Here is a 104,648-nt window from a genome sequence, read left to right on the forward strand (position 1 = left end):
AATTCCATTTCCCATTTTTAATATAAAGTTGTCCAATCCTACTTTTCCCATGTAGGTCATGATCAATTCAAAGTTTGCAGGTTGTTGGTTTAATAAGTTCATATTAATAGCACTGTACTTCTGTCTTTGGTGGTGGGGGATGGATATTTCAACAAGTTTTTTAAATAAAAAAAATCACCCCCCTCTCCCAACATCACATGAATTTAACCACTTTGAGATCATTTCTGACTTAGCATGATTGTTGCATGTTTTCTATATTTCTGGACTGGTATTATGAAAATATTTTTGCATTTGATTCTTTACTCTTTTTTTAGGTTATTGCTTTTCCTTTAGCTAGCTTTGTACTTTTTAATGGCTAAGAAGATTTATCCTGTTCTTTGCAGTTCATCATTAATTAGAGTTAAATCTATGTGTAACTAATTAAACCCGATTCAAAAAGTTATTTGAATTCATCCAATAAATACTCCTAATATTCCATATGGCTATCTTTGAACAATCTTTTCTCAAGAAACATTCCCAATAAGAGATTATTTTATTTTTTTGCTATTGTAACTTTTCTTAAAGGTGAAGAAAGTGTATCTCTATTACCAATGCTGTAAAAATACATACATCACATTTTCTTCTGTGCCAAACATTGTGTGTCTTCATATTTTAACCCATCCTCATTTTTTTGTTTGACTAGAACTTTTTAAATATACTGTAAATGGTCAATATTGTAAATCCATATAAATGGGGTTATGGCCAGGTTTTTCCCTACCCTGGAAGCATTAAGGTGCTCTATTTAACAGGTTGTGTTTCTTTGAATGTTTCTTTCAGTAATCATTCTTTCATCCTCAGTTTTTCTAGCTCTAAACTACACAACAATTTAAACTTCAACTGAGTGTTTTTTTCTCTCATTTCATCATAGTAGGCTTGTCCAGAATTTTAGTTGTTAATACTCAACTTCCCGAGTCAAACACTTTCCAGAAACTAAATTTTGTTTCTGAGATCACGATAATCTCTTTGCAAGCATTTCAGTTTTCACAGAACTGAAGTTCTTCTTCTTCTAACACAGGAGTTGCCCCGATCCGCCTGGCCATTCCCTCTTCCTGGAGTCGTTTCTCCCTTTCTTGGTAACGTCCAGTCTTTGTAAGTTGGAGTTAGTTTTATCAAAGGGAAATCTGAGTTCTTTAATTCGTTCCGTTCTTGTAGTAGCTCTCACTCTAGACTGAACCAGCACTGCTTCTTTGCACTGAAAGCTCCAGCGCAGATGTCTTTATGTGAAACGAAGACTGTGCTTTTGAGATCATGCAACTGGGTACAAAAAAGTAGGTGACTAACAATAACACTCACAGAGGTAGACATAGTTCAGACTGCTGTCAATAATGGCCCCTGCATTTTATTCATTGTTTTTTATATAAATATAATAAATAATAATAAATAATTTACTTGTCTCAAAAGTGCACTAAGTTTCTTAGTGTGTGCTGGCTTATATCAACTTATCAAATAATTCCAGTTTATAGCTATAATTTTATAAAATACCTAGAGGAACCCAAATTGCCCACAGCTTAACATATAAATACAAACAGTTGCAAACTGCATCAAGGAAAAATAAAGAGACTTTGACTTTGAACTGCTTGTACAGTTTTGAAATTTGCACACAAATTCATTGGTTCAATCCAAAGGCCCTTTTCATACCCTAAGGAAGAGAGAGAATATAACAGATAGCAAGTAAGTTCATTGTTAGGCACAATTTGAAAAATCTTTTAGGCTTCTTTCTTCTAATATATGTCCAAAGTTGACACGGCAAAAATTTTTCTTAGACATTTAAAAGTAATTAATTGGTAAGATCATCTAATTTAAGAACAAATAGATACAGGAATTGATCCTGCACCTTTTTTTGCAGTACTCCTGAGACAAGCAAGTTGGATTAGACTAGATGAACCTTTGGGGTTCCTTCCAACTTTACAATTCTATGATGTTTGAAAGCCAGCTATACAACCAAGAGTGCCACATATTACTGTTCAAAAGCAATTCCTCCTAATGTGCTACTGATCTTTATAAAGGGGGACAGGCTGGGGACTGATATGTGTCAAAATCCCCAGCAAACTACTTTCCAGTGTGTTGCTAATTAACAGCTACTAGCTATCAAACACGGGACGCGGGTGGCGCTGTGGGTTAAACCACAGAGCCTAGGACTTGCCGATCAAAAGGTCGGCGGTTCGAATCCCTGCAACGGGGTGAGCTCCCGTTGCTCAGTCCCTGCTCCTGCCAACCTAGCAGTTCAAAAGCACGTCAAAGTGCAAGTAGATAAATAGGTACCACTCCGGCAGGAAGCTAAACGGCGTTTCCGTGCGCTGCTCTGGTTCGCCAGAAGCAGCTTAGTCATGCTGGCCACATGACCTGGAAGCTGTACGCCAGCTCCCTCGGCCAATAAAGCGAGATGAGCGCCGCGACCCCAGAGTCGGTCACGACTGGATCTAATGGCCAGGGGTCCCTTTACCTTAGCTATCAAACACATACTATATAGTACTAATTGTGAGAATTACCTTGTGCAAGCTAAGCCACGATAAACACAGCACTGATTTCTTATCAATGTGGCAGCACACACATTCCTTAAGAGGCAAATGCAGATCGGCATGGAGCCGTTAAAAAAATCTGGCACCATGTAGAAAGCTTTTTTGTGTTTGTGTGTTTGTATTTTTAAGAGCTGTCTCACTCTTGAGCAGGCTAGACTCTTATTATCCAAAATCATCTGGCTTCCCAGGGTTCCTTCACTTGATTCCTGCATCAGACTTTTGCCCCAGCAGAGATTCGTAGCTCACCTGCATGCTGAAGTAAAAGTGACCAGAGCTTGAACAAAGCTAAGCAAGACCCATAGGGGTTAAAAATACGAATCTCCTCTGAAAAGTAATTTTCTCCTATAAAAGGGTTCTCTTTTAAAGGAGTTACAAAGGGATACATATTATGAACCAATTCAGTTGCATTCTCAAACTCTTAGTACAGAATTTATGGATAGCATTGAAGATCTAGAGTTTGGTCTTTTTTATTTCATATTTCAGCCTTTTATGGACATTCCCAAAAGGAGATCTTTAAAAATTAACAAAATCTAACAACATATTAGCTTTGTAAAAGAAAATAAGAATACCAACCATATATCCTTTCGCTGTAGATTCATCAAGACCACAGGATGAATGCTAATGAGAAAAACAGAAAAAGAAACAAAAACTATAAAGTAAGGTCAAAAAGAAAAGAAGAAAAAGAAGAAAAAAGATGTAAGATATGCAATATTGATTCAGCGGTATCAAACCTCAGATTGCTAGGACACTATTTTTAAAAATGCAGTGGGCCATACTATACTGCTTTTCATAATTTCCATATGTTTTCATGAATCAGGAGAAATAAATCCATGGATGACAATGTTAGCAATTTCCGAGCAACATTCACATTCCTAAATATGCAATGCTGGCAAATCCCACAGAATGGAACCAGACAAATCTGTCCATTCTAACACTGCAGTCTCTTGGGTCTGCCTTATGTGTGTGTGGGCTAAGACCTGTGTGTTGTTGCACCATCTTGCCCCATACAGAATGGCTTCTTTGTCCCATACAGAACAGCTGCTTTGAAAAAGCGTGCAATGCAAGTTCTAGTTCTCCCTGATCCACCTGTTTTACCTATGACAGGATTGTTGATATCGTGGTCCTACTTCTACCACATTACAGGTAACTTGCATCTTATGCTCATTATATTTGCACAATTGCAGCTTTACATGGACCACCCAAAATAATTAAATGAATGTCACACATGTGGGGAAAGGGGGCGGGAGGAAAATGGCCAGCAATCCCATCAGCTATTGAGAGAGTGGCTGGGTGTAGTTGGAGAGTCGGTGGAGTGTGGGGAGAGAGTGGAGGAGGTAGCAGGGAGTTTGGGCGGTGGCTGGAGATAGATTGGAGGAGGCAGGAGAAACTTGTGGAGGAGTTGGTTGGAGAGACTGCAGAATGGCCCCAAAATGCAGGGCCTCAGCATCAGCTACTGAAAAACCAAAGAAGCAGAGGGTGGTTCCCATGCTGGAAGAGAAGGAGGCTGTGCTGGACTGCTTGAGGGCTGGCGCGGGCCTCGTGGCATGCAAATATGGCCAGAATGAATCCAGCATCCATGCCATCAAGGTGGCTGAGAAGGAGATCTGTGGTGCTGTGGCAGCAAGCAAAGGTGATCACCCACACGCCCTAAAAGGGAAGGACAATTATCTCCCTCCTGTCCTGTGTACTGGCACTCCAACAAAGAGGCCAAGGTGACTAGAGTAACAATTCTGGGCTGGTTCCACAAGTTATTCATTCCAGAGGTGAGATGTTCTCTCAACAATAAACACCTGGAGTTTAAACCATGGGTAGGCAAACTAAGGCCTGGGGGCCAGATCTGGCTCAATCGCTTTCTAAATCCGGCCAGTGGACAGTCTGGGAATCAGCGTGTTTTTACATGAGTAGAATGTGTGCTTTTATTTAAAATGCATCTCTGGGTTATTTGTGGGGCATAGGAATTCGTTCATTCCGCCCCCCAAAAAATATAGTCCGGCCCCCCACAAGGTCTGAGGGACAGTGGACCGGCCTCCTGCTGAAAAAGTTGGCTGACCCCTGATTTAGAGTGTTGCTGCTTGGGGACAATGTTCCTGGACACCCCTTTGCACACAGCAAAGAAGAGGCTGTCCCTCTCTCCCCTTCTCTCTCATCCAGCCTCTGGATCAAGGTATGATTTGCTGCTTCACCCACTGCTTACACAAAGCTCACCTTCTTCTGAATGATTGGGGAAAACCCAGCCAGATGGGCAGGGTATAAATAATAAAATTATGATGGTTGTTATTAACATGATGGATACTGTTCCGGAACTTAACCTCCTCAACTCCCTCTTGTCCTCATATTATCCACTGAAACATCATCCAGCAAGGGAGAGAAGGAGGAAGACAAGTATGTGCAGCATTTTTAAACAGTTTTTTTTTAGTTGTTCTGGCTTTATGTGATTTTGTGTATACGTGTGATAGCCAGGAACATAACCCTCATGTTAGATGCGAGTTACCTAGACTTAGAAGAATTCTAATGACAATGTACATTTTTCCAAAATAGATTAAAATCTGAAGCTAAAAAGAAGTACTGAGAAGACAAGAATTTACAGTATTGATTGGTTTGAGAATAAACTACCTTTTCCTCAATTTCTTTGAGCTGCCGCTTCTGAAGTTCAATTTTCTCTTCTAGCTCTCGAATTCTCTGGAATAAACAGGAAAAAAATTTTCCAAGGTAAAAAGGCATTTCCTATAGGTAGTCAAACAATATCCATCTTTCACACACTCGAGAGCAGGGGCCACCACCATGGTGCCCTAGATGTGCCTGGGCTCCAGTTCCCATCTGCCCCAGCCAGCAGGGCCAATGGCCAGGGATGATGGGACTTGGGAGCCCTGCAACATTTGGAGGGGGCACCAGGTTGGCTATCCCTAAAACAGAGCAACCAACCACCTGAAAAGATTTGAGATCTGCTTCAAAGCTCTGTACTAGAATTCAAAAGATGAACACAAGAACCTTCTAAACCTAACACACTGGACCAAAACTTGACACCTTTTCCTTGTTACTCTTCCACTGAGGTTTGACCAAAGCATAGGCAAAATCACAGCAGAAGCTTTTGAATTCTTAGGGGGGGGAAACATTTCAAAAAAGAAGCCACTCTAGAAACGGTGTAGTCGGTTAGTTCCTGGGTCCCATGGAGGCGAGAGTAAGGAGGAAGCCAGTGCAGACCTAAAGGCTAAGCAGAGCTCCCTATTATTCCCAAATAAAGCTGTTCATGTTTGAGTTTGCCTGAAGTGCCTGGAATCTGTTTCTAAGGATGGCAGCACAGTGGATTCCTGAAATCAACAGCTTTAGTAGAAGGAAAATTAAATGAAATAACCAAAGAATTCCACTTAGATTCCAATCTGCCTAATTCAGAAGGTGATCTCTGCCACAGCTTCTTTTAATGTCCAGTCTCTTAAGCCGTTTATATTTTCAACACTAGGGGCGTGGCCTAGATGGCAGTGCAGATTTTAGTGCCTCTTAACAGTCTCAGGATGAAATAATAAACCTGAAGAGGCGTAAACATCCTGACGTACTTAATGTGAGACCAAGCAAATAAAATTCTGCTCTCACTTGAGCCGAGTCAAGATCATCTGAAGAAATATGACAAAGTGATTGGAAGACTGGAGAGGCATTCCAGCGGGCCACCAGGGAATCAGCTGAAAGGCCATCAACATGGGATAAAACATCCCCTACCACTCTTTGGAAACCATTTGGATCCATTAAGCGGCAGGGGCAGACCATCCAAATCTGTCCCACCTCCCTGCAGAGGGGAAGGGTTGCGGAGAAGTCCAGTGTAAAAAGTTGAGCTAGGGGTTCTGCCCACCAATCTATGAATGTCTTAAATAATTCTATTGATAGACTATCTAGCCCTGGTGATTTGTCTGGTTTCAAACTATTAATTATCTCTTTAATTTCCTCCTCTTTCACCCTTGCTCACTCCTTTAGTTTATCTGGTTTGTTATCGTTGGTCTCCTTTCCATAAAATTTACTATGTTGATCGTTAAATATGGATATGAAGTACCAAGACCACTTAGATTTTGCAAAAATAAGTCAATGCAATGGGTCAAGGGGAGAGGGTCAAGGGACAGCAACAGGGCACCCATGGGGGCAGCAGTGCCCATAAAGTAGATAGAAGCCAGAAGCAAAAGGAACAAAGAAGGTTACAACAGAAACTGCCCATGGGAATAGTCTAAAAAGTCAACACTCTGAGTCAAGAGGACAGATGCCTGTAGCGCAAAGGGACGAGAAAACAGAAAATAAAACAGCCCAGCTAAGGATTCTGTGTGCTATATTGCAATAAAAAGGGACAATTTGCAAAGGTATGTTTTACAGGTTCAGCAATCCCATTAATTCTATTTAAATTAAAGTTCAAGAACAGCTTCTTAAAATCTGACTAAAATCTGAGTAGCAACCGTGGAATGTTCAGAACTATTTTGCAGAGTAAAAGCAAGGAAATAAAAAAAAATGTTTATGTGCTGGAGGAACTTGTTGGGACTAAGAGCATGCGAAGACGTGAGGAAAGTTTTATCAACCATAAAGTCAAGGGATCGACTGGAAGTGTGCTGGTCCCAGGGTTTAACAATTGATTGGCTATTCCCTGTCCCCCCCCCCCCCCGTTTCTAGGTGATTGAAAAGTGGCAACAACTAACAGATTGTAAGACCCGACTGGAAGCACTGCAAGGATGTTGTGCAGGTTTGGGTACCGAAGGGGGTGTGAGAGGCTCTCTTGAGTGTAGGACAGTAGCTGAAAGTCTGTTTAGAAGGACAACTTCTATTTGACAAGATCCTATAGAAATAATCCCCAAGAGTTCCATGAAATGGAGCTACAGCAAAGGCCACTGTCTGACAATGAGGAGATCCGATCATCACCAGGGAGACAACCAAAGGAGGAAGAACCATAGAGACCTGGTGAGCTGGAGTCTCCACCATCATCCTAATGAACCAGGAGTGGTTGGGAAGTGAGGCACCACAGCAGATGGACTTGTAAATCTGAAACAGATCCCAAAGGGGGAAGGGATAATACTGGAGCTAAAATGAAACAGGGCGATGTGTTAATTCCTGTGAAGATGAGTGGAAGGAGAAAGCCGGTGTGTACCTGGAGGCCACAGAGTAAGCAGGGCTCCCTTTTTTATTATATTTAAATAAAGCTGTCCATGTTTGAGTTTACCTACAGTGGTTGGAGTCTGTTTCTAAGCTTCTTGCTTCATTTTGTTGCATAGCATATCCAAATGTAAGTTCATTACTTTTGGAGCTACAACAGTTTCCCAAAATGTAATCCAACCGATTCATAAGCGCAGTGCACTGATATGTGACCTTGACAATGACCTTCGATTTCACTTTTGAGGGTGGCGTCTACCCACAATTTATCCTATGTAAAACTGATCTGGCATGGACACCTGCTTTTAGCTCATTGGCACCATTAATTTATTTTGCTGAAGCACTTTCTGGATGTTGTCCGAACTACTATAATACAAAACTGGAGGTTTACCAAACAGCTTAGTAGCTCTTGTGACTCATGTAATTCTTATTGGATTTACTTTCATTAACAAATCCATGAAAACAATGTGGTAATTTTAGCACAAGGCAGGTTCAAAAGGACTCCCTAAGCTGCTTATAAACTCAGCTTGAAAACCTTTGAAAGGTTCAGTATGATTTACAAGATATGCCTAAGGAAGAGCTCTTTCAAACAACATCATCCTGCAACTAAACACATGGTCTAGAATACGAAAAGTAAGAATCGCCAGAATGAGAAATATCTTGCAACTCACAACGGTAAGGAATTCCGCTTTCAAAACAGTTGAAGTGGTGCCACTGTTAATGAAAATTTGTTATATAAATGTTATATAATGAAACTGTGAATTAAGATTAAGGTTAGAAATCAAAGATGTTGAACTGCCAGGTTTTGCAAACTGGCTGTTCGTCACAGTCCAGAGAGTTGAAAGACTGGCTTCTTTCATACATAGCAAGTTTCTCTCTCTCTCTCTCTCTCTCTTTTTCTAGGTCACATTTAGCACAGCTATTGAAACTTTCCTAAGTTTTACCATGAGGGAGGAAGTCGCAGATGTTATTTGCATGTCTGCCCCATCCAAAGAGGGGTGTGTGTGTCTAATTTTCAAAACAAAAGGGATTTGTGGATTAGGGAAACAGAGCCCTTTCTCTTTCCCTCCATTACTACACTGTGCTCTGTCGCTTGAAACACCTTTCTCCAGGCCCAGCTCTGATACCAGAAGTGACTCAGGCTAGGCAGAAAGCTGCCTAAATGGAAACAATGGCCTGAGGGGACGCCAGGTGGGAAGGGGGGGGGGGCTTTAGCTCCGCTCACCCTTTTGTGGTCACAGTTATACTGTCTCTCCTTTGAGACATGAGTTGGAGAAGATATGGGAACAAGAAATGTGTCTGTTGTTGCCTCTCATTCAGAGAGAGGGAGGGAGGGAGGAACAGAACCTCCATTAGTGAGTTGCAGTAAAAACGTTCCAAGTTAGTTGTGCAATGTCTGTTACCTATATTTAGAACGCTCTCTTACCTTGAAGCAAGCAGCCCTCAAACGTCCTGTACTTCCTCCAGTTTTAGACACACCTCACAGAGGCTTGATTATGGAATATCATAGCCCTTTTGTATTCCAACAGCGAATAAGGGCAGAAAATAATTTGACCTCTGTAAGAATACTGATATATGCAGAATTCATCATGCAAAAGGCGGGACTGGATGAATCCCAAGACGGAATTAAAATTGCCGGAAGAAATATCAACAACCTTAGATATGCAGATGACACAATTTTGATGGCAGAAAGTGAGGAGGAATTAAAGAACCTCTTAATGAGGGTGAAAGAGGAGAGTGCAAAATATGGTCTGAAGCTCAACATCAAAAAAACTAAGATCCTAGCCACTGGTCCCATCACTTCCTGGCAAACAGAAGGGGAAGAAATGGAGGCAGTGAGAGATTTTACTTTCTTGGGCTCCATGATCACTGCAGACGGTGACAGCAGTCACGAAATTAAAAGACGCCTGCTTCTTGAGAGAAAAGCGATGACAAACCTAGACAGCATCTTAAAAAGTTGAGACATCACCTTGGCGACAAAGGTCCGTATAGTTAAAGCTATGCTTTTCCCATTAGTGATGTATGGAAGTGAGAGCTGGGCCATAAAGAAGGCTGATCGCCGAAGAATTGGTGCTTTTGAATGATGGTGCTGGAGGTGACTCTTGAGACTCCCATGGATTGCAAGAAGACCAAACCTATCCATTCTTAAGGAAATCAGCCCTGAGTGCTCACTGGAAGGACAGATCCTGAAGCTGAGGCTCCAATACTTTGGCCACCTCATGAGAAGAGAAGACTCCCTGGAAAAGACCCTGATGTTGGGAAAGATTGAAGGCACAAGAAGAAGGGGACGACAGAGGACGAGATGGTGGGACAGTGTTCTCGAAGCTACTAACATGAGTTTGATCAAACTGCAGGAGGCAGTGGAAGACAGGAGTGCCTGGCGTGCTCTAGTCCATGAAGAGTCGGACATGACTAAACGAGTAAACAACAACAAGAAGAATGCTGCCTGTGGCCCCATGAGCTTTTTATTGCATTGACTTGCAGTCTGAAATCTCCTCCCTTCCTTTTCACCATGCACTACCTTCCATCCTCCAGTCAATCGTACCTGGTGAAATTTTTGCCATTTATAGCTGTCAGATCATGTGGTAATCACAGACAGATCTTAGCCAATCTCTTCTGCTGGAGAATGGTTAGGTATGTCATTTCACTAATCGGACAGGTACTAATGTGCAGAGCTTTTTCAGACAGTTTTCAAACTATGGATTGGCTAAAAACACTGCAGAGTGAACACTTCTTGTGTCTTCTCCCTCTGGCTTATCAATACCGCACTACAGCCATTAACACCCAGGACAGATTTGGACTTTGCAGGTTCCGAGAATGGAGCTTTGTGCTTGCACACGGAGCACGTTTTAAACTGGGACATGGGAACCACTTTTCCAGCAATACAGCATGCACAACTTAAAGATCCCCAACTGAAACTGGACGTTTGAGGGAAATGTTAGAACGTGGCAGGGTGAAATAAAAGTGGCAGCATAGTCCCAAAGTGGTGGTAGTCAAAGGAGGGACACGGAAAGTTTTAGGTTACCTGCTGTGCTTGCTGCAGCAACTCCATGCGCTCATGTAGAATTTGGCAGTCAAATTCACGGCTTTGCCTCAGTATCTGTCTCCGCACCTTTTCCACGGCAGCACACAAGTCCTCCCTCTGGGCCTCATTCAGGGATTCGCTCACCCTCTTCCCCGGCTCCTGCTGCAGAGCATTGTAGAGGGTGGCTTCCAGCTCCTGGATTTTCTAATGCAATGCAAATGATATTCAAGAGAGACTCATGTTTGAACACAGGGAGCCACACAAGACGGTAACGACAGAAAGGCAAGAGAAGCAAAGCTTGCAAGGCATAAGGGCACAATTCAGCAGCAGAGAAGCAGTTCCCACACGAGGTAAACAAGCGGAGAATGTCTTGTGTGAAGGGCTCACATCATAATGCTATTATTCAAATTTATGATGTGCCTGCACTTTGCATACTGTGTACAATTCTGGTTGCCTCACATCAAAAAGGAAATGGTAGAGCTTGAAAAGTTTTAGAAAAAGGCAACCAAAATTATTAATGGGCTGAAAGAACTCTAACAGGAGGAAAGGTTACAACATTTGGGGCTTTTAGCTTAGAAAAAAGGCAAACAGAATGATGGCAGCATGATACAGGCATACAAAATCACAGTGTGTGGAGACACTGGATAGAGAAAAGTGTTTCTTCCTCTCTCATAGTAAGAGAATCCAAGGCTGAAAGTTGGATGGTTCAGAGTCGACAAACACAGTAGTTCTTCACCTATACTTGGCATTCCCTGCCACCAGCTGCAGGAATGGCCACCAAGCTTTAGAAAGGGGTGACACCGTTTTATGGAGGATGAGGCTATCAAGCCAGGGTGTCTGTGTAATACCTTCATACCTGGGAATCACAGGTGGTTGTGCTGCTGTGCTCAGGTCCTGCTCTGAGAGCCTCCTGTGGGCATCTGGTTGGCTACTGTAAGAACAAGATGGTGGACTACATGGACCTTTGGTCAGAACCCACAGGGATTTTCTTGTCTTCTTATCATCACATTCCTTCATAAATGATCACCAAGATCATGGACTAGAAGCCCAACTCATGTCCATGAGCAGTTGCGCCTTCCATACTGCATGCCAAACTCTAGAGAACTTGCTCTCATTAGAGACAAGGTAGGTACCATCCCTGCAAAGGGTCAGCCCCAAAGGCAAATGATTTTATTTCAGAAGACCTCTGCACCACAAATGCTCTTCTGATGTTTTATTCTTCAGAGTTTTAATTTATATTTTAATTTTTGCACGTTTTTATTATCCAAGTCCCTTTGAGACCCAAGTGGGGCGAAAAGTAGAATATAATTTTAAATCAATCAACCAATCAATCTTTATTATGATGATCACAGATCAGCCACTAAATTACAATCAAACAAATGCCATTCTACAGTTTTTGGCCAGCAAAAGACTGTTAGGAACTAACGGCATGGCAAAGAGCTAGGATAAATTACCAGCCAAGCTTTGTAACCTTTCCTTATTGGTGGAATTGCTACACCCCCTTGATCATTTTGGTTGCCTTTTTAAACAGCAGGAGCAAATGCTTTGAAAGAAAAACAAAAGGCATACTGTGAGCCAGCAAGATAGCAAACCAAATGCTACTGCACGTGCTTCTCTATTTCATCCTGACTCTGACCAGTAAGCTTTGTGCTTCCACTATAGTGTAAAAAGGGACACCCACCACCTTTGTATTAATGCCGGGCCATTTCTTTAACTGGCTTTACACCCATCCCATTACAGGAGGAAGGACAAATACAAAACTCTAACAAACTTTGAGTTGGGCGACCAAGTTACGAGAAACTTGCAAGGTAGGGTTGGTTCGCCCTGCTTTCCAAATACAGTGACCAAGGGTGGGTTTCTTACTCTTTTTTTAACCCTTCCAAAGAAGCTTTGTCAGCTACCATTAGTGACACCTCATGCTGCCCACAGCTGCCCGAATTCCTTGAGCCTGCTTTCCCACTCCTGTGACAGACGGCCATGGAAACAATACTGCCCTCAAAACACTTCATCCGCAAGGGAGGTAAGTCAACCCACATCTCTCTCTCTCTCTCTCTCTCTCTCTCTCTCTCACACACACACACACACACACACACACACACTCCTATACATTTTTCACAGAATGGTCCTGAGAAAATGGAAACGCAGTTTTGTCCACCGGCTGGTTCAAGTGAAATTCTTCCTGTTGCAATTCCCTACCATAGGCTAGCCTTTTTTGTGATATCGTAAACACATATTGGTCAACACTGCATACAGAGAGGATTCTCTGAAACCAGGGTTCTTGTTGCACTCAGGATCCGAATTGTATGAGTGGAACCTGCCACCAGGCCCATGCAGAGCTTGTCTGAGGCCGGAGTGGCGTCTTATTAGAATAAAGTTAAAGCTCAAACAAAAAAGCAGCCTGGTGCCCCCCATTTTTAAGTGAAAATTGAACGGTCTCTGCCTCTTCTGTCCACCTGTTTGGCAGCTGAAACTGAGAAAGCAAAGTTGCCTGGCAGCTTGTAAGAGTTTCGAGAAAAGCATTGCCCTCATACTTGGAAAGCCTAGAAATAAACTTGATTTCTGTAGGACTGGAATCAATGTGACTAGCTTGAGCTGAACTCCAGCAATCATAGTTTTAAAGAATGGAGGTAACAACTCCCAGAACTGCCATTGCAAGAACAAGAGAACAAGAAATTTCAAACCTCTGCCACAAGCGGTGTAAGTATTGCAATCCGTTTAAACTTTGCATATGCTACTTAAAACACCTTAAAAACAGTTCTGACCCTTTTTATCTATCTCAACTAGGCAGTATCTAGGTCCTTCATTTAGCAGAACAGACAGCATACATGCACACATATGAATTTTACTTTCAGCAAACACACAGATTTCCTACCATATAAGCCTGGTCCAGAGCTTGTTTCCTGTAGTCAAGTTCTTCCTCTAAATAACCCTTCTGTTTACTGAACAGGTCCTGAGTAATAATAATAATAATAATAATCAGCTTGACTCAAAATGTCACAAGCCTTGGCAGATCAGGTACCCATAGCTAGCTGGTCCACAAAAGCCAAAAAGAGAGCGAGATCACATGCGCCAAGGAGCAGTTAGTCAACAGTGCTCGGTATAGAACTCTCAGCTCAGCACTGAGAAAAGACAAAGATTTTCCTATTTGTTTCTAAACTCGGTGTCTGCTGTGCAGACATTCACCCTGTGCAGGAAGAAGGGGCCACTTTACCATCTGCAGAGGCTACCCAACTCTGCAGGAAAATTGTGGAAGGGTTTCATACAACCCCCACATCCCCAAAACTGCCCCACCTAAGGGTGACACAGGTATGCTTTCTTAATGGTGGTCAGTTAGATCCTGGGTATGGGTGCGAGCTCTGAGTGAGCGAATGAGTAGGCATTGGCCCTGCTTCATTCAGCTACAGCTTTCTTCTTCCAGGCCTTTTCCACGCTTACCTTTTGCTCTGCGCTTCAATGATCTGTGTCCAAGCACTTTTTTTTTTGCCCTGCTGCTTTCCCCAGGAAAACTTGCTCTTTAATGCTGAAGTGGAACAAATGGCAATTCAGATTTTCTGTGGACTGCTGTTTGTTTTGAATCAGCAGTAAAGAGCGGGTTTTCACTTGTACCTTGTACCAAGGGGCCTGCAAGCAGAACAGAACAGAGGCCTTAGCTTGTTTTCCCTACCATAGTGAAGCCGTTCCATGGCTCTAAAGGAGGTTTCCACAAAGGCACCTCAGAGAGCAAATGTGGGGCATTACTAAGGGTGGTCGTGTAGGAGCCTGCTCTGCTTTGGAATCTCAAGAGATATGATCAACTAATATCCATACTAAATTCAAGTGATTTGTACTTTGTAGACTACTCACAGGCAGCTGTGGAAAGAGTAGCTAAGAGGTCTAGGAAGGAGAGAAGGGAAACTCTGATCCTAACCTCCAGTGCCTTGTGGGACATCTTCAGGAGAAGAAAAGGTTAAGGAGTAAACCCTAGACAAATCTGGAGTGGAATCTCTAAGGTGGTTGGATGGCACCTTGTATGCCTCTTTCCGGCAACTCCTGCAGCCAGGCTGGTGCCAAACATATTGCTCTTGCTTTCCTTTGGACCACATCAGGGAGGCCAAGGTCTTGTCACCAGGGCATCCCAGAACCTCCGTACACACTGTCCAGGCTTGCACCCCAGGGAGCTCACTTCAGTGCTGCTAACATACCAGCTAGACTTCTCCCCCAGAGGCATCCTCCATTGTCTCGCAAGACAGACGGATGCCTACAACAACAATAAACATTGGAGCGCAGGTGTCAAGGAACTGCCATCAGTGCCAGAGGGAGAGAGAGAGCTCCAGAGGGATCCCAGAGAGCGTCACGGGATTGGGAGAGGCAGCCCATCTTCTGGGGAAGGGAATCAGCTCAGCTCCAGTGGAGAAGGGGGGCAGATGGGGGAATCTGAGAGGGAGTCACATGACTCCTTGCCTGGGACCAGCGGGGGGAAGGGTCCTCCGCTGCCTACGCCTTCCTTGCGCAGAAGGCTTCCGTGCAGGGAAAGTAGGAGGCGACTGGGCGTGAAATAACTTCTTTGCTGGAAGAAGTTTAAGAAACGCCCACTGACGGATTCTGCCAGCGATTGAGACAGCCACGGGTGAGTGGCTGTCCGGACAGAAAAGGTTCACTTAGGCAACCCAGCCAGGTGTTGGCACCGGCTTACGCACGAGCAACCCCTAGAACCACTACAGCAGGGGAGAGGAACTCTTCTGTATAGCAAGCAATGACATGATAAGGAACTGCCCAACCTTGGAATGAGAAAGTAGAGAAAGCAATGAGAATGATCAGTACAGTGGTACCTCGGGTTACATACGCTCGAGGTTACAGACTCCACTAACCCAGAAATAGTACCTCGGGTTAAGAACATGGCTTCAGGATGAGAACAGAAATCATGCTCCGGTGGCGCGGCAGCAGCAGGAGGCCCCATTAGCTAAAGTGGTGCTTCAGGTTAAGAACAGTTTCAGGTTAAGAACGGACTTCCGGAACGAATTAAGTATGTAACCAGAGGCACCACTGTACTGCCAAAGCCACATGGGAGTGCTGAATTTAGGATATAGGGCCGGCTCCTGCACCTGTTAATAGCATTAATATTGTCAGCATTGAAATTGTCAGAATCAGCTTGCTGAAAAACAGTAAGAGTTGGCACAATGCAAATCCTTTGGACCAAAAAATGTTCAAGGAACCCAGGCAGGTGAGTGACTGGGGAGCGAAAGAACTGCAGCCGGGCCCAAACGCCCCTTAATATCCTCAGAAGTCAGTCTCTAAAAAACAAGCAAAACTTCCTTTCTTCACTTAGTTCTGAAACACAATGCTGAATGAAACTGAAGGTGTGTGCAGGTGCCTTTGTAGGGGAAAGACTTCATTCACTTGCACAGCCATGCCTTTAGTTTCTGGGCCAATTTAATGCATTTGCCAACTACAAAGCCATGCTCAAGGGAAAATAATGTTCATGCACAATGCCAGTCATGTAGTCATTTATATCAAGCGGGGGGAAACCCCAACGCAACATGCACCCGTGTTCCTGTTATTTGCCCAAGCTAAAGGGCTATGAAGTAATACTTCTCTTACTTTTTCATTTTCCAGGTCAATCATCTTCTGCGTGAGGGCAGCTTCGGTTTCCTCTATTTGCTTTAGCCACTATATAAAAATGACGGGGGCAAAATAAAACAGCAGTTTGAGACAGAGCTTATGCCAAACATTCGGTAAGTAAAGCGCTTTACCTTAAATTCCATTATTTTCTCAATTTTGTACAGAACTATTGATTTGGACACCTGGAAACGGTGACTAATTATAATGAGGGAGCACTAGCTATATTCAAATATTGCTCATTCTTCCCAAATTGGGAAAAACGTATGTTTCCCAACAAAGCTACCAGTGCAATGAGTTTGGGGGACATAACATTGCATGTACTTCATATGTGCTAAAAATATAAAAGGTTACAAAGCCCTAGGATGAAATAGCAGCACAATGCCAACCCAGGAAAAACCCAGGAGAGGCCTAAGCCTTGGCAACAACCATCTGAAATCATGTTTTTGTAATAATGTTTTCCCCAAACAGTTTTAGAAGGTGTCTCATGGGGGGAAAGGCAGTTTCCAAGAGCACTTGAATTTTCATTTGCATTGTAACTGCTTTGGCCCTTATAGAGCTCCTTAGAGGCCTAATTGTGGTGTATGCAGTATCTGGACTAAATGGAAGTCAGAATGGCAAATTATGTATCTTTGTGTTTTGAGTTTTATGTAATGTACAATTGGCAGTATACATCTGCTTATTCTTCTCATGATTATTGAATATTCCATGTGTCCCCAGAGTGGAAACATTAGTCCTGTAGTAGTCTACCCCAACAAAGTTACAATTTCCAGCACCCTTAATAAACTACAGTTCCCAGGATTCCTGGGGGAAAGCCATGTGGTTTAAAAGTATGGTGGTGCTGAAGAGTGCCTATAAGACATTCGCTGTTTTTGGAAACTCTTGCCCTATTTCAGTTAGCCATGGTGGTGGTGAAGGCAAAATCTTCTGCACATGGCCAGATGCCCTCACTCTTTTTTCTTTTTCTTTGTAAACTACATAACAGTTCCAGGGCTGAAGATGAAAAACAAGTTCTTTTGCTAATTTTTGGTGCCCTCTGGTTGTGATGAAACCTTGTAATATGCAAATCCTCTTTTATTTACGAAAGCTTCCAGCTGGTAGATCAGAGAAAAAGGTGCATATAGCAGGATTTCTCTGGACTGGGCTTGTCCAGTTGCCCTCATGCTAGCAAATGCAATAGCAAAAAGTAAGGAACTGTTTCAGAAAGTACAATAGACCTACAATGCCTTGACCTGTGGCCAGTAAAAGGGAATTGGTTCAACGACAAATTTAATAAGTGCCATGGGAACCATTTCCTTTCGCTGGCAGCAAATCTGTGCAGACTAGAGATTTTACACTTGTTGAATGTGTCATGTGAAAACTGTGCAGGGGGTACAGCTCCGGACCCTCCCAAGTCGCCCTATTTTCCAGGGAATCACAAAAGCCACCCCAGTGATGGGATGTGAGAGTGATAAATGTCCCTATTTTCACCTGAGGAATGTTGGACGGGATGCATTGCAACTGTTGTGTACCCAAGTACACAGACTGTACACTCATTAAGTGGTACACACCCCTACTGACAATCCTTAAAGTACCATATTTTTTGCTCTATAAGACTCACTTTTTCCCTCCTAAAAAGTAAGGGGAAATGTGTGTGCGTCTTATGGAGCGAATGCAGGCTGCGAAGCTATCCCATAAGCCAGAACAGCAAGAGGGATTGCTGCTTTCACTGCGCAGCGATCCCTCTTGCTGTTCTGGCTTCTGAGATTCAGAATATTTTTTTTCTTGTTTTCCTCCTCCAAAAACTAGGTGTGTCTTGTGGTCCGGTGCGTCTTATAGAGCGAAAAATACGGTAGCTGTAAATTGGTTTTGTTCATCCCACTACTATTAACGTTAACCTTTCTTCTGAGGTACAGTCCTTACTAAAATAAAATACCCCACTAGTCACATACCAATTATTGGGTCAGATGCACACGCCACCCGTTGTGGTCACACGGACAACTCAGTCAGTGAGGACATATTGCTTGCTAAATACTATTAAGTTCCACTAGGAACTTAGCTTGCTGTTCTTATGCAGGAAGTGTTTTTTTTAAAAAAGGCTTGTACATTCAATACTTTTATGAGCAGAGCTACAGTGGTGCCTCGCAAGACGAAAAGAACCCTTTCTGTGATTCTCTTCGTCTAGAGGTTTCTTCGTCTTGCGAAGCAAGCCCATTGACGGATTAGCGGATTAGCGCTATTAGCGGCTTTTAGCGGCTTATCTGCTGATCGGATCAGCTGATAAGCGGCTTAGCGGCTTAGAAAAAGGGGGGAGGGGGGGAAACTCGCAGGAACTCGCAAGACATTTTCGTCTTGCGAAGCAAGCCCATAGGAAATTAGTTTTGCGAAGCACCTCCAAAACGGAAAACTCTTTCGTCTAGAGAGTTTTCCGTCTTGCGAGGCATTCGTCTTGCGGGGCACCACTGTACAGATTTAAACAGAATTGTGCAGAGAGCACTGCTTTTGTGGGATGGATGAAATTCATGCCTGAGAGAAAGCAATTCTTCACAGAACTCTACCTTTTCACAGAGAGAAAGTACAGTCCCAGCCTGAATTATCGCAACCTGTTCTTCATTCCTCAAATTCTAAAACACAAGAAGTTCAGTGTATTTTACATTGTAGCAGAAATCCATCAAATTAAAATAAGCAGAGTACATGCTGCAGCAAGCATTACTGAGCACACCAACTTCCCTTTCGTTTAAAAAGTTTGGCAAAGGCAAATTGCCAGAAACTGCCAGGAATTGCAACAACCTTAGGAGTATACTGTAAAGTTGCAAATCATTACTTTTCAGTAGGATCATGTAGGCTGCAATCCTATACGTACTTACCTGGGAGTAAATCCCATTTAACCCAATAGGGCTTACTTCTGAGTAGATATGCATAGGATTGTGCTGCATGTGAGCAAAGTGAACTCAGGATTGGGTTGCTAGGCCCCTTGAGAGCTTGACTCTGAGAACTGGGCCTAAGGGAGATCAGGCAGTATCCTGCAGCTCAGAGTGGCAGATGTCAGCAGAGGACAGCATCTACTTATGCCCTAAAGGTAAAAGTAAAGGACCCCTGACAGTGAAGTCCGGGCCATGTGGGCATCATGACTAAGCCGCTTCCGGCGAAACCAGAGCAGGGCATGGAAATGCCATTCACCTTCCTGCCGGAGCAGTACCTATTTATCTACTTGCACTTTGACGTGCTTTCGAACTGCTAGGTTGGCAGGAGCTGGGACTGAGTAATGGGAGCTAAACCTTTTGCAGGGATTCAAACTGCCGACCTTCCGATCAGCAAGCCCTAGGCTCAGTGGTTTACCCCACAGTGCCACCCTACTTATGCCCTAATCCTCAATATTGAAGAGGTAACAAATGGCAAACTCGCTCAAGCCAAGCAGGACATCTGCTCCCTTGATTCTGGCCCCTCTCCCTGACAAAGAAAAAGAAGCTCCAAAATGGGTATATTTTTGCAAGCCTTAAAGAACACACAAAAGTCGCCCAGGTTTTGTGAGCACTCGAAGGGAATGCTCACAAACAATCAAACTGAAAAGCTGCTCCTGGAAAAACTGTTAATGGGTTATTTGGGGCAATGCCCACCTCCTGATGGGATATGAGGGGTCTCTGCAGTGGGCAGACTAGGGCTTCTGCCCTCCAGCAGTTGCTTTCTGAAGTTTTGCTTTTCAAATAATCACTTAATTTTCCATCAGAATTGTGGCACAGGATGTCCCAGGGCTGTGGCATGGAAGCAGCACTGAGGCTGGCAGGCTGTCCAAGATACGCTGTGCCAAACTTTAATTCTGCTTGCATAGTTGAACACCCAAGCCAGCTTTCAATTCTTGATCTACCCCTAGCAAAAACCCTGAAACTTTGTTTTCTGTCCTCAGTTTAATTAAGATTCCAATCATTGTAAGGTTAGGCGTTACAGCACACTCGATAAGGTTAGTCTGTTGTATAACTTTAGGCTTCTGATGGTCATTAAAGTAATAATATTCTGATTTACATTATCCACCCCCCAATCCTGCTCAATTACATGATAAAAGGTTACACTGCAGAAATCATGTTAACACTTCCATCTTCTCCAACTTTGTCTAAGCATGCTCTCCTGCACTACCTGAGCCAAGAGTGCCAACTTCAACAAAATATTAGGGGCAGCCCAGGTAAACCCTGCCCCACATAATTGATTACAAGATTTGGCACCCACCCACCATTTGAATGGCAATGCCCATCAACTGGCGGTGGTGGCCCCCTCAAATATTTTATTGGGTGGGCCGAAGGGACCTTGGCCCTTAGGAGTTGGCTCCTAAGACCTGAGCTGTGATCTTGCAGGTATCTCACTCTTGCATTCTGGCAGATCCAGTGGTGTAGCGTGGGTTGTCAGCACCCGGGGCAAGGCAAGTAATTTGCGCCCCCTAACCCGTGGATTTTAGCAGGAGGCAGAGAGCTGCAAGTGCGAGCGCCCCCCCCCCCCGATGTTGCGCCCGGTGCGGCCGGCCCCCCCCACGCTACGCCACTGGGCAGATCAGCACAAGCCAGTGCCCTTCTGGTGATAGGAGCTGCACAATGATAAAGTAAACAGCCTTTCTTAATGGAAAGGGGGTGAACTGCTTCAAATACTGAGCTATATAAGAAAGAATTGACTAGAGGGCTGCCACTTAATTTGCACATATTAGATAAGGCTTCCTCAACCTGGGCCCTCCAGATGTTTTGGGACTACAACTCCCATGATCCCTAGCTAGCAGGATCAGTGGTCAGGGATGATGGGAATTGTAGTCTGAAAACATCTGGAGGGCCGAGGTTGAGGAAGCCTGGGTTAGAGGCATGCTATCGGTTCAATTTGCCCACGTTTTTCACGAACACAACGGAGCTCAACCTACAGTTGGTGGTTGCATCAATTCTACAGTACCCCTGTTCCAAAATTTTAGCTGTCTGACATTAAAACAACTTGAAGAAAATCCCAACAGATATACTTAAAACCAAAATAACTGAAGCAAAACAAGAACAAAGAATGGGTGGGGTGTTTTATATGTTTTCATGATCCCAATGGCTTAATATTAATAACTTCATCTTGATATAGTATTTCCAGTTATATATCTGGAATGTATTTGAAACATACTCAAGCACTTTAAATTCGCATTTTAAAATTCAAGCTGTCATGACAGGAGACCCAGTGAGTCAGGGTGGGGGAATGCATAAGACCACAGCATAACACAGAGGCATGTGCTGCCCACCCTCCATCGCGGCATCCCTGGTGGCATGCTATTACAGATAGTGTCCCTTTCACAAATATGCAATTGGAACTACTTAAATAAATACATTAGCTACCCCATTATCACCAAGGATATCTAGCTTCTTCATAAGTTCAGAAATATTCACATCCTGGAAAAGAAATTTCAACATTTATCTTTTAATCAAGAATTAAATCATGTATTTGTGTTAGTTTTTAACTGTTACAAATTCTTTCACATTAACTAGGCTGGAGAAACAATACCATGGAAGACATTCTGACTCCAGCAATTGCAAAACTGCCATCATCTTAAAAAAAGGGAGAACCCGATTTCCTCTCAGTCACAGGAAATTTAGGTAAGAACAGTTATCAAAGTTAATAATGAAACAGTACAATGCCAGAAATACTACTGATTATATCATATATTCTGTTGCTATTTACTCATTTGATTAGACACTGAAAATAATATTGAACTGAAATAGATCTTTTCACACCTCATCATACCGCTACTAGTAACACTGAACAGCATTAAAGGTTTTTGCCTAAGAATACCAGGTTTAATGGACTAGGCAACATTACACCCATTTTCTATTCATAGTCAAAGAAAGAAGGCTTCGTGTAAAACAAAATTAGGGGTAATAAGATGAGATGAGAATAATAAGGTTGGGAATTCATACGAAGTGTGCAGGAAGATGTGGAAACCATCTTGAGGTCTTAGGTGGAATTTCCACAGGGTCATGGAGACTGATCTTTCCATATAATTACGCATAAGGGTAGGAACAGCATAGGTTTACAAGGTAAAACTGGATGTCATGGTGGCAGCTATGTTTGTTTAAATGGTTTTCCCCACACACACATAGAAAGCAGAGGGTATCCATCCGATTTTAATTTCAAAGGTGGAATGCAGATGAGGAAAGATGAACCTCCTCCCTGGCCCATCACCAAAGCCACTTTCCCCTTAATACAGCTCTGATTCTAGAGGTAAGCAGAGCTCTGGCTGGAGAAGAGGTCCCTCCTCACATCTATGGATCCCCTTTGGTGTTTAGACCCCACTTTCTGCTTTGTGAAAACTAACAGGAAAGAGATTTGACCACACAAATGCCACTGCTGCCATCGCATCAAGTCTGGTGGCCCACAGACCCCCTTGAAAGATGCTGCACAAGAACCAACAAATTTCCATCTACCTTTATTCCCTCGTGATGACAAAACAGTTGAAGTGCGCTTCCATTGTTTTCAGGGAATGCAGTTATATGGAGGTTAAAAGCTGGCGACCTTCGTTCTCTCTCCTAAGGGAAGATTTTGTTCAAAATAGAATAGGTGTTTATAAAAGATACCAAACTTCTATTCTACAAATCATTCAAGTCAAGTTAAATGAACAAATACTGGATTTTGCGAACGAAAAATATACCAAAATGCATCGCAAGGTCAGTCCTTCCCTGATATGCAATGTAAGATTCTTTACTGTTATAAGAACACAACCTCTTTCAATAAATAAAAAAATTGCCCAGTAGCACCTTAGAGACCAACTACGTTTGTTCTGGGTATGAGCTTTCGTGTACATGCACACTTCTTCAGATACACTGAAACAGAAGGTGACTTCAAACTCCGCAAGGAAGGGTGTTTGAAAAAGGGGTGAGGGGCTGCCAGCTCTGCAGGCAAGGGGTGACCTAACTGGGCTCCTGTGCCCCACAGGGGTGCCACAGAAAGAATGGAGTTGGTCAAGGGAGCCATGGACTCAAAAAGGTTGAAAACCTCTGTGTAGCGATCACACAGGTTCCCCGGACGTTTCACCGTCTATTGATCCCTGTGCCACCACTTTATTTCTTGCTGCCACCACCCAGGCCCTACCTAGTACAATATTGAGTCCAGTGAGGGTTAAATTGGAACATAAGCTTGTTTATTTATTGCAGTTTAACAAGTGTGTGGTTTCATAAACGGTATCGGTGAATTATAGTCATGGGGTGCCTATCCAGACCTAGAACTTCTGCTACCTGCTCTCACTCACTAAACCACCTCTCAGATATTTACTTGTCTTCCTAGCTCCTAACTGTTCCTGACTCAGCTTATTTTGCTACACTAACTCAACCTACCCACAGACTCTCTCCCAATTCACTCCCACTCCAACCAACCTCCCAACGAACTCTTCCCTTCGCCCCTCCCAGAGCTGGTTTTATAGTCCCTCTGACTCCACCCCCTGGGTTCTGATTGGGTAACATGTTTAACTATTTCACCTCCAGCACTCTCATATGTTAACATCACACTCTGTTTTACACTTTCCTTTGCCTGCAACTTTGTGATAAAGGAAATGCAAGTGTTGATTGAGGAGTGGGGGTGGGGGTGGAGGGGTAGAGGGTGAGACGTGCAAACTTGGTTAACTGGTGCTGCTCACAAAGCAGCCAACAAGGTTGTAGGGTTGTTGTTGTTTTAACAGTCCAGCTTCTGAGTTGACACAGGACAGTAATGCTCAGATTGGATCCAATATCCACCCAGTTAAGAGAGACCGTGCATTTAACTGAAGCTCAGGCATTAGTTTCGGCTTGCAGTGAGTGATTCTTAGAGAAGCAGACTTGAGAGACCTACCCCCAATCTCCCCATGCAGAAATGCAACCAGAAAATAATGGCCCAAATAGATTTTCCATATTGCTTAGTATGCAGCAGAAACAGCTTGAGCGCTGAGACTTCAAATTACAGCAGGAGCACCCGTGCAAATTCACCACCATCCTTATCATCCCCATAGGAGTCCTGTTACATCTTCCTTATGTATGTGTTTGCATGCAATTAAAAAGATAAAGCTGTCATTGCACTGTAGTTCTGCATCACAATCCCGAATTTGCATGGAGTTGGTGGGGTTGGGGGAAGCAGACTGCACCAGGGCTCTGATCATGGAATGGGAGCAAGAACATTGGAAAGATGGGGGAAGTGGTGGTTTAAAGCAAGGTTTGAGCACAGCATGGATGTAGAAACCTGAGAGGGAAATGGCAGTTTTAAACAACTGCAGAGGTTTGAATATTGAATATTGAATATGGAATATTTGAGAGCTTTGTGCCCTTTCTCTCTCTCTCATGAGGCAGTTGAGGAATGGAAGAGGGAGCGAAGTGGCTGCTTTAAACAATAGCAAAAGTTTGACTAGAGTGGGGGTGGAGGAACACAGAAAATAATAGCAGTTTTAAACAACAGCAGAGGTTTGGCTGGAGAAAAAATGAGAGAAAAAGCAGCAATTTTAAACAATGGCACAGTAGGGCGACGCCCAGGTGCATTTGATGACACTTCAATTCATTCAAGTATTCCAAAGCAGTGGGAATTTAGTTTTGCTTTAAAAATAAGAACTATCTTGTAGAGGCAAACACTGCTCATGTTGCAGCAAAGTATTAAGTTAACTTGTGGAGCTTTCCAACAATTAGAGCACAAACTATCTTTCATAACTTTTCTTTTTAATCAAGATCCGCAGTCCAAGCACTTCTGTGTGACACTCTGAGCCAGACAATGACAGCACCAAAGTGTTGCGGAGGAATCGAGGGACCAGTATATACACAACTGTGATGTATGGCTCTAGTAAATCACCTTTCAACTGACTGCATGGTAACAAAAAAGTACTCAAATGGCATTACGTTGTGACTGCTTAACCACAGGGGCCAGTCTGAATGAGGTTCGTATGAATCGCTCTTGTTAAAATATAAGCATCAACTTTTGGGTTTTGATTTGGTTTTTCAAAAGCATCTAGGTCTCATAGATGAAAACAAATGGTGTAATTGCAGCATATGCCCTAATCACACTGCAGTTTTGAAGGCTCCTCTAGACAACCTATTTACTGGACGTTCATCCTGATTTGCTTGCAGAAAACATGTGGTGGTTAGACTACGTCCGATTTTCATTCTGAATTGTTTGTACATCCACCCGGTGATTATTTGCTCATCCCACATGTTTCAATGCTATCTATCACTTTCCTAAAGTCTGCTTCTTTTTGAAGTGGATTTATGGCACTAGATGACAGAGCACTTTGAACAACTTCAGGTGCTCAAATGCATAATTTACATTATGCATTTGAATCCCTCCCACAAATATATCCAGTGCAGTCCACAGATGGGAAGGCCCAGGCCGTGTAAGGCTACCTTTTAAGCTTTCAGAGGGTAGTTGCTGCTGCAAAGGACGGTTCCTTATACATGGAAATAGATGGTGTTCTTAGGTGGTTTCGGGATTTTTTAATACTCTGCTTTTCAACCAAAATTATTAAATGGGTAGTTGGAAGAGATAAGAGAGCACAAGCAGTTATGAGGCGAGAGGGGAAGAAAGTGGCATGGATACCAGCAAACACAAAATGGTGAGGGGAAGAGAGTAAATGGCACCTGGATGTGTAACAAGAACAGACCCAGAAAGAAACAGGGGTTTCTTTAATGGCATTTCCAACTAATAGACTAATTTGACATCCCACACTGGATCTGCCAACCAAGTAGTGCAGAATATGAACTCTGGATAGCACCACTCCTTTGACTTATTCTTCTTTACTCCATTTATATACCATCTTTTCCTGAGAGGGACTCAAGGCGGTGTACTTGAGTCTCACCTCCCCGTTTAATCTTCACAACAACCCTGTGAGGTGGGTTAGGCTGAGAGACTGTAACTGGCCCAAAATCGGCCAGGGATCTTCAAGGAAGGCTGAATGGGGATTCACACCTTGGTCTCCCAGCTCATAACCCAACAGTCTAACTATTAGATAGGCGAGCCCATAAAAAAAGGCAAGGATCGGGAATCTGTGGTCCTGCATACTGACTGGAATTAAGAGTTCAACATCTGGAAGGCCACAGGTTTCCCCACCCCTCCAGCACTGGGTGTGAGCAAAAGCAAAGAGGGAAGTAAAAAAATCAGTGTAAACATTGGTTTCATTTTCATGTCTATTCCATCCACAGCTGAATTGCCAAGATCTCAAGGAGGAGCTAATTTTCATAGCTTGCAAAATAAACCTGTGGTGCTTCTGTATCCTCCTGCCAGGCACACTGGCCTATCCATCCCGCAGCTGTTTATTTTGGCTGAAGGTACTCGTAGCCCTGCTACCAAATATCCTTTTAACTAGATGATAGGACCCTTATCCTGATGTCAAAAGCCCTCTGCAACACTAGAAGTGCTCAGTTCAGACCTCTGGCAAAAGCATATTATCCTTACTGCCAGTGGCTTGCCAGCTGAAGAGCAGAGGGCAAGAGAGACAGGAAGAGTTCTTCTACCCACTTTTGGCTCTTGTCCTTGAAAGAGCATGGCCCTCGACAGAAATGGAGGTTTGCCCACCCCCTTCTTTAACAGGTCAAACAAGATTGATATCTAAGTAATATGCAGAACAAAAGCATTTCCAAAGTGAGGCTGAGGTGGAATGAGGCGGAATGAAGATTATGCATGCCAAGAGTTCTGAGATATTCAGTAGATGAAATTACAAATAGCCTAATGAACATGATTTTTGTTAATGATCTTTTAGTTAGGTTTATGTACTGTACATGGGTATGAAAATGCAACAGTCTTACCCCTCCCGTTACAACGGAGCATATTTTTAAAACAAAAAAAAAATGTAGCAACAATATCATCCACTTCTTTAACACAATGGAACCAGACTGAATGAATTAATGTGCTAAGAAAATGCAAATTCTTCAGGTAACCATATTTTTTTCTATTTAAGATTCTTTCATTTTAAACTGCATCGTTACTTCATTAACAGATTTATGTAAATAATTTTTTCCCCACAAAATAAGAGAAGTTCTGTAGAAATTTCCCTTTTAAAACTGACAAAGTAAACTTAAGAAAAAAAATATTAAGATGAGGGATGTGTCACAGCCTAAGGTTTGATTTCATGCAGAATGCACAGAGGTGTGTTAATTAAAATAATGCCAGCTGGGAGTTGGTAGTATGTGTATCAGATAATGTCACATGCAAGAAAGGAGCAGTCATGGAAATGAAACAAACAAAAAGACAGAAACACAGAAAAAAATTTATTGGCCAGAACAAACTATATGTAATATACATATTGTCTATGTTACAGTTTGCAAAATTAGTGAGCATGCTCTCCAAAACTACATTAAGGCAGAGGCATTATATTCATTGCCCCAACATCGCGGCAGATTTCAGAAAATCCAGTTAGTTTTCCCTTACACATGCAATGGATGCTAATGGATGTCATACGTATTTCAGCTTGGGTTCAATGACATGTTCTGCTCCATTTGTGAGTTTACAACTCAGAGAATCTCTTACTTCCAGTTCAAGGATTCGGAACTCCAGCAGCTCATTCTGGTCTTTGGCATCCTGCATCTCATTCTTCAGCAGATCTTCTTCTTGTTCTATCTTGTAGATCTAAGAGAAAAGTATCATGCAGCTATGAGCCGAGGGAGAAGTAGAATACATTCTTGCAAACATCTTTATAGCATGCAAAAGAAATGAAAGCCACTGGGGGGAAAGCCTCTTAATGAAATGCAAGAGTGAATTCTATCATAAAGGTAAAAGTAAAGGGACCCTGACCATTAGGTCCATTCGTGACCGACTCTGGGGCTGCGGCGCTCATCTCGCTTTATTGGCCGAGGGAGCCGTCGTACAGCTTCCGGGTCATGTGGCCAGCATGACTAAGCCGCTTCTGGCGAACCAGAGCAGCGCACGGAAACGCCGTTTACCTTCCCACCGGAGCAGTACCTATTTATCTACTTGCACTTTGATGTGCTTTCAAACTGCTAGGCTGGCAGGAGCTGGGACCGAGCAACGGGAGCTCACCCTGTCACAGGGATTCGAACCGCCGACCTTTTGATTAGGCTCCTAGGCTCTGTGGTTTAACTCACAGTGCCACCCGCGTCCCGAATTCTATCATACGCAGTTCTAAAAAGTCACTAGTGTGGGCTTGCAAATTTGGATCTTCCAGATGCCGGCCCCACTTAGGCTGAGCAAGACAATAGCTCTTTAGAGAAATGAACAGCTTGTGACAGGAGGATTCCATGCCAGTTCAGCAGCACTTGGCAAATAGATTCAGAGAACGGTAAGAGTTCATCTAGTCCAAACTCATGCAATGTAGCAATCTCAACTAAAGCATCCCTGACAGTTGGCCATCCAACCTCTGATCAAAAACCTCCAAGGAAGGAGAGGCCACCACCTTGAGAGGGAATCTGTTCCCCTGCCAAACAGCTCTTACCCCCAGAAAGTTCTTCCTGACCTTTAGTTGGAAAACACTGGGCACTGTGGTCATGGATCTTGCAGAGTCTCTAAACATGTTGAAATAAAAACTACTGGAGGTAAGGCTCTCCACAAAGGTCAAATCTGGTGCAAAACACGTGCTGATTCTTTTCACCACAGAATGATATGTACTGTACCAACAATTGTCATTAGGCGCTTGTTTCGTCTCTAGGCACATTTAAACACCCCCCCATGTGCAGATGGAGGCAGCCATCCCCCCCCCAGCACAATTCCACAGGGAGGGGCTGCACAACGGCCACTTCCTGGAAGCCCCTTGAAAGGTATTTGTTTACCATGTTTAAAGCAGCTGAAAATGTTAAAAATGCTAAAAGGAATAAAGAGGCAGTCTTAGGACAACCTTGTAAGCCTTTCTGTAAAATGTGTGCATTCTAAAGGTTTTTGCTCCTTAAAAAAGTCAGCCCATGAGTACCCCTTGTAAGGAATGCAGGAAGATTTGTTTTAGAAAGGGAATGGGATCCAGGAAACTTCAGGATGGTTAGCGTAACATCAGTCCTGGGTAAATTGGTGGAAAGCATGCTTAAAAATAAAATTATAAAGACTATAAAAGAACAAGGCCAAAGTGGTATTTGCAAAGGTAAGTCCTGTCTCAGTAAAGTTTTAGAGTTCTTCAAGGGTGATCAAGTGGATATTCCATATTTGTACTTTCAAAAAGCTTTTGACAAAGTCCCTCACCAAAGATTTGCAAGTAAACTTAGAAGTTATGAGATAAGAGCAAAGGTCCTCTTGTGGATCAAGTATTGGGAAGCAGTTATTGGGACTAATCGGACAGTTCTTACAACGTTCTTTCAATGGTAGGATGCAGGAAGTGAAGTTCCTGAGGATCTGTATTGGGACGGATGCTTTTAATTCACAAATAGTCTGCAGTTAGGAGTGAGCCATTAAAAAAACAAGTGGTTGGAAGAGAGGAAACTAGTTAATGGTCAGGATGGGTATATGGTGAGAAAGAGTAAGCCACTGAATATGAGCTGCCAAGTGATCTACCAGAGAGGGCTATTGTCTTCATATCTTGTTTGCCTACTTCTAACAAGAACTGAACCTGTTCAGGAGAGCTTTAAAACAAATCATGAGGGGGAAGGAGACAATACTACAGACAACAGGGGGACACCTGGTACTGGGGATAACTGCTTCACTGATGCACAGGAAACTTGAGACGGTACTCCAAAAACCTGCTAAAGGACTAGAAACTATAAGACGGAAGCATCTGTAGAGAATGACTCATGGCTTCACTTGTCTCTGTACTAATGCACAGAGTATGGGAAATGTGCAAGGCAAATTGAAATTCTTAATGCAGGATGGCAAAGATGACCTAATAGGCTTCACTGAAACCTGGTGGGATGAGGTTCATGACTAGAATGTAGAAATTGAGGAGTACAACCTATTCAAATGGAACAGACCAAACAGGAAGAGAGGAGTAACACCAGACCTCCAAGCCAGACTGAAGACTTGGGTGATGCCTTCCTGCAGCAGATTACCAAACATTCAAAAAGGAATAATAGAATCTTAAGAGTTGGGAGGGACCCAAGGGTCATCTAGTCCAACCCCCTACAATACAGGAATCTCAGCTAAAACATCCATGACAGCTGGTCATCCAACCTCTGCTTAAAAACCTCAAGCAGGAGAGATCTACCAGCCCAGGACCTCCATACATACTTCCCAGGTTTGCACCCCAAGAAGCCAATTTGGTGCTGCTAACACTGCAAAAACAACACACGAGGCAGCTGTTATGAGTTACCAGTCTCTGCAGCCACAGCAAGCAGTGTGATTCTCCAGCAGTTTGCCTTTACCCCCAGAGGCGCACTCCATTGTCTTGAGACAGACAGATGCCACCGCCAACAACAGTAATCATGGGAGACCAACTACCCCTATCTGTTGGAACTCATTCTGCCAAGAAAGTAAGGTCCAACAAATTCCTCCATTGCTTTGCTGACACTTTCTTTTCCCAGGAGGTGGAAGAAGATTATGGACCTGGTCCTCACCAACAGGCAGGAACTGATTGACCAAGTGGAAGTATTGGGAATTTTGGGAAGAAGTGATCATGTCATCTTGGGTTTCATGATATAGAGGGGCAAGGGAGGGGCAAGTGTAGTTAGGCATGCACCTGGACTTTAAAAAGGTTGATTTCAAAAAGGTTAAGGAACTACTGGGTGAGATTCCACAGTCAGAAATACTGAAAGAGAAGGGAGTCCAAAATGGATGGGAGTTTCTTAAAAATGAAATACTGAAGACACAAAGGCAGGCAATTCCAACAAGAAAGAAAAGTGGGAGGCATCTAAATAAACTGGTGTGGCTGCATAAGGAGCTTACAGATGAGATGAGATGAGATTTAAGAAGGGCATGTATAAGAAATGGAAGAAAGGGGAAATCACAAAGGAGGAGTATATATGAGTACACAGGGAGAAGGTCAGGCGGGCCAAAGCTCAGAATGAACTCAGGATTGCAAGAGAGGTTAAAAATAATAAAGAAGGTTTCTTCAGTTATGTCTGAAGCAAGAGGAAGAACAAGAAAGTGGTAGGTCCTCTGCATGGAGAAGACAGAGAAATGCTATTGGGTGACAGAGAAGGCAGAACTATTCAACACCTACTTTGCCTAAAAGGAAAGCAATGCCCAACCTGGTGATAACAGAATAAAAGATGCAAGGAGGGAGCTGCATCCCAATATAGGAAAAGAGGTGGTAAGGGAACACCAGGCTACTTTAAACGAATTCAAATCTCCAGGGCCTGGTGAGGTGCATCAAAGGGTACTAATGGAGCTTGCAAATGTAATCTCAGAGCCTCTGTCTATAATCTTTAAGAATTATTGGAGAATAGGTGAGGTCCCTGCAGACTGGAGGTGGGCAAATGTTGTCCCCATCTTCAAAAGGTGGGGCGGGGGGAGAAGACCCTGGTAACCACTGGCCTATGAACTTGACGTCAATACCTGGAAAGTTCCTAGAACAGATAATTCAAACAGTCGGTCTGTGAGCGCTAAGAAAAAAATGCTGTGATTACCAAAACCCAACATGGGCTTCTAAAAAATAAGTCATGCCAGATTAGTCTCATTTCTTGTTTGATGGAGTTACAAGCTTAGTGGATTAGGGGAATGCCATGGTCATAGCGTATCTTGATTTCAGTAAGGATTTGGACAAAGTCCCCTATGATATTCTTGTGAGGAAGCTGGTAAAATGTTAGTTGAACAAGGTAACTGTTAGGTGGATTTGCAGCTGGTTGACTGACTGAACCCAAAGAGTTTTATCATTAAAACAATCCAGTTATCCTCTCCCTTACTGCCTACTACATGCTATATATAATTTTTTCTGAAGGCTCTTAATAGTTTCATTTTGGCTAGTGAAACCCAGCTTCTTCGAGGAAAGGGCAGGACATGAATTTAATAAACAAAACCAGTGTTTGTATTAATCACACACTTTTAGAAAACAAAATTATCAATGTAAAAACTTGAGTTACTCAGCACAAAGGATGTTATTGTAATCAGTTCTGGAAATATTGAGGCCACCATTTATTTCACCCACCTTTTCTAGCAGTTCTTGGTTTGTCCTGATAAGCCCCTGTTTTTCTTCTATCCATTTAGAGTCCTGCAAGGAATTTTTAGAATTACAATGTATTTTACTTATGCTTAAAAATCATATACACTGCAACTTGTCAATGACCAAGACATTTACAAAATAATAAAAAGCATGCAAAACAACAAACATATAAAAGTAGAATTCAAATCAAGAGATTTGAATTTATCTGGGTGAATAGAAGTTATTGCACAGCATCAAAGCAGCAAAATTGGCTTCAAGTGTACCACTCTAGGGGAGCTTACTGCACTGCCCGGGTTGCTAGAAAAGCCCTGCCCTTCAGTTTGCCCACTGAAACAAACCTCGACCCTAATGGAGGTGGCGTTTGTAGAAAGGCTTTGGTCGATGACATTATAGTGTGGGCAAGCAGGTATGGGAGGAGATGCTCTTTTAAGTCCTTGGGTCCCAAGCCAATTAGGTATTTAAAGTTAAGTAGCAGCTACCAGCTTTGAACTGGGCCTAGAATTGAATATGCAATCAGTGAAGAGATTTAATACACAATGTGAGCAATGCCCATCAAAACTCTGACTGCTGCATTCTGCATTAACTGAAGCTTCTGAGCCTTTTTCAGAGAAAACCCTGTATATAAACACATTGGAGTAACCCAGATAGGATGTTGCCAGAGCATTGATAATAATGGCCAGGCTATCTGCCTATGAAAGGTGGTCACTGACACTTCAGCCCAAACTGGCGAAAGGTACTACTGTGTGCTACAGAGGTCACCTGGGCTTAGATTGAGGGCCAAGGTGGGGATATCTTTCTTAAGTGATAGTGCAACTTCATCCAGAACTGACTATCATCTCCCTGAACTGGAGAACCATCTACTCACAGGACAGTTCACTGGCTCTCATCCAGGCCATTACTGACATCAAACACTAGTTCAGCTCTTCCAGTCTCATACGATACTGGCTTTAAATGACAGTCATAAGTAACACCTTCACACAGAGGTACAGATTCTCAGCTAAATTGCAGCTGCAGTGGTTCAGAGCGGGGCAAGCAGGAACATGCTCACATACTTAAAAGTGCTACCAAATACTTGATATATGAGTCAATCACCCATCTCCTACTACCCTTCTGGGGGAAAAACCCACCTCACCCCGCCCCGCCCCCCCATATAGAAGGGTCTGGTGACTTCTGTTTCAGTGTATCTGAAGGAGTGTGCATGCACACGAAAGCTTATCCCCAGAACAAATTTAGTTGGTCTCTAAGGTGCTACTGGACAATTTTTTAATTTACAGTGCTACCTCGGGTTAAGTACTTAATTCGTTCTGGAGGTCCGTTCTTAACCTGAAACTGTTCTTAACCTGAAGCACCACTTTAGCTAATGGCGCCTCCTACTGCTGCCGCGCCGCCGGAGCACAATTTCTGTTCTCATCCTGAAGCAAAGTTCTTAACCTGAGGTACTATTTCTGGGTTAGCGGAGTCTGTAACCTGAAGCATATGTAACCTGAGGTACCACTGTATTTCATATATGCTGTTAGACTACCTAGTCAAGTCTGAGCTTATGCAAGCTGCCTAACAGTTTGTGTCGGCCATTGACGATATGAGGGTGACAAGACCGGTCTATCTTATTTTGTAAAGCTAACAAGGTACTTGTTATGCAAGTACTTAGGAAAAGCACTAAGTGATTTCATGATAGGGAGGAACATTCCTATTTTTAAAGAGATGGAGACAATCTGAAGTATTTTAAATCTCTTCGTGAATAAAGACAACTGCTTGCCAATTCAGGCGAAAAGCAGCCACTTCGTTGATGATAAAATAATACTACTAGCTCTGCTGCAAAACAACCATTTTACTAAACATAAATAAATTACATCATGCACGAGAAAACTTCATGATTTGCAAAACAAAATTTATTTTGAAGAACTGCTTATTAACAGTTTCACTTTAGTACTGAACTAAGTAGTAAACACACCATGCCCCAAGAAGAAAAAGTGTTTTGTGTTTTCCTAGAACTTCAAGAGACATTCACAATTGTGGAACATTCCGTAGCTTAATACAGGAGTACATAAAGAAAAGGCTAGCAGTAAACTAGAGCTCAGAGTGGCCCCTAAGCCCCACAGTGAGAATGATTTGCTAGCAATGGAAATGTGTAGCAGCAAACTGAATGCTGGTGCAGTCACTTCTCCCCATGTTTCAGGAGAGACACTCCTTTTTATTTTTAAAAGTGGAGCTTGTGTACATTTGGTTTTTTCCCCCTTCTATGTTGACAAAATGCAAATGATATTTTTTATTTTATTTTTTTAAAAGCTGTACTGTTCTGGGAATTGTGGAGAGGTGCTTCTCAGTGACATTAGAGACATCCACCGAGTTATACACAGCTGACCCCTGCCGTAAATTAGCAAAACTGGGTCCCACCCACCACCCAGTCCACAGCCCTGGAGAGATAAGGTACATTTGGACTGAATACCTTGAGGGTGTTTGCAAGGAAGCTTCTCCACTCAAAAACGTTAAACTGGCCCTCATGCAAAGGCAGCCATTTCCTATGTGTTAACAGTTTGATTAAATATATGTATATATATATATGGCATGTACCATTTGACCGCAAACAGCATCCCTATGCTTATAAAGGTAAGAAGAGCAAGGAATCAGAACAAAAACCATCTTAGTTTCTGTTAGGAAATATGCAAGTTTGAGTCTTGCCTCCCCAAACGCAGCAGAGCTGAGCCAGGATCAGTAAGACTGCTTGGAGCCTGACATCGTCTCTTCTAACCCGCGTTCTACTGCTGTAGCAGCAGGAGGACTTGTTCTGAATGTCAGCAGAAGAAGGTAAGCCGCCAGAATGTGTGACAGGTGCACAGCAGGGGCCAAGGCCTCTCTAGGAACACTGCCCTTCCCCAAGAGTCAGGGCACTTGACCCCCACTTCTCAATTCTTTCCAGAGATAGAAGGCAGCGGAGAAGTCCTAATCCAAGCCAGGAAAGATGCTGGACTAGAGAGGACCCAGGTGCTGCCATGATTGCAGGCTATACTCTGGGTACTTCGGCATCAAAAATAATGACCCTTTCCATGACAGCAAACCAACCGGGAAGTGCTGTACATCTGCAGTAGTGCCTAATACCTCCTTAGGCTCCCTGGCCTTCTCACAATAGGTCTGACCCACATGACCCACCCCTGTCTCTAGCAAAGGGTACAACATGAGGGGGGCATGGGAGGGGTGCTGAGCACTAGTAGGCCTTTGTGGGTCCACAAACTCCCAAATGGGGCTGAATAAAATGGACCCCCACAAATCTAGTGTGCAGTCTTCGTAAAATTATGTATTTCCCCCATCACTAAATAAAAACTGTGCATGCTACAGTTTGAGGTTCCTTATGCAAAATGAAGAGCTACAGTTTTTACTTGAGTTATAGGAAAACTAACTTTCTAAGGAATCTTCTATATCTGTGATCTGTTGTTACTAAGAAATTGTGATTTGTCTTAAGCTTGTATGTCATAACCTTTCTATATGATACAGAATCTTCCTGTGTTGTTTGATAAAGGAATACAGTATGCTGTTTGCAAACATGGGGTCATTTGCTTGCTTACAAAGACAACACAAAACAAACACAAATATTTTGAGCAAGTGCCTAAACTACTACATCATGGAGATGGAAAATACATAGCTGACATCATCAGTCGAAGTTCTCTTCTGTAAGGGTCTTGGTGGGAATCTTCAAGATGCTATTGGACTGTATTGGTAAGGATATCAACCTTAATGTGTTTTTATTATTTCACTACTTTTAAGGCCTTCTCCCCAGTACATATAATTCCATTCAAGACAATTGTTTTCCCCCATTTCGTCTATTGTACATCAAACACAGCAATGTACCAGGAAGCAATGAAGATGATAAGAGCAGCGCTGCATGCAGAAGAGAGAATGAACTGACGGAAAGTATGAAGAGAGTCTTTTACCTGTCCTCTCTCAACCAGAGCTTTCTCCAAGTCTTCAATTTTTGCTTGGCACCTGAGAAGATCAGCTTGTAGTTGTTCCCGTGTCTGAATAGAGAGTTTGAAGAATAATACTTAACTGATGTCATGGTAACAACTGGGATATAGGAGGTTCTACTATATTCTGCCTTTGCGCACAATTGATCATTGCAAAACTCAGCATTTCCAGTAGGATTTATGTAACTGTCAGGGAACTGACATCAGAGACATGGGAGAAGGAGAGGGTCTCTGATTCTGCAGGCGAAGGTCCCAGCACCAGGGGGAGACTCAGCTTGGGAGAAGGGGAGGGAAATAAGTGTAACACCAGGGATCCAGGAGAGCAACAGGACGAGGAGGTGGAGGGGCTCCAGGACTCTTCTCTGGAAGTCAGTGAGGAGAGCCCAGGCACCCCGCTACCCACGCCCACCCTGCGCAGGAGACTTCCGCGCAGTGAGAGGCGGAGACGATTGGGTGTCAAACAACTCTTATGTTGGCAGCGGTTTAAGAAACGCCCACAGACAGATTCTACGAGTGACTAAGGGCAGCCACGCTAAGATGGGCTGTGCAGTCCGAAGGGTTAACCAGGCAACCTAACGCCCAAAAGGGGCAGGATGACGCACGAGTAACTCCCAACCATTATAGTAACGAAATCAGTAACTGTTTTGAAAGCGGTAGTGGGGGCCAACTACGCTGACACTCCGTAAATACTATGTTGGGTTTGGCAGTAAACCCAAGTTAGTCAGGGTGTTTTAGATAAGATTCTTGCACTGCAGGGGGTTGGACTGGATGACCCTTGGGGTCCCTTCCAACTCTACAATTCTATGATGGAAAAAGAATTATGGAGAATAAAATTTGTCCAGTTTGATTTAAAGGGAACGTCAATAAACTGCGTTATCAAGCTGATGGACACTCTGCCTTAAAACATGCTTCAAAGTAAAATGGGAAAGGGTTCAAATTACCAAGGAATAGTGTTGCTGCCCAAATCAGATTAACCTGATTTCTGGTGATGGGCTTTGTGTCCCACCTAGGAGGAATCCAGCATTTCAGCACCAAGGCTTACTGGAACATTTCTAAGCTCCATTAGGTCAAGAAGTGCATCACCTTAAAATATTGATTCTTCTTATTATTAGATGATAGTATAAAGCAATTTTAGGGACATTTTGCCTTAAATTGAAAACAAACAAACAAACAAACAAACAAACAAACAAACAATTATTTATACCCCACCCATTTGGCTGGGTATCCCTAGCCACTCCGAGCGGCTTCCATCAGAATATTAAAAACAGATTAAAACTTCAAACATTACAAACTTCCTGGATAAAAATATTACAAACATACATATCAAGTTGCTCAGTGACTTTTCAGATCCACTTCACAGCTTGAAACTGGCAATTCCAGAATGCAACAAATTTGAGATCCAGTCTGTAGTTTTATTGGATCCGACTCTGAAGTCAGGATCCACACAAAAAAGATGTTTCCAAAGCAAATCCAAATGCCCATACCAGCTAACAGCGACTATATACCAAAGGTAAAACTTTAAAAGAAAGTAAAGAGTGCTTTTTAAAAAATCAGACAGAGCAAAGGAGTTAAACAGGCAAAGCCCGGGCATTTCTAAACTGAACATACAGTGGTGCCCCGCAAGACGAACGCCTCGCGAGACGAAAAACTCGCAAAACGAAAGGTTTTTTTCGTTTTCAAGTTGCCTCGCAAGACGAATTTCCCTATGGGCTTGCTTCGCAAAACGAAGCTTGCCCCGCAAGACGAATTTCCCTATGGGCTTGCTTCGCAAAACAAAGCTTGCCCCGCAAGCTCCGGGGACAGCGGGAAGCGCAGCGCGTCTTCCCCGCTGTCCCCGGACCTCTTTTGAAGCAAGGGGCGGCAGGGAGAAGCGATCTTCTCCTCTCCGCCCCTTGCTTCAAAAGAGGGGACAGAGCGGCGCTTCCCCTCTGTCCCCGGACGGTCTCCATAGGAACGCATTGATTGATTTTCAATGCATTCCTATGAGAAACCGTGCTTCGCAAGACGAAAAACTCGCAAGAAGAAAAAACTTGCGGAACGAATTAATTTCATCTTGCGAGGCACCACTGTATGTCAAATTAACTGAAAGAACCTGCATTTTATTTTTTGCAAAGCCACATTAAAAAAAATTACCCTTGCTTCTCTTTCTGCATCCTGGGTTCCCCCGACCTGTTCCTGGAGCAAAGCATATGCTCTTTGCAAAGCTTGATATTCTCTGGTTAGCTGACAGAACCGCAAATCAGCTTCTTCTTTAGGGGTGCTCTTTAAAGAAATGTAAAAAAAAAAAGATTACTGTCATCATTTTAAAAGAGAAAGAACTCTGTAAATAAACAAATTATAGCAGGCATGCCATTCTAGCTAAGTCTTTTTACACTTTTTTGCCATGTCCTGAAATTGCAAACATCAAGATACTTTTGGTGATGACTGAAACACAAACTTAGCTATAGTTTCAGTATGATACGATAATCTTTATTGTCATTGTCCCATACAGAACAAAAAATTTGAAAAAATCTACATCAGACATTCAAAAACAAACAAGCCTGCTATCCCAGCTATCCCAGCCTGGTTAGCCCCCTAACCAGTACATTAAATATTGTAAAAGTCCCAGCCTTTTTAGAAATCTGATTTATAAAAGGGTCAAGGCCTTGCTGTGAACATGAAACTGTTGCTTCTGTGTTTGTTAGATTTATATCCCACTCTTGCTAAAACAATAGTGTCTCCGGCCCTCCCCTTTATCCTACAGGGTAGAATTGGCTGAAAAAGGGTTATGCCCAAAGTGAGTTCCATGGCTGGTTGGGGGCTGGAACATGGTCTCCCCAATCCAACTTTGACACCAGCCATCACCACCACACCAGATCTCTCCCCTACACTTGTGCTTCCAATCTCTTTCATTATTACATTGGTAATAGCCATCTTTATTTCCTATAATAGGGACGCAGGTCTAAACCACTGAGCCTCTTGGGCTTGCCGATTGAAAGGTTGCCGGTTCGAATCCCCGCGACGGGGTGAGCTCCCATTACTCGGTCCCTGCTCCTGCCAGCCTAGCAGTTCTAAAGCACACCAAAGTGCAAGTAGATAAATAGGTACCACTCCGGCAGGAAGGTAAACGGCGTTTCTGTGCGCTGCTCTGGTTCGCCAGAAGCGGCTTAGTCATGCTGGCTTCATGACCCAGAAGCTGTACGCCAGCTCCATCGGCCAGTAAAGCGAGATGAGCACCGAATACCAGCTCTTAAAACTGGATCCTGAAATTGACTGGAAGCAGACGGCCCCCTAGTATGCACCAGCTAAAGTTTCCAGACCATTTTCAAAGGCAGCCCCACAAGCAACAGTAATCCAAATAAGAGTCTATCAGAGCAAAGCTATCCCAGTCCAGATAAGGCAACAGATGGTATATCAGCCATAGAGGATAAAAGTGCTCTGAGCCTCTGGCCTAGCGACAAGTGCTGGATCCAAGAGCATCCCTAAAACATGGGCACAACCCTTTAGGGAAGGTGGGGAATCACTGGCCCTCAGCACTTCTGGACACCCCCTGAAGCCTCTCCTCCTCAGCCCTCTCGGCCTTACATCCCCCCATTCTGCCTGCAGAGAGGAGGAGGAGGAGGGAGGACGAGAAGAGGGGCTGATCGATCCCTGTGTTTCTTCTCCAGCAGCTTTCTGTACCGGTACTTCCAGTGAAGACTTTCCTGTGGACTCAGTTTATATGAAGTGTACTACCTTCAAGTACCATGGCAACACTGGGAACTGCCCTTGGGACCACATTCTTCCAATTGCTCTGAGTTTGGGAGAGACATAAGCACGTGACAGGAGTGAGCCAGCAGTTAACCCCACTGAGCAAGTTGGGAGTTAACTCTTTATTAGCAAAAACACAATCGGCACATGAGCGTCAGGCCTCATAAGCACAGCAGCTCGTCTCTGGCAGGTCTTGCCCCCATGAGGCAGTTGCTGAGACTGCAGGTCCTCATCTCCCCACAGCTTCCTAAGTCCTCTCCTCTTCAGGATTTTCCCCAAGCAATCTTGAGATTGCACCTATGTGAAGCTAACTTTCAGCTTCTGCCTCTGATTTGGGACTTCTTCTCACAGACTCCCCCCACTCACCCAGCCCTGTTATCTCTGCAGCTTCCGACGCCTCTTCTCCCCCTTGTCCCACCAGGCTCTGAGCCTTCTCCCCAGCTGGTGCCTCCCACCATTCCTCTACGTCCAACCAGTCCATGACAGTATGCCATATCAAAGTCACAGGCGCTTACATCTTCCAAGTCTTCTTCTGGTGTAGCTGGAGTCCTGTCCGTTTTATCTGTATTATAGGAAGTTACTGATGATGTTTCTGAATCCACGGATTCTTCGTCAAATCCAAAAAATGTCTCCACAACATGCCTCTGAAATAAGACCAATGCACTTTGTTATAGACAAGCAAACGATTCAAAGAGCTGTATCAAAGGGCCTTTATTTCTGTCTTTAAGGAAGGTGACAAGAATTGGAGGCCAAAGGAGTCCTACCTGGTCCTCAGCATAGCACCAAAATAACTATCCACAAACTATGCACCTCAGCCACAGTCTCTCAAGCAAAGGCATAGGGAAATATTTTCCATGTCCTCTTCCACAATGTGATCAGCAACAAACCAAACCCAAGATCCACCAGGATGAGAGAGTTTGAATTTGTGACATACAGTGGTGCCTCGCAAGACGAAAAGAATCCGTTCTGTGATTCTCTTCGTCTAGCGGTTTTTTCGTCTTGCGAAGCAAGCCCATTGACGGATTAGCGGATTAGCGCTATTAGCGGCTTATCTGCTGATCGGATCAGCTGATAAGCGGCTTAGCGGCTTAGAAAAAGGGGGGGAAGGAAAAAAACCCGCAGGAACTCGCAAGACATTGTCGTCTTGCGAAGCAAGCCCATAGGAAATTCGTTTTGCGAAGCACCTCCAAAATGGAAAACTCTTTCGTCTAGCGAGTTTTCCGTCTTGCGAGGCATTCGTCTTGCGGGGCACCACTGTATTGGGCTTTTCCTGCTGCTATGGGGTTCAACCAGGTCTAAGCTGGAGTAAAGGCCTCACCCCAGCTGAACATCCAGCAGTATCCGTCCCTCAGCCTGCAGAAGTTGTGCCAGTGTAAGTCCCAATAACTTACACCTATTCCAAGCCCTGCCCTTGTGACCTAGGGCCCAAGCCTAGGGGCTCCTGGACAGAGTTTGGAATAGAGATAACTTGCACCAGCCTAAGTTAGGTTGGCTTCCTATAGTTTGGACTACCCACAAGGCAAGGGTGAACAACCTGGCACAACTTCCATGAACCCTAACCACTGGCCTTGCTGGCTGAGGCTACTGGGAGTTGCAGTCCAAGAATGTCTGACGGGCACCGTATTGGCTGCCCCAACATTAAGGAGTCAAAAACTCTAAAACTCTCGATAAATATTACACACACACACACACACACACACACACACACACACACACAAAGATAAATAGCAACCAAATTAATTAATTAATTCTTTGCCTATAAAATACTAAAAATAAAAATCAGTACAATCCAGCAATCAACAGTTGTGGAATGCCCACACACAAAGATATGTTTTCAATAAACACTTGAAATGCAATACATGGTCTCCTAGGCTGGATCTAGACACATCTAAAAACGAGTTTCAGTTAAACCCATTGTAAACTTCATAAAGGGAAATCATGTTGACAGGACTCCACAGCACCATCTGGCGTAACAGTGTTATAACGCATATGAAATGGTTTTTCTTTACTAATGTAGCTGAGTCCCTAGAGTGCCGGGGGGGGGGAATATTCCAGAGAACGGGAACCATTACAGATAAGGTCCACTTCAAAACTGCCACTAGATTGTAGTTTGCAGGCTGCGACACTGCCAGCAGAGTCTCCTTTGATGTTCTCAGTGAACGCATGGAAATTTACTTGATAACCTGATCCAAAGTGGTGCAAGGCCTCATATGTTAACAAGATCTTGATAGCTAATAGGCAGGCAGTGCAGTTCTTTTAGCATTGGTGTAGTATGTGTGCAGTTTGATATCCCAGTGAAGACATTGGCAGCCATATTCTGCACAAGTAGCAGCTTCTGAACCACAAAAAGTGCATTGCAATAACCCAACTGCAATGCTTCCAATACATGGACCACAGTGGCCAAGCTATCCTAGTCCAGAAAAAAACACCAGAGTGCATGTCATGTACTAACCAAAGCTCTTCATTTATGCCACACAGCTGCTAACTAATGTGCACTAAGTTAAAATAAAAATAAATTAGAGTGAGCAGTTAAGAGAAAACTGAAACATTCAGAGGAGAAGGGGTTAAATCAATGGGATACCATTTTCCCATGCACTCCTGTAGATGGAGTCATTGCTGCTAGTTGGCCAGTCTTTGTTATCAAGACATTTTATTTTTATTCAAATGTTTAGACACCACACTTCCATAGGAATATAACATGGCAGTTCTACAATAGGCTAATAATTTACATCAGGTCAGGGATGTTCCTGGCAGCTCCCCATCATCAGCCCTGACTGCTGGCCATGCTAGTTGGGCCTGGTGAAGTCCAGCACCATCTGGTGGGCCTCAGCCTCCCAACCCCCAGCTGAAATTCTCAAAAGAAGCATAGCTGGGGCTTTGGATTAGCCACAGCACTAGATACCTTATGCACATCAGGAAAATGAGAAACCAGTTATAATATGATTCAGTGCCTGAAATGAAGGACAGAGTTCATGTAATTAGGAAATAAGGGCACAATGCTAGGGCAAAACACAGATAACCCTCTCCCCCCACCCTGGTTCCCCATCCAGGGAAGACCCACCCAGGAGGCAAGGTAAGGCAGTCACCTCAGGTGGCGGATCTGGTCTACAAGGAGTGCAGCAGTTGCTGCAGCCACCTCTTCTGCACCCACTGCAGGGGCAGCAAGTGGAGAGCTGTTTTGCCTGAAGCAGCAAAACACCCTGGGCCAGCCCTGCTCCCATGCTATGACAGCAGTTCTTAAGTCTTAGAAAGGAAGTTTCATTCACGGCTTGCATCTGTTGTCAACAAAATCTGCCCTTTTCCCTTATGGGGTATCCAAGAACCCGTATAGAGTCCCTAAGTGGGTTCCCTAGCGGTAGCAGAAAATAACAGAGGCCAACCAGAGAATATTGAGAAACAAGGCAGCTAGTAAGTCTGATCTTTATTGAACTGTTGCAACAGGGTCCTCACTCACCACACGAAGGAGGAAGGAGCAACACGGAACAATGGTGCGCAAGGCGTTATATAGACTTTTTAAATAGCCACCTTGCAGCCCAAGACACCATACATACATCACATCCTGTCTAGCAGGAAACCTGTTGATGGGTTTACCTGGCTGTTAATGGGTTTACCTGGTGAGCCTGGCCGTCCTTTTGTGATGATACTTAATTCCTGAGTCCAGGTCACAGGCTCCCCTGTGCATATCTTAAATGTGCCCTTAAGGCAGGATTTGTGAGCAAAGAGACAACGGGGAGGCTTTTCATAGAATAGAAATCATAGAATCATAGAATCATAGAGTTGGAAGAGACCACAAGGGCCATCGAGTCCAACCCCCTGCCAAGCAGGAAACACCATCAGAGCACTCCTGACATATGGTTGTCAAGCCTCTGCTTAAAGACCTCCAAAGAAGGAGACTCCAACACACTCCTTGGCAGCAAATTCCACTGTCGAACAGCTCTTACTGTCAGGAAGTTCTTCCTAATGTTTAGGTGGAATCTTCTTTCTTCTTTCCCCATTCCCTCCCTCCTTGCATTTGAGATCAATTTGGGAGAGACAAAATGGTTTCAGGACTGTCTTCCTGTACTGTTTCAGACATGTGGTTTATATATTTATGTATGTATTTGCTTGGTACATTTATTTTATATCTTAGATCTTATAATTCTCATAAATCATCAGTACATGTACAGACCACCAAAGCACACCTTCAGAGTTCAAGAACAGCATTTGGCGTCCGTGACAAATGAAAGCTGAGAAGATGAGAAGCTGAGAAGCAGTCACGCCTCTCCCACCAGCTTTTAAAGGCAAGATGTGGCACGCTCCCTTGCAATACTTTGTCCCTACAAAACTAGTGAATGTGGAGGTGCACACTTCTCTGAGGGACGTGGGTCTGTTCCCAACAGCAGAGGCAGCCCTGAGTTCAAGCAGTGGGGTGGAGGTCAGCTGATCTGGCTTCTCCTTCTCTTCCAGCTCCCCTGAAGGCTAGTCAATGGCCTCCCCCACTGCTAGACCATCACTCAGCTTCATGGAGGGGGCTGGACAGGAAGTCATCAGGACTGCCTCCAAAGGTAAAAGGGGCATGGTGCCTGTCCTCCCTACAATCTGCACCCTCCTCGTCTTCCTCATCTGACAGCAATTGCCGCCCCAGCCCTGAGGCAGTCAGCATTATGGGGCTCATGACACCCCTCTCCCACAATTCCAAGAAATGCAAAAATGAGGATTTCTTGCCCACAATTGCACATCAGCTTGAGCTTTGGCGTACAAATACCAAGTAGTAAAAATCCTCACCTTAAGCCAGGGCCGTCTTAAGCATATCCGGTGCCATGATGCAAAGCTCCCTCCGGCGTGCCCCCCCATTTCCTAGAGTTTTTTTTAGGGAGGACAGCACTGCCAGTGGGGCTGGAGGAGGCGGGAAGCGGCTGGAGGGTGGCTCCTCTGGTGAGGAAGAGGCAGAGGCTGGAGGCACCTCCTCCTGGCTCAGCTAGCCGCTTCATGCCATGGTGGCCATGGCAGACGGAGGCTCCGGGCGCGGCACTGCTTCGGCGCAGCATGGCAAAGGCGGGTGAGGGTGGCGAGCTGATGCCGGGAGGCACCGTGTTCAGCCTCCGCCTCTTCCCTGGCGCCCTCTAGAACTTGGCGCCCTGCGCCACTAGCTGCTATGGGTAAGGCTTAAGCAGAGTATGTGTTACGACCGAAAGAAAGAACAGAACTAGAGCTTCAAAATACTTCTAACAGCCTTGCTGTGTTTTGTTGCACATAACACCATATTTATAACTCAGAATTAAAACTCTGCCTCCTACAAAGAGTTTTCACAATTGTGTCTTGTGGTTCTTTGGTTAAACAGCTCTTTAGTGTTGATAGCCCAACAAGAAAGAGATAATTATAGGAATTCTTTTGTGGGGGGGGGGGATTAGCCCTTTAAATAGCACCATCTCCCATAGGCACCTAATCCCTAATCTAGACTGCTGTCTAGAAATGCCATGAAGTGCTGTTGTGCCTGGAGGACACTATCTGTATGTGTGAATGTGTAAGCCCACTTCAAAAAGTGATTTGGAGGAGATCATGCACACAAGAATAGAAATTGTAAATGGGAGTGTGAAGACTAGGAATTAGAAATGTGTCAGAATGAAGAGGGTTTTTTATATTTACATAATTTATATTTCACACCTTTAACATAACTGTATGGGCAGCTAACAAAGTAGTTATTTTTATTCGTGTGGAAGCAAAGACTTGGCAATGTAGAAAACAGGGCAGCTGTGCAAAGAAGTGAAGAGGCAGAAGAAAGCACAAAAGAGCTCGAGACAAGAGGGGTAGGACCTCCAAGCCCCAAAACGCACACAATGGTCCTCCTCCCTACATTATTAATCAATGGCCCATAACGTTTGAGTGCCAATTAATATGCTTTACAGTATATGAAAAATGCCTGGAAAGCATCACACACAGACTATTTCCGTGTAAGAGAAATGTATTCATTAAAATGAAAATTAACACACCACCATTATTATGAGGTTAAATGCACCATGGGATTTATGCAACACCTGCAATGTAATTTACAACGCAACTGTTCCGTATTCATCAGATAAGCACTTAAATAGGTGGACCAGTAGTGGTAACATTTAACCAACTCTTCTCTTCTCTCAAAATTCATCCACTGTACCCTTTGTGTTTATATTTTCTCAAAACAAAGCAGCAACATACATTTTATAAGCATCACCCCAGAAGATCCGCAGTAAATTTATGAGAGCCACCAAAAAGGTTTAGAATATGCTATCCATTTCACCACTGGGCGACACCACTTTGATTAAAGCATAAGAGCTCTTTATGAGCAAATGATGTCTTATTTCTGAAGACAAAGGGCAAAATCCACTGGGATTTTCTTGCACAATAACTGGTCTGAACATCATTGAAAACTGAACGATTAGCTGTTTATTTTGTGAACTGCCCTAAAATCTCATGAAGAGCAATATATAAATTAACTAAATAAATAAATAACAGGAGCTAAACTGTGTAAAAAACAAACAAATATCCTTTTCTCTTCTTTTAACTTCAGTAACTTCATATACTTCACTTTACATTTTTTACGTCATTAACGAAGTAACAGGGTAGAAACTCAAACTAAATTCAGCATCGCAAGAATATGAACAAATAGCTCAGAGTTTCTTACCGTCATGCTTGTAAGTCATTTCTTGGCAGCCCGAAAAATATAGGCATACCAGAGCACAGAGACAGAGGAAAAAAGAAAAATACAAGACGAGAAATATGTATTCCATCTTAATGATGCAGACACCGGGCACTCTACTTATAAATAGGAGAGCATCGTAATTAAGTTTGCAGAGCAGCAAATAGTCCCACGAGCTGTCTAAATTCCAAACACTGTAGTTCCATTACTCCATTGTAAAGTCAGACATGTTGGACAGGTTTTCTACCCATTTCACTCACCTAAGTTCTTAAGATTTAAATATCCATGGCTACCAGGTATACAAAGAGCTCCACCCTCAGTGCTGCTCCTGGAGACCAAAGCTAGCTGCCAGCAGCCTGCTCCTTTCAAACCTCCCTTGGCAATTAAGAGAGTGCCCAGTGAAAGCAAGCATAGCAACTGTTACCTCTTACACGTAAGCAAGGGAATGATTAGAAGGAACACTTGGGGGAAGTCACTTTGTAATGCTGGAATTTATGGTCTTAATGCAAACATGTTGCTTGGATTTCAGAAAAAAAGCTGATTTTAATAAGCTCAGAGAAAGACTAGGTTCATTAATGAGGGAAGGAGGCCAAGATGAATGGGAGTTCCTGGAGAAAATGTTACTAAAGGCATAATCGGGGGACGGGGATGGGGACCAGTAAACAACAACAAAAATAAAAATAGGAAAAATATAAAAAAGGCCAATGTGGTTGCATAAAAAGTTTAGTGGGGAGATGAATAAAAAAAGCAAGGGAGGGTGCCTAAGAGGTGAAAGTGAAAGTTACTAAAGGTAAATACAGACCAGTAGCCCACACCTGTAGAGATGGTATCAGGTAAGCTAAAGATCAAAGCAAACTGAGGGAGAGGGATGCTGGGGGGGGGGGTGTTGTTCATGTATACACAGAACAAGAGAAAGTGGAAGTGGTAGTATCATTGCTTCCTAAGGATTGTGGAATGTCAAGGGCCAACTATTAGATGCCGGAACTGCTCAACTCCGTTTTTTGCTTTTCTATTCTCCCAGAGGGGGAATTACATGCAATCTTGCATCGGCAGCATGAAAGTAGAAGCAGCCAGTGGGGTGGGGGTGGGCAGCCACAATGCTAGTTTCCCAGCTGGTGTGACATCTCCTCTTGCTTGGAGGGGGGGAGAAGAGAGTTAGCGGGAAGGTTAGTGCAGTTACTGCACTGGTGGAACCAATCTGATGCGCACAGAACCCCTCCAACCTTCCCAGTAAGCAGCCGTGACACACTTACTAGGAAGGTTGCTTTTCAGCTCTACCCACTTCTGTAGGATGTGTCAGTACCACAGTTCCAGATTTGACAAGGAAAAAAACACCTATTCACCTTAAACAAGTCCTCGGGGTCAGATCAACTTTAGGGTACCGAAGGGGCTTGTTCTCAGAAGTGCTGTCTATCATCATGGAGAATTAGTGATACCTTGGTTGCCGAACTTAATCAGTCCCCCAAAATACTGCTTAATTAATAGGGGACAGCACCTTGCCATCTAATACAGTGGTGCCTCGCAAGACGAAATTAATTCGTTCCGCAAGTTTTTTCTTCTTGCGAGTTTTTTGTCTTGCGAAGCACGGTTTCCCATAGGAATGCATTGAAAATCAATTAATGCGTTCCTATGGAAACCGCTTGCCAGGCTGGCGGTGTGGAGAAGGGCTTTTCTCCCCACCGCAAGCCTTCAGGACAGGTACGGGAACAGAGGGGAAGGGGCGCAGCGCTTCTCCTCTGTTCCCGGGGCTTGCGGTGGGAGGAGGGTTTTTCCTCCCCACCGCCAACATTCAGAACAGCATTCTGAATGTTGGCGGTGGGAAGGAAAACCCTCCTCCCACCGCAAGTCTTCAGGACAGCCATCCGAAGGCTGGCGCGGGGAGAAGGGCTTTCCGCCCCACCGCCAGCCTTCAGAGCAGCCTTCCGAAGGTTGGCTCGGGGAGAAGGGCTTTTCTCCCCACCACCAGCCTTCGGAGGAGCCTTCCGAAGGCTGGTGCGGGGAGAAGGGCTTTCCGCCCCACCACCAGCCTTCGGAGGAGCCTTCCGAAGGTTGGCTCGGGGAGAAGGGCTTTTCTCCCCACCACCAGCCTTCGGAGGAGCCTTCCGAAGGCTGGTGCGGGGAGAAGGGCTTTCCGCCCCACCACCAGCCTTCGGAGGAGCCTTCCGAAGGCTGGTGCGGGGAGAAGGGCTTTCCGCCCCACCGCCAGCCTTCAGAGCAGCCTTCCGAAGGCTGGTGCGGGGAGAAGGGCTTTTCTCCCCACCACCAGCCTTCGGAGGAGCCTTCCGAAGGCTGGTGCGGGGAGAAGGGCTTTCCGCCCCACCACCAGCCTTCGGAGGAGCCTTCCGAAGGTTGGCTCAGGGAGAAGGGCTTTTCTCCCCACCGCCAGCCTTCGGAGGAGCCTTCCGAAGGCTGGCTCGGGGAGAAGGGCTTTTCTCCCCACCGCCAGCCTTCGGAGGAGCCTTCCGAAGGCTGGCTCGGGGAGAAGGGCTTTTCTCCCCACCGTCAGTCTTCGGAGGAGCCTTCCGAAGGCTGGCGCTGGGAGGAGGTCTCTCCGCCCCACCGCCAGCCTTCGGAGGAGGTCCGAGGACAGTGGGGAAGACGCGCTGCGCTTCCCCGCTGTCCCGGAGATTTCCCTATGGGCTTTCGTCTTGCGAAGGAAGCCCATAGGGAAATTCGTTTTGTGAAGCGCCTCCAAAACGGAAAACCCTTTCGTCTAGCAGGTTTTCCGTCTTGCGAGGCGTTCGTCTTGCGGGGCACCACTGTATCTTGTTTCTCACTCTGGTAGCCCCAAACTCCCAAAATGAGCAATCTGTTTAAGCACTTGGCATGTCCATTTTGACTGCTGAAGTAAATACGAAGGTAGAGCAAATACAAAATATTCTAAAGTTGGTGGAAAAGTGCTTTACTGAAGGTGCCTAGTAACACTGACTGCAGCCTTAATGTTTATTTCCCTGCCCATCTCCCTTCATGGTTCCACAGGGAAGCACATGGCTAAGCATGCATGCAAATAAAGAGCTTTACTGACAGATTCACAGACATCCAAATCCCTCCTCACTCTCTTCATAGGATGTCTGATGAGGCCAACTTTCTCTAACCATGGTCACAGGCTTCGGGATTCCCCATCTCCTTAGCTGCCACAGCAGAGCTCCTTCTACTGGCTGAGATGTAGATTTAGTTTATTAATGTTTGGGTCTTGGCCATCACATATTACCGGCTGTGGAGATGGCTGCCCTCCCATTTCCCCCCTTGATCAGCCACTTTCCTTGTCAAGTGGGGGACAAGCAGGTGCCACAGGGTTCCATCCTGGGCCCATTGTTGTTCAATGTTTTTATAAATGACTTGGACAAAGGAATTGAGGGGGTGCTCGTCAAGGAACCAGGCAGAGGGCCTTATCGGTGGTGGCGCCCTCCCTGTGGAACACCCTCCCACCAGATGTCAAAGAGAACAACAACTACCAGACTTTAAGACATCTGAAGGCAGCCCTGTTTAGGGAAGTTTTTAATGTCTGTTGTTTTATTGTACTTTCAATATTTTGTTGGAAGCCACCTGGAGTGGCTGGGAAAACGCAGCCAGGTGGGAAGGGTATAAAAATATTATTATTATTATTATTATTATTATTATTATTATTATTATTATTATTACTACTACTAGCAGCAGCAGCAGCAACAGCAGATGACACCTGTCAGAGCCGCTTCCAGGTCCCAGCTCACAGAGGACCACGCTAGCCAGCAGTACTGTACAGAAGTCTTTATTGAGTTACAGTTTCCATTTCAAAGCCGCAGCGCGCAGCTCTACGTCTTAGAAGCTAGACCAGCGAAGCTCCGTCTGAGTCTCCGCCTCCTGTACACCAACTTAATACTCTAGCCTTGCTCCACCTCTTCCGTCTTTCCTTTCTCCTCTGGGTCCCTCTACCCCCCGTGGTCTCTTCCTTCCTGGACTCTTCTGACGCTGACCCCCCGGACTCTTCTCCCTCCTTGCGGCGGGCTTTAGGACCTGGCTCTCTATCCGGGCTGCTTACTGTGCCGCCTTCCTGTGCATTTGAACTTGGCGCGCGCGTGCAGCCTTCAACCTTCCTCTTGACCGTTTCCTCGCTCCCCGATGGAGGTGTGGCCAATCCTAACTCCTGTCCTCCCTCTTGCGGCGAGCCACCAGATCCCGATACCTGGGACTCCTCCCCCCTACTGCGCTCTGGTGGGGACGCTGGTCCCGATTTCCAACTGCTGCTCTCTGAGTCCCCTCTGGTCCCTTCTTCCTGGGGTGTCCCCCTAGGCGCCCCCCTTGCTCTGACCACTGGCGCCCCTTTCTGAGAATCTTCCGACTCACTGGAAAGACTCGGAGATCTCGGTCCGCTGTCGTCGCTCATATTACCTTCGGAATCCTCCCCCTCGCTCTCTGTTTCCTCCCTTTCCTGTGCCTCTGCTCCTGAACCCCTGACAACACCAAACACCAAAGAGGTTGGACAGCCATTTGTCATGGATGCTTAGTTGAGGGAGTTGAGCTAGATGACCCTTGGGGTTCATTCAAACTCTCTGATTCTATGATTCCTTAGAAACCAAAGATTCTCCTCCTACCACGGGGATCAGAGGCAAATGCTCTTTACTTTGGTACAGCAGCTAGTTTCTACACCAGGAATGGGGAAGCTCAGGGATAGGGGCCAAATATAGCCCTCTAGGCCTCCCTAGCTGGGCCTTGGGACTCTCTAGCCAGCCTTCTGCCCTTTCCCCAGGCCTTGGCCCTTGCACACCCTTCTTGAGTGTTCCTGGCTGTTTGGAGTGTGTCCCAGAACTCAGATAATGGCTTTTGCTTGCCTGGATAGAGATTAGAGAAGGGCTCCTGAGTGTGTGTAAAGCGTAAAGGGACCCCTGACCATTAGGTCCAGTCGTGGACAACTCTGGGGTTGCAGATATCCAAACTTGTTGTACACAGGTTTGTATAGATATCCAAACTTCTTATTGCTAATCATTTCTATAACATGTTATAATGTACAAATGCTTGAATGTATATATTTTTGTAGAACAAAGGGTCATTTCATCTGGCATTTCACAGCCCAGGGATGGCTGTGGGCAGGATTCCTGAATTACAGGGAACTGGACTAGATGACCCTTGGGGTCTCTTCCATCTCTCCAGTTCTGTAATTCAGAGAGAGCAATGTGCCTAAGGAAATACGCAGTGGCTGTATCATTCCTGTGATACAGTGGCTGTATCATTCCTGAGAGCCACTGTTGCAGCGTTCGTCTCGCTTTATTGGCCGAGGGAGCCGGCGTACAGCTTCCAGGTCATGCGGCCAGCATGACTAAGCCGCTTCTGGTGAACCAGAGCAGCACATGGAAACACTGTTTACCTTCCCGCCAGAGCAGTACCTATTTATCTACTTGCACTTCTGGCATGCTTTCGAACTGCTAGGCTGGCAGGAGCAGGGACTGAGCAACGGGAGTTCACCCCGTAGTGGGGATTCAAACTGCCCTGGCTGTTTGGAGTGTGTCCCAGAACTCAGATAATGGCTTTTGCTTGCCTGGATAGAGATTAGAGAAGGGCTCCTGAGTGTGCGTAGAAACTAGCTTATGGTATGAAGTTTACATCCACTGCTCAGCAGCCTTTTGCCCTCCCTGCTACTGGCATGCAACCCCCAGGGTTTCCATACGTCCAGATTTCCCTGAACATGCCTGGGATTCCAAAGGCAAAATCACCATCTGGGTGGATTTAAATTTTGAAAAATGTCCAGAGGTTTTTTGGGGCATGTGCTGAGGGAGTGGGTGAACAGTCTGTCTGTCAGTCTGGAGGGTGGGTGGCTGGCCAGCTGAGTGGACCCCGCTTCTCCCCCACGGTGAGTTAAGAGCCATGTCAGGCTTCCCTCCTCCTCCCCTCAGCGGTCTCTGGGTCTAGGCCTGGCCGCAGCCCCCACAGCCCTGCCCCCGCTACAGAGCCACACACACCAATCTTAAAATATGAGGACCCTTGCTTGCCATTTTGCTCCCTCGCCCAAAAATCAAACTAACTTCTCATTAATCCACACACACAAATCTTAAAATATGAGGACCCTTGCTTGCCATTTTGCTCCCTCGCCCAAAAATCAAACTAACTTCTCATTAATCCAAACATTTCTTTCTCCAAATCGAACGTACTAAATATTCCAGCCAATGGAATAAAAAAATGATGGTTTCACTTGAGCCGGAGCACAGAAGAACGTATTTGCAACCCATGAGTCAATCCTGAAAATGTGAAGCCATAACCTCTGCTCATGTGCAGAGTACATCACATACGTGATTAAACATAATTGGCCTCTTTTGCCTAAGATAGGAGGAGGATCCTCCAGGTCTGGGAAGGATAGGCAAATCCACGTGACATCCATACAGGCTTAGATACAAAGCTTTCCATTTTAGAAATTCATTGAGAAACAAACACCCCCCCCCCCCAAAAAAACACCCAGTTGCATTTTACAACATTCAGAGCTGGCTGGCCCATGAGGCAAGGCAAAGCAGTCAGATCCAGGCCCTAGGAGCGTGCCACTTGCCGCCTTCTCCTCCATGCCCTCCCCACCACCGTGGTCCCCCCCTCACTTTGTGCCCCCCCACCTGCTCCTCTCCAGCCTCCTTTTCTCTTTTTCCTGGGCCACCTCCAGGTGGCAGTAGGGGGGTCTGGCAGGGAGGGGCAGAGAAATATCCTGGCCTGACGCTGCTCACATTCAGTGCTGTAGAATTATGTTTCCGTTTTAAACAACACCTATTATTTATAAGATTTTATGAAGACTTCATAATACATTACAATAAAAAACAAACTAATCTAAACAAAAAGAAAAAAGAAAGAATATACAACAGGGTATGTGCTGTCACCTGTTTCCTTTTTTACTATTTCATTATGTATTGATTGATTACAAGACTTTATAGAGTTTTATCTGTACTGTAACCTGCTTTAGGATTGTTTAATACTGAAAGCGGGTAATAAATTTTATAACTAAATTAAACTGTTTCATAAGAAGCCCGGTTGAGTTATTTGGGACAGACTTACAGATAAGTGTGCACATGTTTGCAAACTTAGCTGTGCAAAACAGAACATTAAGAAAAAGTGCCACCGTCAGGCCTTCAGCAGTACTTTCCAGGTTACACTGCAGTTAAATACTTGACATCTCCATATATTAAAGTAACAAGAAGCAGCTGTGAAAAAATCAGCATTTTGTAGTTTTTTTAATTAATTATTAATAATGATGGCAATTGTTGTTTTTCTTATTTTATTGCCATAATCTTAATATAGAAAAGAAGTCTGGAAAAACCATTATCCCTTAGTCTCAATAAAAATGTCACTCACCTTTGTGGGTTTCAAATTCTGCGTCTTCTGTTTCCTGGAGCGTAACCATCGATCCCGCTCCTAGAGCAAGGAATGTCTTTTAAATAATTTATTTAGTATAGATTCAAAATACGTAACAGATAATCATGGGTGTGGAATCTAAAACTCTAACATGATGCACAGCAAAGCTAAAGATCCCTTTCCATTTCTTCTTCTGAAATACACACTTTTAGAACTAGTTGCCACAGAGGAAAATCTGGAGGAAACACAGCGAATCGACAATGTACACAGCTGACAAGCCATGAGAAATGGAAAGAGATTTTGGATAATTTCACTTATCCGCTCCTTCTTTTATGAGATAGATTCATGAGTTATGAGAAACAGAAATGAAAACATGAAAAAGGAGATGGGCTTAAAACTGGACAAATTGATTATTTCCTTCTAATTCAGGAGTAGGGAACATTTTCTGGTCAGGTTCTTATTGCCCCACCCTTGGCAGGCCAATGTTAACAGCGAGGCAGGGCCACTCACCTGTTAATCACCTAACCTCACAGTGATGTCAGGTGATGTTTCCCTTTGAAGCCCTGATTGTTGGGACTTCAAAGTGAAGCACAGAATTTTCAAACGGCCCTTTGTAAACATCCACATGCAGGAATATAAATTAATATTGGGGATACTACATGCCCACTTCACTTTTTGGCTTGTAGATATAACTTTTTCTATTATTTGTGATCTTTACCCCCAAACACATAGCCTTCTGTTATACTTTGCCAAGAATACAATGCTTTGAAAGCAGCAAACATGACTGTCTGTTGTCACAAGGCTGCTCCCCTCACTTTCCCCTGCTCCTCCTCCATGGCTGGTGTGACAAGGAAGAACATGAATTTGGTTAGGGGAGGGTGTTCCAAAATACAATGCATGCTATATTTGGATCAAGTGACCATGTGCCCTAACAAATGTCTCTCCAAGGGAATAAGAAACGAATGCCAAAGCAGAGATTAATAGTTACTGCATATTACCATCGTCAGATCATCAATAAGATGCCGTTGTTCTATAATTTGCAATTTAAGAAATTGAACTTCTGGTTCTTCATGTGTGCTACTGAGGTCATTCAATGATGTGTGCCTCCTCATTGTTGGCTGAGCAGATAGCTTTTCTCTCTATAAAAAAAAATATAATTTCATTAACACAACCAAATCTCGCACTCTCACACCCTCTTTGGTTCCAGCCAAAACAATACTAGTACAAAAAGGTGGTTGGTAAACATCCTTGCCCTTTTCCAATCATGAATTTAAACATTATCGTTCAAAGAGAAAACAGTAAAACACATCTGTGAAAACGTCAACATTAGCAGTGAGACCAAATGACTTGTAATCCTAAACAAAGCAACTGCCAATAACCGGTGCTATTATCCCTTTCACACAACAGAAGTGTGAGTCTTGGGTGAAAGTGACCACATCAACTTGGGATTCAAGATACTGGGAAAAGATAAAGTTGAACGTGGTCATAAGTGCACCCTGGACTTTGAAACATCTGATTTCAGCAAGCTTAAGTAAATACTGGGTAGGTGATTTGTAATTTGGGGTAGGGGTCCTAAGCATCACCAGTTTTCCTTTTGTGAAATAGGTATTTTGAAGTGCCCATTAAAGTTTCTTTATGTGCCTCTAGGCCCAAGAAGATTCTGGAGCGTGAATGCAGAGCCCCAAGAAGCCTCTCAGCACTGGGCCATGGGATTCGCGGCTCAAACTCTAGAGATGCTGAGATCTTACCTGCAAGTCCTGTGGGGTCTGTTCCCATCTTTGCTGGCCTATTTCCATCTGGGCTGAGAGAGGGGAGGCCAAGACCATTTCCAGCTACAAAAGCTGCTGCAGGAGGTACCAGAGACCATTCTGACCATGAGCCTACACAGGATGTTTAGGAACTACTGTGTGGCCCAGATTTAATTACTTTTGCTGTTTTTGTTATTACGTTTTCATCTTTTGTCATTAGATCTTATCATGAATTATAACGGATTTTTCAATTTTATTGACTATTTCTTAATGAGATGCTTTCATTAACATATTATTTAGATTCTGCTGTATTTTGTAACTAGTGAATGATGTGATTTTTTCATGTGAGCCCCCATAGGCAGCATACAAATAAATGGTGATGTAATGAGTATGGGTTGCTCGTGCGTAAGTTGCCGCCTCTCCAGGCTTTGTTGCCTTGCTAAACCTTTCAGTCTGGACAGCCCTTCACTTCGTGGCTGCCTCAGTCGCTAGCAGAATCCATCAGTGGGCGTTTCTTAAATCTTTTCCAACATAAAAGTTGTTTGACACCCAGTCTCCTCCTACTCTCTCTGCGCGGAAGTCTTCTGCGCAGGGTGGGCGTGGGTAGCGGAGGACCCGTGCTCTCCCCACTGGTGTCCGGTGAAGAGTCCTGGAGCCCTCTTGCCGATTCCCCCATCAGCCCCTCTATATCCCTGGTGTTGCGCTGATTTGCTTCCCCATCTGTTGAGCTGCCTCTCTCCCTGCTGGGCCCTTCTCCAGCATCATTTGAGAGCCTTCCCTCCGCCTCTAGCTCCGATGTCAGTTCCCTGACAGGGGAGGACAAGGGTGACGGCACCCTGAGTTGGGTAACATCCTGTGGGCTGGGATTGAGCCGATGCCTTTCCTCTTCAAGCCCACAGCATGGTAAGCAGCTGGACACAGCAGCTGACCACTTGACCAGTTAAAAATGATCAGTCCAGAATGTGTTACATTTTGACTCTGCAGGCCATATGTCAGGGGTCAGCAAACTTTTTAAGCAGGGGGCCAGGCCACTGTCCCTCAGACCTTGTGGGGAGCCAGACTATATTTTGGGGGGGGGGAATGAACAAATTCCTATGCCCCACAAATAACCCAGAGATGCATTTTAAATAAAAGCACACATTCTACTCATGTAAAAACACACTGATTCCTGGACTGTCCGCGGGCTGGATTTAGAAGGCGATTGGGCTGGATCTGGCCCCTGGACGTTAGTTTGCCTGCCCATGCCATATGTTATAAAGTACTACATACAGTATTAGGCTACATATTAGGTAATGACTAATATTAATAATTGTTAATTATCCTTCTTGGATTTGAAGATGCTCCCAAAGAAAAAGAACAACTGTAATTTCTGTTTTTGAGCTACCCAACACTCTTAGAAAATACCTTAAAAATAGGAATTATGTCAATGTGCCAATCAAGCAGATTGAATCAAAATGCAGTAGGACTTTCCACCTGTAAAAATGTACTAGATAGGGTGAAAACCACTTTATGGAAAAGATTTCTGAGAAAATAGGATATAAAATTTATTAAATAAGTAAATAATATTACTGGCTATAAAAGCAAAAAGGGAGCAGAGCACTTTCTGGTCATCCTTCTCACAACTGGCAAACGAATCATCAGAATCTGTGACCTGAAGATGACGACTGCTTACCATTTCGACATTTTCCCTAGAAAGACGCTTAAGTTTTTCTTCCATTCTTTGTATACTCTGCAGCAAGCTCTCGTTCTTTTTGTTCAGCCTTCTGTTTTTTTCTACAAGCGGCTTCACCTGCACTTCCATCTCCCGAGACCGCTTCAGCTGCAAAAAAAGTTGTACTTTTTTGTTTCTGTTTTTAAAGCAGATCTGTTCTGCACGGGGTTGCAAGTGGGTAGCTTGTCAACAGAGGCCCAGGTGTCCTCTGTGGCTAAGAAGGCCTTTTACTGGCCTCATCTGGTTTGACAGCTAGCGCCATTCCTGGATGAGGATAGCCTGGCCACTGTTGTCCGTGCTTTGGCTGGACAGAAATGTGCTCTTCTGTGGGGCTGCCCTGAGGTCTGGTTTGGAAGTTCCAGCTGGTGTAGAGTGTGCTCAGGTTAGAGTTTAAAGCCCTAAACAACCCAGGTCGCAAATACCTCAAAGACTGCCTGCTTCCCTATGGATCCTCTCTGGTGCCAAAATCTGCAGAGGTGGCCCTCCTGGTAGTTCCTCCACCTTCGGACGCTCAGTGGGTGGCAGTCTGGGAGAGGACATTCATTATGCAGCTTCCGGCAAATGCCAAAGGTGCACTTTCTTTGCCCTGCCCTTTGACGCTTGATGTGCATATTTTTAGGACCCAACTTAGTTCTGTAACTGTTGTTTGTTTTTAATATTGTGTTTTAATGTTGTAACCCAACCTGGGACCTTAACATCATCTCCCTCCCTTACTCTAAACAAAAAAAGTCCCAAATATAGCCTCTCTTCATAAGGGAGTTGCTCTGACCCCTTAATCATTTTGGCTGCCTTTTTCTGAACCTTCTCAAGCTCCATAATGCCTTTCTTGAGTTGAGGCATAGAATCATAGAATCATAGAATCCTAGAGTTGGAAGAGACCACAAGGGCCATCGAGTCCAACCCCCTGCCAAGCAGGAAACACCATCAGAGCACTCCTGACATATGGTTGTCAAGCCTCTGCTTAAAGACCTCCAAAGTAGGAGACTCCACCACACTCCTTGGCAGCAAATTCCACTGTCGAACAGCTCTTACTGTCAGGAAGTTCTTCCTAATGTTTAGGTGGAATCTTCTTTCTTGTTGTTTGGCTCCATTGCTCCGTGTCCGCTTCTCTGGAGCAGCAGAAAACAACCTTTCTCCCTCCTCTATGTGACATCCTTTTATATATTTGAACATGGCTATCATATCACCCCTTAACCTCCTCTTCTCCAGGCTAAACATGCCCAGCTCCCTTAGCCGTTCCTCATAAGGCATTGTTTCCAGGCCTTTGACCATTTTGGTTGCCCTCCTCTGGACACGTTCCAGTTTGTCAGTGTCCTTCTTGAATTGTGGTGCCCAGAACTGGACACAGTACTCCAGGTGAGGTCTGACCAGAGCAGAATACAGTGGCACTATTACTTCCCTTGATCTAGATGCTATTGATGAGGCCCAGAATTGCATTGGCTTTTTTAGCTGCCGCGTCACACTGTTGGCTCATGTCAAGTTTGTGGTCAACCAAGACTCCTAGATCCTTTTCACATGTACTGCTCTCAAGCCAGGTGTCACCCATCTTGTATTTGTGCCTCTCATTTTTTTTGCCCAAGTCCAATACTTTACATTTCTCCCTGTTAAAATTCATCTTGTTTGTTTTGGCCCAGTTTTCTAATCTGTCAAGGTCGTTTTGAAGTGTGATCCTGTCCTCTGGGGTGTTAGCCACCCCTCCCAGTTTGGTGTCATCTGCAAATTTGATCAGGATGCCCTTGAGTCCATCATCCAAGTCGTTGATAAAGATGTTGAATAAGACCGGGCCCAAGGCAGAACCCTGTGGCACCCCACTAGTCACTCTTCTCCAGGATGAAGAGGAACCATTGATGAGCACCCTTTGGGTTCGGTTAGTCAGCCGAGTGGTAGCATAGTCAAGACCGCATTTTACCAGCTTCTTTACAAGAATATCATGGGGCACCTTGTCAAATGCCTTACTGAAATCAAGGTAGGCTATATCCACTGAGCTCCCTTCATCTACCAGGCTTGTAATTCTGTCAAAAAACGAGATCAGGCAACCAGAGCTGGACATTGTTTTCCAAGTGGGGTCTTGCCATATATAGTGGTACCTCTGGATACGAACGGGATCCGTTCCGGATCCCCATTCGCATTCTGAAGCAAACGCAACCCGCATCAGCGCGTGTCGCAATTTGCCGCTTCTGTGCATGCGTGTGACGTCATTTTGACCGTCTGCGCATGCGTGAGCGGCAAAACCAGGAAGTAATGTGTTCTGTTACTTCTGGGTCGCCGCAGAGCGCAACCCAAAAGCGCTCCACCTGAAGTACCGTATTTTTTGCTCTTTTCCCCTCCTAAAAAGTAAAGGGAAATGTGTGTGCGTCTTATGGAGCGAATGCAGGCTGCACAGCTATCCCAGAAGCCAGAATAGCAAGAGGGATTTCTGCTTTCACTGCGCAGCGATCCCTCTTGCTGTTCTGGCTTTTGAGATTCATAATATTTTTTTTCTTGTTTTCCTCCTCCAAAAACTAGGTGCGCCTTGTGGCGAGATATGACTGTAATGGCATTCTGACATTGGTAGTTCTCAGAGTTCTTCAAGAACTGGTTCCTGGACAGCAGGAGCTTGGATTAGATAACCCTCAGGGGTCCCTTCCAACTCTACAAATTCCAGGATTCTATGATTCTGAGGCGGATGCCATTTGGGCCTGGTGGTTTGCCCACTTTGTGTCTTGTCACCACTTTTACATCAGCTCCTCAGACTCCCTTCCTGAGACAGATAGCTCAGGCACAGGGATCTGCCGTCCATCTCCCGCTGTGAAGAAAAACGCAAACACATTTGACTTCCTCGTCATCCAAAGGTCCACCCACTAGCTGATCTCCTGCTTCTAACGTATTTAAATAAGTTTTGTTGTTCCTCTTTTTTTTTGTAATACGCTCATCAAATTATCTCTCTCTTTCTTTCATCCCTTATCATCCGCTAGAATTTCTTGTACCAAAGTTTCTGTTCTTTTTGCTCTCCTCATTTGGACAAGACTTCCATTGTCTGAAAGACGCCTCCTTGCCTCTCACAGCTTCCTTGCCTTGGCTCATTCCCCAGCTGGCCTTGGAAGTATCTTCCCTGTTCTGTGGTATGTTCTCTAGCTGAGCTTCTGATATTCTATAATCCTGAACAACTGCTAAACATTTTGGAGAGATGTGTCCCCTTTCTACTTGCTTTTCACCCATACCCTTATTTGGGGAACTTTTCTTTTTTGTTAAAGTCAAATGTGACCTTGGCAAATGTCCACTTACATTATTTTTATTTCATTTATTTATTGAATTTGTTAGTTGCCTGATCTTGCTCAGGGGAACCCAAAGCAACTTACAGACAACAACAACACAACCCTCCCCACAGAGATACATTAAAACCATCCTGCCCAGTTCTAGAAGATTGTTTAATCAGTCAAAGGCCTAGTTATAGAGAGACATTTTCACCTGGTGCCTAAAGATACATAATGAAGTTGTGGGAAACTGATATTTTAGAGCGGCAGCATCTACACTTTGGAATCCTCCGCCTATTGACAGGTAGGTACATTCATTCTACTGTACACTTTTCTGCACCTGCTTAAAACATTTTTGTATAGACAAGCCTATCCAGACACACAGGTGTTGATGATGTATTTTAATTTTAATATCTTTAAATGTTTTACCATATTTTTTCGTGTATAACACGCCCCTTATTTTTTGGGACTCAAAATTAAGAAAATGCACTATGCACTGTGTATAAGACGACCCCTTATTTTAAATTTCAAAAATTTAGGGGAAAATATAGTCTTATACACGGGAAAATACGGTAAGTTGTTTTTAAATGTTTTATTGATAATTTTAATATTTCTTGAAAACCCCTTGGAGGTTTTACTACAACCAAACCGCATATAAATTCTGTTAAATAAAACATCAAAATTACTTACTAGTTCATTCCTTTCATCTGCTAAAAGTGTATTTCTATCTTCCAGCTTCCGAATCACAGCGCTGAGTTCTGCTATTTTTAGCTGAAATCTCCGCACATCTCGCTCATCCATATGTTGCTCCTTGAAAATAAAAGGCTACATTACAGCACAAAACTGGGCATAACTTCATTTTACAGAAAAGTAAAAAAGCACGTGGAATAGATGGAGGAAGGTAGTGTTTTCTCAAACAGTGGGCAGAGACCACCAGCTGGCCTCAGCCTCCTTTGAGGCTGGCCTCAGGGGCACAGACCCCCACCCTCGCCCATTTCTGCCCCCCACCCCCCGGCCATGCTACTGTCTTTTGGCTGGACCTATGGAGACATAAGCAGCAAGTCATCAGGCCCTGAATAAAAGTGGCAAGAGGGGTTTGCGGGAAGAGACATGGCGGTGAAGGGACAGAGTGTGCACTCAAATAAATTAGGGTATTAAAAAAAAAAAGTACTGTAATTAATAGGGAACAAAAAGGAAGGGGAGAAGATAGGAAAGCTGCTGTAGGAAGAAGCAGTAAAATAACAGATATACCGTATTTTTCGCCCTATAGGACGCACTTTTTCCCCTCCAAAAATGAAGGGGAAATCTGGGTGCGTCCTATGGGGCGAATGCAGGCTTTCGCTGAAGCTTGGAGAGCGAGAGGGGTCGGTGCTCCAGGCTTCAGGAAGACATCCGCAGCCTAGGCAGCCCTGCGGGAGTTCCCGCAGGGCTGTCTAGGATGTGGATAGCAGCTTGTTTCCCGGAGCGCCGGGCGCGCTGAAAGCAGAGCGCCCGGTGCTTCGGGAACACATCCGCAGCCTAGGCAGCCCTGCGGGAGTTCCCGCAGGGCTGTCTAGGCTGCGGATAGCAGCCTGCTTCCCGGAGCACTGGGCGCACTGAAAGCAGAGCGCCCGGTGCTTCAGGAACACACCCGCAGCCTAGGCAGCCCTGCGGGAGTTCCCCGCAGGGCTCCCCATGCTGCGGATAGCAGCCTGCCGCCCGGCGCGATGGGCAACCTGAAGCAGAGCGTCCCTCGCGCCGGGCAGACATCGGCCAGCCCCACAAGCTCGGGGGACAGCAGGGAGGTGCAGCGCTGCATCCCGCTGCTCCCCGACCAGGTTCGGTTTCCCCGACCTGGTTTTGGGGGGGAAATAAAGGAATTTCCCCCCCCTTTATTTCCCCCCCAAAAAACTAGGTGCGTCCTATGGGACAGAGCGTCCTATGGGACGAAAAATACGGTGATAAAACTGCAAGGCTGTGATCAGGCTGCAATTTGTGTGGCTGCCAGACAGAACAGCACGTGGGCAGCTCAGGCAGGCAGGCAGGCGAGTAAGCAGTTCAGGAGAGCCATGGAGGAACAGCCAGGGACAGCTTCCAAGCAGCCATCTTACTCCATTTTCCCTGTGCACCCGAGGCCACCATTTTGTCTGCATCCACATTGGCGGGTGAAGGGGAGGGAAGCAACAAAAGAGCAAGATGTTTGCTGGGGAAGTGACCGGGCCTGTTGTCCCTGTTCCTTTGTGGCTCGCCTGGGCCATGGTTTGGCAGAGCTATACAGGGAAGGGGCAGGGTTGACTGAGCAGGCAGACGAGTGAGCAGACAAGACCGGTGAGGGGGCAAGAAGGAGAACGATAGGTCTGGTGCTAGTCTTTGTGTACTCTCTTCTGGGGCTATGACTATACAGAGGCTGGGTTTGCTCTCTGTCCTGAAATCAAAGTTTTGGGGATCACAGCTTGTGTGTCTGAAGTGAGCTAAACCACAAGCCAGGGTTTGAACAGTACATTAAGCCACATCACAGCTTACCAAAAGCACAGCAGGATTACAACCAGAGGAGCAAAAAGGTAATCTCCTCTCTTAGAGCCCCCACATCTGCTTGTTTGCACTAAGACATGATTTGGCTTGGTGTTGCAAACAAAGGCAGTGTCTCAGCTTAAGCCTGCAGTCCCCTCACCACCACCACCCGGGCAATACAGAGACAATAAAAATAGACTATGTGATGTATGGAGGTGAGAGCTGGACCATAAAGAAGGCTGATCGCCGAAGAATTGATGCTTTTGAATTATGGTGCTGGAGGAGACTCTTGAGAGTCCCATGGACTACAAGAAGATCAAACCTCTCCATTCTGAAGGAAATCAGCCCTGAATGCTCACTGGAAGGACAGATCCTGAAGCTGAGGCTCCAATACTTTGGCCACCTCATGAGAAGAGAAGACTCCCTGGAAAAGACCCTGATGTTGGGAAAGATGGAGGGCACAAGGAGAAGGGGACGACAGAGAATGAGATGGTTGGATGGTGTTCTTGAAGCTACCAGCATGAGTTTGATCAAACTGCGGGAGGCAGTGGAGGACAGAAGTGCCTGGCGTGCTCTGGTCCAGGGGGTCACGAAGAGTCGGACACGACTAAACGACTAAACAACAACAACAACATGCACAATGTACTTCTGAACTATTCTTTCTAGCAGTAAAGTTCTCTGAAGGATGGAAGCAAAGCTTAATGTTCCATTTTCAAAGTATAATTTAATTTATTTGTATTTTGAAGGTGATAGCTCATCCCCCCACTCTGAAAGGAGTTGATTACAATCTATTAGCAGGGAATCACCATTTAACATTCATATGCATGTAAAAAACAGTTAGCTTTCTTACCGGGTTTCCTACGAGTTCCATCATATCTCCCACAGAAGGAGGAAGCTCTTTCTTTGGGCTGGAATGGAACCGCTCTGCCTCTTTGACTTGAACAAGTTGTTCATCCAGGGCTTCTTTCTGGAGCAGCAACTTTTGTGTATGGCCTGCCTGGACACCAAGATCTTTCTCCAAAGCCAAAATCACTCTCTCTTTGCCTCGTATCTCATCCATCTTGAAGAGTTAGAAAGCAACATGATGTGAATTTCTCCAAATACTTCCCATTAAACCAAATGTTACTTTGCCTTACCAACACTTTATGTTAGCCAAATCATGCCAAAGGATAAGTAGTACAGTGGTACCTCGGGATGTGAACGGGATCCGTTCCGGAGCCCCGTTCGCATCCTGAAGCGAACGTAACAAGTGATGGCGCGTCTGCGTGTGCTCAGGTCGTGTTTTGCCGCTTCCGCGCATGCGTGTGACATCATTTTGAGCATCTGCGCATGCGCGAGTGGCAAAACCTGGAAGTAACGGAGCGCAACTCGAACATGCTCAACCCAAAGCACATTCAACCCGAGGTATGACTGTACTGGATTTACAGCCAGGGCTGCTTCTATGAAAGGAATAAACTTAAGTCCTGTTTTTTGTTTAATGTGTTCTTTTGACTTACTTAGTATTAGCCAGATATGAGAACAATTGACTTCCTTTCAAAAATCTCATGAACGGCAACGTAAAGCAATTGTGAGCAGATAGCTGCTTTGATTGATGCAAAATCAGATCTGCTAAGTGTGCCACTCGTCAGAGGAAATAAAAGAGACTTGAATAAGAAATGCCCTCCTTTCCCTGAGTTACAATACAGGATTAACATCCATTTATTTACAAAATAAAGTAGGGGGAAAGCAAGTGACTGTGACATGACACACAATTATACTAGTGGCAATTAAAAATAGTGGAATATTCAACTAGACAGATGCACGGTAATATTGGGTGAACCTACCAGCCTACGGATGTCCCTTTCGCATTCACGCTTTATCCTATTAATTTCGTCTTGATGGGACTGGTAGGCTGTGCGCAGGTCAGCTGCCTTCATCTTATCTGCCTGCATGATGTTACTCAAGGCTTCTTCCACCTGTTTTTTCCCTGACTTCAGTTCTAGTATCTCCTGCTGCATCTTTATGCGCTCACCATCAAATGATTTCCGGGCTTCTTCCCTGGCCTCATTGAGCAAGGCAGTTTTCACTTTGTCAGCTGCCCCGTCCCGTAGGACATTCACCGTGGACTGCAATCGCTGGATCTCACTGTCTTTTATTTTCACCATACGAGCCACTTCTTGTTCATGTTGCCGAATGAGTACCTCTCGGAGAGCCTGGAGTTCCTTCATTTTCTCTTCATGGAGTTTAGCCTTGAGTTCAGATATGTAGGCTGTGTGTTTGTGCTGTTCCTGTTCTCGTTCTTGTTTTGCTTCCTGGAGCTTCTCTCTCAGTTTACTCACCTGAAACACCACCAAAAAACAAAAGCAGCACATTAGCATGACTGTGTAGAACTGGAGGAACGTTTGGGAAGCAAATGAAACATGAGGCAGATATCTAAAGTCTTTCTGAACGTAGTACTTCTAAACTTGGGCTACGGACAAAATGTTTAATACTGATTGGAGTCCACAGCAGGCCTTTGTGTGATCCCACGACAAAAACTCTGTATTTCAAAACTCAAAGTCTTGTCACACACACACACACACACACACACACACACACACACACACACAGGTATTACAATATTTTTATACACCACTTTTCAGTCAAAATGCCCTGAAAGCAGCATTCAATAAGACATATAAAATATATTGATAATACTAACAGATCACCTTTCCATTGTTTAAGTTGGCAGGTTTTTTTAATTAATTACATAAAGGCCTAATTTCCACAGTTGGTACGCTTATATAGGAAGGCACCACCCAAGACTTCTGCCTGGCTTGGTGGTCTGTAGCACACTCCTACAATGGCACCACTATTTTCCTCTTCTTTTAATTTGACCTAGATGTTCAAATTCATGGATTTCTTTGCATGTGTATGCATCCTTTAACTCTCCACCCTTCCTGTTTAGTCTATTTCTGTTAAGTAAGCTCCATCCCTGTGATGTATGGAGGTGAGAGCTGGACCATAAAGAAAGCTGAAGAATTGACGCTTTTGAATTATGGTGCTGGAGGAGACTCTTGAGAGTCCCATGGACTGCAAGAAGATCCAACCTCTCCATTCTGAAGGAAATCAGCCCTGAGTGCTGACTGGAAGGACAGATCCTGAAACTGAGGCTCCAATACTTTGGCCACCTCATGAGAAGAGAAGACTCCCTGGAAAAGACCCTGATGCTGGGAAAGATGGAGGGCACAAGGAGAAGGGGACAACAGAGGACAAGATGGCTGGACAGTGTTCTCGAAGCTGCTAACATGAATTTGACCAAACTGCGGGAGGCAGTGGAAGACAGGAGTGCCTGGCGTCCTCTGGTCCTTGAGGTCACGAAGAGTCGGACACGACTAAATGACTAAACAACAACAAGCTCCATCCCTGTCACTCCAGTAGTGGGCCTTATCCTCGCAGGCAATGTCTATTAGTTCATATTTGCCTTTCTGCATTAAGGTTTCAAGTTCATCCTAATTTTCTCTATTCCAATGTGGCACCAATGCATACACATACACCTGCAAAGGTGTTCTCTGGCTCCCACAGGGTCCCTGTCCCTCAATGAAATTAGGCTTGAAACACGCGTCTTATTGTAGTCAATAGAAGAGCTTGTGCTCCATGAGAGGTTGCAGTATAGCTGCAGTGCCCATGACGGTTTCTCCAGTTCACAAATGCACCCACAGGACGGACAAAGCTGGTGACCCTGGCCCTGGCACAGAGACACTTGAAAGCATTTAATGAGTTTTATACCCCAGGTACTCCCTTAGCGGATGAGGTGGTGCACTGAGACTAGGGGAAGCGGCAAAAGTAGGCTGTAGAGCAGTTTGGCTTTCCCTTTTCCCTCTCCTTAGCAGCGGAAACAGTAGTGCTTCTTTTTTTAAAAAGATATTTATTGAGTTTTCCAATTTTTACAGACAAAAAGAAAAAAAGACAAACATAAAAAGAAAAAAGTTAAAAACACATAAATTTCACTACTTATTTTTCATAACATATTTCCCTGACCTCCTCATACCTCCCCTTCTTGTATATCCAATTCAAATTATTTATACAGCAAATCCTTATGTCAAAGCATTACAGCTTAAAAAAGAAAAGAAAAAAAACACCTTATTTTCTCTCCAACATCTTAGATTATTATAACTTTAAATTTTTGCTTACGAAAAGAAAACCATTTTATCATATTCCTTTTACCATTACAGCTTGAAACCACTTAATTTCAATCCAACATCATTCAACATTCCTTAATTTTACAGTATTTTTGTAAATAGTCCTTAAATTTCTTCCAATCCTCTTCTGCAGACTCTTCTCCCTGGTCACGGATTCTGCCGGTCATTTCTGCCAGTCCCATACAGTCAATCAGCTTCATCTGCCATTCTTCCAAAGTGGGCAAATCTTGCATCTTCCAATACTTTGCAATAAGTATTCTTGCTGCTGTCATTGCATACAAAAAGAAAGTTCTATCCTTCTTTGACACCGATTGGCCGACAATGCCGGAAACAGTAGTGCTTCTTCCTACAGCCCCTGTCTGGCCGTTGTACCCAGCAGCCCCATGGAATAATGCTATGTCTTTATGCAGCATTTTCCGTGGGTGGTTTAGGACAAATGTGGCTACTGCTGCCGCTGCTGCCACCACTTTAAAAAAGCAAGCTGTCAATGAAGAAATGCAAAAGGACTTTTGAAACTGCTAGCAATTTTGGCCAAAGTAAGTTTTAGCATGAACTGAAGGTATATAGGATAATATTAAGACACACAGCAGGCATAGGCAAACTCGGCCCTCCAGATGTTTTGGGACTACAACTCCCATCCTCCCTGACCACTGGTCCTGTTCGCTAGGGATGAGGGGAGTTGTAGTCCCAAAACAAACATCTGGAGGGCCGAGTTTGCCTATGCCTGACATACAGTATCCACGTACATATAAGCAAAGCACAGTGCCGGAATTACTGACTCTTTTCCTATTATTAATTGTTAATAATAGTTAAGGTGATGAGCGTGGAGGTTGCCTTAGCTCAGCAGATGTTGCAAAGAAATTAGATATTAGGATAGCTAATAGGAAGGCAGTTGAACGATAGCCAGGGCTGGAGGAAGGGTGGGGATTGCAGTGAGGTGTTCAGAAAAGGAGATTATAGAATACAAGAAATACATTTAGGCATTTCAGAATCCGCTGGGTCATAAAATATACTCAAGTGAGATCCTATAAACGATATAAAAATTCAGTCCTACTGCTCCACTACTTTCTTCATCATTATTAGCTCTTTAATAAATAGGAGGAGAATTTAAACACAAACATTCAAAGGCCTCCTGATTGAATAAGATTACTGATGGCCCATACTACCTTCAGCGAAGCAAGGCAATCTCATTACAGTCATCCTTGCATAAGCTTTTCACTTGTAAGCTCATTGCAAATACAAGAACTTATCCTCACCAGTTTAGTGCTACTGCAAAGGCTACTCCCTTCTGCAGAATGGAACAAGCACAGCAATTAAAAGCAAACCAATGAAATCCCAGCTGGAAGTGTTTTCTTTTTGTGAATACTCCTAAACATTCAGTCCCAAAAGGTGTACTGAAGGGGAAACAGTGATTCATTTCAATAACCTCGCTACTTCCAAACGTGGGTCAAACATGAATTTGCCTTTCAGTTACATCACATCACTTTGCACCAGATCTTCTTCAGAATGACTGGACGGAGGACTCATTGAGGATTTAAGTGCATTGCATGGACCAAGTAGGTATAGTCCTCAATTGTCAATTCATTTATTTACCAGAGTTTCCAGTGTACAAAGAGTCTGTTAACTAGCACATAGTGGAAATAACTAGCAAGGGGTGAAGCTCTTCAGTCCAAGGGCCACAGTACCCCAGCAGAAAGCTGTCAGGGGTCCCATTCCAGTAGTGGACAGGGCCAGATTCATGCAGTTTCCCAGGGAAAGAGGTGCATTTTTCATTCTTATTTTCAGTTTTATGCATATGCAAAGAGCCTGCTGGATGAAGACAAAGGTCCATCTTGTCTTGGTGTAGAGACATGCCAGGTTGAACAGACCCCAGCTGCTCCTTGAATACACGGTTCAATTCACAGTTTCACAGATCAAAAAGCCAATTCCATGTTGCTCTTTTAAGTCCTGATGCCACCTTGAATACAGAGGTTTTGCTTTGCTCTCCTGATTTTCCCAGGATTGGGGAAGTCTAAATTCACTCATCAAAAGAAGTAGAATGGGTTCTGGTTGAGTGTAGCTTCACGATGCTCAGAAATCTTGGACTCAATCAGCCTCAAACTCACCATAAGGCCCAGTTTGGACAAGCCCTATGTCTAGGGGAAGATACGAACAAAGCAGCACATTTTCAAATCTATTTGAAAGTCCCTAAAACTAAGGAAGTAGAACTATTTTAGAAAAATACCTGTGTAAATCAGAACATACACACCCACAATGAAAGATAGCCTGGGCTACGTAGTGAAATAGCAACATAGCATGTGAATCAGAAAATCAGAGGCACTTTTCCAGATAGCACCATCATGAGAACTGCTGTTGACCATATCTGTGCTCTCTTGCTCACACATTGGTTTCATCTGGTTGGAATGATAAAAGCCCTTGTTTATCATTACAGGCACAGGTACAAACCTAAAGCTTGCTACAACATTCCGCTTCCCTTCTGGTAGGGATGGGAAGAAGGGTTTTGAATTTTCCACTTCTGTTTTAGACTAACTTGAGGTAAGACTCCAAACTGCAGTTAGCCTTGCCTTAGCTGAAACAAACTAAATATAATTACTGTATTTTTCGGTGTATAACACCCCCCCCCCATGTATAAGATGGCCCCTATTTTTTGGGACTCCAAATTAAGGAAGTGGGAGGAGATTGCCCAGAGTTGTTAAGCTTTTGGGAGGGGGGGGGCGATTGCCCAGAGTTGTTGAGCTCACCCGCCCGACCACCACTGCCAGTCGCACGTCTCGCCAAAGCCACCAAAGCCATCTGTCGGCAACCGCCAATCAACCACCCAATTACCGCTGTAGAGCCAATAGACAGCCGGCCGTGCCACAGCCACCAATCACCCGCACAATCGCCACTGACAATCTCCTGCTCGCGGCCGCCAACAATCACCCGTCCTCCCTCTGCACTATCCGTGTGTAACACAACCCCCAATTTTTAACATTTATTTATAATAAAATAACATTGTCTTATACACTGAAAAATACGGTATTCTCAACTGCAGTTTAAGGTTCCATTCAGACACAATGCTAAACTCTGGGTAACTAAGCCACAGCCCTCATGGCAAAGGCAGAGGGGAAGCCCATAACCCCAAGTCTTCTACATGCAACAATAAACCTTTGTTTATCATTACATCCCAAATGGGTTATTATGTTTGTCCGTAAGCGTGAACACCATGCAATATTTACACGGACAAAAGATGTATTGTGTGAAGCAGCCTCAAGAAGTTGGCAATTTCCCTGTCCAATTGCGTTAAGTTTCCCACAATTACTCATTATGCATACCAGAGAAACAGAGGGGAACAGCATAACTAAAGAACAGTAACTCTAATCACTTCCCAATTTTGCTGACTAACAAGCAACACTGGAGAAATTTGGCAGCTGGTTACTTGCATAGCCATCTAGCAAGGACAAACAGCAAAATTCAAGGCAGCTCCAAAATATGACAGCAAGCAAGAGCTACTGGATTATTAGAAACAGACCACTTTCATGCCCAACATTACACCTTACTTCTGTAAACTGATATCCCTATGCTAATGAACAATCTAGAGACAAAGGTACTTAATATTGGTGGGAGGGCCTGGAAGCAAAGCCTAGCCTAGCGTCTGAAGTCAATGAACAGTGTAGTCCTTAAAAGCATTATTTGCTCATTCAATGGTGATGCTTATGCAGGATGGCACCGCAGCAGAAACTCCACCCCAACCTACTCACTCTCGTTAAAACACCTGTAGAGAGCCCACACATTTACAGCTGAACGTATAGAGGGCTCTCTGTGCCATCAGAAATCTTGGCAGAGCCTCCTGCACACACTCAATGAACATGCAAAGAACATCTGTTAAGGGGAAACTAAAACACTAAAATAGTTACAAAGCCATCACTTATATATAAAATTGGCTAAACACACATCATTAATAAATCTCAGCTTTCTGTATATGTACATACGTGCCTTAACAGCACAGAAAGTTTACTGTATATTGCTTTTTAGCTTTATGCACCAACATTATCTTCTTTGACTTAAGTGTGAAGAAACATTAAGTGGCATACATGTGCAATGACAGCTCTTATTTTCTAAGCTTTGTTGACTAGGCAAATATGACAGCAATTCCAGTTCTACAGGGCCTGTGCAATAACAAACCATGGTTTGATGTGACGTGAGTGAGTGCTCTCAACTCTCCTTGCACTCACAGATTCCCTTCCCAGCTTCCTAACTCTTGTCAAACTTTAGTTGGGTTGTATCTAAGTTAAGCTACTTAATAGGCACCTGTCGCCCATGGCATGTACAAGAGAGATCACTTACAGAACAAACCCACTCTTAAATAAATCAAGCAAGCAAAACAATTACTGTTAAAAAGGAAACCATGTTGGGATAAACCAGCTATTTAAACAAACCCTTAGCTACCAACTTGCAAGACCCTGTCTAAAAGAGGGTGATAAAATTCTCTTAAGCGAGTGGCTTATTATTTTATTATATGCAATACAAATGTGTATACTGCCTAATCAAAATACCTAAGCTGTGGACGCCTTAAGATTTCACAATACAGTGTACATGTTTTGAATTTATATTGGGATAATATACAACTAATATCTTATTGCATAACACTTCAGAGAATGCTTCTGCAAACAGCAATGTTTTAAGCAGTCATCTAAAACTCATCTTTGTGACAGCTGCAGCAAGTCTTATTTTTCTGCTGTAAAGGTGAAATACTTATTTCTCAAAAAGCAAGGAGGAACGGGCAGGATAATTCTAACAAGGAGCTTTTTCTGAAAGTTTATTGCTAAATAATTACAGTGGTGCCCCGCAAGACGAATGCCTCGCAAGACGGAAAACTCGCTAGACGAAAGAGTTTTCCGTTTTGGAGGTGCTTCGCAAAACAAATTTCCTATGGGCTTGCTTCGCAAGACGACAATGTCTTGCGAGTTCCTGCTGGTTTTTTTCCTCCCCCCCCCTTTTTCTAAGCCGCTAAGCCGCTTATCAGCTGATCTGATCAGCAGATAAGCCACTAAAAGCCGCTAATAGCGCTAAGCCACTAAGCCGTCAATGGGCTTGCTTCGCAAGACGAAAAAAACGCTAGACGAAGAGAATCACAGAACGGATTCTTTTCGTCTTGCGAGGCACCACTGTAAAGCTGTCACCTTGAAAACAAGAGCTGCAACAAGAGACAAGGATGCCAGCAGCAGCCCCCTAAATCTAGACATGTATAACCTAGTAGGTCATGTGTGCAAGCACTTGAAAAGGTTTTTGGTATTCTGAATATATATCTATTTCTTGCAAGACTCTCCAGTTTAGCGAACCCGAGCTGAACAAAAAAATAAGACTCAGCATTTTACACAGATCTTCCTGGGTTTGAGTAAAGCTGATACAACAGGGTCTTAAAGAGTTTTTGAAGTGAATAATCCGCAGCTTAAACGCATAAGCCATTGAAGTGTATGAAGTTTTAAGTGCATAAAGGTAAAGGTACCCCAACCGTTAGGTCCAGTCACGGACAACTCTGGGGTTGCGTGCTCATCTCGCTCTACAGGCCGAGGGAGCCGACATTTGTCCGCAGACAGCTTCCAGGTCATGTGGCCAGCATGACTAAGCTGCTTCTGGTGAAGCAGAACAGTGCACAGAAACGCTGTTTACCTTCCCACCGGAACGGTACCTATTTGTCTACTTGCACTTTGACGTGCTTTCAAACTGCTAGGTGGGCAGGAGCTGGGACCGAACAACGGGAGCTCACCCTGTCACGGGGATTCAATACACCAAATCTCTCACATAAAGTAACAAGGCAGAAAGAGCTGCATCCTGAGATCTTTAAAATTATCATTCAAAAATATTATCTATTTGGATAACACCAACAAGCAAAGTAGTTTCATCTGGCTGTTGGTGAAACAGTGACACCAACACCTCCGTTCCAGAAAGAATTATACACACCTTTTTATTCTAAAGCACTGAAATCGAGGGAGCGTCTTTCCAGAAAGCAGAAGCTATGAAAACCTTGTATGCAAGTTTGATGAGTGCTTCATTTCTTTAAATCCCTTAAGACCTGATGGTATGAGAGCTGCTCATTGCTCAGCTGGACATACCTCCACATAGCATTAAGCTTACATACCTTGCCTTTTTCCTGCTGATATTCAATCTGAATGTTTGTCAATTTCATCCGCAATTCTTCATTCGCTGCTGCTTGGACAGCTTCAGTCTCCATGTCCTTTTCTGCCTTTGTGCGGCTTTTCTTCGACATGGTTTCAAATACGTATTCTTATATTGGCAATATATCAACTGCCAAGCAGCTCTGAACATTGAATGTTAAGACGTCAAGCAGCAGTCAGTGCCATCCCATGTAGAACCCACTGCTGTCATAGTCACTATCCTCAATATTCTAAAGCACAAAATAAAAAGGGAAATGAAAGTTAACTATTTGATCAAAGTAGAAATATATAAAAAAATAAATTGACCAGTAGCACCTTAGAGACCAACTAAGTTTAGTCTTGGTATGAGTTTTTGTGTGCACGCACACTTCTTCAGATACATTTGAGATACTTCAGATATATTTCTACTGCGCCAGACCAACACGGCTACCTACCTGAATCTATTTGATCAAAGAAAGCCTTAAACAAACATAATGCTGTCCACGATTATTGTGTGTCATTCCCATTTATTGCAGGAGAACATATAACATGAACATAACATCTCTGCAGGATCTGACTAAAGGCATTTTCAATTAAACTAATGAGATTTAAGACGTTTAATGTGGCTAAATCATACCCCATGTATCAATATGCCAACATTTTTACATCAACTGGGAAGTAACATGCACCCTGTTTGGTTACAGTAAAACCCTGCAATTTAAAAAAAGGTTAATTTAATTAATTAAAATTAATTAGACCAAATCTACAGGAAAAATCTCAACAGTGTGTGAAAATTCTGCAAATCTGAGATGCTGCCCAGGGCGAAGCTAGCACTTACAGTAAATATGCTTATAGATTAGCAGGAGAGCAAACATCTGATTTAGAGTCTTTCAGAGTACAGTGCTACCCGACTTGTCAAATACTACCAGATAGCAATTTGAGGGCTATTTTGTCACCTAATGTTGTCTTCTACAATGTTGTCTTCTACAATGTTGATTACTACATCAAGCAGCATCATGGAAATACTCTTTGCATATGGGTTTTTTATCGGTACAGTTAGAAATGCAGCCTAGTGCAATGCAATAAAGGCAAAAGTTACAGAGAAGCTGATCAGTGCTATCCCATCATATTAAGCACCACATAATTGTCACCTTTTCCAAAGATTTTATGCCGGCCAATAAAGGCACTCAGACCCAAGAAGTTAAGGCAGCTGCAGTCACAAAGCACAGAGCACTTTTCACAGAGCCAAATTACCGTATTTTTTGCACCATAACACTCACTTTTTTCCTCCTAAAAAGTAAGGGAAAATGTCTGTGCGTGTTATGGAGGGAATGCCTACGGGTGGCATGCCAACGGATTTTCCTCCTCTAAAAACTACGTGCGTGTTATGGTCGGGTGCGTGTTATAGAGCGAAAAATACGGTACATGTTTCACTACAACCGCCTGGCTTAACCCTTGCCCTGCTGTCATGATCTTGGAAAGGGGAGCCATTCTTGAACCTTTTCATGGGGTTCTTGGGGGAGGCGCGTAAATCATCTGTTTCAATTTATCATAATAAAAATCACTGCGGAAATAGTTTTTTTTTTTTTTGCTTAACTGTTGACTCATGTTCAGCTTGTAGTCCACTAAGACCCCCTAGATCCTTTTCACAAGCACTGCTGTCAAGCCAGGTTCCCCATCCTCTATCTGTGCATCTGAGGGAACTGCACCTGTTGTTCTGCATGACAGACAGCAGCTTTCAGAAGCACAGAGACCCTGTTGGGACAAGAACATGGTTTTGCTTTCACAGCTCACTCCATCACTGAATGTTAAAATGATGTTGGATTGAAATGAAACGGTTTTAGCAATAAGGTTAAAAAGAATATGTAAAAATGGATTGATAATCAGATGAAAGTACGAAGTTATAATATGTTAAGATATAGAATTAAGATTAAAACAAAGAGGGAAGGGATTTGCTGAATTAATCACGTGAACTGGAATACAAAAAAGGGAGGTGTGAGGAGGTCAGGAAACAAGTAAATGAAATATAAGACATGAAAATATTGACTTGTTTTTAATTGTTTTTTAATTTTTATGTATTTTGTTTTTGTGTTTTTGTATCTTTTTTTCTTTTATTGTTATTTTTCCCCCTCTTTATTTTTTCTTTTTAACTCTGTAACTTTTTATTGTCTAGAAAATTTCAATAAATATCATTCTAAAAATAAAAAAAATAGCTCGCTCCATCACTAACACTCTTTAGCTAAAGCTTTCACTGTACCACAGCTCTCATCTTTGTATGAAGTGCGATTAGGAAAGAGGAATGCCTTGATACACACCTCAGCTGCTTCCACTATGGAGGTTAAAACGAGAAAACTACACCCACCTGGATCAAGGTTGGCTCTATCTAATTTAATAATAATAATAATAATAATAATAATATACCCCACCCATCTGGCTGGGTTTCCTCAGCCTCTTTAGCTGTTGCTGGCAAATGAGTAGATTCCTTACGCTCAAAGTCCCCTCATTTACTTCTGGTGTGATAAATCATAAGGCAGAAACACAGTCATGGCTTTTATTGTATTCATATAGATTTTGAACAGCTATTGTTTTGGCAAGGTGTTATATTTGATCAAGGGCAATTATAGTACAGTGGTGCCTCGCAAGACGAAAAGAAACCGTTCTGTGATTCTCTTCGTCTAGCGGTTTTTTCGTCTTGGGAAGCAAGCCCATTGATGGATTAGCGGATTAGCGCTATTAGCGGCTTATCTGCTGATCGGATCAGCTGATAAGCGGCTTAGTGGCTTAGAAAAAGGGGGGAGGGGGGAAAAACCCAGCAGGAACTCGCAAGACATTTTCGTCTTGTGAAGCAAGCCCATAGGAGATTCGTTTTGCGAAGCACCTCCAAAACGGAAAACTCTTTCGTCTAGCGAGTTTTCCGTCTTGCGAGGCATTCGTCTTGCGGGGCACCACTGTATTGTCCATGTGTGCAGAGGAAAACTTACTGAAATATAGGGCTCCTTTTCCTAGCAGACAGCGCAACAGGCAGTCAAACACACCTGATTCCTCCTTCCTCAAGGTGTTAGGTGTGGATTGTTGGTTGAGGGGTCTATTTCACAGTTCCCATTCATCAACCTTTGGGGTCACTAGCGTCGTGCCCTTATAGCACCTGAAAACTTTCTGAGTCCTGCCTCCCACAAAATATGGAAAAGGTCATTATCCAACATACACACCCACCCAAAAAAAGTACGTAGAGCTGAAAGAGTGATGCTCTCTGCAACTTCCTCTTCCACCTCTATGCATTTTGCAAAATTCAGACCTTGGCAGCTGAAGAAAAGGTAGAATGGCTGAGAGGCTAGGAGGGAAAGGGGAGCAATCTGAGAGGAGAGAGGAAAGCACAGTGTGGGAGGGGTAGGAGATACAGAAAAGAAAAGGTCCTGTTGAAATGGCATTGTTTTTCCCTAAAGGGCCTTCTCTCACTCCCCGCACCAACCATGAAATTACAGATCGCATCTGTCTCCACTGACTGAACCATGTGTTTGCCATCACTGCCATGACACACACACAAAAGGATCTGAGGCACAGATCCAGACAGATCATTATAGTTTCTACAAGTAATCCTCAGAAAAACACCATCAATTTTGTGTCTATGAATGTGTTCTGTGATTTGTTGGTTTTCATATCATCCTAAGTAAAAATCATGATGGTAAACAGACTCATAGAACTGTAGAGCTGGAAGGGATCCTGGGAGTCATCTAGTCCAACCCCCGGCAATACAGGAATCTCAACACAGCCTCCCATCCAATTTTAAACCATACTGGACCCTGCTTAGCTTTGCAAATGTGCTAGCAGTTTTATTGGATCAATATTTTCTGCACTGTTGACAAGCACTAGACCTGTAGATCATTAACACAGATTTATGGAAGTCATGGATACTTGACATCATGTGCAAGGTACTCTGAAATCCTAAAGTTGGGATTTAAAACAGCTTGCCAGGTGTTGCTAAAATAGGAACTCCTCCTCCCCAACTCTAAACTGCCCTGATGCTGCCCTGAGTACTCAACTCTGCTCACCCACCCAGGTCTGAGGGATACAGACCAGACTGGCCTCCTCGTCCACAATCAGATCATGGATGAGGGAGGACTTACTCCGAGCTGACCTGGCATTCAACAGCAGCCACAGACCTGAGGGCTGGGTGACAGGACAACCACAATTCCCCAGGTTGCAGGAGGGGCTGACATGCAACAGTCAACAACTGCCTGTGCTGTGTGCTCCTTACCTGGCCTGCCCCATCTCCCACACCATACCTCACCCTACCCCTCTGCTCTCCCCAGCTTCTAGGCACATCTCCTCTCCCTCAATAAAAACAAACACCACCAAAAAAACCCACATAAATTGAAAACAGTAAAAGCAACTGTAGCAGCAAAGCTGCCAGATGAACCAGTACAACATGTGCAACTATCAGGTCAGGAACCAGCTTTTTGGGACTTCCGGGGAGTGTCATGGCTGGTTAGCTGCACCTGTCAAGACGCTGTCAACAGATGTAATTAAGTGGTGATTAATTATAGTTCCATGGGACGCGGGTGGCGCTGTGGGTAAAACCTTAGTGCCTAGGACCTGCCGATCGTATGGTCGGCGGTTCGAATCCCCGCGGCGGGGTGAGCTCCCGTCTTTCGGTCCCAGCTCCTGCCCACCTAGCAGTTCGAAAGCACAATTAAGTGCAAGTAGATAAATAGGTACCGCTTTATAGCGGGAAGGCAAACGGCGTTTCCATGTGCTGCGCCGGTGCCGGCTCGCCAGAGCAGCTTCGTCACGCTGGCCACGTGACCCAGAAGTGTCTCCGGACAGTGCTGGCCCTCGGCCTCTTAAGTGAGATGGGCGCACAACCCTAGAGTCGGACACGACTGGCCCGTACGGGCAGGGGTACCTTTACCTTTTAGTGATAGTTCCTGTCGGTCATTTCATCTATGAGGTACAGAGATAACAAAGGGATTAACTTCTGAATGCTCTGGAAGGATTACTCCCTCTGTGGGACTGATAAATCTTTGAGGAACTCAGACAGGTAAAAGACCAGGGGTGGAAGAACCGTAACCTTGCCCTAGCACCACTTAAGAGCCACTAGAGGTTAATCTCTAGGGCAAAGACCAGCAAGACCTCTTTTCTGCAACTACTTTTGAAATTCCTAGAGAGACTATATTTACGGAAGTTATCTGTCGGTTAAAATGTGCATGTAAAACACAACTCAAAGAATACATCTTTGAGGGGTTAAAAAAATAGTTTTCAGGAAGCTTACCTTGATTTACATTCCAAAAAAGTTTATAACACCTGTTTCTAACAGCCAAGAGTTTGTCCAGTTCTGAGAAGTTTTCATCTTATTTAGTTCTACTTTTAATCCTCCAATTGAAGGGTGTTTATTGCAATGCAAAATTATATGGCTGCTGGCTGTACTTGCTGTGGGAGCATCGGAAGGCTAGAAATGTGTCTTATCTGAGCAAGGACTGTGTAAACTTATTTTAAAGCACCCAGGACTGAAAGAAAATGTCAAAAAAAAAACCCTACTGACTGTTGCAGTTGTACAACAACTTTTAAATGGTCAATTAAAGGAATTAAGATGCAGAAACTGATATGGGGAAATGTATTGGACAAAGCAGAGACAGGAGAAGATCTTGGGGGAAAATACCAGTGATGATGTGCAAGATCAGGAGGATGGTTCCATACAGATGGCTGAAGATTTATAGCTCTTGGAAAAAATATTGATGATGCTTGGCCAGTCCTAGAGGATGGTTCCATACTGATGCTTGAAGGAGTAGAACAAGGTAAAGTTGAAGCTGTGATGTTGGAGAAGAAAGGACTCTGTGAGCAATTTGGAATGAACTCAGAGGAAAAAGCCACTAAGCCTCCTGCAACACTTCTGGAAAAAGAACGGAAAAGCAAGAAACTGAAACTTTTTTAAAAAAAGATAAGAATGTAACACATGGCCAACAGGAAAGGGAATTGGAAGATTTGTATATGAATTTGGGTGTGAATTAATGCCTATACAATTAGTAACCAATGATAGATTATTATATAACCACAGCAAAGAAACTCTTGAGGAATAAAAAAATAAGGCCTGCTTTTTTTTAATATTGGAGATAAAGCTGGGATGTGAGTCGGGAGGAAGACTACTGCTGACCTTTACTTATAATAATCATTGGAGAAGCTCTTTTGGACTTCTTGGTTAGAAAGGAAAATGAATGAACTTAAGGTGCCCAGACGGAAGACTGGGAAAACTTCAGCTTGCAAAGGAATAGCTGGATATTACTCGGGATTGAACATTCAATTATTTTGAGGAACTCTTTTATATATAACTGACAGATGGATAGTTGGAAGTCACTTTTACTTATTGCCTTTTTCTTTTTTCTTAGCTTTTTCTTTATCTTTTTATTCGGTTATTATTTCCTTTAATATTCTTTCTGTCTTATTTGTTTTGTCTCTGCCTCTGTTTCGTTCTGGTCTTTTATTGTATTTTGAAAAGTTATAATAAAATATTTTTTTTTAAAAGGAACCAGCTTTTTCGCCCTCCTCTTGTCTTCACAGGGGGACACTGGCGAAGGAAGAGGAGTGCGGGAGGAGCGCAAAGCCCCTGGCAGCGCAATCCTGATGGGGTGCCATCATGGCTGCCCCCGTCCACGCCCCCTGCAGGCGGCGTGCCACGCCCCCAGAGGCTCACCATGCCCCGGTGGGTGCCATACCACACCCTCAGGACACGCACCATGCCCTTGTGGGTGGTGCGCCACGCCCCTGGGACGCACGCCAGCTGCGCCCCCTCCTGCTCTCCACCTGCAGGGGGGTGGCAGGGCTCAGACTCCCTCTCTCCTGTTTACCTCTCTGCTACAAACAGCACTCTCTTGGTTCCTGGACCCACATAGCATCGGCCCCATCTTTGCTTTCTAGCTAGTGCTGCAGCCAGGAAATACAGACTGGCCAGTTTTTCATAGGCCATTTATGGTGTGTCTGTAGCCTTCCCAACACACTTACTATCTTTCAGAGTGAAGGTCCCAGACTGTAAACACCTATTCCTGCTGGGAGATTTCAATGCCAGAGTTGGGAATGATCATCACACATGGGATAACTGCGTAGGCCACTTTGGAATTGGCAGCATGAGTGAGAATGGATAAAAGCTGCTTGAGCTGTGCTTGTATCACAGCCTCTGCATCAGGAACACATTCTTCTCTAACAAGGCAAAACATCGAGGATCCTGGAGACACCCAAGGTCAGGCCACTGGCACCAGATGGTCTTGATTGCCACCAGGAGATCTGGTGACTGAACTGTGTTCATGTTACACTGAGCTACCACAGTGCCAGCTGCGACACGGATCACAGATCACTCCCTAGTAGTGAGCAAGATCCATCTCCAGCCAAAGACAGTTCATAGCACAAAGTATGGCCTGGAATCAACACTAACAGAACAGTCGTACCTGAACTTTGTGAACGCTTCTCTGATACCGTTGAACAAGCTGTACTGAACTGCCCAAGAGATAGCACTGAAGCAAGGTGGAACGACATCAAAGAGGCAACCTAGAACACAGCTGTGCCCTCTTGGGCAAAATATAGCAGCAGATCCCCTACTGTTTTGAGGCTGGCATTGAGGACATGGAGCCTGTTATCAAACAAGGATGTGCTCTTCCAAGCCCACTTCCCAGCATGTTCACACTCCTGTCTCAGCAAAGTCTATGCTGGCTTGGTCATGTCCACAGAATGGAGGATGGAAGGATTCCCAAGGGCGTGCTCTACGGACAGCTGGCTTCAGGCACCAGGCCTGTTGGCAGAGTGCATTACAAAGCCGTCTGCAAGCGTGACATGAAGGCTGGCAATATCTGCTGCTCTGGCAATGGTAAAGTTGGCGGCAGTGGATGATGAAATGGAAAAGACCTTTGCACAGGTCTCTAGAGCAGGGTTCCCCAAACTTGGGTCTCCAGCTGTTGTTGGACTACAATTCCCAAACATCTTTGACCTCTGGTCCTGCTAACTAGGGATGATGGGAGTTGTAGACTAAAAACAGCTGGAAACCCAAGTTTGGGAAACCCTGATCTAGAGAAATGAAACATCCAAGTGGCTGAGTTGTGTTGGAGGAGGAGTGGAATGAAGCCATGGATGGAGAAATTAAGAGGCATATTGAGCTGGCAAAGACAGAGTTGAAAGAGAAAGGATTATGTGTATAATTTGTACATAAATCAAATATTGTACAAATGTCATAAATCCAGTTAGTGGCACCCCTGGAATTTCTCATTACCAGCCCTTACTGTAGGAAACCAGGATCCCCAACACATTTTATCTAAGGTACAACAGAATAGAATAAAGCAAATGTCTAAAAATTGACACCAAATCAATTTATACTTACAAAAAATGGAAATGTCCTCACACTTGTTTCTGAATATTTGCTACCACTAGCCCTGGCTAGTTCCTCAAGAAAGGAATTCTGCTGCTATATTCAATTCAGGTACATTTGATTTACAACAGGTATTGAACACATGTGTGTTCTAGAAGCATACTGCAGTCCAAAAAAAATAATAGTTCAAAGTGGGGGAAACACCAAAGGTAATATACTAGAACTCAGGTTACAAAAGGTTGCAAGAGAAACAAACTGTCCTTAAGTTACCAAGAAGCTTAACGTACGCTTAGCTAAAAATAGACAGGACACCTAAACCGCAAACAGAAAATGACAAATCCAATACCTGTAGGGCAAATAATACTACTTTCTGTCCCAGCTGATCAACATCACTCCTGCTGCCTGTGTCTGAAGTCAGTGAGTTTCCTTGCTCTCAGGGCCACCGGCCAAAGATCTAGCAACAGATTGGCACCCATCGATGTGTAATGTGGGAAGAGATCCTCCGATGAAGGCATAAAGAGTTCAAGTGGAGGGGCATCCCATCCATGAGCTGAATTAGATAGACTGAAGAAGCGGCAGGCAATGAGTCCCCAACCACTGCTAAGAAAGCAAGTCTTCCGCCATTTTAAGAATGCCCCTCGTGCCTGAACTCACATATCCGTTTTCTCTCTGAAGGCAGACCAAGCTGAAAATTACATCTTTTATTTACTGACCACTCCTGAATTTTTAAATGAGCAGTTCACAGCATGAAATAAATGGCGACATCCAAGCCCACATACCAAAGATACTTGGAGGACCTCTGACGGCAAGGAGCTACGTAGGCAAAGCAGAGGTGGTTGTATCTTGGGTCGCTTAGGGCCACGAGAAGGGCCTCCCTCCCGGGTCTCAAGGGCCAAGCTGGAGAAGCATCCTTGCAAGTATTTGGACCCAAATTCATCCATACCTTGCACTTGACTTGTGAGTGTGTAGGCAGCCAGCTATTTCCCCCCTCTATCTATTTTCTCTACACCAAGAAGACTATAGATTTCTATCATGTTTCCTCTTACTCACCTTTTCTCAAAACTAAAAAGGCCCGAATGTTGTAACCTTTTCTTGTAGGGGTGTGGCTCCTTCCCCTTGATCATTTTGACTGCCGCCGTTCTGAAGCTTTTCCAGCTCTACAGGATCCTTTTTCACGTGAGGTGGCCAGAGTGGTGGTCGCACCATAGATTTGTATCACAGCATTATTGGCAGTTTTGTTTTCAATTTCTTTCCTAAATACTGTTAAAGGTAAAGGTAAAGGGACCCCTGACCATTAGGTCCAGTCACGGACGACTCTGGGGTTGTGGCGCTCATCTTGCTTTACTGGCCGCGAGAGCCGGCGTACAGCTTCCAGGTCAGGTGGCCAGAATGACTAAGCTGCTTCTGGCGAACCAGAGCAGCGCACGGAAACACAGTTTACCTTACTGCCAGAGCGGTACCTATTTATCTACTTGCACTTTGACGTGCTTTCAAACAGCTAGGTTGGCAGGAGCAGGGACTGAGCAACGGGAGCTCACCCCGTCACGGGGATTCGAACCGCCAACCTTCTGATCGGCAAGCCCTAGGCTCTGTGGTTTAACCCACAGCGCCACCCGCATCCCTAAATACTGTTAGCATGTGTTAAATAAGTATTTGGAGGGGAGGTCTCATTGTGCATCACTTAATTCTTGCTTATACTGAATTGCATTTGCCATTTCACCTAGTTGGGAGAGACCCTTTGATAGCTCCTTTCAGCTCCCTTGTTTTAATCACCTTTAACAATTTGGTGTCAACAAACATGGCCATCTCATTGCTAAGCCCTAACTACAGATCATTAAACTAGTAATATGCACAACTCCCAACCTAACCATTTTGCGGACTTCACTTTCTTGATCTGTTCACTGGCAGAACTACATATTTATTCTTGCTCTCAGCTTTTTTTTCTTTCTAACTCATGACCCTAAGAGGATCTGCCTTCTTATTTCATGACAGCTAAACTCTGAAAACTTTGGTGAGGTACTCTGAAATCTTTTTGAAACTCTACATAATACAAACCAGATCAGCTCTGTGAATATCTACCTGCTTGTTGACACTCACAAAGAACTATAAAAAGGTTCATGAGATGAAATCCTGGGCCCGCAGAACATGAAAGTGGCAGAAGATGGGGGCACCAGCAAATTAGCATCCAGTACTTCGGCTGGCATGTGCATGCCAAGCCCTCGGGAGCCAACATGGTCACCACAGCATCCTTTCTTACCTTAAAAAAACTTTTATAGCTATAGGGCAACTGTAAAACCATGTGACGGCTGCTCCGCAGCTGTAAAAAACAATAATAAGATGTTGATATTATTTTTACTTTAAAATTTATATTATCCTATTCTAAAATAAAACAGTGTTTATTCCAAAGCAAATGTGCTAAGCATCATGGCAGCCAAACCAAGCTCCATTTTATTCTGGCAGTCTAACTGATCTTAAAAGGCAAAACTGCACACTGGGTTGGCAAACTCCCCACCCCACAACATTTAAGGAATGTAACAGTGGTTATAGAACACATTGTAAAGAGGCATTAATTATATGCTCCACAAGTGAAGTAATAGGCTTATAGGTCTCCTATTATCTAAAGGGGGACACTATACTAACATTAAGTTCAGGGTCTAAAGTTGCCTAGCTGCATCACTGGCTGCAAACAACAATTTTCAGTGAACTACTTAGAATCATAGAATTGTAGAGTTGGAAGGGACCCCAGGGGTCATCTAGTCCAACCCCCTGCAATGCAGGAATCTCAACTAAAGCATCCATGACAGAGGACCATCCAACCTCTGCTTAAAAGACCACCAAGGAAGGAGAGTCCATAATTTCTCTTGAGTCTGTTCCACTGTGGGGCAGCTCTTACTGTCAGAAAGTTCTTCCTGATGTTTAGCTGGAATCGCCTTTCTTGTAGCCATTCTTGTACCCTCCAGGACAGTAGAGAACAAGCTTGCTCCTCCTTCCATATTTGTATGCCTATGTGGTGCTACAAGATTTCATATTGCATTGTGAATCTGCACACCTTTATTTGTTCATTGCATATAAAACTATTTTATATTTGTCATTTAGTTCAACTGGCACCTTACAAATCACTAGTACATTTCTGAGCACAATTCAAAGTGTTGGTGTTGACCTTTAAAGCCCTAAACGACTTTGGTCCAGTATCCCTGAAGGAGCGTCTCCACCCCCATCGTTCTACCCGGACACTGAGGTCCAGCACCGAGGGCCTTCTGGCGGTTCCCTCACTGCAAGAAGTGAAGTTACAGGGAACCAGGTAGAGGGCCTTCTCGGTAGTGGCGCCCGCCCTGTGGAACGCCCTTCCAGCAGATGTCAAAGAGAACAACAACTACCAGACTTTCAGAATACATCTGAAGGGAAGCTTTTAATGTTTGATGCATTACTGTATTTTAATATTTTGTTGGAAGCCACCCAGAGTGGCTGGGGAAGCCCAGCCAGATGGGTGAGGTATAAATAATAAATAATAAATAATAAATAATAAATAATAATAATAATTGCAAGTTGCTTGATATAAAGAATATAAGTTTGTAAGTGATCAGTGTAAAAAATTCAAAACTGGGTAGATGTGAGGATGGATAGGTCACAAAAGGTTTGGGCACAATCACTGCATGTCTATGGTCAAATTTAATGCTTTAAACACAAAGTACACAAAAATGCTAAGGTAACTACTTTGCTCAAAGTAGCTCTCTCACAAGCATAGGGTGACCAGGACTCCTCTTCCTGAGCAAATTCTCCATGCACACAACTGTTAACGAATTACACTCACGAGACAAATCCTCATTGATGTGGCTTCACTCCTCCCTGTGTTTCAACTCCACTGAAGACACAGTCAGCCAAGAAGAGGGATGTCCACCCTCGCAGGGATCTCAGCCAAGCGGTAACAGGTCCCTCACCTTACTGATTACAATGTGAATCTTCCTTGGCCCTTGCCATGGCACACCTAGCAGAGGTTTGTTTGCCTAATAAAAAACTGGGCAAGTGCTTCTGAGCAGATACGCTTGGTGCTGCCCCTGCTCTTGCATTCTCTACAGTTCAGGAAAATTTGAACGGGGGAGGAAGCTCACCAGCGGGGACAGGGGATCCTGTCATTGGCAACAAACTTCAAATTCTCACCTGTCAACTGACCGGCCACTCCTGCAGATGACATCAATCCTGCTCTGAAAAAGGTTCCCAAGCTGCCCTCAATTGCGTTCCCCCTCTAATTTACCACTGAAAAAACACCAACAACAGAATTGTTCACATTCAAAGCTGTCCCCATGCCAAATTGTCCCAGTCCAAAACTGATTTTTCTAAGGCTGGACTACAAGGCACAAGCATAGGAACTGGGGACTCAAACAGCAGCAGCAGCAGCAGCAGCAGCAGCAGCGATCACCTCCTTTTCTTTTTTAGGGCGATAACCTTTTAAAATGACTTTTAAAAAGGACTTCTACAGGGGGAGGGTGCACTGCAGAGCAAGTCACACCATTTAATTCAGCCTTGGATGTTCGAGAGGTTTATTGTATGCTTGCAATTCCACACATGAGTTGGGTATGAGCAGTGCTGCTTCATCCACTGTTAAGCCTCAGCTCAGTCCTCAGCTTTCAGCATCCGAAAGGGTTAGGGTTAGGTCATGCAGGCAGGTTTAAGCCCCAAACTTCTCATTACACAAAAAGTAATTAAGTAATTAAGACCTATTGCAGTCGTTAAGAGTCGTCAACAGGCTCATCTCAGCTATCTGCCAATCTCCCATTCCCACCACCCTTCTGAGTAATACCCCTCCCCACCTTCTCACTATATAGAAGGATCTGGCAACTTCTGTTTCAGTGTATCTGAAGAAGTGTGCATGCACACGAAAGCTCATACCAAGAACTAACTTAGTTGGTCTTTAAGGTGCTACTGGAAGGAATTTTTTTATTTTGACAAAAAGTAATGCATTGTACACAAAAAACCAGACATTAACCACAAGCAGAGCTACATGACAGGTACTGATGGGGCCTAAATAAAGTTGAGCAAAAAACAAGTTCTATGTTTAATACGAATGCTGCAAGCAGTAGAATATAGTACATCTGTCACACAGCGTGTCTGTCAGTAAATCACACAGTTCATACTGTGACCCCAGCACATCCTTGGGTCCTTCACCCCTGGATGCTGCAAACTTACTCCCACTTTTGAATTAACTGTAAATATTTTCTAAGCCATGAAAGACCCCCAAGCACACTATCTTTAGAAAACAATGGAAACAGGTTTTTTTTTACCCCATGTCTACAAAATTTCCATGAATTTTACATCTGTATCCCAAAGAACAACAATATAATGTTCCTATGTGCTCAGGATTCAGAAGTATAATTTCCAAGATAAATGGAATGGCTCCTAGACAGGCCATCTTTCTAAAAATTGAGCTTAGAATTAATGGCATAATGCAGACTGGAGCTCCCACACCTCTGCTGTAAATTCTGGGAGCAGGGTAGGACTATGCCCCTCATCCTTTTCTTGAGAGCTTTTTTCCACATGTGGTGGACTTGTGATGAGGTGAAAAATTTTTGGGGTCAAATTTACGATTAATTAAAGAAAATATTGAAATACACCTTCACCAAAAAACCTGAAGCGTTCCTCTTAGGTATGATTGGAGAGGAGATCAAAAGTGAAGACCAAACATTTTTCCAATATGCAACGGTGGCGGCAAGGATTCTGTTAGCACAAAATTGGAAAACCCCTAACATACCTACGGTCGGAGAATGGCGGATGAAACTATTTGATTATATTGAATTAGCGAGATTGACACAGAGGATTAGGTATCAAAAAAATGTAAAGCTAAAAAATGATTGGGATAAATTTTTAAATTATATTGAAGATAATTTGGGATTTAAAAAAATAACAGTGGACGGAATGTAAAACCTGCAATGTATATAGTTATCACAACACAACTGCAGAATGGTTATAAGCTTACTAAACCTAAACCGAGATGGAAGGAAGACAATGCGTAATGTCTGTAAGTTTGTCTTTTTCTATATCTATTTTTCTATTCTTTCTTTTTCCTTTTTTTTCTTTTACCTATGTACTTTTATCCTTTAAATGTTTGTATGTTTTGGTTGATGTAATTTGTAAGAATTAATAAAAAGATATTAAAAAAAAAGAGAGCTTTCCAGAGGAATCTGGCTGGCCACTGCTGGACTAAATAGACATTCATCTCATTCAGCCTAACTTTGCTGTTGTTATTTATGCATGCGTCAAGTAAAAATACATTTACACGTTGCAAAGTAAAATTCACTTTACAACAGAATTCAGCTACAGTCGTACCTTGGAAGTCGAACGGAATCAGTCCTGGAAGTCCGTTTGACTTCCAAAACATTCAGAAACCAAAGTGCGGCTTCTGATTGGCTGCAGGAAGCTCCCATCGAACGTGCGGATTCCAAAGAATGTCCGCAAACTGGAACTCTCACTTCTGGGTTTGTGGCGTTCAAGAGCCAAAACGTCTGAGTACCAAGGCGTTCGGGAACCAAGGTACTGTACAACTGTACTTCTTATTGTTCAAGTGGTTCCTAAGCATTCCCCCCCCCCCGCCACAATTTAGGTTGTCACAAAATTTTTGAGAAGCCAACACAAATAGTGTTCAATTTAGAACGAATAGCAGAACAACAATGGGGGAGCAGTGCCGTGCAATCAGTTTGGTCAAAAACATAAAAATTAATTAAGAACTGAAACCTGAATCAGGTAACATTCACCATGTGTATCAAGATGCACTTCATACCACAAGGATATTAAGTACGGTAACTCACAATTTCTTTCACTGGACTACTTTGCAGTAAATGGATGTGTAAAGCACAAGGGAAATGAACGTAAAGTTAGTTGGTATCTTCCCATTCAAATATACATCTCACCCCTGATGTCATTTTAGACATTGGGTTCATTAAGTGCTATTTGAAAAGCAAGCAGCACTTAAAAGAAAAAAATGGCTGGCAATACAGCATCTCTAACTGGATAATAATAGACCTTAGAAGCCACTAATTTCAATTAAAGCAAGTATCCATGCCTTCCATAAATCTGGGTGGTCACAGAGGCCTAAAACCTGAAGACCGATTGCAGAACTCAGGATACAGACTCCACATTTGTGGACCATTAATATGTTAAAAGACAAAACAAAAAGCAAACTGTAAGGAAGTGCAAAAAGAAAATCAGTACCCTCAGCAAAGTCTGCAAAATTATTTTAAAACCGCCGTTTATTTTAAAAATCTGCATGACACTGTATTACATAAGAGTTGCCATCACACAACACAGTGGGAGGGCCTCTTCTGAAGTTAATAGTACTAATTGAAATTCAAAAGTTTGTCAGTTTGTATGGGAGGCGTTCCAAGACTGACCCTGCGATCCTAAAGCTACACTGAACTCAACACACACACACTTCCTCATAAAAAGGTCTCTATATGCCAAAGTGTCTCCCAGACCTCACCGTAAGGCTTGCAATATCAAACTGAACCCTTGGTGACAACTTACAGGGTTCATGAGATCCTTAACTCCTGGTGCTTTGATTTTTACTTAAAAGCAGTCACTGGACCCTCATAGAATCCTAGAGTTGGAAGAGACCACAAGGGCCATCGAGTCCAACCCCCTGCCAAGCAGGAAACACCATCAGAGCACTCCTGACATATGGTAGTCAAGCCTCTGCTTAAAGACCTCCAAAGGAGGAGACTCCACCACACTCCTTGGCAGCAAATTCCACTGTCGAACAGCTCTTACTTGTCAGGAAGTTCTTCCTAATGTTTAGGTGGAATCTTGTAGTTTGTAGTTTCTTGTAGTTTGGATCCATTGGATCCATTCTTGTAGTTTGGATCCATTGCATCTTGTAGTTTGGATCCATCAAGTCTTTCCCTCTGCCCAGTCTAAACCCCGCTCCCACCAACTGCTATGTACCAATATTGTACATCTTCTCCAGAAAAACAAACCACTTTGGGGGGTTGGGGTGGGGACAATTTGGACGAGGTGAAGTGTAACCACTCCACTTTGAAGCACCACTTCTCATATCTTAGTCTGCGACCACTTCAGAGTGAAAACAAAATCTTCACACATATCCTTGGTCCCTCGTGAATCATTCTGCAGATCAGAAACAATCCTGTTTTCTCAGAGCATTTGAGGAAAAGTTTGGGATCTGAGCACCAGACCCCATCCTGCTCTGGCTCTCTCCAGAGAAGGCTCCGCTCCCACGCGGGACCAGCAGCGGATTCGGGTCGGCGGCACCCGCGACCACCCGGCCCCAGGGCCAGGGCGCCCCTCCCCGAAGCAGCCAGGCCGGGCCCCCTGCCCTTCCCTCGGGAGCAAGGCCCCTCCAGCCCCGAAGGTGCGAACCAGGTGGCGGAGGAGGCGAGGCAGCGCCGGGTGGGCCGCCCATGCCCGCACTTGACCCGCGGATTAGCCGGGGGGGGGCTCGTTTCCAGGAGCAGCGCAGGCTCGCCAGGCCGCCGCACCCGGGAAGCGCAGCGGGTCCCCCTCGAAAAGAGGGGCGCAGAGAGGGGAGCCCTCCTTCCCTCCTCCCGTCTGGGGCGGGTGCGCCCTGCGCGAAGCAAGCGACGCCGGCATCCTCTGGCAGGAAGGATGCGGCAGGCGGCAGCAGCAGCAGGGTGGCTCCCTGGCGGGCGACGCCTTCCTGCCCGCCGGGCGAGGCGCACTTGCGCGCCCGGGGTCCGGGCCGAGCCCTTCCCCACTCGCGGCGGGGCAGGTCGTCTCCGCCGCCCGCCGAGCCCCCAGCCCACGCGGCTACCCGCGGCTGCCGCTGCCCGCTCCTCCCGGGCGTCTCCTGCCGCTGCCCGGGGCCGCGTCCACTTGCCTTGGGGGAAGCCGAGGGTCCCGAGGCAGCCTGGCGCCGGCAGCGGGAAGCGGGGCGGGCGGCGGGCGCGTGCTGCGCTGGGCTCGGCTCCGCGCTCCTCCCCGCCGGGCTGCGGCGCAGCTCCGCCTCCCAGCGCCTTGAAGCGCGCCGCGCTGGTCGGGATTGGCGCCGCGCCCCGCCACTCCAGCGCGCCGCCGCCGCCGCCCTCGCCTCGCCTCGCCTCTCCCCCGCCTGCGGCCGGGGCTCCGGAGGATGCTGAGGAAGAGGCGCTGCGCCCGCCGGCACCTGCGCGCGGACCCAGGGAGTTCCGCGCTCCTCTGGGGCTCCTCCTGCGGGCGCCTGGCTAAGGGGACGCCGCCAGAATAGGCTGGGCCTGGGACCGGATCCAGCCACGCTTTCCCTCTGCCCTGACGTACGCGCACGAAGGCTTCCGAATTGGCCCGACAGCCCCCCTCTGACGGCGCCCCCTTTCTACCTCCGCCCCCCATCATTCCTGTACCCGCAAGAGCTCCTGGCGCAATTAAAAGAGCGGGATGAATCCGTTTGAAAGAGCGCAGACGCCTCAGGAGAAACACTCTGAAGGTGGTGCTTCTCACAGTGGCCCCTTCAAACTAGAAATCTTTTTCCATGGAGCCCCACTTTTCGTAGAGATTTTAGCACTCGCCCTCAAGAAATGCTTGAGGGACGGGACCGCCACCGGGGGGCAACTCCGTGTGACGCTGCTGCAGGGATAATTACACGTTTATCTGGTTTTTTAAAGTAAAAGTAACCTGTGCTTTACATCATTTCCAATTAATTGCAATCTTACAATGACTCGCTTTAACTTTTTATGGCAGCACTCAAACTTTTGTAACCTGCATTTTTATATGCACTGCAAATAATAGTGACATGCTTCATAGTGGATAATGGGCTGGTCCCGTTATTGGGCAAAATCAGGCCTCCAATCCTGCGCCCAGTAGTTGCTCCGCCATGCGCAGAAATGCTCTCCAGATGCTGTAGAACCTGAGAGCCCATAAATCAGTGGCACAAGCATGGGCATAGCCAAGGGAGGGCGGGCATTACTCATAAGTAAATCAATAAAAATACGTAACTAACTGAGGTTCTGCCACCCCACCCCCATAAATCCTGGCTGTGCCCATGGGCACAAGTAGGATGACAAGGATATTTGTGCCAGCCACAAGATGCAAGACCCCTCTCCTGGTATGGGACTCTGCCACTCACACACTGCCTGCCCCTCAGCTGATCAAGCTCTCATACCGCTCTTGCTCACGGCAAGGAAGAAGCAGCTGAGATACATTTCAGACATGGTAAATCATTGTATTTAGCTGTTGATATGGCGCTGTGGTCTAAACCACAAAACCTAGGACTTGCTGATCAGAAAGTTGGCGGTTCGAATTCCTGGAGTGAGCTCCCGTTGCTCAGTCCCTGCTCCTGCCAACCTAGCAGTTCGAAAGGACGTCAAAGTGCAAGTAGATAAATAGGTACCGCTCTGGCAGGAACGTAAACGGCGTTTCCATGCGCTGCTCTGGTTCACCAGAAGCAGCTTAGTCATGCTGGCCACATGACCCAGAAGCTGTACTCAGCCAATAAAGCGAGATGAGCACCGCAACCCCAGAGTTGGCCACGACTGGACCTAATGGTCAGGGGTCCCTTTACCTTTACATCTTGATGTTAACAACCAAATATCACTCGGCCCTACTGGAAACCCATTGGATCTATCAACCTCTAAGGGTGGACCATACGTAGGTCCCTCACCTCTGCAGAGGGTGCTAAACCAGCAGAATCCCTAATCTGTCCCAATTGCCCAATGTCAGGAACACACACACTCTATATCCCCTCACATCTGGACAGAGAGAGAGAATTTATATACAGCACAGCAACTTGCCCTCCCTGACCCAAATCTGCCCTGATGCTGCAAGGAGTACCTAGGTGGGCACAGCCAGGTGAGACCAACTCTGCCCTGCTCACCCACCCAGGTTTCAGTGATACAGACCAGATCAGCTTCCTTATCCATCATCAAATCATGGAAAGCTGGTTTCATCTGACCTGAGATAATTTATTGTGTAACCGTACTGGTTGCTATTGCTATATTTTATTGTGGGCAAAATGAATGCACAGCTGGATTGTTGTCAATACAGGGGGGATTTTAAGTTGTACTTTTTATGGGAAGAATGGTGATGAAACCACTTTATTTAGAATGTGAAAAGCTCAACAGAAAACTCTCTCTTGGCTGCTTCAGGGCCTTAGAGCCCGTGAGCATTTTGTAAAACCTGGAATGGAACTGTTTTGATTCTGGTGACCTGGAACACGTAAAACACAGACTAAATTCAGCTGAGTTTTAAGAAAGGGTGTGTATAGGAAAGAGGAAATCACAAAGGAGTAGTGTACACAAGCAGGGAGAAAGTCAAGCTGGCCAAAGCTCATAATGAATTGCAAGAGAGGTTTTAAAATAATAAAAAAAGGTTTATTCAGCTATGTTCAAAGCAAGAGGAAGAACCAGGAAGCCGTAGGCCCTCCATGTGGAGAAGATGGAAGAATGTAAGAATGTCATTGGGTGAAAGGGAGAACTGCTCAACACCTGCTTTGCCTCCTGTCTTCACCTGAAAGGAAAGCAGTGCCCAACCTGGTGATAACAGAATAAACGATGGAGAGAGGGAGCTGCAGCCCAAGATAGGAAAAGAACACCTAGCTACTTGAAACATACTGTATTGGCCTGAATATAAGCCACACCTGAATATAAGCCACACCTTTAAAATTGGGGGGGGGGGGACGGACACAAATATAAGCTGCTCTATTCCTTGCTGCTTCTAGCTACATACTGGGGGGCGGAGGGCGCTGCACTGTGTTGCTGCCGGCCTTTCCCCTTCTTTGCTCTCTCCCTTCCTGGCCTTGGAGAAGAGGACAGGGGGCAGCGTGTGGGGCGGGCACCGCTTCGCCGCTCTCCTGGATGCATACCGTAAGGTCGCGAATATAAGCCGCACTTTAACCGTTCACGGTCAGAATTGGGGGGGGGGGGGGAGTGTGGCTTACATTAAGGCCAATATGATATTCAAATCTCCAAAAACAATCTGGATCTTTTAACTTGGTGGATAAATCTTACAATCATTTTTGGTCATTTCTTAAGGGTCTCTACTGCAATACATATGGGTAAAGTCTGAAACAGAAATACTGTGGTACCTCGGGTTACATACACTTCAGGTTACATACGCTTCAGGTTACAGACTCTGCTAACCCCGAAATAGTACCTCAGGTTAAGAACTTTGCTTCAGGATGAGAACAGAAATCGTGCTCCGGCGGCGCGGCAGCAGCAGGAGGCCCCATTAGCTAAAGTGGTGCTTCAGGTTAAGAACAGTTTCAGGTTAAGAACAGACCTCTGGAACGAATTAAGTACTTAACCCGAGGTACCACTGTAAAAACTTTGGCGCTACCATCATCTTGACTGATGCCACTCTACCCATCTGCCACAGACAGACAGATGGCCTTAGACCAAATCTTTAGATCTTTATATGTATATTTTTCACTAGTGACAAAAAATTAGCTCTATAAATACTTCTGTTTCCCTGGGGGCCTCTGACAAGAATGCCTGCGGGTTGGAGACCATCAGGGCAATATCATCAGCAAAGATATTTAGTGGAAAACTATGCCCATTTCTCAAGTTAACTTTTAATTTCTGGTTATTCTGGATGGTGTTAGCTAGGACTTTGTTTGACAAAGCAAGTAGCAAAGGGGACAAGGGACAACCTTGCTTGGTGCCCCTTTGTGTGTTCAGAATATCCAAATATTGTCCATTTACCCTTACCACTGCCTTGTTATTGCTATACAGTGGTACCTCGGGTTACATACGCTTCAGGTTATATACGCTTCAGGTTACAGACTCCGCTAACCCAGAAATATTACCTCGGGTTAAAAACTTTGCTTCAGGATGAGAACAGAAATCGTGCTCCGGCGGGAGGCCCCATTAGCTAAAGTGGTGCTTCAGGTTAAGTACAGTTTCAGGTTAAGTACGGACCTCCGGAACGAATTAAGTACTTAACCCGAGGTACCACTGTATAAATATTGTAAAATGAATATAAAATCATGTCCAAAGTTCATTTTAGAAAGTAATTGAAATAAATATTCCCTGCTTTCCTAGCAGAGTCTTAAGCTTATTGTTTTTCTTTGACTTGCTGTCCTGAGCACATCCAGAGGGCATATTGACTTTGGATCAACTGATAGATGAGAAAGATAAATTTTTAACATATGCTGTTTTGCAGGATAAATATCATCTATCAGATGTAAAGAACGCGGGTGTCGCTGTGGTCTAAAAGACAGAGCCCAGTGGCGTAGCGTGGGTTGTCAGCACCCGGGGCAAGGCAAGTAATTTGCGCTCCCTAACCCGTGGATTTAGCAGGGGGCAGAGAGCTGCGAGTGCGAGCGCCCCCCCCCAGATGTTGCGCCCGGTGCGGCCGGCCCCCCCTGCACCCCCCACGCTACGCCACTGACAGAGCCTAGGACTTGCCAATCAGAAGGTCGGTGGTTTGAATCCCCGGGACGGGGTGAGCTCCCGTTGCTCGGTCCCTGCTCCTGCCCACCTAGCAGTTCGAAAGCACATCAAAGTGCAAGTAGATAAATAGGTATCGCTCCGGTGGGAAAGTAAACAGCGTCTCCATGCGCTGCTCTGGTTCACCAGAAGCAGCTTAGTCATGCTGGCCACATGACCCGGAAGCTGTACGCCGGCTCCCTCGGCCAATAAAGCGAGATGAGCACCGCAACCCCAGAGTCGCCCACGACTGGACCTAATGGCCAGGGGTCCCATTACCTATCAGATGTAAACCTGCAGCTACTACACTTGTTAACAACCTTGTTTGCATCAGCAGCATTTACAGCTTCTGAGACACTGGTGATACTAGAACAATTGGTCAAATCCTTTGAAATGAAAATACCCCGTGATTAGTTTTTATAGATATTTGTTATAAATGAATCAATTTGATATGCAGATTTTAAGAAATGAGTGAATAAAGAATTGGAGGTTCCTATACAGTATTGCCTAGACAAAAGGAAAGTGTTTTAGCTCCTGTAGCAAATGTGTCAATGGACCTTAAACTACGATTTATATAACAAAAAATAATGTTTAGAATTTACTGGACTCAACTATGCTAGTACTGTATAGAAAAGGACTGTCTAGGTCAACATGTTGTTGGAGAAGTAGTAGTAAGGAGATTGTTTATTTAAAATACATGATTTTACAATGTTCTACGTTTATTAAGTTTCGGGAAAAATAGTGGATGATATAAATATAATTGTGTGGGTAATTTTTTTTCAGGGAATTTTTTTTTTTGAACTATGTACCTACTATATGGAATTTGACAACTGAACATATAAATAGATCCTTCGTGCCATTACTGTGACCAAGAGACTGATACTGATGACTGGAAAGGTAAGTGTATGGCTGCATTTAATCAACTGATTGAAGATATGACCACACTTGCAATTTATGAACGGATTGCTTATAGGTATAGACTTTGCATGGACAAGTATAATGATATCTGTAACGCATTTCTACAAAATATAGTAGGCTAAATATATATACCAATATGTATTTGGATAATAATAATACTTATATTTAAGATAAGTATATATATGGAATTGTAATTGTTAAATTTTATAATGATACTGAGGCATCAGGCATAAGCCTGCATTTTATTAATGTTTGATCAGGGCTTGTATATTAAAGAGGGCTTAGATTTTCAAAAGTTTCATGCCAGGCACAAGACCTGCTGCTTAGAGAACCTTGACAGTGTTTTCCTCTTAGACAAGGGGCCCCCTTGATTGATAGCAGAAAACAATTCTCAAAGTCGTAAAAGCTGGAATTACAGACTGAGTGAGGACACTGACCCTACATGTTACAGAAGATAACAAAGGCAGAGATAAATATAATTAGGAATGAGTAAATAGTAAAATAATACCAATGTGCCTCCCAGTAAAATGAGCCAGATCTTCTTTCCAAGGTTAAAGACCAAATGGAGACGCATTTAGCTGGCAGAAAGAAAGCATTTTTGGGAAGTCTTTTTTTAAAGCTGTTTCTTTCTTAAACTGAGAGAGTTTAAGGGCAATAAATGTTGGGAAGATCTAATGGGAAAAGCAACTGGCTGAAGGGGGGGATGTAAACTGAAGAGGCTTCTTCTGAAACTGTTTTAAACTGAGTTCCTTTTTCTACTTTACAAAGGCCTTATTCTTTTTAAGAGGCTACCTGTGTTGTGTATTAAGTGTATTGGCATAGATGTAATTATGCAAAGGATTTAAGAAATGCTAGATTCTTATTTCATATAGTTGTAAGAGTATTTATCCTGGAATTAAGTCAGCCACCAGCCTAGCCCCCCTGCCAGACAGGAAGACGCCATCCAAGCAGTCCTGATATATAGCTGTCAGACATTTGTTTAGAAACCTTCAAATGAAGGAGATCTTTCAATGTTGATGTGAAACTCAAGATCCTTGACATATGTTTAAGATAAAAATTTAAGATTAACCATTTGTTTTAGAAGGCAATAGGGCAAGGAGGGCAAGAGGTGAGCTGGTAATTAAGATTCCTTGTTGAGACACATGTAAGATATATTACTACTTATTTGTCATTTATAGATGTAACAATATATAGCTCTTTGTGTTCCATATAAGGACAGGAGGATATGGGTGTATCTTTTAGGATTGGTTATAGCAATCAGCCAATAGGAAATCCAACCAGGCTGATTGGACAGAGGCATCCAAAGGAGGAGCAAAGGGGGCTGGATTAAGGGAATATAAGGGCTGGCCATAATGGCAGGAGGCCAGGCCAGAGCTTGGTAACCATATACCACTGTGCCTCTCATTTATTTGTCTGACAAATAAATAATTATTTTAAATTCTCTATTGCTGCGTTGAATATTTCAATACAATTCACATTTTCCTTCTTATTTTCTTTTTATTTTATTCAATTAAACAATTATTTAAAATAATATTTTTTTAAAAGGAATTATAAAGGATTAGGAATTTCTATGATAATGGCTAACCTAAAACAGAACGAGAGATCAATTTTATTTTTTAATAAACAAGAGCACTCTTGGTTTGAATTTAGGTGGGTTAGCTCCTCCATAGCAAAATATAAACAACAAGTAAAAGAGAATTAACATAATTTGAACACTTGATTGGGGAACATAATTTAATGACAGATCACTCACATTTGTAGAATAGTAACCAAATTAGATAACAGGATTACAAAATGCTGAGGAAAGGATTTGCGTTACGACATTGGCGTAGCCAGAATTTTTGTCTGGGGGGGCAGAACCTCAGTTAACTATGTATTTTTTTATTTAGGGGGGCAGCTGCCCTTCCCTGTCCCCCCCCCCACCATTGGCTACACCCATGCATTAGAATATTCAACCCACAGAATGGGAAAGAATATGGAACAAGATGCCTGTGAAATCAATCTTAGAAAAGTTTCAATATAATATAATAATATATAATATAACCAGTAGGTGGCACTGTGCACCCATGAATTTACCACATATTAACCTCAATCTCCGCCCAAAATGCTGGCTCTGTGAAAAAAACATAACTATGTACCGTATTTTTCGCCCTATAGGACGCACTTTTTCCCCTCCAAAAATGAAGGGGAAATGTGTGTGCGTCCTATGGGGCGAATGCAGGCTTTCGCAGAAGCCTGGAGAGCGAGAGGGGTCGGTGCGTACCGACCCCTCTCGCTCTCCAGGCTTCAGGAAGCTATCCGCAAGTTTTGCAAGCCCGGTGGGATGTCCCGCGGGCTCGCAAGGCTTGCGGGCAGCAGCCTGCAGCCCAAAAGCTGGGGGACAGCGGGGAGGCACAGCGCCGCCACCCCACTATTCCCCAACCTGATCTGGAGGCTGGCGGGGGAGGGGGGAGAAGCAAGCTTGTTTCTCCCCCCGCCAGCCCCACAAGCTCGGGGGATAGCGGGGTGGCGTAGCGCCGCCATCCCGCTATTCCCCGACCTGATCTGGAGGCTGGGGGGGGGGGAGAAGCAAGCTTGCTTCTCCCCCCGCCAGCCCAAGCTCGGGGGACAGCGGGGCAAGCTGTCCCTGAAGGCAGAAGAGGGAGACGGAGCGCTCCCTCTCCCTCTTCTAGCTTGGGGATGGCTGCGCAAACCTGGGGGGGAAATAAAAAAATTTCCCTTGATTTCCCCCCCCAAAAAACTAGGTGCGTCCTATGGGCCGGTGCGTCCTATAGGGCGAAAAATACGGTATTTCATGTTACCCACTGGCAGGTTTTGGGGAGATGGAGTTGTTATAAACGAGACAATAATTGACCCCAACCCCTTTCTTAGCTGAACTAGGGTTGTGGCAGCGGCCAAACAAATATGATTTGGATAAATTATTGATTCTATATTTCTTGTTAGCTGCCAGGGTGGTTATGGCAAGAAAATTGAAATATTTAGAGGGATTTAGTAAGGATTTATGGTATAGTCAAATCTGGTCGATAGCTATTGCTGAAAAACTAACCCCAAAATTAAAGGTATACTAGCGGGCAAACAATCAACATTTAATTTTCTACTATGTGTTGGGGGAAATTATTATTATTTATTATTGATTACTACAATGCCTCCTGTAAAACATTCTGCTCTTTGGAATTCTTAGTAACTTTTCAGCTTTAAGTGAGAATATAAGATGACCTCACTGACAATATAATGATATTTCTAAATAAAACAAATCATTTTTAAAAGTCACCACCCCACAACACCAATAATTATTTTGGTGACTTAAATTTGTATTTGGTGTATGTGTGTTTAATTCTAATTCGCATTCAGTTGAATTGTTCACACACACACACACCCACACCCACCCACACACCCTTTATATCTTCATTGATATACTGTATGTTCTTGATTATATAAATAAAAGGGAATTGTTTTTTAAAAGAGTTGATGCCACATGGAACAAACTCTGGGACATGGCACTGCTGCACTCTCATCTTATACCAAGTTAGAGGAACAATGCTTAAAATAGTGGGATGGTGCTATATGCCAGGACAGCCCCGTTGCACGTCTGAAATGGGTAAGGCCTATGACTTGTAACTACAGGTTGCTGACTTGACTACAGTATTTGACTTTATAGGAACAAAATATTTTCTGGTGCTGAAGAGAAGCAACGAGAAACCATGCTGAGCTCTGCCCGTTAAGTGATTTACTGTATTTGTATACGTTATGGTTACCAGATGTCCCCGGATTTCATTTAACGTCCCCAGATTTATATTTTAAGTGTTGTAGATTTGTAGTGAATGAATGTTGTGTGATTGGTTCAATGGCACAAGACACATCATATGGGGACGTCTGGTGAGGCAAAATGGCAGGCGCCATGGCAGTGAGCAGCTCCTGAAGCCAGCCAGAGCCAACTGCGCTACCAGGCTGGCTCTGGGCTGCTGAGACTGCCACTGCCGCCACCGCCAAGGGGGAGCTGGGGACGCCCAGCGTGTCAACTGGGGGAACCACTGACACCCCCCCCCCAACCCAAATCCATCCGGGAGCAAGAGCACCCAGCCTTCTGGCCAACTGCCCACAGAAGATATTACTTCTATTTTTAAAAAGAAAAACCTTTTTTTTAACAACATTTGTTTCACTTAAAAAAAAAGTGTCCCTGGATTCTTTGAAAAAAATCTGGTAACCTTATTATATGTTTCAGAACTAACTTCTAACAAATTGCTTTATTTGTCCACTAGTAAGCTATAGTCCAAAATCAGAACAAGCAGATAGGATTGTGTTGGCTATACTGACTGCAGCTGGGCCTGAGACTGAAAAGAATCCAAGGAATTTCTCAAGTACTGATGCATTCCTGTCATTTTCTTCCACAAACTGTACACCTAGAGATAGTTGTTGTATGCCAGAAATGTGTGCTGTGAAAACTGATAATCTCGTAAAAGCGTCAGCCTTCACAACATCTTCCCTCAAAATTTGGCCACACCATTTTATTAACTCATTCTGCATTCTTGTAGATGTGTATTTAGCGTTGCGCATTTAGCCCATTGTTGTAAACTATGAGTTACAGCTCATGGTTTGTTTCAAGTGAGGCAGGCTACAGGTCAGGGTTTTTGCAGGGTGCTGGGCCAAACCACAGGTTAGTGCTGCAGCAAGACTGGTGCTGTGGGTTAAACCACAGAGCCTAGTACTTGCCGATCGGAAGGTCAGCGGTTCGAATCCCCGCAACGGGGTGAGCTCCCATTGCTCGGTCCCAGTTCCTGCTGTAGCACCCTGCTTGTGGTTAACGCTTAGCTGGAATGAAATATTCAACGCAGCAATAGAGAAATTAAAATAATTATTTATTTGTCAGACAAATAAATGAGAGACACAGTGGTATATGGTTACCAATGCTCTGCCTGCCAGCCCTCATGGCCAGCACTTATATTCCCTCAGCCCAGTCCCCTTGCTCCTCCTTTGGCTGCCTCTGTCCAATCAGCCTGGTTGAATTTCCTATTGGCTGATTGCTAGAACCAATCATATCAGATACACCCATTTCCTATTACCTTTTATGGGAGACAGAGAGCTATATTTTCTTCTATTTATAAATGGCAAACAAGTAGCCATTAACCTCTACAAGGCACCTTAATTACCAGATAACCTTTGGCCTCTCTTTCCCTATTCCCTACAAACCAGATGGTTTTTAATTTCATTTTTAAACAGAGGCTCGGCAACCAGATGTCAGGAGTGCTCCGATAGTGCCTCCCGTTTGGCATGGGTCTGTGGTCTCTTCCAACTCTAGGACTCTATGTCTCTATGAAATAAGAATCTAACATCTAAATTTCATGCTTTCTAAATCCTTTGCATAATTACATTTAAGCCTATATATTTAATACATTAATATATATATACATTTAGAAGAAAGGGAACTTAGTAAAAAACCAGTTTCCAAAAGCAACTTCCGAGAGAAGCCTCTTAGTTTACAGCCCCCTTTTGCTGCTAAAACAGCTGCTGTTCTAAAAGCAACTTCTTCAATTTACCCTTTGGGCTTAAGTCTAAAATGGGAGGCATAATAATTGTTTTTGCAACTTGATTATTCTGTAATTTGTAAGGTCAGTGACCTCGCTTCTCAGCCTTTTTATGACCGCAATAAACCAGGGGCCCTCTTTAAGATGAGCACATCTGCCGATGCACTCACTGCTTGGCATGAGAGATGCTGCCTGGCATGAGAGATACAGATATTTTAAAATATATTTTAAGCTCATTTTAAGAATACAGGTGTTTGATCAAAATATAAGCCTTGATTAAAATGCAGACTATGAACAGATGCCTCATTCCCCCCTTTCAAGCTCAAGGACCTTCATCCCAAGTGTCCTTGATAGCTTGACCTTCATCATATTCCTGAGGTAAAGCTCTGTATAGGGCCATGATATGAGGTAGAGTTTCATTTGAAATCATCTTGCTAATTGTACTTCTAAAACATGAAATGATACATGGCACCATACATAAAACCATTACTACTACCGTCAAGAAAAACAAGCAAGACAATAATATCCCTTTGAGTCCCGCAACATTAGGTAACCAGTTGGTGAGCCATCCCATATCCCATCCTTCCCATGTTTGTACTGGGACATGTGCTATATTCTCCATTTTTGTGGCCAACACACGGATTGCCTCACCATTATCAGAAATGTTAAAGCAACAGGCATTCCCTGTCAAGTTCAAGACTCCACATAGGCCTCCCTGCTTGGCAAGTACATAATCCATTCCCATTTTCAGCTGCAAAATGGCGGCTCTACTTTCATCCAACTGTTGTGCAATAAGTCTCAAACTCCGGGCCGTTGCATTGGTTACAAGTTCCACTACTGCTTGCAATCGAATTATTCTGTTTAGATTATAAATAGGATCCCGTGCCCCTTGTATGAGCTCACCAGGATTCCAGGAGGCAGGATCATAATAGGCTATAATGCGCTCTGGTGGCCAATCATCAGTACCGCTCCAACTTTGGGTACTTCCTCCTGCTATATGAGAAATATCAGCGTTTCTTCGTGTACGCTTGGCCAAATTAGTAGGCATAATCCACATTGGTGGTAATACCCATCCCAGGAAACAAGTCCCACTCCATTTGGAGGGGAGTTTCTTGTATGCCCATTCTCCACATATCCACCACAACCATCGGGTCTGAGGTTTTTGGTATGTGGAGGACATAAGGCGAAATAGTAAAAGAGGTAGAGAGTTCACAGTGCAGTATGTTAGATTGCCTTTTTCTGTCACAGTTATGTTCCATACCACTTTCCATGCATGAATAAAAGGAGGTGCACAGGGCAAGGCATCCCGAGTTCGATAGGTAGTATCGTGTGCCCAGGTATTCTTAATATTATCCCAAGTATAGTGACAATGAGAAGAGCCTATCATGGTAGAATCAGCTGCATCTGATGATTTATGTACACAGAATTCCCCTTGTACAGGTATAACTCGTAATGGTTTAGTTGAGTTCCATCCGGGGAAATTCTGTACTTCTGTTTGGTTTGGTATTTCGCTTACCATACCAATGGCATCTAATGGTATCGGTAATAAGGGCATACCTCCCTCTGAATCATCTGGCCCAAGAGAGCAAACAAGGCAATTGGTCCTATTTGCAACATTGGCTACCATTTCAGCTAACCCTACCCACATATTGTGGTCATGGTGGAATCCATATTTAGTCAATTTGGCCAGATTCAAGGACCCTTCCCCTTCCCAAGGGATCAGGATTAATAATAAAATCATGTTGATGTCTAGCATATGCATTCCTTCCACAAAAGATTACCTTATAGTGATAGCAAATAAATATTAGTCCCAATATAATTCCCCCAGTGACAGAAATGGGGAACCACCAAGACCAAAACATATATCCCGAGGATCCCCAATGAGTAATATCTCTGATAATTGTTCCACAAGGGGGTGGGCAGTCAATTAATTGTATAAGAGAATCTTTCCTTTCACAATTGCTGGTTCAGATGCTCCTCAAGCTTCAGGCGTGCGCAGGTCAGCCAGCTTCCAGGTTGTGGCTGCAGCAGGCCGGTCGTCTAATGTTGCCCGTGACCTAGCCCGTTCCCGGTAGGGCTAGATACAGGGGTTTTTGGAGAGAGTCAGTTTAAGAGGGTTAGAGGGGTCACCTTTGCACGTCCAACTGCCTTCGGACTTCTTCAAACGGGAGTGATGAATCCAGGGGGTCACCTCAGCTACCTTCACCGCTGTTGGAGTAGAGAGCAAGACGGTGTAAGGTCCACGCCACTTAGGTGCAAGTGGATCTCGTTTCCACTCTTTCACCCATACGCTATCGCCAGCCTGGAACTGATGAATCGGCTCGGCAATGCTGCACGGCGTGCGCTCGAGGGCCCACCTGTTAAGAGAAACAAAAACACGGGAGAGAGATTGCACTTGTTCCTGTGTCACATGGTCTCCTATTTGTTTGAGGTCAGCTGGAATATCCTGAACAAAGGAGGGCGGTCTCCCATACAGGAGCTCAAAAGGTGACAATTTAAGTCTTTTGGTGGGTGCACACCGAACACGAAACAGTGTTATGGGTAACACATCTACCCATCCCAATCCTGTTTCCTGGGTTAACTTTGCCAATTGGGTTTTCAGAGTCCTATTCATTCTTTCAGTTTTCCCTGAACTCTGAGGCCTATATGCTGCATGCAGTCTCCATTTCACTTGTAGGACTCGACATACTTCTTGTACTACTTGATCAATGAACGCTGGCCCATTATCACTTCCAGTGCATCTAGGTAATCCAAACCTCGGGATCAATTCAGTCAGGAGTCTCTTAGTTACCTCTCGTGCCTTTTCAGTTCGGGTGGGAAAAGCTTCAACCCATCCGGTAAGAGTATCTACAAACACAAGGAGATACTTGAATCCCTTAGAAGGGACCAGCTCTGTGAAGTCCACAATTAGGCTTTCCATGGGGACATATCCCACATGTTGGATTCCAGGAGGTTGTACCGGTCCCTGCCTGGGATTGTTTTTAGCACAAAGAACACATTTCTGTGAAATGCAAGTTGCTAATTGTGATAGATTAATAATATACAACTTCCGACTGAGACTCTCTCTGGTTGCAGTACCGCCAAGGTGAGTAGATTCATGATAATTTCTTACAATTGTGCCTGCTAGGTGA

General features: G+C 44.3%; 2 protein-coding genes across 9 annotated transcripts; both read right to left on the reverse strand.

Annotated features, from left to right (window-relative positions):
- Positions 1–1,346: 1,346 nt before the first annotated feature.
- On the reverse strand, positions 1,347–90,690 carry JAKMIP1 (janus kinase and microtubule interacting protein 1). 8 transcript variants are annotated; one of them, XM_083460455.1, is made up of 22 exons: positions 90,559–90,690; positions 73,357–73,623; positions 64,899–65,393; positions 63,926–64,135; positions 61,276–61,395; positions 57,314–57,460; positions 54,892–55,032; positions 53,894–53,953; positions 40,452–40,580; positions 38,341–38,469; positions 36,175–36,258; positions 32,234–32,296; positions 27,745–27,843; positions 22,701–22,802; positions 21,615–21,668; positions 18,831–18,896; positions 16,276–16,344; positions 13,571–13,648; positions 10,699–10,902; positions 5,172–5,237; positions 3,132–3,176; positions 1,347–1,678 (listed from the first exon to the last, which is right to left on the reverse strand). In XM_083460455.1, exons 2-22 carry the CDS (start codon positions 73,483–73,485, stop codon positions 1,646–1,648), a joined length of 2,523 nt encoding a protein of 840 aa, XP_083316581.1. In that variant the 5' UTR covers positions 73,486–73,623; positions 90,559–90,690; the 3' UTR covers positions 1,347–1,645. The 8 variants fall into 8 exon arrangements, 7 of the variants coding, with proteins under 7 accessions (XP_083316581.1, XP_083316584.1, XP_083316583.1 ...); XM_083460458.1 differs by having other exon boundaries at positions 3,132–3,207; XM_083460457.1 differs by lacking the exon at positions 90,559–90,690 and adding an exon at positions 82,767–82,994.
- On the reverse strand, positions 40,452–46,919 carry LOC310686669 (uncharacterized protein). The gene is made up of 2 exons (XM_083460658.1): positions 46,577–46,919; positions 40,452–40,580 (listed from the first exon to the last, which is right to left on the reverse strand). Exons 1-2 carry the CDS (start codon positions 46,680–46,682, stop codon positions 40,549–40,551), a joined length of 138 nt encoding a protein of 45 aa, XP_083316784.1. The 5' UTR covers positions 46,683–46,919; the 3' UTR covers positions 40,452–40,548.
- Positions 90,691–104,648: the final 13,958 nt, after the last annotated feature.

This window comes from Podarcis liolepis (assembly GCF_965112155.1).
Source record: "Podarcis liolepis genome assembly, chromosome: 9".
NCBI classification, from domain to species: domain Eukaryota; kingdom Metazoa; phylum Chordata; class Lepidosauria; order Squamata; family Lacertidae; genus Podarcis; species Podarcis liolepis.

Coding starts and splice junctions, on each gene's coding strand:
- LOC310686669 (XM_083460658.1), bottom strand. CDS start 46,682: ATGGAATACATATTTCTCGTCTTGTATTTTTCTTTTTTCCTCTGTCTC. Junction 40,581..46,576: donor AATGACTTACAAGCATGACG/GTAAGAAACTCT, acceptor GTCTTATTTCAG/AGGCATGTTGTGGAGACATT.
- JAKMIP1 (XM_083460455.1), bottom strand. CDS start 73,485: ATGTCGAAGAAAAGCCGCACAAAGGCAGAAAAGGACATGGAGACTGAA. Junction 22,803..27,744: donor TCCGAATCCTTGAACTGGAA/GTAAGAGATTCT, acceptor ATCTTCCCTTAG/GAGAGAGAACGAAGGTCGCC. Junction 13,649..16,275: donor TTGACCTGGAAAATGAAAAA/GTAAGAGAAGTA, acceptor ATTATTACTCAG/GACCTGTTCAGTAAACAGAA.